Genomic DNA, 144,179 nt, shown 5'->3' on the forward strand with positions numbered 1-144,179 from the left:
GGCTCTTACATAAGACAGGAGGAGCCCTTGATGCCAGGCAGTTCTGCCTTCTCTGTGTAAAACCCCTGATGCAGAGGTGCACTAACATTTTAACTTCTAGTCAGAATAGGGCAGGAATTACAGAGGGCTTTTTGTTGTTGTTGTTGTTATTGTTTTGTTTTGTTTTGTTTTTTTAATAATTCTAGAAGAGTTAGTGTTAGAAAGTTATGAAAGTTATCCTTACTATTTATTAAAGAAACAGTTTCCTTAACAGTATATTTTCCAGAAACAATTTCCTGAAAGCCTTTAATTCAATGAATAACAGCTTAATTCAGTGAGCGTTTGTTTAAAAACCACGATGTGAAAGTCATAGGTTGTGTGAAATGCACAGATCTGTGGCATGGAGGCCCTGCTCTCCCATGCACTTGGTCTATGTGGGAGGCCCTGGCCCAACGAGAATGACCCCAACAGAAAGTGGTGAAGGAAGGGTGTGCCCTGAGCTGGGAAAGGAATAGCCCGCTCTGATTAAGGAGAAAGAGAAGTACTTCATTTTTAGTGGACAAAATCCAATAAGAAAAAGAACTCAATCCAGGGATTTCCCTTTTAATTAAACTTTGGAAAAACCAAAAGGAAAATAAAAAGATAATCTCAACAAGGGATTTGCAAAGACTGGAGGCCAAGAAATGGGGCCACCCCACCTTGAGCGCTTGGCCCCTGTCTCATTCGCTCTGTGTCTCTTGGCCTTTGCACCTTCTCCCCACATGCTCTCTGGGACCTCTCCCCAGCCTTCCAATGATCGGTTTTCTAATCTTTCTTTCAGTCTCCTCAGCTACGAAGTGAGGATAACCATGGAACTTACCTTCCTGGAGCTGTTATGAGGATTCCCATAAATTAAATTAAAGAGTAATATAATCAGTGACTCTCACACAGCATATAGGAAGTGCTTGATGAGGGTTACACATGATTTACATAATTTCATGGCATCAGATATTTATTTAGCACCTACCTATGTCACTATATGTGAGTGCTACAGTGATGAAAGGGACATGATCACTGCCCACAGTCACAGTCTGTCAGAGGAAGAAAGCCTGGGAAACTGTCCCAATGAAATGCCACAGGATGAGCACTACGATAAGAGGAAGTACAGCACGTGCTAGGTGAAACCCTCACCTCACGCTGGAGCCATGGAGGGCCGATGGCATCTTCAGCATCTTTACTAGCTCTTCCAAGACAGTGCTGAGAATGGCTTCAAACCTAGATTTTTTTTGGTCATCAATAATCTGCAAAATATGTCAACCTTCTTGTTGAAAGTTGTCAGGTTTGATGGTCTCCATGTGATATTGTGTGTGGCCTTCACCTCCATGGTCAGTACGGGTGGTACCTTTGCTGTTGACATAACTCTTTATGCCCTAGTGGTGATCTCTGATGTCCTAGGCACGAATCCTCAGGGGTGATGGTGTTGACGATCCAAACAATTGTAGTTCTGCTTTCTGCACTAACTGTGAAGTAGCCTGCTACTGCCTCCAGGGTGATATCTTTGGCAGATGTGCCAGATGTTTGGGGAGCCGTGATGTTATGACTGGTCTGTTCAGAAGAACAGAGTGTGTGTATGTATCCACCGGCTCTTGGTTAGGTCCCAGCACAGCTTTTGAGTTTGTAGGTTACATTGTTATTTTTCTGTTTCAGTTCTTCACAGAATTTTACAGCTTGACACTTACAGCCTGACACTTCAGTGTTAGACAGTGGAAACTGAAATTGCATTAGTTGAAGAGAAAAAGTTGGAGCTGAAAATGCATGAATTATAGATGCTGATAGCTACTCAGATGTTGTATCTATTATAGTTATTGAAACACCACATTTTTCACTCTGTTCCTCTTTTCCGTGACCTCCTTAGGGTCAATGACAGCTATCAAAGTTCCTTTGGTTAGTTGATAACTGGAATTGTTAGAGGAGGAGGGACTGTGGCTCTTTCCACCCAGAACACACTCTCATTGTCTTTAGGCTTTTTTCTTTCTTTCTTTCTTTCTTTCTTTCTTTCTTTCTTTCTTTCTTTCTTTCTTTCTTTCTTTCTTTCTTTCTTTCTTTCTTTCTTTCTTTCTTTCTTTCTTTCTTTTTTTGTCTCAGCCTATGTGTTGGCAGAGATGCCCTCTTGGCTACATCATTCTGTGTCTTATGAGGAAGGGAATATTTTGTAAGTGGTTCTTTGATATCCTGAGGCTTGGCACTGGGGAATACACTTGGTTAAAGATAGTCCAAAAGAACGCAGTGGCTTGGATTTCCCGAAGATTAACCTCAGGAAAGGTTACCTGATCCTGCCTGGCTTCCCCAAACTTGTTCCCTCTGCTCTTCTCTGCCTTCATGGAAACTTCATAGCACTGAGATTTTGCTGACTTTCAAGGAAGAAATGTGGCTTTTGAATAAGAACCAGGAGGAAGTGAGACAAGCGCAGCGACTAGACACATCTTGTGGGGATGACTGGAGGAAGGCTGTGGCTTCAGGAGGTCCTGATGGTTGAGGCCCCCAGAGGTTGTGCCAGACTATCTATGGCTTGGATGGGACTTGAGTCTCTGTCAGCTGCTCAGGTGAAGGTCCCAGACTGGGTCTGCTTCCATCACACTCTGCAGGTTTGGCTTTGGGGTCCACACTAGGTGAGGTGTGGCCCTATGGGTAAAGAAGGAGCCCTGGTACCTGTTTGTGACACATACACCACAGGTGCTTGAGACCAACACAGGTGTGTCGGCTGAGCTGCTGTCAGGGAGGAGGCTCACTGCAGAGGTGGTGGGAACAGACTCCTCTGACAAAAACAATTCGTGTTACCCATCTCCAGGTATAGCCTACTGACATGGCAGCAAAGGCCCCAAGAGGAGCCTAGACACACCCAGAGAAAAATCCGGTCTTTTCATTATGAGACCCAAATCAGTAACATAAACCATGTAGAGACTGTAGAGGATTAGCCCACCTCTTAGCCCATTTTCTCTTTGAAAGTCAAATCTTGCCAGATGAGCAAACTGTCCTATTCAGATAATTAGGTACCTAGAGACTGTCAGTCTCATACCCTCCCTTCTCCTCTCCTGAAAACTTCAAGTCCCCTCTCCCTGCCCCTCCAGCTCAAGAGCCGGGGTCTGTGAGCTTTGGAATAAATCCTTAGGGTGGCACGTGGCAGTCTGCAGTACATACTTCAGGACCATCTGGAATTCATTTGAATATGTGCCACTGTGCCTGGCATATGATGGGTACTTAATCAGTTGCCCTATTACCTTTATAGCCAAGTTTGACTGATTTCCAGAAAGTTGAGGGAAAATAAGAGACAGAATTCTTTTTGAAGTATTTGTCACAATTTTTCTCAAAGAAGCTGATGATAGTCAAGAGCACTAGAAGATTTCCATTTGCTGCCTTTTATAAGATGAGCCAACTCTGACCCAGGGTGACTGACATTTTTATGAGATGGGAGTCTCCATGGGACATATAATTTTCTGTTATTGCTCACAGCACGGAGAAATGGTTCTTTTCACAAAGATCTAGCATTCTTCCCAGGATCATGTAATCTCTGACCTTTTCCCTCCTGGAGTAAATTTATATTCTAGGATTCCGTAAGAGAAGCAAATCCTCAACTCATACATACTTATTAATGGTGATTATAAAGGCAATATAAGAACAGTATGGCATTGGGAAAATGTCTTAGTGCATCATGCTGCTGGAACAAAATACCACAGACCTTACAAACAATAGAACTTTATTTGTCACAGCTCTGGAGTCCGGAAAGTCCAAATTAAGGAATCAGCAGATTCAATGCCCGCTGAGGCCCTGTTTCCTGGTTCACAGACAGCCGTCTTCTCCCTGTGTCTTCACATGAAGGAAGGGCTGAGGGAGCTGTGTGGGGAGTTTTATTTTTTTATAAGAACTCTCATCCCATTCATGAGGTTCCATTGCCATGACCTGGTCACCCTCCAAAGGGCCCACCTGCTAACCCCATCACACTAGAGGTTAGGTCTCAACATATACATTTTGGGGGGTCACAAGCACTCAGTTTATAGCAGAATATAAGGGTGATTAGGAAAAGAAGTACAGGAGTGGATTTCAGCATCTACAGCTCTTGGTTAATTAACAGACAGAATGGAAAATCCACAGCTTTTGTTAATTCCAATGCTATCTGGCTACATTGCCTTTACCCCATGGATTATGGAAGATTTCTAAGAGCTTGGGGAAATGCTTTCTCAATGCAAAATGATTCCAAAGTGAGTGCTCATCAGGGTCGACTCTCCTGGGCTGCTTGTTGAAATGCAGATTCCAGGACTCTGACCCAGCTCTACTTAATCAGAATCAGAAGCATTCACCTAAAAGACTCTGTATTTTAAATAAGCTCTCCATGTGGCGCTTATTCCCCATCACAGTTTGAGAATCTATGCCAAAACCCCAAATCAGGAGCATGCCCAGAGAGTCTTGAACTTTCTTGCCCTTAAACAAAACAAAACGAAAAAACTAAGTCAACAGAAAAGAGTCTGGTCGCTTTGGTATGGTCTTTAAATCTCCTCGAGAACTCTGTGTACATGAGCTGTAATCAGACCCATAAGGAGAAAGCCATGATAGGGCTGGTTTACACTCAACCCGCAGAGCTGGTTGAATGAGATCAATAATCTTTGCCAAAACCGAATTGTGCAGATCTGCCATGAATAAATTTAATATTTTAAAGCCCCCATAGTACAGCCAGGATCTCCAGCCAATTCAGGGAGCCCTTCCAATGTCAGCATCAATTGATTTGAAGTAGTGAAGAGACTTTTAGGTTATATTATAACTCAGTTAATGAAGAGAATGAAGAAAAATGAATCCTATGAACATACTAGAAAAAAGATATAAAATTTTAGCTGATTTGACACAAAATACTAACCTCAAAAAATTGTACTAACAATACAAAAAATTGTTACTATTCCATTATAAAAATAAAGTCAACAAACTGATTAGTGAATACCACCAAATTAAATATTTAAGACTCACTGCACATACAAAAAAATCCTCAGTATGAGTGCCCTGAAATATTAGTACTTGTATACGAATGAAATTCAAGAGAATGAAAATTCCATATGGAATTTCATTCCATATTTCACTATAGTCCTAAAATTTATACCATATTATGAATAACAAGTTGTATGGGTGAAAGGACCTTCTCTACACTATCAAAGATGTTTAAAAATTGTGATGAATCAGGGTAAAGACTGAATTATCCTATTCCCTTTATAAAAAATAATGACAAAACTGTTGCCATATAAAGAAGTGTGACGTGATTTTATATGTCAAGAATTATTCTGGATGTTTTTGTGAAGGTTTTTTTGGGGGGGGGGATGAGATTAACATTTAAATCAGTGGACTTTGAGTAAAGCTGATCACTGTCGAGAGTATGGGTGAGCACACCTAATCAGTTGAAGGCCTAAGTGCCAGACTTCTGCAAGCAGACTGACTGTCTTTGGACCCAAACTGCATCCCTTTTCCGAGTCTTCAACCTGCTCGCCCATCCTGTATATTTTGGACCTACCAAGCCTCCACAGTAGTATGAACCAATTTTTTAAAAATAAATCAATTGATAGATGACACAGATGATAGACAGACAGATAGATAGACAGATGGATAGATAGAACAATGCTTTGGGAAAGGAGTCCAGGATGAGCTGGCAGTGTGGTACATGTGTGAGATGTGATGCCTCCAATGTACTTCATTCGCAATGTACATAAAACTTTAAGGCAAAATTGTTAAGCAAAACAAATTTGTTAAAGTTCATCTTAACAATATGTGAGTAAGATATTCAGAGATCTACCTCCCAATAACATTGACTTTGTTGAATTCTGAGCTAGGTCAATGTTATCAGGGAAGATCTGGGAGAACTATGCCAGTCATTACGGTAAAATTCATTTTATACTTAGTGTTTTAGCAACCTATTTGTTTTAAAGATATGAAGACTTTAATTTAAAGAATCCTTCTATTAACAAGATTATTTAAGAGTAAAGTTAAGGTAAAGTAAATGGATAAATAATTCTCACTTTAAAAAACATACACTAAGCAAAACCACCAAAATACAGATCTGTTAAAAATAGACCTTGTCTTTGATGTTTATTTCACATTATCTAAGTACATCCAGATATGCAAATTTACATTTTTATTTCACATCTTTGTATTTCTGATATACATATAACAGGACAAAGAATACCTTTACAATATTCAGCCTCAAAACCCTGCTTGGGGAAAACAAGATTCTCAGCGGCCTTATTCTTTCTGCTCATGTACAAATACAATTCTAAATAATTGGAGTGAAAATTAAAATTGCTAAAAAGACAAAGTGACTAAATTTTTATGACACCTGAGATTACTTGGACTTAATTTTTTAAAATGGCCCTCTAATTACTGAATTATTATTCAGTGGGTAACATTTCTTTGGGAGCTCCTTAAACTATTTCAGGCAGCTTAGTTGGTTGCTTCTGGGATTCAGATAATCTGCATTCAGTTCACAATAGTGATACACCAATGGTGCTTAAGTGTTGACGTTATAATCCTATGTATTCACCTAAGACATTTTTTAAAGTGGTAGTCAATATCATTTTTCTTTTGTGAAAATATCTTGCCAGGCTAGAAAATGAGCAATTATTTCCTCAATTAGGCAAAGAAAAGGCACAGACCAGTGCAACGCAGTCCTAATTTTAAACAAAACAATCAGATTGAATGAAAGACCTTAACATTTCGGTTACAATCTTATGAAATTCAGATATGTCTAAATCACACTGCAGTACTAGATGGCTGCGTGTTCATTCTGTTCAATGTTGCCCACGAGATCTTTTGTATCACTAATTCCTGCATTTGTTCTACTGTTAAAATAGAGGGTGTTTTCAAACGTATTCTCTTGAGGTAAATGCACACGTCTCTTCTTATAAAACCAATACGCAGCGAGGCCAGCACCCATTACAATCAGGAGGACCACAATTACGACTACCCCTGCCACACTGGAAGGCTGTTTAGAAGGGCTCATCTTCCTCGGGTCAGCTAGAAATAAATAAAACCATTAGTAAAAGAGTGGAGGGAGGTAGATGGTAGAATGCTATGGAGAACAATATAACTTCCTTTTCTGAAAAACAAAAATGCATAAACATTCTTTCCAATGACATTTGTCAAACAGAAAGGCAGGCATGAAAGCAGAATAGAGGATTGTTTTAGATGTTATGATTATTATTCAGTTTCAAGACTATTTCATTTATCTATGTAGCTCCACGCTACATAGCTCCATGCTACATATTCAGTTGCAAGACTATTCAGTTGCAATGTTTTAAAATAGCCTGCTTCAAAATAAGGCTGCTTACAAATATATTATATGAAAAGAAATAGGATAGTAATGATGATGCTGATGACAATAAAAAAGCAAGTGAAACTATTAGAAAAAAGAGAAAATAAGAGTAGTAGAAATGTGGGCTCATGAGTATGATTGGTTAATGAAGAGGAGTCCTGAGGTTAACAAGAAGGCCACAGCAAGCCATAAATCTCTCTGTTTTATAGCAGCCAACCAAATGAGTGAAATAGGATGTTACCTAATTCAGTTATGTATAAAATTAAAAATGAAAACCATTGCTTAAAAAAGAAAAAAACCTCATGGATTACTGGGAGAAATTTCTCCTATGGGTTCCTATAAGGTGACTCTCTGTAACAGAGCAATCAATGCCTTTAAAAGCATCGATGGTAAAACCACCAACCTGTCCCCAAAGCCTGATTTTCTAGAGCGACAGTCAAGGGAGGCTGATGACATAGTGACAAAGGCTGGTGCAGCGCAAGCAAGTCTAATGAGAGTACAGGGGATGTAGGGAGGGATTATTAGGGTTTGTTTAGACAAACTATATTAATACATTATGAATAAGGAACTTGAAATTTCCAAATGGTCTTACCTTTTGTTGTCATTAATGTGTGGGTAGGTTCAGGATCAACAACTGTTTGTAAAATAAGAAAATTATTAAATATTTGTAAAACCCATATATAGATAGTATTATTTGGTTCACAGATATAGTAAATCCTCCGTGTTTGGATTATGGTGACATGACATGATACGATACAGATAGATCAGATCTGTCTATTCCATAGCAGCATCCTGCAGCTGTATGGTGAGTCTGAATACATTGGAAGATCTAAAAATTCAGAGATGGGTAAAAGTGGGTACAGTTGTAATACAAATAAATACTATAATAATTAATAAATAATAATACAGGAATAAACTGTGTTTTGTGTACTCACAACTGTAAGCCTACTTTTGCCCACCCCATACAGCCCTCAGATTTGTATTTGAACCACTGATACTCATTCTCAAAAATCTACCCAGTCTACCCATAAACAATGTATTCTGGGCTAGCAGTTTTGAAATAGGCCCATGGAAGCATTAAGTATTACAAACATTTGAATGAAAGTGAAATAAGATCCCAATACTGCACCAAAGGGTATGTGGTATCTTTAGAACAGACTTTTAAAAGCCTGAATAACTATACCATTCTAAGATAATAAAAATCTATGGGAGATGGAGTATTTATTTATCTAATTAATTTATTTATATATTATTTAATTAATAATTTCATATGTTGGGAAGGCTACTGTATGAAGTGGAATAGCATAAAAATATTATTAAAGGCCAGATAGTATCATATCATGGGCAAATAACATGGTTAATTTGCCCAATCCCTGTCATTCCATGGTCTGCCACTGAGATCTCAGAAGGAGGTTTAATTTGTCTTACAAGATTTATTCCTTAAACCTTATGTGATTTATTGTAATAATTCTGATTCCCTTCTAAAACCCTGCTCCTTCCAGTTTGCCAAGGTGACTCTTTCACTTTTTCTTCTCATGCCATAAGTCTTTGCGGCCTGGCTCTCCAAAACTGCTTGCAATTTTGCAGACCCATATGCATGGATATCCCGTTATAAGTGGATTGATAAATCAAAACCATTATGTCAGCTAAGCAGGTGGGGAGTGTTTTATGCTCACTCGGAGCTGCAGACAGCAAGTGATCACCATGGTAGGCTGTATTTTTCACTTACGCAGGGGAGAGCTTGCAAGAAACCTGTAATCGCATTATAATCCCATGCCTGACATCTTAATATTAGAAAGTGATGGTGGTCTGTCAACATACGTATCAGGGAGCAAATTCCTACTTACTTTTTGGTCTTTTACAAATATATCCTTTGTAGGAAGAACAGTGAATATTATTCCAAAATCCAGAAGATGCAATTAAAGCTACACAATCATTTCGGTCACCAGAGGGGTCTCCTGTGTTCCAGTTGACAAAGGAGACTGGATTGTTGTTCATCCATATCCACTTTCCTGGTGATCAGATAGAGCCAATAAAAATATAAGTTAAAAATCCCATCTTAAAATAACTTCAACTTATCCATGTAAAACTTCTAAGCATATTATTTTATATTGCAATCAATATTTGTTTACAGTTAGACTTTTAATGGATGATATTATAATAGCTAATTATCACAGGAAAGGGTAGTGAGACTATGTTTCTTAATACAGTTTTAGTTGAAAATTTATTCCTAATTAATACAAACTTGTATATTTATCTTGTTCTATGTATTTTTTTCTGGTAAAAGACAGAAAATATTTTTAAAGCTTCTTAAACTAACAACTACAGAAAATATTATTTTAACTAGCAACTTTCAAGGTAGAAAAACATGTGTGTCATTGAAAATTTCAGTTCTTATCTCAAATGAAAATATTTTTAATTTTAAAACTTTCCACAAATTAACCATTATTTAAGGCAAGAGTTTCTGAAACTGAAACCTTGTTTAACATACATTAGTTTGAAATATTTGTAACTAAATAATCATCCTGCAAAAATTACCTTCAACATTTCTGTACAACCCTATCCAAAAGTTGGTTTTGCCTTGAAGTGGCTCAACTCGATATGATAGGAAACTTGATTCAGCAGCACTTTCAATGGAAACCAAAGAGGCACCTGCAAAATATAGAAGAACAAATATGATGGGAATACACTTAAGTAGCTGAAAATATTTTTATAATGACAGTATTTATACTAAGAGCAATATAAATCATTCGAACATACCCACTTAAGAGAGAGAATTTTAAGGGGTAGACATTTATCCTTTCAAAATTTTGTTTTCTATTCTGAAAATACATTTTAAAGCATCATCTGTGTACAAGCACTAAATGAGCTGCTGCAGAACATGCAAAGAGAAGGAGGACATAGAAGGTCTTAATAGGGTTATAATAATGTAGGTAGTTGTGAATCAAGAATGAAAGGATGTGTTAGAAAATAAAATAAGTACAACATGCTTTTGATTTTGTTTTAGGTGAAGCAACTGAAAGAGAGCATAGAGGAAACAGAATTTAAGATATCAAGAAACATACGATTCCAAGCAGAAAGGATAGAAAATAATTTCAGGAAGAGGAAGAATAAGAGAAAAGACAAGAAAAAAGGGAAGCATAGAGCTTCTTCAGGAACACAGATGACTCACAGATGCATGGAGTCCTCTATATTGGTTTATGGTAATATGATATAGATAGATGATAGACAGATAGATCTATTGGGAAGAATTAATAGTGTTAATAGATAATGCAGTTTGGCTGGACTAATACGGTCAATGGGTAAAAAATGACTTGGGTTAGGCCTTACTACAAATGGCAGTAAATTGGTATTTAGAGGAAAGAACACTTAGTTTTTTCAGGCAACAGAACGATGCAATGCACTGCAGGAGTATGAATTCAGCTGTTAAGTATAAGACTGTACAAAGCAGGGAGACAGATATTGAGAGGCTGGTTCAATGACTATGACATTGACAATGCACATCAGATTAAGACTGATTAAATGTCAGCCTTAGATTTTAGAGTAAATAGCTATCGCTTTATAATGGTAACAATGAATATACTTTAAGCACTTTATGCCAGACAGTTTGCTTTGGGCTTTATAAGCATGACCTTACTAAATTTTTACAACAGCTTTATCAAGTGGGTACTATTGGTACCTCATTTTGTACTCAAGTAAAATATAAAATACAGAAGATATGTTAAACTTGCTAAGATTTTAATGATAGTAGAGGGCAAAGTCATGACCATCAGTGATCAGACAAGAAGAAGAAATAAAAAACATCCAAAATGGAAGAAGGAAGTAAAACTGTCATTATTTGAAGAAGACATGATAGGGTACATAGAAAACCCTATAGAATCCACAAAAAAAACTACTTGACCTAATAAGTGAATTCAGCAATGTAGTGGTTACAAAGTCACTATTCAGAAATCAATAGTATTCTTGTACATCAACAATAAATTATCAGAAAGAGAAGCTAAGAAAAACATCCCATTTACCATAGCAACAAGAAAAATAAAGTATCTTGAAATAAATTTAACCAAGGATGTAAACGACCTATACTCAGAAAATATAGAACACTGAAGAAAGAAACTAAGGAAGATACAAATAAATGGACCATACATCATGTTCATGAGTTAGAAGAATTAACATCATTGAAATGTCCATACTACCCAAAGCAATCTATAGATTCAATGCAATTCATCTTAAAATACCAATGGCGTATTTCACAGACCTAGAAAAAATATTTTAAAAAAGTATATGGAACCAAAAAAGACCCCAAATAGCCTCAACAATCCTGAGAAAGAAGCACAAAGTAGGAGGGATCACAATACCTGATATCAAACTATACTACAAAGCTACTATAATCAAGACAGCTTGCTACTGGCATAAGAACAGACGCATAAATCAATGGAACAGAATAGAAACAATCATCCAAATGAAAAGGTAACCAACTGTATAGGAGAACATATTTGCCCATCATAAATCAGACAATGGTTTGATCTCCAAAATATATAAAGAACTCATGTGACTCAGCACCAGGAAGACAAACAATCCAATTAAAAAACCGGCAAAGGACCTGAATAGACACTTCTCCAAGGAGGACATACAGATGGCCCATAGACATGAAAAAATGCTCAACATCACTAGCCATTAGAGAGATGCAAGTTGGACTTCCGGCAAGATGGAGGACTAGGTGGATACACCGTACCTCCTCGTACAACCAAGATTAGAAAACCAATAATTTACAACAATAATTTACTATCAGAATAACACCCAGATCCGGCAGAGGATTTATCTGAATGGAAGTCGGGCAGCCAAGAAGTTGAAGTAGACACGTTCTTCCGGACTGGTAGGAGAAGACGAGCCGGGCGGGCGCGGGGCTGGCTCGGGTCGGCGGCGCGCGGAGGTTGGGGGAAGGTTTGGTGTGAAATCAGCGTGACAGCCATCTGGCGCGCAAGAAGGCAGTGGTGATCCCTGAGTACGCAAGCTGCGGCTGGCAGACCCAGAGGGGCAGCGATTGTGGACCAGGGCAGAACTCGCAGCCCGGAAGCCCAGACAAGGGTCTGAGTCCAGGGGAACGGAACTACCTCCATTGTTTTCTCCCGCCCTGCTCCCGCCCCGCCCCCACATATAACGTCACAATCTAGCGACTGGGGTGCCCAGCCCCGGTGAGCACCTAAGGCTCCGCCCCCCCACCATAACAAGAGCAACCAGACCGGAAAAAAAAAAAGGAGAGACAGGGGAAAAAAAAAACCATGTTTTCAACAGAGCAGATCAGTCCCCCAGGACTCATCCTTTTGAGCGACCAAGAATTAGCCAATCTATCAGATGCGCAGTTCAAAACACTGGTGATCAGAAAGCTCACGGAACTGATTGATTTTGGGTGCAATTTAGATGAAAGAATGCAGATTACCATAAAACAGATGCAGGAAGACACGCGGAGGAGAGCCAATAGTGAAAGGAAGGAATATGAGTCTCAAAACAATACAGTGGACCAGAAGGAAGATAGAATCAACCAAGTAGGAAAGCATGATGAAATAAGAATTCAAAAAATTGAGGAAAAGATTAAGAGCATCCAAGACACCTTTAAACGTTCCAATATCCGAATTATAGGGGTACCAGAATCGGAAGGGGAAAAGCAACAGATTGAGCACATATTTGAACAAATAATAAAGGAGAACTTCCCCAATCTGGCAAAGGGAACAGTCTTCCAAGAAATCCAAGAAGCTCAGAGAGCCCCAAAGAAGTTGGACCCAAGAAGAAACACACCAAGGCACATCATCATTACATTAGCCAAGGTAAAAACGAAGGAGAGAATCCTAGAAGCAGCAAGAGGTAAGGAGACAGTAACCTACAAAGGAGTTCCCATCAGACTGTCAGCTGATTTCTCCAAAGAGACCTTACAGGCAAGAAGGGGCTGGAAAGAAATATTCCAAGTCATGAAAGACAAGGACCTACATCCCAGATTGCTCTATCCAGCAAAGCTCTCATTTAGAATGGAAGGGCAGATAAAGTGCTTCTCAGATAAGGTCAAGTTCAAGGAGTTCATCATCACCAAGCCCCTATTTTATGAAATGCTAAAGGGACTTATCTAAGAAAAGAAGATAAAGAAAGGACATGTATAGTAAAAGGACAGCAAACTCACAAATATTAACAACCACACCTAAAGCAAAACCAAAAGAAACTAAATAAACAATTAGAACAGGAACAGAACCACAGAAATGGAGGGCACATGGAGGGTTAGCAGCAGGGGGGTGGGAGGAGGAGAGAGGGGGAAAAGGTATAGAGAATAAGTAGCATAGAATGTAGGTTGAAAATAGATAGGGGGAGGGCAAGAATAGTACGGGAAATGTAGAAACTAAAGAACTCATAAGTATGACACATGGACATGAACTAAAGGGGGAAATGTGGGTGGGAGGGGGTACAGGGTGGAGGGGAGAGAAGGGGGGAAATGGGACAACTGTAATAGCATAATCAATAAAATATATTTAAAAATGTTAAAAAAAAGATGCAAGTTAAAACCACAGTGAGATATTACTTCACACCTCTCAGAATGGCCATCATTAATAAATCAACAAACAGCAAGTGCTGTTAAGGAAGAGGAGAAAGTGGAACCCTAGTGTGCTGTTGGTGGGAATGCAAACTGGTACAGCCACTGTGGAAAACAGTAGGGAATTTCCTCAAAAAATTTGAAATGGAACTGCCTTATGACCCAGCAATTCCACTGCTGGGAATATACCCTAAGAATCCTGAAACACCAATTCAGAAGAACCTACCTATTCCTATGTTCATAACAGTGCTAATTATAATACCATATGACCTCACTTATAACAGGAATCTAATTAACAAAATCAACTAACAAGAAAAATAAAACCAGGGACATGGAGACATGGAACAGACTGATAGCTGTAGGAAGGGAAGGGTGAAGGGAGAAATGGTGGAAGGGGAAGGGATTAGTCAAAGAACGTGTATGGACAATGGTGTGGGGATTGACTGTGGGAAAGGGCAGTGGGCTGGGTGGAGGGGGCCAGAGGGGAAAAATCGGGACAATTGTAATAGAATAAACAATAAAAAAACAAATAACAAAATAAGAAGCCACAGATATTTTTAAAAATGGACATTCTTCTTAAGCATACGTGGAACATTCTCAGATTGACCATATGTTAGGCCACAAAAAAGTCTCAGTAAATTTAAAATTGAAATTATATCAAGCATATTTTCTGCCCATGATGGTATAAAACTAGAAATAAATTACAAGAAGAAAACAAAAATTCACACATATATGGAGATTAAACAAGATGCTACTGAACAATTAATGGGAGATAAATAAATAAATAAATATATATATATATATATATATATATATATATATATATATATATATAATCTCAGACTTTAAACAGACAGAAAACCTTCCATTTCCATATTGATTAACCAGGAAGGCCTTATGCTAAGTGAAGTAAGCCAGACAGAGGTAGACAAATACTACATAATATCAGCTTTGCATGTGGAACTTAAAAAAAATGGACTCACAGAAACAAAGTTGAATGGCGGTTGGCAGGGGCTAAGGAGTACAGGGGAAATAGGAAGAGCCTTGTAGAGGGGTACAAACTTTCAATTATAAGATGAATAAGGTCTGAGGATCTAACATATAACATGGTAGCTGCAGTTGATAACACTGTATTGTGTAATTGAAATTTGGTAAAAGAGAACTTTAGTGTTCTCACCAAAAGAAGAAAAAATGCAAATATGTGAGGTAATGGATGCATTAATAAACTTGATGGGGGGAGTCTTCTCATGATGTATGTGTAATAAATTACCATGTTAGGCACTTTAAATGCCCTAAAGTTTTATATCAATTTTACCTCAGTAAAGCTGAAAAAATACAAACCTTAAAGTAAAAAGTAAAAACTCAAGGTTAACTTTTGAATGAACCTGCAGGATATGAGGCTACAGCTCTTGCACGCCACTGTTGGATGAAGAACCCTGATTTAGGGCATAATCAAAATTTAGTAAAAAAAATAGTAAAATATTCAGTGAAATTTAACTAAGTGAATTTTTAAATGTACCCTAAAAATTAACTTTATTTGGCATTTTTATTTCAGGGGAAAATTATCCACTTATGTCATGTCTGAGTTTTCTTATGTTTTTCTTCACAAATAAAATAACCAGATATAAATTCTTGTCTATTTAAGGTAAAGCAAAGTTGTTCCTGAACACTTGTAAACCTGAGCTTATTGGTGACAAGATGTGAATACAATACTCTGAATAGCTGAGAATGAGAATCCTAACAATTTAGTGTATTAGGGCCGAAAGTAAGAAAGTATTGCTCAGTAGATGACTATTTTCTAACAAATTTGTTAAGATTTTTGAGGCTACAGTATTAGAAATTACATTTGGGGGACATGATGTTGACTATTTTGTTACAATATAAATTATTCAGGAAAACAAACAGGTATTTTTACATTCCTTCTGTTTTTAATGTGCCGTGTTATTAGTATCATGGCAACCTGGAATAGATGACTGTGGGACTTTCTTACAGTAAATGTGACACCTACCCATTCGGAGACATTCCAGAGATGCTTGGCCCCAGTGCCTTGTGTATGAAGACTCAATATAGTAGCAGTGGCCATGGAAAGGAATCCACGCTGAGTGCTCTGACTCCGGGCATCTGCCAGGCAGCTGGGGAGGTTCAGTGGCGGGGACTTCTGTTAATTAAAAAAAAAAATAAAAAATAAAGTAAAATATGAAGTTTCTACAGTGTGTAGAAAAAATATAATAGTAGCTGTGGAAAATTTCATCGCCTATCATTTTTTTTAAGTTCTAATCATTTGAATCTATCATTTTTATTATTGGGCTTTCTATTTACTTCATCTTTTTTCATTTTAAATATAGTTCAGTAGAATATATTTAGAGTTCACTAAAGAATGGTGGCAATCAATTGCACTCATAATTAAGAATATAGCCCAACAGGTACCCAGAAATACATTAAATACCAAACACAAAGTGACCCAAAAATAATTTGCAAAGATAGTCCCCCTTCAAGACACTCTTTTTGGGGGGTGTGGGGTGGATCTTAAACCCTATAACCCTTCTCAGCTATGGATGTCCAATTTTAAGACTGCCTGCTAAGTAGGACATTATCACCATAATATCACCAACTGATGAATCTACATGCATTCTGATAAAATTATTTTGATATATTTATGCTATTGACATCAAAAGCAATAATAATTTCCTAGAGAATCCTACACAGATTCAAAGAATAATCTCAATTACAAAAATTCAGAAATTTATAAAGAGCAAATATACTCATACAATGAAGAAAAATTTCTATCTCCATTATTTTGATTTATGTATATTTATTTATTACCAAGTCAATCTTCTGTTAGGTGAAGGAATATGTTTTATTTTATTCTTAGGCTCCCCAAGACATGTTATATAGTTTAACAATGTTGACGGTGGTATGCATTAGCTTATTGAGAAAATTGCAAATGGCTAGATTGCTTTTGTATATTCAATTACCATCTGATCTTTTGCAGAGAAAATGAAAGCTTTCATTGCAATGTGCTGTCTTCCAGGTGCCATCCAGATCCAGATAAACACAGGCTGATTTTAGTTTGGGCTCATCAGCAGCCCAATTAGTGTACCTCATTCTCCATCTATCAGTCCAAACGTAGTCACCCCCAGTCTGCAAAAACAAAACACCATTAACATGGGTGGTGCTTCATTTAGAAAATGCCAGAAGAGCCAAGTGAAGATTTAAAAATATATTTAAGACCATGACTTCACAAAGAACCTTCAACATTTAGGATTTTTTTTTTAAATGAAGAATGCTAGCTCAATTTTTTAAATATTTTTTTAAAGATTTTATTTATTTATTTTTAGAGAGGGAAGGGAGGGAGGGAGAGAGAGAGAGAGAGAGAGAGAAACACCAATGTGCGATTGCTGGGGGTTCTGGCCTGCAACCCAGGAATGTACCCTGGCTGGGAATCGAACCTGGGACACTTTGGTTCCCAGCCCACGCTCAATCCACTGAGCTACGCCAGCCAGGGCTAACATTTAGGAATTTTTTAAAACATCATGGGTTGTTTCTACCAACTCAACTTCAGTAAATACAGCCTTTCTTGAAAAGAAGACAACAATAAATATATCCTTGGAAGACAATTTGAAAAACGGACATAAAGCCCTATGTTGTCTCTATGAAACTCTTCTTATTTGTAAGCTTTCAGTGACAAAGGTCTTACCTTCCAAATAAAATATTTATTACATCACCATTGAAATAATAATAAAATTTAAATAATTTTCATTGAACTCATGGACGCTGGACAGATACACATTTCTTCTAATCTTATTGTTTGGCTGTTGAAACAGGCCAGTGGTCAGTGACTTAGGTAAGGTCCTGTGGGTAAGGAATAGAGGGGTGTAGGTCTCGCCTTCCACTTACATGGCCTTTCAACCATAACTGACCATGATGGCATTGTTTAAAAAGCTGATTGCTTTATTCAATTTACACACTTGATGTCTCATTAAATTTAGTCAAACAATTCAGGGTCACAAAAAAAATAATTGATAACATCAAAAATATTACTTATTAAGCCCTGGCTGGTGTGGCTCAATGGATTAAGCACCAGTCTGCAAACCAAAAAGTCACTAATTCAGTTCTGGGTTAGGGCATATGCCTGGGTTGCAGTCCAGGTATCATGCAAAAGGCAACTGATGGATGTTTCTCTCCTTCCTTTCCCCTCTTTTTTAAAGATAAATTAAGTAAAATATTTGTTTAAAATATTACTTATCAATATATCTGTTCAACAGTCTAGAAGAGATTTATAGGTAATGCCTAAGACCACGTGATACATAAAACTAATTGAAATTTTTGAACAATCTAAACAATTGTCCCATATTAACAGCATTATTTAATTTACCAAGTCAATTACCATAGATTTAGTGACAAGATCAAAAGTATGTGTTATTTAGAATTTTGTAGAATTTTGTATTCTACCATGTTTAATTAAATAGTGTTTATAAAATCATTAATTCCATAGATGTAAAGAAAATAATAGTACTCTATTAGTTATAAAGGTCTGTATAGTAGAAAGCTATTTAGTCATTCTTAAAATAAATAAAAGCCTATTTTAAACTCATAAGAGAATTGGGACCACATCTGAGAGAAGAAAATGAATGAATTATCAAGCAAATTAATTACTAAAAATTGAGTCAACACAGACATAAAATTGTCTTGCCTAAGTTTAATCACAGAAATCATGGAACTATTTACTTTTAAATATTCACTTCCCTACTTAGGAAGTACTCATTGCATGAAGTGTAAATTTCAACTCTTGCCTCATGGCATGAGAAGCTTTATAAAATCTGACACCCATCTACTTGCGAGTTTTATCCCTTTCTATCCTTTTCTCTCTTTTTGGTACTCCTTCCTTATGTTTCACCATCCCAGAGGACATCTATAAAGTTTGACCTTCCCTGAGAATCACTCCTGTGGCACAACTGATCCCTTTCTCTCCTCTTGTAGACCTTGCTGTCACCTCTCTTTGATACTTCTTGTATAGTCTCTTAATTACACTACTTGTTGACACCTCTGGATCTTCTAGGAAGTTTGCTAGTTGACTAGTTGATGAATAGATGTATGCATGGAGGGTAGGTGGATTACAGGGCATCAGAGAGACTCATTTGGGGAATGCTTCAGTAACTCCATTACCACTCAGTTCTATGACTCATCTCTCCCTCCACCTCATTCTCTGCCAACATGGAGTATAGAGAATCGACTGCATGAAACTTCTTACACACAGATGGAAGCTCTCACAATTTCAGGACTGAAAACAACTTTGCAATGGCTTGCCAGAAGAAATAAAATGTATCCTCATCACCCAGGAACTATGCCCCTGACCTGCTTCCCTAAATCCCATGGCACAGTTGTAGTCATGACGCTAGAAAGAAACAAGTTAATAAATAAAACTGTTTAGATGTAGAATTAATTTTAATGTTCAAAAGCAATATGAGAGTTATGCACCAATAGGTGAATGAATAAAAGATGTGGTGCATACAACAGAATATTACTCAGTCATAAAAAAAGAATGAAGTCTCACCATTTGCAACAGTATGGATGGATTTAGGGGGTATTATGCTGAGTGAAATAAGTGAGTCAGAGAAAGGTAAATACTATATGATATGTGATTTTACTCACTTATATGTGTAACCTAACAAATAATACAAACAAAGAAAAAACAGAAACAAACTCATAGGTAGAGACAAAACTGGTAACTGCCAGAGGGGAGAGGGTGCGGGAAAGGAAATTAAGAAGTAACAACTTCCAGTCATAAAATAAGCCACAGGAATAAAATGCACAGCATAGGGAAGAGAGTCAATATCACAACTTTGGACAGTGACAGATGGTTACTAGACTTATTATGATCACTCTGCAAGGTATATAAAGGTTGAATCATTATGTTGTACACCTGAAACTAACATAATATGGTATGTCAGCTCTAAATAAAAACATTTTTAAAAAGCAATATGAGAGTTAATATAAGTTAGGTAAGTCTTTATTTGATTTCTGTCATATATCACTAGCTTGCTAGATCCTTGAAAGCAGTGGATATTTGAAAGACTGGGTCTTGCTCATGTTAGTATCATCCTTATACCCCAGCACACTTTCCTACATGTAACAAGTGTTCAACAGGATGAATAGAGAGAGAATCATATTCAATCACAATTTATCAACCACATCAAGTCAGACACATGTCTACATCTTACCAAGTTACTATTCAGGCCAATCCACACAGGTTCATTGAATGTTTGTATCTGCATCCATGCAAATGCATTACTGTAGGGATCTAGGATGCTAGCCATAGAAGAAGTCTGATGCTTGCAGTAGTCTTCTGCGTCATACCATTTTAAACTAAGTTTTACGAGTGAGTAGCTACTTTTACCATATTTAATAAAGCCATCAGTTGGAACTGTTGCTGGAGAATTAGGCAAGGAAGGATCTGGAATACAAAGATTATTTTCATTAGCATTTTCAACGAACATTACCTTAGGGTCATCAGTACATGACTACTATGTTTCACACATCATAAAAATAATCAGAATAGCACAAATCCAAACCATCAGTGTTAAAAATATTTTTATAAGCCACTTAACACTTGAAAATAAAGCTCTATTTTTAATCAGTATGCCTGATTAAATTAAATAATTTTCAAACTGTATTTAGAATATCAAGGTAATTATATAATCAAGTTTCCAAACTTTTTAAAAAATAAGCTTGCAAATTCAATGAGATCTAATATCTGGATGGAAAAAAAAGACACAGTTTAATCCCATAAATTAAGGAATACCTATCATCCTATCATTCCTAATCTTTATTTTTCTACCTTGGTCAAACTTCAAGGTCAACAACAGTCTTCCTCTCCCTCCCCCCATCCGTTCACTCTATCCATGAATTTATATCTTGTTTTATCTATTTGGGCCCTCCTGTGTGTAACACACCTCAAGAGATGGGTTTAAGTTCTGGAATGAAGCCGTACACGAGTTCCTAGTTCATTTACCCTGATCTCAGGGTCAGGGTGTCCTCTTACTTGTGATTGCCTGTGTCCTTCACTGGGGTTCTAGATATCCTTTCCTACCAATTTTGTCTTGGCTACCTCTCTGCCTGTCCCACTCTGCACCAGGCCCAATCCACCATCCACCTTGTTCTCTTGCTACACAAATGCCAAACTTTCTTATGATTATGCTGGGAAGGGAACCACTAGATTCCAGCAAGTGGGAGCAGCCTCCCCTTTTTTCTGAGGTTGCTGCCACCTTGTGTTGGAAAAGTATCATTAGACCATGAGATGCAGGCCAGGGTCTTTAAAATGTTCAATTTCACAGCTTGGGTTTGTCTAAAACATCTTTGGGAGTTTTTTTGATCACTGAAAGTGGCGAATGATACTTGAGGTAGAGCTAAAAAAAACGACTAGGCAACCTGGCTCATCTGACTAGTTTGCTTGTTTATGAAACAGAAAAACTGATAAGGAAAAACTAAAATATTGAGAGTTTAGGTTGTGGGGAGTATTTTGTTTTCTTTACATTTTTTCTATATTTTTTAAATTTTCAACAAAGAAAAGATGTATTTTAAAATATTTTAAAATTTACATATGTTTTATATATTTTTATTCATATATTTGTATATGTTAATATAGATTTTGAAAAATGCAGAAAAATATAGTAATAAATGAAGGCATGAAAAATCACCCTTAATCCCACTATCCAAATTAGACCACTATTCTTATTTTGATGCATTTCATTGTCCTTTTTTTGTTATTATTTTTAAGAGGATTCATAGTGGGGTTTGGTTTTGGGGTTTTGTTGTGTTTTTTTTTTTACATAATTGACAGTATAAAATTTTATAGTGTTTCTTTTTTACTCTAACACTTTAACACCTTTCCTCAAACCTAAAGTCATTAAAAATCTTCAAAATATTTTCATTGGTGGCAAATACACTATTGCTTACATTTATAATCATAAGAAAAAGATTTTAAATAAGCTTCTGAATCATCATTTACTCCTCGAAGGAGCCTCCCCACTTTGCCCAAAGAACAGGAGGGCAGAGGCATTTCTGGGCCTGAGACTCTGGTCCTCGGGCGTGGCACAGGGCAGCGATTTTCAACCTACGCATCTCAAGAAGTTTTAAAACATGCGATGCCTGACTATTTAGTCGGGGGCACTGACCTCTTTTCCCTTAGCTATGTCAAACACAACAATAGCTATTGGGGGAGTGAATCAAAACTATATCTATTTTTTTGGTCAGGTCGGCAAAAAATATAATACATATATCATCTGGTGTGTCGCAGAATTTTAGTAATTAGTTCACGTGTGCCATGGGATGAAGAAGTTTGAACACTGCTCATGTGGAGAAGTGACAGAGCCTGTACCAGCTTTCAGATTAATAAAATTTGGAATGCCTTCAGTTCTTTTCATTCATCTGCAAGCATCTTAAGTGATTTCCAGTCATCGCTGGCATTAGTCATAAGCTGACATTAGTTCCCTGATTCCCCAGAAGGTAGAAAATTCTTTTAGCTCTGGAAGGAGAAGTACCTTTTAACTCAAACTGATCCTCCAAGAGCTGCACTCAGGATGACAGCAAACCCACCGCACCCTCCCACCTCATGTCTAGTTGATTTTCTTGAGTTCTGACAGTCATTGTGTGTAGCTAAACATTTATATGGTAATTTCAGCAAAAATTGAAATGCGTACAACCATAATCTTGACTTTCCATAAATATCCGCACATTCTGTTTTAGTTTCATGTCACTGTAGTTGGGATTCCTCAGCTGGAAAAAGGAAGTGAGTCACAGAGCTGTGTTTTGAAAGACACACAACAAAGAATGAGGTAGGTGTGACGTTTTATACCAATGGCTCTCAAACTATGTAAGCTCAACTGAGCTATTCTTACTCTGACATCTTTGTTAAAGTAAGACTTTCAACTTCAAGTTTAATCTGCACAAAATTTTCTGGTAATAGATGAGAGGGCACACTCGTGAATAAACTAGAGAAAACTTCACCCATTTTGTCTGTCATATGGGTACATGTATTAAAGTGAGAATCAAACCTGTTGGTGTTCCAGGGAATCATTTCTTAAAATAAAGCTATATTTTTAGAACAGTTTAAGGTTTACAGAAAAAAACTGAGGAGGTCATTTCCTTAAACACGATTGCAAAGCTTCAGCTCTCGCCGGCAGGTGAGGTTCGGTGGGACTTACCGGGGCGTGTCTGGCACACGTAGCCTCGCTTACTTTCACAGGTGTCATCCATCCATTTCCCGGCCTCCTTTGACTTATCTCCCATAATGACAACACAGTCAGCCTGTACATTTGGGGGTGGGAGGAATTAACAATTATTTAGGTCAATTCATTAATAAGCCAAATACATCGCCCCTCCCTAACCTCCCATTTTAAGATTGTCCTCATCCGTTTACAATGCAGTATACTCAATCCATCCTTACTTTCCACACACTGCACCAGCTTCCCGTGTGGGTCCCTCACACTGAACTCTTGCTGTTTAACAGAAAACCAAACAGAGTTGGATACATTTTGGAGACAGATCTGAGAAACTTTGCCATCAGAAATTCTATTAATTCCCTGATCCACAGCTAACACTGCTACAGCTGCCTTTTCCACCTCCCTGCCCCCAACCTCATTATCCCTCAAGCCTCAGCTATTAGGAACCCCCAATCCTATACTTCAAAGGTTCTTTATCCATCCCCATCTCCCTCTCTAGTTATTTTTATCTTCCACTGACTGTCCTGGCTCGGAGTCTCTGCTGTAGTCCCCAAAACCTGTCCACAGTAAGAATGTTCCCACCACAAAATGCCTATGAAAAGTTCTCGTCCATTCTCTTTATCAAATTGTGTTTTATCTTTCCACTTCCCAAGTCCTGAGATTGTAACAACATTGTATATGTGTTTCAATTTCAGTTTTTTGAAATATAAACTTTATATTTTTACATACACTAAGAAGTCTAGGAATAAAATCAACAAAAAATGAGCAGTGTTTTTTTCTTGAAGGGTGAGATTACAAATTTTACTTATTTCTGTTGTTTCTGCTTTTCTTTATATTCTGAAAACAAAGTGCTTGTGCAATAATAATTTTTTGTGCTTTACCTCAAAAAATTATTGTGCCTGAGATCTTTCTAAGAAAAACCTATCTCACTCCATTCTACTTTAACTTCTTTAGTAAGTTTTCATCTTTCATTGACATAAAGAGGGTCAAAGAATTTCCCCACTGAAAATCACTCATCACCAGAATGTATGTGCTCTGCATATAGCTACCAAATTAATTATTATAAAGATGTCAGACTCATAGATGGAGATCAGGATGACAGCTAGTGGCAGGGGCAGCGGGAGTGGGTAGGTTAGGGGGTGGAGGGATTGGGCAAAAAGGAAAAAGGACTCATGGACATAGACAACAGGGTAGGGATTGCAAGGAAAGGATTAAAAGAGGGGTAAAGGTAATGCAAATCAATCGATCAATCAACCAATCAATCAATAAATATTAAATTTACCAAAACACGATGTCATTTTGATCAGATCCTGATCAGACCTTTTTGCACTGCCTCTCTGACAAAGTCCAAACTCTTTCATAGAGCATCTAAATTTCTCTGAATTCTGCTTTCCACCTTTCATAGTCCACTCCTACTTCTTTCCTGTACAAAACCCTTGCTACATCCAAAGCCATTTATTCCTGACCAAACAAACCTACCATATGCCTTTTTATGGAAGACTTTTTCACCTTGCTCACCTAACAAGGCCTTACCCATCCTCTTGCCGAGTTCCCCTGACCATTACACTTTAAACTTCTTGAGAAAAAGGCCCCTTGTGATTCTCTCACACCCTCCTTCCCTCCACCCAGAGCAAGGCTCTGCAGGTATGTGCTGACTGATTATGTCACTTCACCCCACAGTAAGTTTTTTACCTCCTAACTATTGTACTTTATAGCTAATGCTAATCATGCACTTTTATTTCTTTACTGTCTTCTTTCTTGCACAATACTGTGGTCTAGCGTAAGTGTGAGCTTCTTTAAGGTCAAAACAAAGTCTCACGCTTTTCATAATGCTTAGTACAGTGTTTAACACTGACTAGCTGACTATTCAATGATGTGAGATTAAAAGTAGTAACATAAAGAAACAATTATCTGTCTCTTAGGTTACTGTACTAAAGTACTTAGTAAACATTCTACAAATGTTAGCTCAGTAATAATGAGGAGGAGGATGACGACATCTTTAGAAGTAGTATTACATTCCAGATCTACACCCTAAACACTACACAGCCTCAAGGGTTTAGGGGCAGCTGATGCAAAGAAAGTTGCGTTCCAGTGTACATCCTGGCTATGGCACAGGCCCACAGTGGAGCTGGCTTTCCCTGTCCCTCACTGCAGCCACCACCCACCTCCAAGTGGAAGAGTTCTTGACTAAATTTGTACCCTTGCCTTCAGGGCTGGCTCAGTCTGAAACAGTTAAAATCTACAAGAATGAATCAGACCACGAAATACTCTGATTGATTTTTCATGGAAGATTAATTGCTAATAAGGTGACTTTAAGCAAACTGATAGGGTATAGAGAGGTGACATGAAAGTGAGAATTACATCTTCATAAGAAAGACTGCTCCTTCTTCCGCCAGGGTAACCTTTCCCCCAGTTGGTATAGTGAACTCCTTGCCCGTCTGTCCAAAGGAACGTGTGCTCTGAATTGATATCGTTCAAGCCAATCCAGGCATGAAAAGTAGAGTCCTTCATCTGATAGGTGAGAAATGCTGGAAGAAATTATCACAAGGTAAATTTTAACTTTGGGGGAAAATACTGAAGATATTCAAAATACATTAACTTAAAATATCTAGCATGTGACTAGTGCCTTTATTATTATTTAGAAGCACTCACCATGAAAACACACACATTTAACCTTGCATTGTGTTGTTGACTATGCTTTGGACTTTGAAAAGTTTCATACAATAAAAGTCCAGGTTTTATCTGGGCCTCTACACCTGCTGTGCCCTGCCCAAGGGCACTGGAGTACTGAGACAAGGGACCCTCCAGGCCGCCCCCTGCTCTGATCTAAGTTGTGGCTGCCTAAAATGTGTGGAGGACGTACAAGGTTCTAATTCACACACAGTCATCCTATGAGTTAGTGGGCATCCTGATTCTGTAAATAAAATAATCTGATTAGAAGTCCTAAGGGGCAGAGATGGCTTGCTCTTCATCCAGAAAAGTTTTTAAAATAAACACTATCCAACAAGATGCTTTAGGCTGCCAAATTATCTTAACCGTGGTTTGTCAAACCAAGAGAGCTGCCCATCTGGGACTCCTCCTGGCAGCTGACTCCTAGGGGTCAGCAGCTACTGAGTGTGCTCAGACCCAGGGGGCACCCTGAGGCTAAGGGCCCACATCATTAGGAGAGACGATCTAGAAAAATTCAGAGGATATAGATCAAATGTGGCCTCTTGTTTCCTTATCATTTCCGTGGCAGTTGAGAGGGTGGAAAATATCCAGAAGCAGGAAAATATCCAAAGGCTGAAATGTACACGTGCCCTTCCCCCTGTGTCAGCCCTTCCTCGCAGCTCCCACTGCAGCTGTCTTCGGTGCCCATGACAGCACCTGCTGGCACCCGTGGGCTCCTAGGCAGAGGAGCACCAATTCTACAGAACAATTTCTAAACATTTGTGCTTAAACACAACTCCTGAATGCAAATAGAAAACCAAATGACTATGCACTTAGGTTGCTAATGGAAAATGCAAAATAGTAAGAAGCCTGTAGGGACACAATTCTCTGTTTATTCAAAAACAAACAATTTCATGGAAAAGCCACTGCTCCCTGCTTACTCTTTTTCAGAGTAGTAGATGTCTCAATCACCCTGCTCAGAGATTTGCTTATTTCTCAATTAATTAAAGGTACAAAAATTTTTTGTCTTCTTTTTCAGAAAGAGACAAGAGCATGGGTAGGTATTTATTTTAGTTTTATATCCTAAAGAAAATCATAACTTTTGCCCTATCGCCAACTTGAAATTCAATGAGGGAAAGCTATACCTGCCAATATGTCAGCACGGAGTTTTTCTGCCAAAAACCACAATAAGAATTCAACAACGTGTGCCTGTTTCGCCAGGAATAATGTTATTTTATGTGAAAATTGTTTCCTTCTGCACATCTCTATTACCCAGGCTCTAATTTTGTTATGCCAGGAATCAGCCCTTTGTGGTTAAGAGAGGGATCAATTATTGTGTTTCTGTGCTGGGTAGCAAAGCCCAAAATGTGGTAGGCTAGTTAGAGAAATGTGAATATTATATTCTTAAAATATTATTATTGTGTGCTATGGTTTGACCCCCTTCTCTCAGTGTCTGGCAAGTTGCTGAACTTGTCAAAGGCCCTTGGTGAAATCAGCTTGATAGATTTATCGTCCATGCATTCCAAGAGAGCGCAGAGCAGCACTGATGGAGTAAAATAAACATCTGGGACAGTGCCATACAGGGGTCTAGTGTCTCTTTTTTCTTATATATTTTGAGACATACCATTTTTTCTAGTAAATGATGACAAAGATTCTTGGAACCAAATAGGAACTTAGAAATTACCCAGACCACATCTCTTAGCAACAACTTTCGCATCACTTCATATGTATGACAAACACTCACTGAGCATCTTCCTCAGTGTATGGGCCTCTACAGCATCCATTTGAGTGCCTTCCAGTTCGAGTGTTTTCACACCCCTTTGAAAACTCATGAAGCAGCCCATCCAATCAATTCTAATTGCTAAAATGACCTCCTAAGTTTAAGCCTAAATCTGTTTCCCTATAACTGCCACTCAATTGGTTCTGGGTCTTCCTTCTGGAACTAACCAGGTTGGTCCTTGAAAATCCACATCCTCTCCTTCCCAGGCTGTGAAACCTGAAGGGCCTTTCCAACATTCCTCACTTGCCACTTGCTGCAGTTTCCAAACCCTTCCTCAGTTTAGTGACTTTCATCTGCATGGTGTAGAGCTGGTCAACATCCTCCTTAAAGTGACAGGTCACAGATTTAACCTAATGTCTGTTTCAGACGAGGTGGCCCAGAAAAGTCCATGCAAAAGCGGTCAGGCACCTTCTGCCTGATAGCAACCTAATGGATTCTACAATCCTCTATATGGCGACGGCAAGGTTTTCCCTGCAGTGCTCTTCCACAGAGCTCTGGCTTGTGCCTACATTTTATCAAAATGCTTTTCTCAATTTATTCAAAGTTTATATTTAAAAATCAGTTCTACTGCACTATGAGTTATGTGGTAATATGACTAGAAGAGCAATAAATGGGCAATCAGTAATATCTCATTTTATTGCCAGAACAACTCTATTTCTTTGCCTCTTTGGGAAGAAAAATGGTTTGGTGGAAACAATGGGAGGCAAGCAGGAAGACCCAGCCCTGGTGTTCACCCAGCGAGCTCCTTGACTCGGGGGTCTGTGAACACCACTTTCCCGTTCACAAGGGGGCAATGGTACCTGCTTCACGGCATTAAGCTGACAATGAAAAGGGACTTTATACACAAAATGATGCTTGCAACTGAATAAAATAGTTCTCAGTATGTGCTTGATTTTCCCCTTTCTAAAAATATCATTTACTATCACAATATTCCATTATTTTATGAGGAAAATTACATGTTCCAGTGCATAATGGACTGTACAGTGTCCCGCATACCTTGTTCTCTTTCATTGCGTATGGAAACCAGACTTCCTCCAAGCCCTCTGCAATCGTTTCTTGCTTCCTGCCATGCTTTTCTTTCTTCTTGAACAAATCCAAAGATTTTGAGACACTTGGATGAAAGAAAAAAACCCATAGTGAAAAGACTACTGAAAGACATCAACATTATTTATGAAGATTATAGCTAAATATAAATTTCCTGAAAACCAAATAGAGATCTAAAAATTAAGTTAGTTTTCTTACAAACTTTCTTGGCAAAGCTCTTTTCTCTTCTGGGACAAAGTGTACAACCATTGGATAGTATCTTTACATACACTCCTAATTTCCATAGAGAATTGGACATGGGAATCTTGACCTACTCTTGCCTAAAATTTTCTAAAATGATGAGGGAAGCGAAAGTTAACTTTAAGCTGGAAGATGTACATTGTCACTCTCCATATGAGGATTGATATCAAGACTGCCACTCATTTTTTCTGTACCTTGTTGTTGTAGAAACTCCAACCTTCCTTACATCCTCCTGGGGGCACTTGCGTGGCAGGAATAGCTGTAGTGTTGATGCTGCTATTATGTCGCTGGCAGATGAAAGGATTTGCATAACCACAATTAATGTCATTCCAAAACCCTGGCAAAAAACCAAAATAGTGATATTAGATTTGCATGTTTATGATTAAAAACACTCTTTTTAAAAGTATATTTATATATTATAAGGGTTCTCAAAAATGATTTAGAGTACAATCAAATTATAATTTATACAAGTGACTCAAAAAATCAGTGCAATATATTATCACTTACACTAATAATAGTTCAACTTTATAGAAAGCTTCCTATGAGCCATGTACATACTTGGTATTGCATATGTGTTATCTAAGTAGCCAGTTACAGCAAACGATAATAATCTTATAATTAATTTATGTGTAGCAAGCATTTATTTAGTGTTATAGATGTATAATCTTGTTTAATTTTCTCAACATATAGGTTCTGTCATTATTCCCATATTGCAGATAAGATGGAAGAGAGAGATAAAGGAGATAAACATTCTGGATATTTTCCTCAAATCAGAACAATAAAAAATTCACAAAATGAAAAGTGAGACGATTGTGTCATTTATTTGAGAAAATGTTAGGCATCTGTTCTCCTTAAAAATTCAATAATTATGCTGCTACAGTTAGAATTGTCCTTAATTCTCTCTTCTTTTTCTCTCCTGATTTAAGTGCACAAGTTACTACTTTCAGCCTAGGGAGATAGCAAATGACACATCATACCACAAGCCAAATTCAAGAAGATCTGCATAGTGACTACCTGAATTTGAGTACATGACTACACAGTTCTCGTCGTCATTTGCAAAATTGGGTTCACCTGTGGCCCAAGCCACATAATTCACCTTGCTTCCATCCATCCAGCTGGAAAAGAAAATTCAGGCATTTAGAACAATTCAGTCATTAGAATAACTGGTTATACAGTCTAGAGGTGGGAACAGGCAAGTCAACCAAGATGAAGGGACCACAGGATCCTAGGCTAACAGAAGAGAGGGTAGTAGAAAGCAGTTCTAGAGAGAGGGTTCTAGACAGATAGTTCTCAAGAGAAGTTTTAGAGAGACTAGCAGGAAAACCACAAAGGTGCTTCTGGCGCACTGTGGTCCTCCGTAGTAACCTGACGCTATGGCTACTCTGTCTTCTTTACCCTCCCTGAAAGGAGCTGCCTTTAGTCCTGAAGTGGGAGAAGAAATGGAGATGCCAATTACTCTGGAAGTGGGCCAGAGCAAAAATCTTTCTGCAGTACTTCTTAGGAATCATTCTCACAAAGCACAACCACCCACAGAGAGGCTGAGAATATGGAGTTTCTCTTGAGGCCCATTCTCTACATTTCATGTTTATTCTGGTTTTGCTTATGTGGACCAATGTATATTGTAATATTCATTATAGAAATTCAGAGACATTTAGCTAGAAAATGACCTAGAGATCATTGAAGCGATCTCTTAATTTAGAGATTATTAAAATGGGTGTTTGTCCAAAGGAGCATCAGACATTTCTGATCTTTAAAAATAATGAGTATAAGGTTAAGTCTCATTCCACAAAGAAGAGAAGCAATGGTCACAGGGAACATATGCAGCTACAACATCTGTGCATGAGCCAGGAAGACACATCTGCTTTTCAAACGTAGGAGAACGTGCATATTAATGAGGAAGGAAAGAAACCCCCAAATTTACTAATTTCTTCCTCCCACAGCTTTTCCTGGCCCGTTTCCCATGGGAAACAGTAGTCATTCCTCTGAAGGGAAAGCCTCTCATGCAGTTAAAACAGTTTTTCAACATTGTGATGTTAAAGCAGCGAGTGAGGCAACATAAAAGACCTTTTGGTTCCATGCACCAAGGAGTCCAAGTGGGAATCATAACTTTAAAAAGAAATTCAATGTTCATGTACATATAGTACATCTTAGTAGATGATTTACTAACAGGTGATGGCATTCCAAAAAAAAGATGGCTGAAGTTTTACAAGATTAAATCTGGTTTTGACTTACATGAGAATTAGAATGCTGAAATATTTAACAGAATTACTTTAAATTCTTTTTGGTTTTCTTAAAATACTTTTTAGTTGGAGAACTGTGGAGGACTTTTTAAAAATACATTCAGCAAAATAAAATCCTCAAAATAACTTACGTTTATCAGATCACTACCTTTAAGTAAAGTTATTTTATTTTTATTTACTTACGCAAACTTTTTATCCAAGCTGATTGATAGACCAATAAAATATGCTGGCTGTGCCTCATTCTTGTTTACCTAAAACATAGACATTTACATATAGTTCAATCTATACTTATATAATAAGCAAATTCTTAAATAAAACCTACATATGAATAAGGTAACCTATTTGAGACTCTTTCTAAGAAGGGATTTATGTAGAAATTTCATAGTATATTTAACATTATGTTTTTCACAGAAATGAAAAGGAAGATATGCATATTATAGAACAACCTGCATTTATAAAGCCAATATCTAAAGTCATTCTTTATAATGTTGAATGCCTACAGTAATTAGGCTGTTGAAGGCCATCTTTAAAACAAACTCACCATTTGGAATTATGTCTCTAAGGAAAGACTTCTTCACCTACATACATATTTGTGCAATATTATGAAATATCCTGAGAATTTCAAACATCCTACTTACCTTTGTAATCAAATAAATTTTTATTTCTTTACTACTGTTCAACTATTTTTCTGCTCTCTCTCTCTCTCTCTCGCCTCTTTTCCGGCAAAAAACAAGGATGCCGTGAAGATTTTTAAAGAGAAAAATTAGGCCAAGCGCTCTTGGAGAACAACAAATTACACCTTCACTCTTAGCTGACAAGTTTGGTACAACCAAGAAAGATTTTTATATGAATAATCAAGCTGTCCTATCTATTAACCAACAATTTGGTCAACTAGCAGATTTTTTAATTAATAACCAACCTGTAGTATACACAAAGGTATGGCATGAACAACTAGTTAGGAATTACAATCTTTGAAAGTCAAATTAGTAAACTCAAGGCTGTGAAGTCTGGTTCCCCACAAAGCCCAGACCACAAACTGGCTCTGGGTTCTGTGATTCTGCACTGAATATTCAGGCAATCAGGTCACTCCCTTTTGTTATGGCCAATACCCACCCCTCACCCCTCTGGGATTTACATCTTTACCCTTGACCTGTGAAGGTTCAAATTTAGCATATGAATAATATGAAATTGCACCACAGGGTACCAATTGTAGACATTATCTTTGCTTATCCCATGTCACTGGTCCAGTCTTAAATTAATCATTGTCTTACATATTTCCATAGAAACTTCTTTTCACTTTCACTTTGAATAGAAACAAGATCACCAAAATTCTTCTTGCAATATCCTCGTGCATTGTCCATGGTTTCCTTCTCTTTGCTAAAATAATACTGGTAGTCTTTGTAAATGACCCACCCATCTTCAGTGACTGGTGGATCTGAAAAATTCATGAAAAACAGTGATAAATTTCACTTTGGTGAATTCAACAATCTGGAATGAATGCTCAAGAAAACTGAAAAGGACAGAGTAGCTGCATCAGAGGCATCTGCAGCTTTGAGAGGTCAGAATAAGTAGGATGTTCATGCAAATACAGACTGAATTACCTGAGGCCAAAATGCCACTTGCCATGAACTCTGTAAAAACTCACAAATTCTCTTTCCAAGTTCCATGTATCTCTATTGGGTAAAAGAACTTCCAGTGTTATTTCATCAATAGGATCACATAGCTGGAAAGATTTACATCCGTGCAATGTGATGTTCCCAGTTTGAGGAGTGGAGGCTGTGAGAAAGCAGCCTTCATCTTAATATAACAAGAAACTTGTAACACATGGACTAAGGGGTTTCAGTATATCGTGGAAAAGAACCAAAAGAATTCACAAGCTAAGAGGGCTCCTAAGGCTTCTTCCAAGCCATAGGACTCTATGATTCTGTGTTGTCATAGGCTAAATAAGAGCCCCCAGAGATATCTAGATCCCAATTTCTGGAATCTGTGAATGCTATCTTACACAGAAGAGGGCACTCGGTCAATGGGATTAAATTAAGGATCTTGATATGCACAGACTATCCTAGATGATGTGGGTGGGCCTTAAATGTAGTCACAAGCATCCTGATAGAGGGAGGCAGGAGAGATGTGACTACAGGAGAAGAAAGTGATGTGACAATGAAGCAAGATGCCCCATTTCTTGTTCTGAAACTGGAGGGAGGGCCACGAAACGACAAATGCAAGGAATGCAGCTTTAGAAGCTGGTAGAGGCAAGGAAATTGATTCTCCCTTTAAGCCTCTGGAGGGAGCATGGTCCTGCTGATGCCTTGATTTCAGCTCAGTGAAACTGAGTTTATATTTTTGAGCTCCAGAACTGTAAGCGAATAAATGGCTGTTCCTTTAAGCCACCAAGTTTGTGGGAAATTGTTACAGCAGCCACTGGAAACTAATACACGAGCTGAAGAAAAAACATATGCTCTTTGTTTTGAGTCATTAACCCTGAGATGTGCTGACAATTGTCTGTTGTTTGTGCTCAGGAGCCTCTGTCTGGAAAAATCCAAACTTCTGTGGGATTCTCAAAGCTTTTAAGAACTTCTGCTATCCACCCTCTTAGGGCAAGTGTTTTCTTCATTGGAAGAGAAAAGAGGGAAAAAGGACTATGAATATAGAGATCAGAAAATTAAAAAAAAAACACCTACTGTCTTCAGGAGCTGGTGTAGGCTCAGGTTTTGGTGTTTGTCCTGGAAAAAAAAATAATGTAAAGTATGCTGCACTTCTGCCATTACATTTTCTTCTATTTTCACCATTTTCATGAATCAATATAGCTAAAAACTTGATTGTTCTCTTTTTTTCCCCTCTCTCCCATTTACTCTCTAATTCTGCCATCATGCTATGGAGGAGGAGAATGAAGAAAAACAGAAGTAGGAGTCAAGAGATAAACAAACTGGGTACAATGATAGTCACCAGAAATCCAAAACAGAGTTATCAGGCACAGTAAGCAGTGTCAATGGGGAGAAAAAGACATGGGTTTTGGAGTCAGAATGCCCAGGTTCAAATCCCAGACCTGGGTTTAAAATGCTACTCTTAATTTGGTCCACTGTTCTAAGCAGGAGGAGTAAGGAATGTAATCAGACAGCAACACAGTATCTCTAGCAGTGGAATGGAGACAGTGGCAAGGTTTTCCAACAGCAGAGGGCAATGTGGTTCCATGTATCTGTTTACAAAGACAAGTTAATATACATTTTTGGTTCAATGGTGGGTCTATTTGCTTGTTTTCATTTGTTTGTTTAATATAAGAATCTGGTCCTGGCCAGTGTGGCTCAGCTGATTGGGCATCGTCCTGTAAACCAAGAGGCCGTGGGTTCAATTCCCAGTCAGGGCACATGCTTAGGTTGTGGGTTTGGTCCTCAATTGTGGCACATACAGGAGGAAACCAATAGATGTTTCTCTCCCACATCAATGTTTCTCTCCCTCCCTTCCTCTAAAATCAATAAACGCGTCCTTGGGTAAAGATAAAAACAAAAAAATAGAATCTCAATCCTCTGACCTCCATGTCTGAATTAGATATGTGGACCATTGTGAGCCAAGATCATGACTGATGGCGCTGCTACTTTTTGACCATCGGTAACATGGTATTTGTTCTGGGTGTTGAACACTACCTTGAATATCAATACTTAGAATATTCAGACTTAGGGAACTTTCCACCTTTTGGGTGTCTGATGTAGGCCAAAAGGCGGCAATTCCAAAAAGAAATGGCATACTCATTGCTCCACTCACAGAGTAGAGCACTCACTCCTACCACTGCAGAAACTGGGCCAAAATCATAGTTCATGGGAACTATTTCAGAGGACGTGACTCTAGTCTAGGATTCCCGGGTGGCCTTTTGATCTTCTGTTCCTTCGGAACATTTGTCTGTGTTCAGCAACTTCATTCTCATCCTGTGAAATGACGGCTCCTGCCAGTTCCTTTATTTTTAATTTTGTTTGTTTGGTTCCACTAATAAAGGGACGATATTGGGATGTCGTGAGTTAGTTCTTCAAGTTAAGATAAAGGGAAAAACAGGTCATCATACCTTTATGTATCTGGCAAATCCAGTTCTTAAGATGCTCACAGTTAATGTCATTCCAGGACATAGTAGGGTCACCCTTCAACTCTCCACAGTATTCAGTATTTCCATAATTATTAGGCTCTCCATAAGCCCAATTTTCATAGGAAACCTATGTTAGAAACATTACATAGCAGCCATTTATATCAGGTCAGTGCCAATCTTTTACCCAAATAGGTAAGGAAAGACATATTTACAATTTTAAATCCATTTCTTTTTTTTTTCACCATAGCTTTGCTTTGAAAGCAAGACTAATAAACATGGGTCACAAAGAGTTTTAATACATGGGAACTTGAAGTTGAGTAGAGTATGCTATTGATTATTACAAAATTTTCTTTACTCTCATTGAATAGAATGGCTCTAGGGTCACCAAAGTGGAGTTCATACTGTACACAGTAGGAAGAACTTGGCAAAGAGCTCCACTTATCAGGACTGGGAGTCCCTACATTTCTAACACATTCTTAAGAGAAAATATTTCAGTGGGACATTGGAAACTTTCTCTTTATTAGATGGGTATCATTAAAGTTGCATTAGTTTCTTTGCAAAAGAAACACACCTGTGACATGTTACTAACAAAGCTACCATATTTTACCAAAATGAACAATGGAAGTAAATGGGGGCTGGGTTTAGGTTCCCCAGGAGTTTTCAGTGTGGAATCATAGTCTACAAAGCTTTGGATTAAGCGTTATGACGTATTTTCCAGGGATGTAATATATAATATTCAAAAATCAATGGGTCATCAAATATACCATCTTATCCAAGGTCTTTGAAAAGTTGCTAGTGGGTTGTAAGAGGAGGCAGAATTGAAATCACACAAAATCACTTCCTATGAGGACTAATGAGTGAGTCAGCCGGTGCCCGAGCCTCTCACTTCTCTGTTCTTGAGACTGGAGAAGTCTGACCAATGGTCGTTAATGAAAAATCTAAAGTTGTTTCCAGATCTCCTGACCTATAAGAAGCTACAGAACACTCAATTTTTAAGAAGTTTAACTATGTGCATGCCAATTACGTGTGATAGAATGCAGATATTATTTTATATAAATGAGTAGAGTGAGTTTTCTAATTTTTTTTATCTGGTCGAGATGGGCACACCTAGGGTGACCCAGAGAGCCACACTGGGGCAGGGGCAAAATAATAACCCTAACATAACATTTATTTTTCATAGAAAAATGTCTCTAGCTATCATAATAACCAGTCTTACAAAAAAATGTGGATTAAGCCAAATAATAACATTAAAATAAATACTACATGAAAGGGAGGAAAATGATACAGTAAATCAAATCACTCACAGGAGAACCATCACTCCAAGTAAAGCCCTCTGAAGGACTTCCGTATGTCAGCCCCAACCAAAAGAGCTCATGGTAGGTTGCACTAGCCCTGCAACATATAAGACATAAAGAAAGCTTATGCGTGAAACAACTTTGGTGACCTATGAGGATTAATCAAACTTGAAAGTTATCTCCAAATCAAGAACTAGTTAGTACACAGGTAAAGAGATTCAATGATTAAATGTAAGCATTATTCAATAGATGTGCATTTTGTTACAACCCATAAATATACTTAAAACAAGCCACCGTTTGAGAATAAATAAGTTTAAAGCATTGAAAGATAGTCATTCAGTTACTCATTTAACAATATGTGTTGAGGGTCTTGTACTTTTCCATTCGTCGCAGCATTTATACTTGTAAAATTAAGGCACTTAGAAGTAAAACTGGATTTAAAAGGGCCCATGGATCTGGGGTATAATATATGAATTCAAAGCAACACCATGAGTCAACATTTTTGAAAATATACAAATTTTTTCTGATCCTTTTGTAGTTCATAAGTGTGATGATTGGGTGTTCACGCTCTTGTGTGACATGTGTCTACCACAAACCTGGTTACGACACCCGCACATTACCGTGTGACATAAAAAAAAATCTTCTCAACATCATTAGCACCAAATAGACCAAAAAAAGGAGTATTATCTAGAGAAGGTACTCACGTTATTAACCGCCATATTGTTTGCTTTTCCTCTTTATTATTGATACTTGCTAGGTCTCCGCCCAGAGCTCTACAGAAATCTCGAGCTTCAAACCATGTTTTCTTCTCATGTATTCCTTTGGTAAACAGCTAAAAATGATGTGGTTTCAGAAGTTATTTCACACTGCATAGCTTATTGACTTGAGAAATAATTACTTACTTTTGATGAGATTTCCTTTTAATAAAAAGAAAGACATTACAATGGCCCAAAATAATGTTAATTCTCTTGGTTAAAAATCAATTTATGAGTGAATATTTGGGTAACAAAATTTAGGGAATAATTTTGTTGGGAACACTTTAAAAATAAAATTATTCAATAGCACAGGAGAAATTAGATTAAAATCTTAGAAATTTTAGGCATAGGGGTTAAGCACACAGTTCATTACAGAAGACAGGATTAATCTGGTTAAGTGTGAAATGTAGCACAGAAATGGAAAAAGAATTTGAAGAAACTTCTGATACAGAGAAAGTAAACATGTATAGAGAGCATTTTAAGGAAAATAGCTTCTCTAAGGTTGTGCCACAGATTGGTATGCTGTCGGGGTTAAACAAGAAATAATCTGGCAGCTTTTCAACACTTCATTGGTCACATCTTTCAAAACTGCTTTGTTTTTTTTCCTTATAGATGCATATTTTCACAACGATTGGAGCACATACTCTGACATTCACCTGTCAGAGCATCTAAAAAGATGGTCATAAGCAAAACTTGATTTAATAGATTAATAACTTAAGGAATATGTCTTATTATCCAGAGGACTGCAGTGAAATGGAATCCACTGACAGTCTGGGCAGCACTTGTCAGTATGCAAAGAATTTAGGAGTTCATTGTCTCCACACACTTTTATAATTTTCATTAATTGTTTTTCATGAGTCATGGCCCTATCATCCAAGGTCTATGGAAAAGGAATATGCTTCCAACAGATTGTGGCTGCCCAGCTGTCATCATGCCGCCCAAGGTAACCTTCACCTTGACCCTAACTTGAGCTCTCCAGACAACGATATCTTGAGCAAGTTTCCACTTAAGTAGCCCGAAGACTCTTGTGACTATCTCAACTTGATAGACTGTGATATAAGATTTTATTTTATTGAATCAATTTCCTATTAGCTGAATTTTATTAATAACCCCCATTTCTTAATCTATACAAGGACAGTTGATAGATTTCCAAACAAACCCTGCCCAAGCACCTCTAAAACCACGATGTTTCAGTGAAGCACATCTGTGGATTTGTTGAACATATACCTGGATAACGCCTCCTAGGCGTCACTCCTAGGAGAGTCACCTAGGTTCACTCCCCAGCTCTGGAGAATTCTGCTGTTTCTCTCTAAATGCTGCAACAAATCTCCATAGCCTATCGCTCTGAGCAAACGACTGTGTATAAAATAAACCTGGCCTTTGGGTGGCAGCTCAAAAGTTTCCTGGCAGCAACAATACCCAATCTTTTTTGTGTTTGTCCTCAGTTAATTAATGTACAAAATCTTTCCTCTTTTTGAGCCTGATACATGCCCTTGTATATAAATTTTGCTTTTAGTCCAGACTGGCTAATCTGGATTGGATAGTTCATCAGTCTCTATTGCTATTAATGGGAGTTGCCTACCCAACTAGCCATACCCTTCAAGCTAGAGAAGATTAAGCTACGTCATTCTGACACACATTGATAATTCAAGTTCTTCGTCAACCCTGCCTGTGTTAGAAGGCATGCCATGGCCATATGTCATTCACAGGATTAAATAACAGAGGTCCTGAGAGAGGAACTTCAGAGACTAATATTAAGCAGTAGATAAGTACATTTCTGCATCTGGCTAAACCTAACCTTCTCTAGAAAAAATAGGATTACAAGACAAAGAGAAAGAAAGGCTCAAATAAATTCATTGGGGTGTTTGGTTGTATGGGTGAACTTGTTTGCATAAGAAGAAACTGTATGATCTAGCCTGGGTTTGTATAATATAATAGCAGAATATCAAATTGTCATTTAAAAGGCACTGAAGCCCCCTATGCTCCTTCCTACCCAGCAATGGCTCCATCACCCAGAGACATCATAACCAGGGGCTACATCAGGACCATGGAGCATAATCTGCAGGATACCCATGTGGCATTTTGCAGATTTATTTATCAATTCAGTTAACTAAAAACTTGGTCTCTAAGAACAGGTCAAAAAAAAAAAGATGCAATGGGAAAGAATGAGGGATAGTAAAAAGTTTTCACTGAGATGAAAAGAAATGAAAGTTCAGACTAGGGCCAGAAAGTGTGGAGGAGGAGAGAGAGGCAGAGAAGGGGGTGATGAAGGCAAAGCATGAAAAGAAAGGCTGCTGTGAACTGTGTTTGTGCTGAAGGCAATTTTTGTTGGTCTGTGTGCAACTGGTCATTAGCCTTCATCCAAGGGGAACTCTTTAAAAATGAACCATGCCAGGTCCACCTTCCAGATCAATAAAATCAGAATTCCTACAGGTAAAGCTTGGGCATGGTGAGTTTTTGGCTTCATTTTGTTTTAATTTCTTAGCTGGTTCTTTAGGCTGGAACATATTCCAAGTTCTGTATTAGCTTTGCAACTGTGACTTACCTTGAAACACAAGCTTGATTTACTGGTGGTGCCCCAATCCTCTGGACATTTGGGTTCAGGTGTTGTTGTGGGCTCCGGAGGGCGTGTTACTCCCTCTGCCCAGTATTTGCACACAAATTTTGCCTTTTCTTCACATTTCAAAACATCCCACAAGCCCCCTGCAATCCCAGTTTTCATGGCAACACAACCTGGTTTTCTCCCTGTGTTAAACACATAAAGCAGAGTTCACTTAACAGGTGCCGCTGACAGCCAGCCACATGCACAGGAGACAGTTCAAAGCTGAGTGGCAAATCACGTGGTCAGACCTGCATGTGATGCAGAAATGCAAAGGAGAGAGCGTGTGACATTTGGCCATTTATTTGTGCTTTTTTCAATTGTCATTTACCTTTTATTTGTGTAGACCGTGTCCCCAACTGAATTGAAATCTCAAAGATCATGGTTTTGATAACATTTTATATTTCTAACATCTGGCAGGATGAGCCCCCTTACAGACATTTAATAATGCAATAATTTTAGCATAATAAAATGTACTATATTGTAAAAATAGTAGCTTAATATTTCTTTTTTTAATTATTTAAGATCCCTTATTTCCTAGGTTTATGTAGGTTTCCCAGAATGAAAATTGTTCATTACAGCTTCAAAATGAGATACACCTGAAGTAGAAATTTAGCTTAATTATTCAATCACTCTGAACTTGTTGCTTCATCTTAAAATACAATTATCACTACCTACCTTACAGATTTGTAGTGAATTTTTTCATGGGTAAGAAATGTACATAAAATAAAGTGAAGACTATATCAAACTTAATAGCTTATAATTCTGTTTCACAGTTTTGATTATTCCAGATAGTGATTACTTAAGACAGAGCTTTGAAAAACAGTAGAATTCCTTCTGCTGAGATGAGGTCATCTTTTATTATTATTATTCTTTCTTTTACCCTTTGTAAGAGCATGGATGGACCTGGAGAATATTATGCTAAGTGAAATAAGCCAGTCAGAGAATGACAAATACCATGATTTCACTCACATGTGGAAAATCTAATGAACAAAATGAACTAACAAGCAAAATAAAGACAGACTCATAAAGAGCAGGCTGACAGCTGTGGGCAGGGGAGGTTGGGGGTGAAAGGATGGAACAAAAGGGAAAAGGAGTCATGGACACGGATAGCAGCGTGGTGATTGCTGGGGCAAGGGGGGTGCAAAAATACAATAAAAACATAAAGAACTTTGAGTAACTCTCAAAGTTCTGGGGAGGTACATCTTTTCCAAAATAGTTTCATTAAGATACCTGATTCCCTATGGCTCCAGTTTCATCCATTTTTATTCCCTAAGGACATTCCTGGATTAATTTCCCCATATCCTACAGGTGAATGAACACCACCAGCAAAATTAAGGACTTTGTCCTACAGTAATTGTTTCCACTCCTACCAATATTTTTTTAAAGTGTGCACTCAGCTCTTAATATATTGGTCAGTTCTTTAAAAATCAACTGAAATCTTACTAGTTTTCAGAATATTCAATAATTAGAAAAGAATCAGACTATTCAAATTACTGATCAGTTTACCTTATTGTGAGCTGAGAATACACATTAAAAGAATTTCTGAAGATTAGGATTTGTTAGGCTAAGTAGTATATTCATAAACTTTAGCTGTTATTCCTTCTTTAGTTCTTTGCCCTGGGGGTTGTCACACTGAATAAGGTCATATGCTACAATATCAGTGTATAAAGGAGGCAAAGACTCTTTCAGATTCTACTTCAGAAACTACTTACTAGGGAAGCAAATCAACATTTAGAGGGAGGCAGGTGGTGGTACAAGCAGCACAGATTTGGGAATTACACAGATTAGTCTAAATTCATGGTTGGAAGCTTCCTGGTCACATAAATTTTCTGAGTCCACATCTTTACAATGAAGACACTTAAAACTTACCTTGAACAGCTGACAGTGTTCAGAGGGGAGAGGGAAGGGAATTTCAGGGGAATTTCAGGGGAAAAGCGGAAGGGTTTACAGGAACAAGTATAAAGGACACATGGACAAAAACTAGGGGTGGGCCTGGATGGGAACAAAAGATAGAAAACTGTACTTGAAAAATAATTAAAATTAAATTTAAAAAAAGAATTTATTTGAGCTGCTGACAAATGAAAATGTCTTGACTCTAGTTTTAGTCACCAATCTAAACAAGGGAAATAAATGCCTTAAACTCTTTTTTAAAATCTTACCTTGAAAGTTTCTTATAAGTATAAAATAAAATCCTACACATATAAAGGATTAAGCAGGGTGGCACATACAAGATGCAAAAATGAGTTCCACGTAACCCCTACCAACTCAAGCACACTAGTATCTCTGTTCATAGTTGCATTAAAATGGTGTATATCCCTTTAGCAGAGTTTTAAGCTTTCAGAAATAAGCTAACCATTTGGGACATTTGTAACCATTCAGGATTTCATAAATATTTTTCAAATAAAGCAGTAGTCAATAATCTGGCAGATTTCCTCATTTGCTTAGACCATTGCAAACTAATTGAACATTTTTTAAAAAAAAAAGAAAAACAGAAGTAGAACAGAATATAAAAATACTGAAAGCATAATTAATTTACATGGTCATTTGGACAGGCACATAAGGAAATGACAGGCTTTGCACACTGAATTCAAAGCTCAGACCAAAGTTCTACACGTACCTGGCATTTCCACATTCCAGTGAGTGAACTGGACCTGCTCCTCGATGGTCCACTGAAAGGTCCCTTTGTTTTGTATGTCAGAAAGTCCTATCCAAAAATATTTTTCAGGCCTCAATCCAACAAAACTAGTTAGAAAGGCTTGCTCATATCTAAAAAGCAATAATAATAAATAATTTTGAAAAACATATTAAACTAAGTTTTAGAAATATTTATATAAATATTTCTAATTATTAACATGAAATATATCTCATTTTTATGTTCATGCTATGATTTAGTTGGTAACTCAAACATATTTTGTTATATTTATGTTATTTATATTATGTAAACGTTCACTAGGGAAATGTGATCTTCTGAAGGTAAGATATCACACAGCTGAGTAAACAAAATCTTTTAAATACACTCAAACCATTTCTCCCCATTCCTCACCAACCCCTCTGCCATTCTCAAAATGTAAGAGAATTCTGAAAATGAAGAAGAAAAAACTATAACATTTTAAATTGCATTGTTTAAAAATCAGTCCATTTTTCAAATATTTCAAATGCTTTGCACAATATTTGGTTAAGTAAATTGAAAGGTCATAGTATTATCAAGAATGATACAAACGGAAAAATCTATGTGGATTTTCCCCTCAATTGCCTTCTCATATCTATGCTCAGAAACAGAAAATTATTGAGAAATACAGAGCAGCCAGCATTCAATCTCCAGAAAGAATTAGGAGCAGAATCACAAATTCCAACATTTTCTCTCCCTTTGGATCTCATCTATGTATCTGGCATAATATCATAATAACACAATTTGGTTAGTAAAGGAACCAAAGTTTGTCTTAACTGACAAATACCAGGGAATGAGACATCAATGTAGGCAAGAATCTCTCTTTGGAGAAAAAGCGTAGTGGTGCCCCAAGTTTCCAGGAACAAAGGAAGGTGGGTGACTCCAGAGAGAGCAGAGAGGGACATTCAGGAAAGCTTCCATAACAGAACATTTGTTTGACCCTATACTGAATAATTCCATTCCCTAAACTGAACAAGCCAAAAAAAAATTTCAAAGTTCTACACTCAATTTCTCTTAAAACTCTAAAAAACAAATTTAACCAGAGTTAGTGAGCTCCTGAATATAAATATCATGGAAAAGACAAAGAAAAATAAACCTAAACTATAAAATATAGGGGAACCTCCACTCCAGTAGACCAAGGGGTCAACAACAGTGCAGATCAGATGTGTCCCTACCTTACTTAGAGATGTGCAGCTCATCTCTGTGTCCTAAGATAAAAAGTACCTGTGTTCTGATTGTCAGATGTTAGCATAACATCAGGGCACCACCATGTATTAGACATTTAACTGTACATGAAAGAAGGATGTGGGCTGAACTACAAGGTCTTCTGTAAACACTATGCCAATGACAGCACATCCTTCATTTTTATCAAAGGGTTTCTAATATCAAGAGCATTCGCTACATTGTATTGAGTCTGCCTTGAAAGGCCAATGGGTATGACTTGTACTACAACTCAGTAATATTTTACTTTTCACTGAAAATGATATGGACATTTTTAATTTTCTTTTAAGTTGCAAAGAGTATGGGAAAATAAATAAACGCTAAAATCTTAATAATGAATGGGACTCCAGAGGTCAAAGTTACATAAAATTCCCTATTTCCATATGATTTTCTTGACCTATAAATCTAGTAAACCTGACAAAGAAAAGAAAAAAAAAGAAGAATGGGAAAAATGAATAAAATATTCAGTAAACCTCGCTGCCCTCCTTTTTGGTAGAAAAAAGTGGTAAAAATATAAGTAGTATTTTTCAGCTGAAACTTTTTATTTTTCCTGCAGAAAATGGACATATCAGAAAAAGTTATGTCCATACTACAGTTTTAGTAAACAGTTCTGAATATTGCATTTAGTACTCAAAGTAATAAAATATTTTATAATGTTTACAATTAAGAATTCAAATAAGAATATGACTGTTAATCTTCTGCTTTTACAAATCATGCCTCATGATCCCATGTAATTTACTCAGAAATATAGAGCACATTGATACCTGGGCTTTTCTGAAAATGTTTCATTATTTGACATCTTAAAATAGAGTTAAGATTATTTCATACCTGTCTTCCACAGTTGTCAGGTAAGCCTTCTCATTCACACAGGTTTGGTTTGCTTCTGCAAATGTTGAAAGGGTGTGTCCAATCATATAGCAGTAGAAGCCATATCTTTTCCAGCCCTGTTAATGTTATCAACAGATTATCACACATATATATTAGATAATATTATTTTAATAATTCCTGTCATGAAACATAAATTGATAGAGAAGAGAACTAACAGAACACAAATGTGAATAATCTGAAATGCAATGAAAATCATTTATATGAAGAAAGGAAATAGTAACGTTTTATTCCTCATAAGACAAATTATGATACAAAATGGGTGGGGGGCTGTCATTCTCTCTCCTCCAACAAAATGATCTGTGAAATGTTTAGCAAAGCAACAGAACATAATGGTGAAGACTTTGGTTTCAGAATAGGGAACCACCAGCAATAAGAGGCAGAATAGCAAGGCTTGTTGCCTACTGAAGCCAGTAGTAGATGCCGAGTATAAAGCTAATCATCTGGTCATTGGAGAGTAGCTATAGACCTTCTGGCAACATGATTTGGCATGGTCCCTCTTACACTTCAAACACAGAGAAATGCTGAATAAGAACATAACAACAAAAAATCGATACTAGAGTTTGAGAGGGAGAAGGGGAACTCTCCAGGCACCAGAAAGTAGTAGAAAACTAAAAACTGGGTCCTCACTGGTGTGGCTTTGTGGATTGCATGCCATCCTGTGAACCTGAAGGTCACTAGTTTGATTCTGGTCAGAGCGCAGGCCTGGGCTGTGGGCCAGGCCTCCAGTTGGGAGTGTGTGAAAGGTGACCAATCAATATTTCTTTCGCTCATTGATGTTTACCTCTTTGTTTTTCTCCCTCCCTTCCCCTCTCTCAAAAAATAAGTAAATAAAATCTTAGAAACAAACAAACTAACTAAAGGCTGAATTGGAAAATGCACCAGCTGAGAGTTGTCTAGAGTGTAACAAACCTAGATTAAGGAACCAGAGTCTAGGGGCTGGGATTTAAATGTCCACACAGATTAGTACCTTAACTGTCAGCTTATCCGAGGCAGGAGATGGAATTGAAATTCTTGCATAAAAATAATCTCCATTAAAGGTAGCACCCCTGTGAAAGGAGAGCAAAAAACTTTGTCCATAGAATGGGGAAGGCCCTGGCTGGCGTAGCTCAGTGGATTGAGCGCGGGCTGCGAACCCAAATGTTGCAGGTTTGATTCCCATTCAGGGCACATGCCTGGGTTTCAGGCCATGGCCCCCAGCAACCGCACATTAATGTTTCTCTCTCTCTCTCTCTTTCTCTCTTCCTTCCCTCTTTAAAAATAAATAAATAAAATCTAATAAATAAATAAATAAATAATTTTTAAAAAATTAATAATAAAAAGAATGGGGAAATAACAGAGATATTTGTCACCTGCCTGGGGTTCTGGGAGCAGGGAAAAATAAATCTGAAAATAAATACCAAGTCTGTGCCACAGATGGGTGCTAGCCCCAACTTTACACTATTAATATTGTATGAGAGTCCACAGGGAGATGGGCAAAACAAACTTGATCTACAATAAGAGAATCTCCTAGGCACTCAGAGAAGAAAGCGCAAAACTCACAACAGAAATACTTCCTCAGTCCAGGTCACATGAGACTGTGGCATTTGAGAGTTGGGGTGGAGATGGGGTAGGGACTAACTCATAATCAAAAACTACAAATCCTGTGAGAAAATGTTAAGTGAGAGTTAAAATTTAACATAATAAAACATCTGGAAAAATATATAAATAAATATGCTTAGGATGACTTAAGTGACAAAAGAAGAAATAGAATCAATAATGAAGGGTCAAAATACTATGAGAGGATTTGAAAGCACACAAAAATATAGAATTTCAAAAAAAGAAAAATATAAAGTTAAAAACTAAACTTCAAAATTGAAAACAGCCCCAGCGCACGTGGCTGAGGTGGCTGGAACATCATCCCATGACCAAAAAGGCTGCAGTCAGGGCAGCGCAGAGGCTGTGTGTTGGACTCCGGTTAGGTCATGGGGAGGAGGCAACAGATTGATGTTTCTCTCTTATGTCAGGGTTTCTCTCTCTTTATCTCTCTTCCCTTCTCTCTAAAGTCGTTAAAAATATTCACTGGTGAGGATTAAAAGAATTCAAAATAAACCAAATTTCAGAAATTGAAACCGAACTAAAACAAAAATAGCCTTTCTTTTCAGATGGTTTTCAAACTGATTATTAAGAAAAAAATTAGATTAACAAAATCAAAATACATTTCAGGTGGACATAGTCAAACTTCCTCCTTACATTATACAATGCAACTAGAGTATTACAGTTCACCATGGTCATTCTCCACATAAGAAAGAAGGAGCTCCTACCCTTTGTGACAGCATGGATGGAACTGGAGAGCATTATGCTAAGTGAAATAAGCCAGGCGGTGAGGGACAAGTACCATATGATCTCACCTTTAATTGGAGCATAGTCAACAAAAGAAAAAAGCAAACGAAATATAACCAGAGTCATTGAAAATAAGAACACTCTAACAATAGCCAGAGGTGAGGGAGAAGGGGACAGAGGGGACAAGTGTTTTCAGGAACTACTAGAAAGGACACATGGACAAAACCAAGGGGGAGGGTGGAAGCAAGGGAAGGAGGTGGGTTTGGAAAAGGTGGGGGAGAGGGGTGGGGAGAAAATACAGACAAAAAAAGCATTAAAACAAAATATTTCTCAAAAACAAATAATGGCTAGATTAAATGTAGAAAATAGGGTTTTGGAATGATTAGCAAATTGAATAAATGTAGCAGAGAAATTAAAATATGAAAAGAGGTTAGAAAACATTTTGATTGAAAAATAGAATGAGAACATCAATCTAAAGTATATTTCAGAAGCACCAAATAAAATTAACGATCGATAATTTTTAAGAATTAAGACAAATATAAGTCCTCAGAATGAAGGGGCATATTTAGTACCAAACTGAACCAATAAAATCAATCCAAATCTTGACACATTTACTAAGCCGGCAGAATAACAAAGACAATGAGATCTTAAAATAAGAAAATATAGTTAACCCACTTTTTGAAAAGGGAGGATTACTCTCTAACAGGAATTCCAATGGCAAAAATCAAAGCCAGGAGAAAATAAAATAATATATAAAGTACTATCAGACAATAACTGTCAATGTACAGTTCTAAAATGACCTATCTAAATTATTATGCGGGGAAAGGATAAATTCAAGACATTTTCAGACAAAGACAGTGGGTTTTCATCTCCCAGATCACCAGTGAGAGAGCTCAAGAAAGGTTTACTTTGGCAAGAAGGAATGTGAAAGAAGGAGGAGCAAGTGAGCCGAAAGTCTGCTCTGAGCAAACAAATAAATGAATGTCTCAGTCAATCCAGGTCTAAGTGCCTGTACAAATGGCAGAAATAGCTAACTGGCTGTGGGAAGTTAAATAATGGAATATGAATGAGATCTGTAGTTTAATCATATTATATTCACGTCAGTTATCTGGTTGAGATAATGTACACTAGTTAGATAAGAAGTTATCACTCAAGAAAGCCAAGTGGGTGACAGAGAGAAATTCTATGTGCTTTTTTGGTCAATTTTGGGTGAGTCTAACATTTTTTCAAAATTAAACTTTTTAAAAATGTTTAAGTAGAATAACAATCTTCAGTTTGTTCAGGAAGCAGAGAAAGATATTGAATAACTTTAACTTCAAATCAGGAATGCATGTTAAAAACATAAAGTTAACCATCTAAAAAATAGAAATTGAATGTATAATCTCCAAATGTGTAGAAGAGAAAAATGGGATAAAGATATTTAATAAAACCAATAGGGAACAGGAAAGGAGACGTAATGGTCAACAAAATAAAGTACAAAATAAGATTGTAGAAACTAATCCAAATATATGAGTCTGTAAAACAAATCTAAACTCATATGTTTGCCAGTTAAAAGCCAGAGCTCTTCAAATTAGATTAAGAATAAAAATGTAGACATATATTTATAAGAACCATTCTGAAAATACAATGATTAAGAGTAATAAGTTGGTGCCCTGGCAGGCATAGCTCAGTGGATTGAGCGCGGGCTGCAAACCAAAGCATCGCAGGTTCGATTCCCAGCCAGGGCACATGCCTGGGTTGCAGGCCACAGCCCCCAGCAACCTCACATTGATGTTTCTCTCTCTCTCTTTCTCCCTTCCTTCCCTCTCTAAAAATAAATAAATAAAATCTTTAAAAAAAGTAATAAGCTGGAAAAGAGCTTCTAGGGAAAATACCAAGCAAAAAATAGATTTTCTGCAACAGTATTATTTAAAAATAATTTTATGAATAAAGTAATTACATAATTAAAGGACTGACTCATCAGGAACATATAACACAGCTCAAAGTATATATAGTGAAAATTGACAGAACTACAAGAATATTGTGTCAAGCAGACAAAATATCAGGAACATAAAATATCTAGATAATATAATTGCTAAATTTTATCTATGCAACATATATACACTTGTGAATTATCAAAGATCATTCTGTTCAAGCACATATGGAATATTTACAAAAACTAACTACGAGCTACACCATAAAGACAATCTCAACAAATAACAACAAAGAGCTTTATATGTTCACAAGGGAGGGAAATTAAAATCAATAGTACCTCTCAATTATTTAGAAACTAGTAAACAAACAAAACTCCCATCACTGTCGACATACACATGCACACACATGCACGCACACACACACACTTCTAAATCATTCCTGAACAAAAGAAACCAAAAACATTTAGAACTGAATCATAATAAAACACTACATAACAAAACTTCGTGGCTGTTCCATAGAGTCAATTACACCTTTTATTTCTGTAAACATTTTAAAATGCATTCAGTTTAACATCATATCCATTCATTCCTCCATCTAAACGTCCTGGTGGTATATTTGATATTTCTGAATTTCAAACTTATCCTTGGGATTCCCAGTCAGGCTGGAAAGAGGGACTTCTGTATAAAGAGAATCACATTTGCAACTGTTAGCCACCCTGGAACTTTAGCATATCAGGACCACCTTATGTGAATTTCTTACCCAGCATTTCCCACACAGTTAAGCAATGAATTGAAAGCTGAATCCCAGATCAGTATGGCCATAGGCCTGTCACTTTGAATTCTCAAAAAGACCCCTGCCTCACCCAGTGCCCAGGCCAAAACTCCTACTCAAAAAAAGAAACTGTCTTATATTTCTTCGCTGGTGAGCAGATTTTTTTTCTAGTCTTCCCAGCTCTTTGAGAAAATCATTGCCTACAACAGGTGTTTTCAAACTGGTCAAATTATTTAATAACTCTGAGCTTCAGTTGCCTCTTCTATATAATTAAGAATATAACATTTATCCTTTAAATCAATGAGAGCATAATAATTGCACTCGACAGTTGCTTTCTATTAAAATATTTTCCTATTTTTCTATTACCATCCTAATGATTAAATCGAATTATATCAGATTACAGATATAACAATTAGTAGACTGTATATATAACTTTGATTGATTGCATAGAAGTAGTAAAATTTAAGGAGTGTTTCTTGTTTATAGAAAATTACAATAATATACAATACAGTCTCCTGTACATGCATATGATTAGGCAAAGAATGTCTAAGTGTAGTGGGAATAAAACCAGTAGTGAAAGTGCAGTGACCTGGTGACAGAAGACAGGAATCTAGTCTTGACCCTGTGTGACTCTAAGAAAGTTATCACTTCTCTGAACTGAAACTTTCAGAATGCAAAAATTAAAAGTGGAATTTGCACCATCACTAAGATCGTTTATATCTCCAGCAGCCTGTGAATTTTCTGTATCTGCTCCATGTTTCTTTATGGTTTATTTGTGCAGTTCTAAATTATGTTTCACGGATTCTCAGCCTATTGGTATTTGCTATGATTTGATCACAACATGACACTCTTGGAAAGAAAATACATTTCTACTTTGTTTTTCCAGGAGAAGTGAGAAAGGAAAAAAGTGGAAGATGGCCGACTCAGCAATTAAACAGGAAAATGATAACCATACACTCAAGATTTTGTAGTGTCTTTTCACTTTTAGAAATTGTTTTACAGAGATCATATACTTTAACCTCAAAGAAATGTAAGACCCATGGGGAAGTGTTACTAACTGTTGTGCAGATGAGGTGGACGCAAGGTAGGAGTGCACAGCCGCATTCAGTTTAAAGGAGTCACTGCTGGCTATGACCAGCTAGAGTTTAGATCCCCCGCCTCTCATTGCAGGGATCTACTGGCAGGAACCCCCACCAGAAGGAGGCTTGTCAGAAACATTATAAATGGAAAAGTGACTAAGGATTGTTTTCTATCTGTGACATAAAGTGATCTACTGGAAATGTCCTTGACAACCCACAGGGTCATAAACCACCAATACCTTGATGATAACCTTGTCCTGTGACCTGCCTTTGTTACCCTCTTCAGGCTCCACTCACTGTATCATTTTATTCTCTGTTTTCTTTCCTCCAATTCCCATGACATTCTGAAAGGAGCTACTAACAACAAACAACCCACAATAATAATGGAGAACACCTGAAGAGGTGCTGGGGCGAACAAGGACACAAAACTGTGAAAATGTTGGTTATCTGTGACAGTAATGAAGTACTTTCTCAGACAAAAATAAAACCAAGGGTATCATGTGATATCACTGATCTGAAACCACTGTGTACGTCTGTACTCACTTTCTTGCAGCCTGCGTCTACTTCCACTACTCCTGGCCCTTGGGCTTGGGACTTCATCTTACAGATGTAGCCAAGAGGCCGCTCGCAGGTCTCATCCGCCCAGTACCCGTCCTGCGGAAAGCAAAGGGGAAAAACTTAATGCTTACCAGTTGTTGGACTTTGATGCTATTTTCTTATAATTGTGCCTCATAAAAGGAAAACAACGATTTGAGGTTGTTAAGGGAAAATGACATCCACGCAAAGGAAAGGTAAATTGATGTTTTACAGGTAAACAGCAAATTGGACTCACACTACAAAGATGTAAAGTGAGAGTGGAGCCCCTATGCTTTTACATCTTAGCTGTCTGACTCACTGTCTAGCAGCAGTGTCCAACTCATTTTCACAGAGGGCCACATCAGCCTCGCGGTTGCCTACAAAGGGCTGAATGTAATTTTAGGACCGTAGAAATGTAACTACTCCTTCACTAGGGGCAAGGAGCTCGGTGCTGCCACCAGGTAGAAACAAGGTGCTGGGCAGTATAAAACAAGGTGAGGGCTACATTCAGCCCTAAGGCCTTGTGTTTGCCACCTGTGTTTTAGAGGGATCTTTTCATATTTGATACCAGGTAACCAAAAAAACAAAAGCAAAAACACTACACATGAACGTAGCTCTCCAAGCACAGATTCCAGGCTTTGGGACCCAGAGTAGATCTAACTAGGTCTACTCAGAGCAGCCAGCTGAGTAGAACCAATGCTCAGAATTGATTCATCGAGCTATGTGTATATACAGCACTATTTAGGGCCCAGCATAGGAATAATATATTAGTATTAGGGATTGGTTAATTTCAACCATGACCTAAAAGTTTCTCTTGGTTTCTTTTCTGGGCCTCTTGAAAATATGACTTTGTTAAACAATTGAGAGAGATTCAAGAAGTTGAATCTGAATTTTGGTTCAAGCTCGATCTGTGTCCATTAACCTAGACTAGAAACAATCTAAACAACCATATGTAACAAGTGGGAAAAATTCCCTGCAGCTTTTGCTAGATGTCAGTCATTCATGACCCCTCACCTTGCCTTTCATCACGACACAATCGTCCTGCCTGTTGTTTTCGTGGCTTGGTTCTCCGCGGAGCCATTTGGTAAATGTTACTGGGGTCTCATCATTCCATTCAAAGAGCATCTGAATCTTCTTGTCATTTAAGCCAATCCATAGTTCATCATTTGGCTCTACACAAGAAGAAAGACACAGGAGTAACTCACACAAAGTTTCCATTCCAAAGATCAGGAGGTTATCAAGAAAGGAAGGCCCTTTGCTCTCAACAGCAGTTCTAGTCTATTGATACTGCAACTATCATAAAGGACCATCCTCTTGAGTCTTAGCCTGGCCTACATGCTATAGCCTGAGATGTGAGCTACACTTTATATTGTCTATTTTACTTTAATTGTGTAATGTACTCTTTCCACTGTGAATACGACTATATTCTTTTGCTGTGCTACTGCAAATTATATCTCCTGAGATATGCAAAAATGAAATTGAGATGAGTCTATCATTACCCTCTATCTTGTGAAGCTTTTGTTGTTGTTGTTGTTGTTGTTGTTGTTGTTGTAAATAACTTACCATACCAACCTCACTCATCACACTGGAAATACAGCACTTACTTATATGTAAATCTGGTTGACTACTATTAAATATTATCTATGTAACAAAATAATAAATATAAAAAACGACTTTTATTTTACTGATTGTGTTGTCATCGAGTAAAAATGATCTAGCTACACAGTGAAAAGATGCATAAACCAAGAGGCTGGGCTGTGGCCCAACCTTTGGCACCTATGTATTAGTCTATAAATATAAATGAATCTGGAATTATTTTCACCATGAAACACCGGAAGAACCCAAATAGCAAATAAAGGTTAAAACAAAAACAATCAGATCTAGATACAAAGTGTGATTGTTTCATTTTAAAATTCTATAACTTTCATTATTGATTTTATCAGTAGTTATACTTCTGAAATTCTAAATACCCTAACTAAAATGGGACAATGTTGAAGGCCTGGGATTTTATGGCTAAAAACATACAACTCCAAATTTTAAAAAATGAAAGAATACACAATTCAATATCTATTTAATTGTACTACTGTGAATTCCATCATGAATGCTTGATTCATGTTCTTTAAAATAGAATTACCTGCCAAGGAATTTTAAAGATGATTTTGTGTAATAGAAAATGAGAAAAATGCCACGCTGCATAGGCATTTCCCTAACAGTTCAGCCTCTTCCTCCTCGTGTTGTCACTCAGCCTTGCTTTTGGAGAAGTCGCTGGCTGGCCTGGCGCCAGCCCCTGCAGATGTTTCCAGCGCCACAGAACGTGACTGACAGTCGCCAGGATGATCCCTTTTCCTGTCACTGAATTTAGCAGATCATAATCTTTTTGGGCAGCCAATACAGGCTTCAGGATGACCTCATGTACCCATCTCCTAGGGGTTTAGTTTCAAGACTGATGAAAACCTAACTCCCCAGTCCCACACTTACAGTAAAGTATTAAGAGTTTTCTATAAACATTTTTCACACTAAACTGTTCTTCTCCTCTAGCATTGGCAATTCGAAAACACAATCTTGATCCTCTAAAAACGTATAAGCAGTAACTGTAAGGTTGTTAGGCTGATTTTTTAAATTTGTTACAGAAGCTGCCTTAATTGATGCAGTCATAATTTATGTGTACAGGTCCCCATTCATCTACTACCTTTCCATGGTTGACATAAAAGATATTTCGACTAGCTACAAAAGGTTTCCTAGGCTTTTGATTTAGAAACAATTCTTTTAATTTTTAAGTATACTTTTATCAATATTACTTTCATTGTTTTAAAGAAATCTTTTTCAATAGTAAAGGAGAACAGGTTTCCTTGGTGAACATTTATGAATTCTCAAATTGAACAAAAGCAAACGTTGTCACCTAACTTCCCAAAATAACTATAGCAATAAACATATAACATTCTCCTAATTTTATATCCTATTGCATAAAATACAGCAAAATTTGCACACTACTGCTGTAGCATCTTTATTTTATTTTTTGCAGAATAAAGAAGACATTTATCTTCCCTCCATATACCCCTACACAATCTTAACTAAACTGTTTTCCACAGATTCATTTGCAAATTTTATTTCCTGTTATAAGTATCATAACTTATATGTCATGATATTACTCGGATGCTTCAGTTTTGATTACATTATTATCATCCAGGTAAATACAGAATAATGAAAAAATCATTTAGAGGCCGCACAGTCTATTATCACCACTACTAAGCTCAAGGAGGAAAGCAGACGGCAAAGGATTCCATTTGGCACAGGTGCCAGGAGTTAATAGTGTTTGGGGATCCTTTAACTCTTTCTCTGACACTATTCTATTGTTCTACTTGTCAATTGCTTTTCCTGTCCCCTCCCCCAACACCTGTCAATTGTCAGTCAGTGTCAGGAAGCAGCCCCCATCGTCACAACCTTCCGTTTCCTCTTGTTTTGTTTGCTGGAAATGAGCAGCTGCAGCTCTTCAAAAGTCTCATCAGTGGAAGCGGAAAATGATAACCATTTAATCAGCAAGTACCAAGGAGGGCTCATTGTTATCAGCTTCTTCCTCACCTTTCTCTTCATATCAGCATTCCCAACTCATTCTACCCACATTTCTTTCACAAACTTTTTTCAATTTTTGAAAATGTTACATCATTTAAGTTACTCTGTTTTCTATACACTTCTTAAATGACGTATCTAAAATGGACATATAAATTTCTTTAAAAGATTGAGGCCAACATCTAACTATACCAATAAAATATACCATTTCTTTCACCAATCGACATTCTAGAAGCATTAGTTAGCTTAATAAAAAATAAAAATCCCAAGTGTGAAATGCTTCAGACTTCTTGTTAAATAAAATATAGCTTTAAAATAATATATACACACACACACACACAAATAACCACAAAATAAAATTAAATACTGATGACAAGTTTAAGGTAGCTGCTCTGAATAGACTATATATATAAAAGTAACATTTTAAAAAAATATCCAGAATGCATTACATATTAAAAGAAAAATAAATTAGTTTAGTGATAAAGCTTCTTTAAAATATTATACCATTTTTATATTTTAGGAATGATACATATATTTATTAAATTTATTAAATTGATCATTGAATTATTAATTTGAATTTATTACACTTAATGTTGATGATTAAACTTCCTGGACATGAGCAGCAGGTGGGGCAGACTCCAGCCAAGCATGTTACTGATGCATTCTTACCATAACCCAGCTGGGAGATGATGAAGTCCAACTCCTCGATGGTGTGGATACTGGCGAGGTTACCGCCTTCCTTCCTACATGCAACCACGGCATCGGTTTGGATTTTCTTCTCCTCTCTGTGAATCTTGTAACAGTTACCTGCGTATGGCCACCACTGATGTGGACAGTTAGTAGGCACATCACTTTCTAGAAAAAAAAAGAGTTTGGAAATCATTTAAAAGGGAGGTTTTTTGGTTTTTAATTGTAACCTCATTTTCTACTGCTCTATATGAAAAAGAGTTCATCATTATGGGCAAATAAAAGTAAGATTATTTTTTACTTCCTAGCATTCGCAAAAGACTACATTGTATTTGCTTTTAGACTAGAAAGTATGTGAATGCATCTTTCATTTTAAAATACAGCTAAATGAGAAATCTCTTCTTCAGAAAAACTGTACTTAAAACAGACGACATGAAGATACAGTAGACTGTCTGGTTTTATCTGTGTTTTGTCATCAGCACACCTGTACTAAACATGTTATGTCAATGCTGGAGACACAAAAGATTTGACATATAATACATTGCTTAAAAGATTTTAATTTATCTCCCTTCTATGGTTGTCAGGGAGCCAGTCATTCCTCAGAGGAAGGGCAAGACTACTGGGCAGGCATGAGAAAGAGGTGTTGCAACAGGGAATAGAATGGGGTCAGGGCAGAGAAGCTCTTGAAACCTCAGCAGAATGAGGGAGCCCCCTGAGCCTCCAAACCAACCCACTACCAGTGACTTACTGCCAAAAGCTGACATGACATGTGATGTCGTGTTATCACAGGGATGAGGTTCAGAAGTCTTTCAGGCAAAACCTGAAATTGCCACAAGTTGTATTGGGCAAATCACAGTACATGAACCAAAGTATCCAGATGTGCAAGTCGTTTCTAATAACAGTAACACAAATACTAATATTAAACTACCTATTCTCACTATGCTATAAACTAGGAAACATTTGAGATAACATGACTGTAAATTACTAATGCCACATATTGACCATTTAATCAAATTATGAATAGTGGCCAATATTCTAATTATTGCTACTAATAGTTATCATCAAATTTCATAATCTTCATTATACATTACAACAATATAATGGTAATAAACTGGGGGAGGTAATGACCTCAGAAGGAAGAGGCTCACTGTATTCATCCCCATATTCATCCCTAGAGCTGGCATAGGGCCTAGCGCATGGTATGAGTGTAGTGAATGTTGGTCGAGAAAGGAACTGAAGTTCTACAGCAATTTATAATTACCATTTTACCGATATTATTTCAAATAGCAATTTAGCATCATACTTTGCTTAGAGAGGTATTATGTTACCAAACGAATGCCGGCTTATACATTGAAATTTGATATTAAGTGTTTGTAAATGTGCTGCCTTAGTAAAAGTTCTATTTAGGGCACCACTGATATGTGTTTAAGATATTAGTCTCATTTTCTCTTAAAGGTTCTGACGACCTGCAACACACTGTTTATTTAAGCCCAGGATTCTGCGCATAGTAGTCGTTCCAGTAAATAGGTAGTTCTAATGACCAAACACTGCATTATTGTAATAAAAAGTTACAATATTTTCAAAATTCTCTCAACGCAATTTACGTTTGCACGCATCCAGTAGTTACCAAAGAATTGTTCATATAGCTCTGGAGCCCTCTGGTGGGATATTTGAGTTTTGCTTCTTGGGAGCTGAAAATAATGTCAGCAGATGCTCAGGACTTCTAAACCTAAGCAGGTGAACTTTTACAATACTTGAAAACATGAAAAGAAGCCATGAAGGAGAGTGCCAGGGGGCAACACCAAGGACGCCCTGTCCCTCCAGAGCAGACCTGCCAATCGGTACGCTATGTGACCACATACACAATTATAAATCTCTAGTGTTAAAAAAAAGTAAAAAAAAAACAGGTAAATTGTAGTAATCTATTTTACTTAACCCAAGTTATCTAAAATATTCATTTTAGCATGTGATTGATAAAAAAATAAATAATGAGGTATTTTACTTTTTTTTGCATGCAAAGTCTTGGAAGTCTGGTATGTAGCAGAACTAGCCACATTCACGTGCTCGGTGGCCATGCAGTTAAGAGGCTATTAAACTAGACAGCGCAGCTCTAGGGACCCAGAAGTTACGGCCAAAGAGGGAAATGCTGCAAAGACCAACAGGGTCCACGGTGGAATTTTTGCCCAAGGGGTGGTGTCACCAGTCATGTGTGCTGAGTAATTTGACCTCTGATATATGCGTTTCCAAGATCTGATTTATTTGACTTTTATAGATAAGATAGAATGACTAATCCAGGAAGAGTATAGAGAAGTTCAAAATCAAAAGGGAATGAAAGGTTAGCAAGTGACATAAGATGAGGAATAGCAGAGAAATAAAAATAATTCAATAAGTGTTTGGGAATATGAACAAATGTCCACAGCGGGCATCAATATTCCCATTTCACAGATAAGGAACCTAAAACTGAGAGACTAAGTAACAAGACCAAGTGACAGAATTCTGCTTCCTGTGCCAGGAAAACTATAAAACAACCATTCTCCTCTTTCCCAAAGTGGCAATTCCAAGAATGACACTATTTCTCCCATGGGAACAATAGGGGAGATAAAATACAAGAATGGTTGAGGTCTCCCTGAGGCAGGCCACAGGCGTAATGGTGACCCTGTAAAGCATGATCAAACCCAATAACCAGGACCCTCATCTGCATCCATTGGACAGCTTGGCCAGATCTCCACCTACTAAAGTTACAAACACAGCTACACTTTAATCCAGCAACTTCACTTCTAGGAATTTTCACATGTACAAAACAACATGTGCATAAAGTTATTCACTATAGGGTTGTTTGTAATAATAAAAATTGGAAGTAAACTAAAGGTCCATTAATAGGGGACTTTTCAAAAACTACATAATGCTCTCTCTCTGGGATGGCTATTGTGCAGTCATAAAAATTTACACAGAAATTATTTATGTGTTATACAGAATGGTGTCCAAAATTATTAAGTGAAAAAAGTCAAGAATACATATACAGTATGCTTCTATTGGTATGAAGCAGATAAAAATAATTGTAAATGTATTTGCTTATACATTCAGAGAATAAATAGGTAGGGTTATACATCCAGAAACAGTTATTCAGGGAGGAGATCTGGGAGTGGGAAGAGGTTGAAACAAAATATTATTATCTATCATTTGTGCTTTTTGACTTTCTAGCCATGTCAGTCATATTTTAAAATAAGTGAAATTGCTTTTAAAATTCAGGGAGAAAAAGTTAAGGATGACACATTATCAGATCTCCTGAGCACAATATATAGACACATATATATATGTGTCTATATATATATACATACACACACACATACGTACATACATACATAAATTTATTTTTTTACAATTTTTTATTCATTTATTTTCAGAGAGAGGGGATAGCAGGGAGAAAGAGAGGGAGAGAAACACTGATGTGCAAGACAAACATCAATTGGTTCCCTTTCACGAGCCCCCAACCAGGCACCTTGCCTGCAACCCAAGCATGTGCCCTGACTGGGAATCAAAACTGCGACCTTTAGGTTTGCAGGATGACACCCAATGTACTGAGCCACACTAGTCAGGGCCATCAATTTCTTTAAAGTAGTAAGTGTGTCTCCAAAAATATCTGATAGTGAAAATAAATGTAGTTTGTTTGCTTTTTGCCGATTTGTAGAAAGAATGCAGTCTTGCCTAAGTAGATTGATTCTTCTGTAAAATTATAATAGAGAGCATAATTGAATTCTTTTCTTGGGTCTAGCCTACATATAAATTTCAGTTACTACTTTTGGGATGTTTTATTCCATTTCTGTGAAGACTTCAGTGTACAGCATTAGAGCCCAGACTCTAAATAGAGAGGACATAAAAACACTCTCTTTCAGATATGTATTTCTTAGGTTTGTCATATAAGTTTGTCACATATGCAGGTTTTACATAGCCTTTGAACATTTTTGTCTTCATCTAGAATGTGAGAATAATAGTATGTACTTCATAGGGCTACTGTAGGGATAAAATTTTTACTGATGTCCTGTGAAAAGCTTTGCACATGTGTGAACACCACACCACACTCTAGAAATGGTAGTGACCAGGAGCAGTAACCAACAAAAAGAAATTTTGTAGGAATATCATTAAGCTTACTCCATAAATTATGTACCAAGCCTATCATGTCATGCAGTTATGACTGTGCTATAACTTTATCTTTAAATTATCATATCTTATACACTGCAGATCAAATAGATCACTTACCTGAAGGAATAACAAAGTTATTCAAAGTTGTGTTGCCCTTTTTACAAATGTAGCCTAGTCTCTGAGCACATTTCAGATTTTCCCACTTAGCATTCTTCCCAGGATTTAGTGACACACAGCTTGTCCCAGGTTCTGCTGATGGACTTCCTTCGGGGGAAAGAAGAAAATTAAATGGAACTGTTATAGGTGTTACAAGCAGATAACCCCCTCAGGCTCACATCTTCATCCTCTGGGTTTAATGGGTCCCCATTCTGTCTTTTGCTACACATTCACAAATAAATATTTACTGACTACAGAGCAAAAGTCACGTTGGGTAACTGCTTTATTGTTGTTGGATCATTCCAATGCCTACAATTTTGATTATACAGGTCTACTTCTTTGAAATAACTTTTTTTCACAATATCAAATGATAAACTAGACCTTAAGACCTGAACAATCACTACACTGGGTTGTTATGTATAACAAAGATGCACCTAACCAAACAGCAGGTGATGTTTAACGTTGCCCTATTAAACGTTGTTGATACCTACCAAGAAAACCAAGTCAAGCTAACTGTGAGGACCAGACCAGGGAGTTTTTGGAGATGGGAAAACGTTCTCCAATTAGGAAGAGACAGAAAAGAAAGACGATGGCAGGAGAACAGGGAAGGGACACCGGAAGCAGCAACGTGGGGAGGGAATACTGATCAAGTGCACCTGGAACTACGGCTCAAGGTTTTCAACTCAGTCTACGAAAGATGTTTTTGAGAGCTGACCACTCACCCCATTTTTTATGGGAAATATTAAAAAAACAGATAAAGTCACCTTTGCTAACACATTAGATATACGCTAGTTCCATGTCACACCTGAAGACAGGGGGAATGAGCCACAATGTGTTAATGACTGCTTTGTGAGTTTTGACATGCCTATAGCCTACACCAGGACCTCACCCTCCCTTCCTGTAAAATGGGAGGCAAGTTACCTGCTCCAGAAAGCTTTTGTCAAATGTTTTCGAAAGTTGCTTAAATAGCACACTAAGAAAAAATGTGTTAGTGTAAAGATGCATGTTTTTAAAATGTGTTGATATTGTGGCCAAACTCACGATGTAACTGAACTGACGGATAAGGTGTCAGTGTCAATACTAGAAAGAAACTTTCAAGAAACAATAAATTTAATCACTATTGGTTATTAATATATTAACTAATTAATGATGTTATACATTTATTTATCAACGCCATATGACTGCCAACTTTAACATATCAACTAGTTGTTTTTCACTGGTTACCAGAGTCATACATATATTTGATTCACACTCCCACATCATTTGTATCAAATATCCTCACTTGAAATGGGAATATATTTAAATAAATGTGTTACTTGGTAATAAGTACTCAATTGAGTGCTTGATTGAACATTTACACAATAGCAAGTGCTAATATGCCTCAGGTTTCTAATTTTAGTTTGAAAACTAAACTCTCCTACTATTTTATAAGGTGATTCAAATTGTACTTACTTCTCAGGAATTGGATTTATTAAAGAAGGTCATTTCTTTTTCTTTCTTATTAATATCCCAATTTCATGTCTCACCTTCACTGAAGTTAACTTTCAAATTTTCTCACTGAGCTCTTAGAATGCAAGTGATTAAATATTACAATCATCGCTCCCCAAAAGAGTAATAAATAAAGTGATCTGCCTTCCTTAATATTGTACAATAATTAAGCAACAAAAAAGAACAACCTCATCCCCTCATAAATGATTATTGTTGTCTAGGGATCTCATCGACCCCAACGGGTATTCTCCAGTTTAATCTGACTTAGTGAGTAGGCAGATAAACCAAATCCTCACCCGTAAAAAAGGACATCTTACATTCTTTCACAGCAATGTTTATGACCCACGTGCCAGGGAAAAACAGAGCTGACGCAGCATTAAGACTCCAGTGGCAGCACTGCAGGCACCACACACTGAAGGTGATGTTGCATAGTAAAATCTCATCAGTGTAAACCAAAATATAGTCTCTAGAAATCCCCCTCATATTTCAGCATCTATTCTGAATATTATTTTACTGAGGTTTTTCTTTTTTTAATAGCATACATTACTAATGTAAAAAAATGGAGAGCTTGGTTATATAAACCAAATGCAAAAACCATTCAATGGCTTGAAAAAACAAATCTCACCATTGGGGAAAACACCACATCAGTGTTTTCCATAGCAGAACTGGTACATGAGGATGTGACTTACAGGCTATTCCTTTCCCATGGACAGGGCAGACATCACTCATTTTCTTTGCACTCTTTCTTAATAAACCCAGATTGGTATGGGGGCGGGGGAGGGAGGTTCAGAGCCTTACTCAGTTGAGTGCCTCAAGCAGTTACTAACACTGATTGGTAATGGTGAATAAGATGAAAATTTTTGTCATCATTGGCCTATTTGTTTTCTCTGAATAATTGCCAAATACATGGAATAATTGTTTAGTCTCCTTTTTTGTTGTGTTACCAGAATGTTATGACAATGTAGAGAATTCTGTCTTCCAGAAAATAACAAAGCTGTGGAAGGCTTGGTTATTCCCAATTGTTTTATACCTAGCAAATCACGGATATTCTAAAAATCAGTACTGTAACAGAGACCTGTATTGATTTGTGTGACAATCCTGCCTGACAAGCCCTCATCCTGGGAAGCTGGCATAACCTTATGTTTTAATTTATTCAAATCTGGCTGGCAGATTTCAAATCAAGGTGAGAAATGGACTGTATTTGACAGTGTCCCGACTCTTCTCCGTGAGGTCCACATGTGAGATGATGAAGGTCCCCGTAGTATTGAGAAAAATTACGTTTAGAGGAACTCAGCCCCAGACAAGCTCCGCCCTACCTGGGAGCCAGTTCAGGTATCGGAATGGACTGCCCTCGCTCCACTGCCACCCGCTGTTCACACTCAGACTGTTCAGTCCGATCCACAGTCCTGAAGTCAAGGTACTGGTTAATCCTGCACAGTGAAAGCAAAAACAGAAACAAAAGTCACACTCAGAAAAGAAAGTGAAATTAAATTCAGAATTAAGAGCTCTTTAAGGGAAATAGCTATCCCTTCACATTCCTCATCTGCTGTAGGTACTCCTAGGCTTGTTTTGAAGAATTACATTAATTATTACAATAGGACCTGACACATAGTATGTGTACAACAAATGTAAGCTACTGCCATTATTATTATTATTCCATGTGGAAGTCAGGTTGGCAAAGATTGGGATTTAGAAAAAAATTCAGACTTTGTGTCAAATGTATTACTTTAAAGCAGAGCATCAGCCACAATTTTTCCTCTGATGTGCTTTTATAATTTTATGAGATCAAGTTTTTTTACTATAATATTTTTCTATAACATCACTATAGAAAGCATTGATTGTGCATGCCTAACATTGTACTTCTTAATTTTTCTGCATGTATTATTTGAAATGGTTATATTTGAAGTTACTTTTGAACTTCATTATAACAGAGGATGCATTAATGTCCGATATTACTCTGGTAATTTTTGTTCTCTGTTGAGGCGCAGTTTGTTTTCCTACCAGCACCAAAGGAAAGGGGCAAAACAATCAGAGCAACAAGCCAAATTTCACTTCCTATATCTTATTTCAGTTCTGCACATATGTAGTTACAAATCTGATTCAGGAATTGAGAATTAAGTACAGCGTGCCAGCAATTTTGAAGTTGGAAACAGAAGTAAGGATGAGAAATGGCAATGGGTGGTAGACAAATGGGCTGCTTGGGCAGAAGCAGCTAGCCCTGCAGATACTGTGAAAGCAGATGGCCAGTTCAGAGTGAATTCCCCGGAGCAAGGAGCTGTGGATTGTCTTTACTAAGGATTCCACTTAGTGCTTTGGGAACCCCCAGGTCCTTGCTTACTTTTTGTTTGTGAGACCCAGGCAAAATGAGTGAGAAGACAGCACTGAATTCCAATTCAGCTATTTTCTGAACATGTATTAGGCAAGTTTCTAATTTCTTATTCCTAGTCTGTTATCTCACCTATAAAGTGAGGACAATAATATTTATTTAGAACATGCGTGTGAGCCAAGGTCTCATACATGGCAGCTGTTCAATAAATGACAGGTAATTTGATCTCAGAGTCATAAACCAGGCTTACACATTTTTTAAAAAATGATGTCTACTCCACAATCCTCATATAAAAGAAGCTTTACCTTAAAAGCATGAGTAAGTACTCGTGTATGCTTTTCTTTTTTTCATTTTAGTGTCATGTTTCCCAACATGGAGTAGAACATAATCCCCATTCACACCATGATTTCCTAGTTTTCCCTGATATATCCCAAGAAATCCCAAATATCATGAACATCTTTCCTCCAAAAAATCAAAATTCTGTTTTATTTTTTAAATTCCTCATTAGACCTTTTCCCCCCTAATACATGACACTGTTGACTTAGAGAAAAGCGGAAATATCAGAAATATGCTGACTAAAATTCTGGAGACTTGGATAAGATTTAAACAAGAATCTGAGGGGAACTCAGCCTCTGAGTCTCTTGGGGATTGTTTGCCCTCCCAAGAGACACAACAATAGCCCTCGGCGATTAGGGAAGCATTTCCTGCCTCCCGAGCCTGATAGGGAGCCGGGAACCAGGAAATGAGGCTGCAGCTGGGCAGAGCTGCCGTCCTGCCCCAGTCCCTGCTTTCCTCTGTGTAACTGGGGAAGAGTTAAAAAGTAATCTGAGTTCTGTCCTGGGGATTCCAGAAAACCAGAAAATAGTAAAACTCCTGAGTCAAGATAACACAACTCAAAAACAAATTCCCCTTAAAAAAAAAGCCAATTAAAACTCTGTTATCTCTGACAGATTCTTCTCTCATGTATGTGTGCACAGTAATACCAGGACTGTCTTCAATCATCTTTTCTCTTCCTTACTCATCTACATGAATTTAGTTTCTTCTCCCTCTGTTTTCTTCTCCTCCTTATTTTTATACATGGTTGTAAATATTAATCACTCTGACACTTTGTCCCAATATTAGACCCAAAAACCCACCCAAAAGAGAGCAGAGAGCTATTGAGCAGAATGAGGCATAATCTCATCTCTGAGTTCATGAATACACACAGTGAGATCAGGTTGCTTTTCTATGGTCAGTCTCCTTAATAACCACTATACGAAAGTGGTGAGTTGCTGCCTACACTGAAAGGAGACAACTAATTGCCCTGGCTGGTGTAGCTCAGTGGATTGAGTGCCGGCTGCGAACCAAAGTGTCGCAGTTTCAATTCCCAGTCAGGGCACATGCCTGGGTTGCAGGCCACGGCCCCCAGCAACCGCACATTAATGTTTCTCTCTCTCTATCTATCTCCCCCCCTCCCTCTCTAAAAATAAATTTAAAAAATAAAATCTTTTAAAAAATTTTTAAAAAAAGAACTTTCTCTTTAAAAAAAGAAAAGAAAGGAGACAACTAATAAATGTTAAGCTTGGTGCTCAACTCTTGTAAGAACTATTTCATTATAGTGGAGCAGTTCACAATTCAGTCCTCAAAAATGGACTAGGAATAGAAAAATACTTCTTACCCAGTTACGTATTTCAAAGGTTGTGCTAAATAAATGTATGTCACATTTTTTCCACCAAAAATACAATGCAATAAACAACATCAAGTTCAACTGAAAACTAACTTATGGGAGAAATGTGTTCCAGTAGATGAAAGTATCATCTGAAAAGAGTTGGACAAAGTGAAATCCTAGAAAATGAAGTAAGGCTGGGGACATGCTTGTATTGGTTGACACATATTCTACTTTTTAAGAAATGGAGTCACTGAGGCAATTCTCAGGTGATCCCTACCAAGGTCCCCCGGCCTCACAGTGCTGGAGCCCAGGCGACCTGCTCCGATCGGTGCTCTTTACTCTTGCACTCTACTGCAGGGGTCTTGTCAGATGGAATTTGTAGGCATCACTGATAAAGCAGATACTAAGGCAGTGTTCTGCCAAGTTTGGTCCCCCAATCACTTGCCCCAGAATCATCTGGGAGGTGGATCATATGCAAATTCCTGGGCCCCATGTCATACCTAACGATCTAGAATCTCTAAATTTGCGCCTAGGCATCTTCACGGTAACAAAGTTCTCTGGTGATTAAAAAGCAACTTCACATTTGAGAACTACCACTCTTTCTGTCCCCTTGCCATAAGCTGACCATTTATCAAAACATGAGTCTGGACTGCTAAATAATTATTTTGATTGTACTGCATCATCATTTGTCAGTCAGCAAAATTCACTGAGACTCTCCCCGGTGGAAGATTGTATGTGACTCTCTTTGGGGGGTGAGGACAAAAATATTCACAAGGAATTCCTCATTTTTATCCATTTGCCTGCGTAATCCATTCACCACATGGCCTTCAGTTTGTGCTCTTCATGGCGCTTACTATAATTTGTGTCTATGTGTTGGTTTGTTTTCTTGTTTATATGTTTTCCCCCCTTGGACTTCAAGCTCCACGTGGACAGGAAATGTCTTTCTTTGATTGCTACTGTGTCACTGGGACCTAGCAAAATGCCTTGCACATAGATGCTAGCAATCTTGTTGAACAGGTGACTAAAAATAACAAATTAATGTATTTACACCCTTGCAGGGGAAGTGAGACATATATATAAACAATTGTCACTAAAGCAGTAAACAAATAAGGGAAACACAGATGGAAATGAAGGATAACTGCATTTCAATCATATATAATTTGTGAAATTCTAAGTACAAGAAGGGGCTTGGGAAAGATGTGGAGGCAAGAAAGTATGATACATGGGCGAGGAACTCAAAACTTTTATCAGTGGGCAGATGACAGTTATTGAACGGCAGGCAAAGGTGTTCTGTGAATTATTTGATAGGAAAGGAGAAGTCACTAAGGGTTTTTCAAACATGGTAGTCACAGTATGAGAGACATATTAATCTAGTAGCAGTGTCTGGGTGAAATGGAGGGAAGGAGGGTGCTCCGGGGCAAGGAATTGGGGATGCTTTTGCTCCACACTCATTTTCTGATCCTAGTCTCTCTGTTCCCCAAGTGTGGATTGCAGAAGCTAAAACGAATACTCTCATTTCAAGCAAACATTAGCTCTTTTAATCTTCACAGTCCTCTAAGAACAGAAGCTTTAGAAACAAACACCATGCTGTAGAAAGAGTGTCAATAAGACCAGCAAACCATTAGAGTGTCTGCAAATTTTAGAGACAGGAAACAAAAAGAACTGAGTTTCAAAGTGGCTCTTTAAAAAAAAACTTATATGAGGACATTTATTTCATTACTTTTAGAAACAAAGGAAGGAAGAGAGAGAAACATCGATGTGAGAGAGAAACATCAATTGCCTGCATCCCATATGCACCCAGACTGGGGATGATATGCACAGGGACCATGCAACAAACCCGCCCTCACAGGGAATGCTTTCGGTCACCAGACAACACTCCAACCAAGTGAGCCACACTGGCCAGGGCCAGAGAAGCTCTTGACTTGTCTCTACTTGTGGTGGCAGCATCTTATTTTATCTTCATGAACTCTGTGATGCAAAGGGAAGATCTTTGGCTTCAAAGTAAAAGATCTTTGGCTGGTCAATATTTGACCAGCATGGTACCCCTGTTTGATGTCCAAGAATTTCATCACTAATTAATTGTGGCATCTTCTACTCTGAGCTCAGATTAACACTGAACCCTTACCGGCAAAGGTCCTAGAGACTGTTACAACTGCTAGAACAAAGTTGGCTCTTGAGGCCAGGACTATTTGCCATTCCAATGTCTTTCCAAGATGCAAATTTGTTATAACATCTGCTGAGGGACTGACTCCTATTGTGATCTCTATAGTCAATTGTGCTGTCTGCTTTTAAGCTAAGCTATACAGAAAGCAAAAAATCATGATCTTACTTACAACTCTTTCTTCTCATGTCATTACCTGTCAGGTATGTTTGCTCATGGATTTCTGTGATGCTCAAGAGTTCGGCATTCTGTTGCTGGCAGCTCTTCCTTGCCTGGTGCCAAGTTAAAGCAGATTTGGAGTTTATCTGGTAGAAAATGCCAGTCAGTGGATCTTTTTTCCATAAGCTTTCACTGCCCTCAACTGTAAAAGAAGTCAAATGGAATTGGCTGTTAGGTTTAGAAAAGACTTTCAGTGAACAATGTTTTATAATAATCCTAGAAGCATTATTGCCTTAGCCCTTGTATTTCTTTTCCTTTTTTCTCCTTTTACTTATTTTTAAAGTGTCTATGAGATTTTCTTCACTCCTGAAATGAAAAGGGGAAGTTTTCAAGGGCTTACCCACATCTAATCCCTTCCATGTGCCTAAAGAAAGGAAGGGGGCATCATCTCCCTATTTTTCCATTGGCATGTTTGGGATCAGGTGAGTTAGGAAGTGAGGCAATCGCAAGAACAAAGAATAAAGATACCTACCCAATTTCCTTAATCTAGAAAAAAGTAAAGAGAGAAGAAAGAATAAGTATATGTTTTCTCACAGCAAACGACTGTTTTGCCTGTAAATTCTATTTGGTCATTTTAGACCACAGGCACAGGCATTAGAGGGAAGGTTATGGACTCTACAGATTGACCGATCTGGACTTGCACTTGGCCCTGTCATTCACCAGTGGTTTGCACTAAATTAATCTGTTAACTTTTGGAGTCTCACTTTCTCATCTCTAGAATACACTCAATGTAGGTATCTCCTGGCAATAGTAGATGCTAATTGTTTTTCTTCCTTCAGAATAGAAATTAAATATTTTTGCTTATTTTTCTTATGCTATTTTATGATTCCCAATATATTCTATAGGCTCAATTCTACTCTATGAAAAGCTAATAATATAGGTAGATAAATTTTATTTATAGCACTTTACTTATGTTAAGAGAATCAATCAACAAATGAAATATTATTGTGAGCTTCATGTCATGAGAATTTCTCTTTTGTCTTTTTAATAATATAAAATTTTACTTATAAGTCATATGAATAATAATCTTTTCATTTATTTGCAAGGAAGAGAGTAAGGATTATATAACAGTTTAAGTTTTCTGAGAAGTGTTCAATTTGCTAAAAAATTAGGTCATTTTCTAAAAGCATGCAGCCTATGCTGCTGGGACTTTTTTAAACCTGACAAGGAAGTGACCTTTATCATGCGTATACCACGGACTGTGATCTGAAACTTGCGGTCCCAGGGCACATCAAAGAGGAAGAAAAGTATATCAAAATTCCATTCAGGCAACAGTACAGAAATTTCTAAATTTCCAAGATGTTTTAAGTATAAAATCAATACATATGCTTATGTTAAAAAATAAATTTGAGCCCTGGCTGGCGTAGCTCAGTGGAATGAGCACGGGCTGAGAACCAAAGCATCACAGGTTCGATTCCCAGTCAGGGCACATACTTGGGTTGCAGGCCATGGCCCCCAGCAACTGCACATTGATGTTTCTCTCTTTCTCTCTCTCTTTCTCCCTCCCTTCCCTCTCTAAAAATAAATAAATAAAAATCTTTAAAAAAATAAATTTGAATTCGTAATATTAAACTTAAGTTAGCATGGTCTGAGACTTTATTAGTTTAAATGTCCAAATGGGTTGTTCTCCACAGGAGATCATTCAAATGAGACTATTTGAGGTTTGTTTGAAGATATAAGGTTTAAAAAAACATTTTTAGAAACAGAGTTTTTGCATATAATATGGCAAAAATATGAGATATAAAAAAGAGGGGATTATTTTTTTATCCAGGAACAGAGGAAAGGAATATAAGTGTCCAAAAAACAACATGCAATGTGACTCTTCTCTTCATTTAGAGAAAGTGTACACACTGTCTTTTAAATCAAGGTATTAAAACCAATTTGTCATTGATTGTCTAGGTGTCCTGACTATGTAGCTCCTCAGCTTCCTCAAATTCTCACAGTAAAACAGCACAACTGATCTTGAAAACTAAAGTTGCAAGTTATGAAGAATTGAGAGAAAGGAGTCTTTTTCTTTTTTCATTCTTGTCATACTTGAATATAAATGTCTAAACACAAGGAAAACATTACAATAAGCAATGCAAAGGACATATATCAGGTGTTACAAGGTCAATAGCTGGTACCTCATCCTCCTATATTGAATGTTTGTTTAAGGATAATATGAAATAAAAATGTTCTTTTGAAAGGAACACAAAGCAAGGAGAATGAAATAGATTGTACAATTGCAAAGCCCTTTAAAAAAGCATGATATGTATTATAAAATATTCTTTTGATTTTAAAATGTTCTTTAGAAATAAAACATTTTTTTAAATTCTCTGCATTATTTTCCTTTTACATTTAATAGGAAAAATACATAATTTGATTTGGAAGACATAAATTACAAGTAACAGGACTGAAAAATTATTCTATAACACAGTCAGGATATGCTCCAACACATATCCACCCCAAGTGGTGAGGTTATTTTTTGTGATTAGTGACTGGCTATTTGTCCTCCATTTAATGATTGATTAACTCATACCTGCAGCCCACAACCCCCTTGTCAATACCACTTAGGTGCAGGATGCTGTGAAATCCATACCCTTAAGAAACTCAATAATAACAAGACTTATAAAATACAATTCCTACTCAGTAAAAGAGAAAGACACTCCCTAATCACTGAAAAATAAGTACTGCTTTATCCTAAGGAAAAAGATAGCTCAGTTTTGCCTTCTAATACAGAGATCTGATATCTACAAACTTTTCATGGTAATCAAACCTTTAAGGTTGCTAACAAGAGAGGTGAATATATTTACCTCACCCAAGAATGAGAGAGCAGCATCACTATGAACGGGAAGCCTGCATGTATTGTTTGGTCTTTGCCCAGAATAGAGACTAAACACAGAAGATAATTACAATACATGGAGCTGACAAATGAAATTCTGAGATGTTTATGGACTATAAATCAAAACAGATAAATAAGCATGATTCTTGAAATTCTGGCTTTCACTTGACAAACTAAAATAATTTTATAAATTGGGCTGTTTACATGATAGGGATGTGGGTAGATGTATGGTCCCAAAAGTTGAGTTCTAAGTAATGATGTTTTTAAGCTCAGATGGCCACCATCCCAGACCACATCTGGTGTACTTCCTCTGTACCTGCCCCTTTACAGGACAGCAAAGGAGAGAATTCTGGGTAATACCAGAAACCGGGAGTTGCTCTGATCCATAAAGTCTGAAGCAGCAAGAGGTTAGGAGATAAAACACTTATGGGGGAAGAACTGGAAAGGGGTATCTGGCAGCAGGAAGAGGATGTGGGGTGACAGGGAAAGTAGAATAATGAACTCTTGCTTTTCCTCCTTCAGCCCCATCAGTGCCTCCCAACACAATGCTCTCCTCCGCCGCATCCCAACCAAACCTGCTGCACTTTTTCTTTATAGATTCTCGAGCATATTGAGAATACCAAGAATTCTTATGTTCTGGCCCCTTCCCATCAATGTAATGTGCTACCACTTTGCATTTCTGCAATACTACTTAAATTTTCATTTTAAAAAATGCTTCAAGCACAGAAATAACCCACTTCTATTTGACTCATTGCTGTGTTAAATTAAATATTCTTCTTAATTAAGTTTAAGAGGAGTATCATTACTCTCATTATCACAGTGAGGAGCCCCTTTCATTATATTCATACAAAATTTGGAGGTCTTCATATCTCTCTGTCTCTTTCCATCAAACCACATGCTTGTGACATTGTTTAAGTTTTTTTTTAATCTATAGTTTAATAAGGGTTCATCATTTGAAGGTTGGGGAATGGCATGCTTACCTCTAGTATTAAGCATATACTGAGTTATATACAGTATACTTTGCTTGCCCTAAAGTCTTAGAAAATAACTGACAGTAAAAGTAGAAGTTGAAGGAAAGAAGTTGGCGAAAATAAAGGAGTTATTTGATGTAGTCCAGTGTCGAGAGATTTGTGTTCTAGTCTTCTGCTAGGATGAGTGACTCTCTCCATTATAAACTAGGGACAATGAATTTATAATGGTTTGTGGTGGACCATGATGGAATAACAAATGTGACATAACTTTGGGAAAAAATGTTCTAGATAAATGCAAGATGTTATTACCACATTGCCATACTAAATGCACCAAACATTTCTTGATGGTAAAGTCACTTACATTTCAGTGGGCAGTACCCATACAGCTTATCCATGTCATAATTTGCAGTGGTTCCACACCAAAGCCATCCATCCGATGACCCAACACTTGTGCAATCCGCATACCACTTGTTCTCAAACTTGAATGGAAATACACAGCTCGCTCCATTTGCATTGCCCAGTAGTGTGTACATGGCTAAAAGAAACAGATTGACTTGCACTTAGAATGAAAGTGATGCTTCTGCACATAGACTCTTCAGTAAGAACTCTACCAAAAAGCTGGTCTTACTCTTCTGATCACACTTGACGTCCCCATGCAGGGGATTCCTTTTCATTTTTCTTCTCTCTCTACCCCAGTCTTTGCTAGGTATGTACTTAGGTCTGTACTTAGAAATAACTCTACCACCACTTAATTTCTGCTGTCTCTTGGAAGAGATTTCCTCTTTCCTCCTGTAGGGCAAATGGAGTTAGCTCAACTGACACCAGCTTTTACTTCTGCATTCCCTTCAAAAGAGAGACGAGGCCATCCTTCCTCGTGGTTGGAAGTATAGAATTATGAGCTCTCTAGATTGAACATTATCTTATAGCTGTGTAACCCAAAAACACAATAAATACTTACCCCCCCTATGGTTACTTCCTGCTAAGCCAGCCTCCACTTGAGTCCCTCCCTAGACAATGGCTGTGGGTAAGGGTAGGAATTTGAGCATAACTCTAATCCACATCATGGAGGGAAATCACTCAAAACCATTAGATATCATTAACAATCAATATTGTTCCCCTTAAAAACTGAATTCAAACAGATTGAAATAAGAAGCTCTGGGTTCATCTAGAAAGGGAAATTGAAAAAAACATAAAATAATTGTTCATTATGGTTTGGCTTAAGCCAAAAGGATTTGAGAAGCTCCAGTCTTCATGGGCAACCAAACTATTCACCTCATTCTCCAGTATGTTTAAAATTTCTGTCTTTGTAGGGATGTTCCCTCTGGCAGACAGTGACACTTCTATAACATTTAGCCTCCTTCTACCAGTTGGTATTTGCTGGAATTGGTCCTGGGTAAGCATACTCTTTTCTTAATTAAGTTTTGCAGATTCTATGACTTTAGAAAGTTCTTAAAATTCATTTACATAATATAAAGTATGCAAAACACATAGCACAGCACCTAACACATGTTAAGAGTAAAACAAATGTGAGGGGTTTTTTTTTTTTACTTCCTTGCTTTTTCCTTTATTCATTGTACTTCCCCAGTACTTTTTAAAAACTAAGCTTATCTTAAAATACCTCAAAATTACTTTTTTGTCAATTAGCTGGTTTGATTCTAGCCCTTTTCCCATTAAGTTACAGGCCTAGTTTTTACAAATCACATATCATATAAGGAATAAGCTGGTTTCAAAAATAATTATGCCACTCTTATGTACGGGGTACCTGTTCCTTCAAATGAAAAAAACCTGAGAAGACAACCTCAGGGTTAGTTGTCCTGTTCACTAAATTAGCCAAAGAATTTTCAGTGCTGAGTTTATAGATGTCAGTCAGAGATGACCTTTTCAGGACTAACTCGACCTCACAAAGCACTGACTTGGCCCAGAGAACCAAGCTGCACTCCAGCCCCTCCACTGACAAATCATGGAACTGCAGTCAATGCACTCTTCCTCCTGGGGCCCAGACCTCTCTCTAGACAACCCTCAGATCCTTCTAAACCTACCACTCTGACTCTGTTATCCTAAAATAATCACTGGTCTCAGCCAGTTTTCTTTGGAGACTCAACATGTACTCACTTTGCATTGTTTCTCAGGGTTCATAGATATTTCAATGAATGGATTCCAAGATCACTCTGAAGAGCTAGACATTCTACCAGGAAAATCTTAAGTACAGGGAAAGAGTTGGAGAGTATGCAAAGTGTGGCCAATGGACTGTCTACATCTAACCACCCCAGGCCCTTCCTCCAATGTGCAATTTAGAATCTGGGTGGGAAGGGGACCTTGGAATCTGCATTTTAACAAGTTCTCCAAATGATTCTGAAGCATATTGAAGTTTGAAAACCACTATCCTAAACCCTATGCATATTTTTATCAAAGCAAACAGAAGAATAGAAAGGGGAGAGCGCTACAGAACTTCAGTGTTGTATTTTAAAATAAAATAAGAAGTCTGATGTCTTGGCACCAATCTAAATAATCTAACTTGTGTGGAATCCCCCAGTTAGGACTATTGTCCCATCTGTGGAATTCAACTCTGTCAAGTTTAGTTCATCTTTATCCTACTCAGTAATTTTCCATCAAGTTTCTCCTGAAAGATTATACTACATAGGTCATCTTTCATGTAACTTCTAAACGTACATTGTGTTCAATAAATGCCTTAGGATAACTTCTTTCTGAACCATCCTTCTCATTCTTCTTCACTGTCTACTGTCCCTCCTCTTTATATAGAAGAAAAATGGAAAGGTGATAAATCATCACCTTACAAAGATCTGAACTTCTTGACTTTACTTATTACATAGCTAGATTCACCTTCGCAGGTAATCTCTTTCCCAAAAGACAAGCACTCCCTCTGATCTGGAGTCACTCTAGATAACGCTTCACAGTAACCAAGTGTCCACACCTGGAATGTGGTTTAACTCCATGTGACTCATGAAGCCTTTCTAAAGGGCTTCAAGTTCCTTCTTATTTTTGTTTTGTCTTTTTTTTTCTGTGCAGCCACCAGAGAATGGAATTTGGCCAAGAGAAGTGAAGACTAAACACTCTGATTTTTATTTAACCTTCAAAAGCTTAAGGAAGCAACTATATGTAATATTATGTCCTGCCCCACTGGTGCTACCACTTTATAAAATAGCTGACTAAATATGACACATTAATTCCCCAACTTTTCAAATACGCATAAGGTAACTAATCAGGAACATTCTGAAACCCAAATTATCAAGGAATGCCAAGGTTCCATTTGAAGCAATCTGACTTGGTAAAGAACATTTTCCATGGGTCATTTCTCTGGGATAAGTTAAACCAAAGGAAAAGAAACATTGTTAAATTCATTTATCACTCAAGTACATAATGTCAAATGGGAGGCTTTTAATCGAAGACTACAGTGAAAATTAATTTCTAAAAATTGTAACCCATAGTTTAAAAAATCTTAGCTAAAGTTTAAAAAAAAAAGTCTTCCCATTAATTACAAGCAGCTAAAGTATCACTGAGGACATTTTACCAAATGTACTCACTGTCATGTTCTCATAGAATACAGAGTAGTTCAAAACACAAAAGTAATCAGTTAATATCTCTAGTAGGGACTAAACAAGAATATGCTTATTTTCTTGAATTAGTTTCCAACTAAGAAAATGAAAAAGAAATTGACATAAAAGTAAAAAAAAATCATGCTTATTACCTTCATAACCTCTGGAACATAAATCATCAGTGGTCCCATAGATCCTCCATCTGCTCCACAAACCCGATCCTTTGTAAAGCATAATATTCTTTTCTTGTCTGTTGCCATAGTTAAAAAATAAATCTTCTCCCACGATCCCCAAAAGTGTGTCATTTTTGCATTCCCATTTCTGCAATTCACTCTTTGAGTCGCAGTCATACAGAGTGACAGCAACCCAGTCTGTTTTTGATGGCACCCCCAAGCATAATTTAAAGGCAACACTCATGATCTGGGACTCAGACACCCATCGGAATCTCTGCGCTTCAGTGTCCGGGTTGCAAACTGCTGTTTGGACTGCGCTGGAGCTTATTGCTTCCACGCAGCGCTTGTGATCTTCATTATATATTAAAAAGTGTCTAGTGTCTGTCAAAAAAAAAAAAAAGAAGAAGAAGAAATCAAGAAATGATGTTTAGGCAGATACATATGACAAAGACAATATTTTGGGTCAAAAGTTCCCAACATTTCCATTTCCCCGAAGACTTATGATGGCAGGAAGAGGGATGAGGTTGGCTCTGCGTGAGCCGGCGCAGCTGCCTGCGTGCAGGCAGTCTCTGAGGCAGGAACGGCAGGCAGGGCTGAGTGGGGCGCCTGGCCGCTGGCAATGGTTCGCTGTAAGGAGCATTAGGACATTAGGAAGAGGCCTGTCTTAAGTGCACACTAATTGTAATGAAGTAAACATGAACCGTAGCTAACAGGAAAATAAATAATACCCATCAGAGAAAGGAAAATCTGGATATGAATACGGTAAATGATAAAATTAAATACAAATATATTCTGGAATAAAATTTTCAAGCCTGACTCACTTCTACCCTCTATGGGATGGATGAAACTTATACAAAATTATTCTCATTATAACATTAGGGATGTTTTTCATAACTTAAAAAATAATTCTATTTCAGGAAATTTTATTTTTATATTATGTCAAGCAAATCTTTTAACTATGCTTTCCGGGTATTCCAGGTCTGAGCAATAGAGACATTTTTTGCTTTATGGCCCAAGGTAACTTAGAGACCTACCATCTAAGAAAAGTTAGTATCTGTAAATGATTTTAACTTCGATTCATTGACACACTTAATCTCACCTTTGTACAACAAAGAGATACAACAATGTATTTAAAAGTATAAAAATTTATGAAGTTTGAGGTACAGGTTAAATAAATGTTTTTTTATATCATCTAAGGTAATATTTATATGGCTAACTTTCTAAGTAATTGTTTTTTGTGTGTGTGCTTGTGATTTAGGGACAGTGATTTAAATAAATGTGAATAGATGGTTTATGCTTATAACACATAGCTGCTGGCTGGCAAAACTCAACTTCCTCTTGCCAAAAAAGAAAAAAAAATGAAAGAAAAATAATCTGGTAAGCATATTTCTTTCCTTAAATCAGAATGGAATTGATGTTAAGGTTCTGCTTTTTTGTTGTTCATTTTTTTAAGAATAGACAAATTAAAGGCACTATTTTAATTTTGTGACATAAATATAAATTAAACACTTCTTGTGAAATTTTGCTAAACTCCTTCTACTTACATGGTTCTTTCAAAATGAGCTGGTAGTATTGCAGATACTTAAGGGTCTGACTAAATGAACTCATTATTTTAAATCAAATTGTCCCAGTGAAATACAACAAAGTGATAACAGTACCACTAGTAGAGTCCTTCACTGTTTACAAAGCACTTTAGCAGCCATATTCTATTCATCATTTTCAATACCCTTCTGAGGTTAGCACCACTTACACTCTGAGGTCCGTTCTTGGGCCATCAACTCAGACCTTATAATGGATCTTTGTCTAAAAGATTGTTTTGTCCTGCTAAGCTCTTATATATCTGCTCTTGTCCCACACTTGTTAGAGACTGCCTGCCTCTGTATGTTTGGGTTCCTAATTTGGTGCTCCTTCCTGGAATGGGTTCCTCTTTTCTGCTGTTCTGATTTTTGTAGCAAAATATAACCAGAGATATTGAAGTAAAGAACAAACTAACAGTAACCTGAGAAGATTGGGGAAGGCAATAATAGGGGGAAAGAAAGGTAAGGGTCATTAAGGAACATGTATAAAGGACCCTTGGACAAAGCCAAAGGGGGGAAAGGATTTAGGGTAGGAGGTGGAGTGGGTGGGGCAGGGGAAAGTGGTGGCAGGAAAATAGAGACAACTATACTTGAACAGAACTAAAAATTAAAAAGAAAAAAAAGAATTCAGAACATCTGCTTCTGTTGGCTTCCTTGGAATTGACATGTGCTGACCCAACATGCAATGCGGGACTGAGTCTCCTCCCATAGAACTGACCTGCTGCCCAGGCTTGATCTGGTTTGGTTGCTGCCTATGTCTAAGCACAGAGATTTTCAACCCTTTTCATCTCCTGGCGCACATAAACTAATCACTAAAATTCTGCAGCACCCCCCAAAATATATTTTTTTGCTGATCTGGCAAGAAAAATAGGTATAATCTTGATTTACAAAAAAAAAATAGTAATTACCTACCCTTTTTGCTTCAAAGTCATGTTTTAAAAAATAGGTGCCTTTACTTGTATATAAGGATTTCTGGTACCAAGAATTAACCAATGATACAGCTCTATTGTATGACCTTTGTATTTATGGTCTGAGGTAGGGCATTCACATTGGATGGCTATTGTTGTATTGGCTGTTGTCACTTTTTTATTTGAAAACCAAAGGGAAAGGAGGTCAGTGCACCTGACTAAATAGTCAGATATTGCATGTTTGCAAAGTTCTTGCAGCATAGCAATTGAAAATCACTCTCCTAGCATGACAAAATTAAATTTAATCTTAGGCAATAAAATTAAATCTTAAATAATATGGTGTTTTGTTCACAATAAAACATAAGAAATCAGAAAATGAAAAGGTTTTAATACAATTACTATAACTTACTACACACAAATGTAAATCTAGACTCCTCTAATCTAAAAAGGTAATTAATTCTGAAAGTTTGTCATATATGTACATACACACACACTCAACTATGTTACCTTTACATTTAATTTGTGTTTGCTCTTCCACCTGTTGTTTTCCTATCTAGACTTGCCTTCCACTTTTCAGAGAATTTTGTCCAGTAACATCTCAGCATCAATAATAAACATATCTTCCACGTCATACTTCAGTCATTGCATTGTACTGTCAAGCACTCAACACTTATTAACTGCCCAGATTTAATCAACCAACAAGTTGGAAACTAGCCAACTTGAAAAAAGGTGCTTGAAAGTTTTTGTGCATAAGTCGTGCTCTTCTTTCAGAAGTTTTTGTACATATTTGACTTTTATTTCACGTGCTTAATTTTCACCTGTAGTTTGATTTTAATTTTACTCTAAATATGATGGTATTTCATGAACATTCAGTCTTCTCTTTCTTATTAATGGGACCATCATCCCCCCCAGATCCATACGCCAAAGACCTAGTATCTTTGTTTTTTCTTCAGTTTTTCTTTACTTCTTAGGACAAAAGCAGACTCTTTCCTCCAAAATACACTGTATTAATTTTATGTGTCAACTTGGCTGGGTCATAGCACACAAATATTGGATCAAACTCCAGTCTGTATGTTGCCACGAAGTTTCTTTTTATAAAGATAAGATTAACATTTAAATCTGCAGACTTTGAGTGAAGCACATTATTCTCTATACCGTGGGTGGGCCTCATCCATTCGGTTAAAGGCCTTCAGAGAAAACAGACTGAGGTCTTTGATGAAGAGAAAATTCTGCTTCTAGACTGTCTTTGGACTTGGACTGAAATATTAACTATTTCCTGAGTTTCCAGTATGCTAGTCTACATTGGTAGATTTTGGACTTGCCAGCCTTCATGACTGCATGAGCCAGTTTCTTAAAATAACTATCTCTTGAAAGATGATGGGCAGATGATAAATAGATAGATAGATAAATAGATACACACATCCTATCAGTTCTATTTCTCTGGAGAAGCCTGACTACCACTAACCATGTACCCTAATTCATTATTTTCCATCCATTTCCACTGGCACCACCCTAGACCAATCCACTGTGGTCTTGCCCTGGTCTTTCTCTCTTTGAAATGGAATAATCAAAGAAAGCAATGCACCTAGGAGAAAATAGCCAGCCTCACATCACAGCTCACTAAAGAGGGCATGATCCAGCCGGGTCCCTCTGCCGTAACCTCCTCCCTCTCTTGCTCTTTTTTACCACCTTCAGCCACAAGACCTCTCTCTTCCTCAAACACCTCCAACTCATTTCCACTTTAGAAGTTTCATATTTCAAGTTCCCTCTTCACAGAATGCTCATTAAAGTCCAAGCTCAAGTATTAACTCCCTAGCAAGCAGATTATCCTACTTTTACTTTTATTTTCCATATAATATTCATAACCATCTTAAAGTATATTCTTTAAAAAATTTTCACTTATGTTTTGTCTGTATCTCCCTACTGGAATGTAAATTCCATGAGCAGAAAGATTAACTTTCTGGTTCAGTACTGCATTCTCTCCTTTTGGAGCACGATAGCCTCCCAACAGATAATAGTTGAATGAATGAAAGAATTCAATCTGAAGCATCTTCCCTAGTAAGCCAAGTATATTATTTTCTTTAATAATATTATTAAAGAAATATATTAATGATAATGGTTCTATTTAATATTACTTCCCCCAAAAAAGTTTATTTGTACTGAAGAGCAATTTATAAATGTTTATACTTATGAAAGGAATGCTTGGAAATGAAAAGCTTCAATTTCAACACAAACTTATCTACTCTTGCTTCCTTTATTTATCTTTAACCCTAGGAAGCAGTGCCAGTGTGATATTGCCTTTGTGAGACAATACAAGGAAATGTAAAATTATCCTCTTATGGTCCTACATTCATATGGCATTCTTCTCCCAACTAGTCGACACGTAGTGTTGCTTTTATCATGTTTCTGTGCAATGTTGCTGATTTAAAATATCACACCTCTTCCTTTTAAGGTGATTTAAGGACTTGAACAAAAAGCAGCTTGTGGCATTTTTGCCACTATAAACCACACTAATGTTTTATACATATGTATGCATATTCTACTTTTTGGTTTATACTAATTGTTTCGCAATAGAAATATTGCAAAGAAGCTGAACAAACAAGTACAGTTGGGTAGTCACATTCATTTATCTGCAGTCTCATTTTTGGGTTCAAATATGTGTTTCCTTCTTTTTAATACACATCAGAAATTTCTTTACAGAATTGGAAAGATCTTCCTTTCATCTTAACTTCTATCTTAGTAGTCGCACACTTAATTTTCAACAAATGTATTCCAGGTACCACGCTGAAAACAAAACGAGAGACAAGTCCCCTGCCACACTGAACTCACACTCTGCTGTGTTTCATTAATTAAAGAGCAGAAAATCAAAACTCAAAATACATCGAGGGAAGAAACATGTGTTTCAATCCAATATCTCAGTTAAAAATAACTGATGTCCAATAACATGGGTGTGAATTTTCCTTTAAATGAGTTTTAAATTATTCTATTACACTGAGCAAGTCACTAAATTTCCAAACTTACTACCAAAGAAAACTAGGTTATTAAAGATAACTATTTAGATATAGAACTATTATATGCTACATTCCTTTATACATTTTTAGACTTGACCCACTATCAATAAATAAAATTGTGGACATGAAAAAAAGAAAAGAACTCCTGGAAGATAAAGGAGCTAGAGAAGAGTAAAGTAAGTGGGTATTTTTTAGCAGATGCTGTCAGACTTCCACTTATTTCTTCTTGCCTTTTGCCATTTCAGTGCATGCCAGCCCTGCTCCCCAGTGGCAGCACCACACCACTGGGCCTGGGGGCATTTTCTGGCCATCAGAGCCCCTAGGCTCTGAATAGAATATTCCTACACACTGTGGGGACCAGAAGAATCAGGGAACCAATGCCACCTAGGAGTAGAGTAGTCCTTCACCAGTGATCGAAGGGAACTGATGAAGAACACCCTAAGGTCCTTGTATCCAGGGTGGTTGACTGAGGCACATACTATAGCATTGCTACCCAGAGCACTCCAGCAGGGCTTAGTTCCCAGTGTTTATAGTAGTAACTGGCTCTATAACACAACCTGTATCAGTGCCTTCCCTTCTGGTCTCACTGCCCTCCTCTTCTTCCAGTGCTATCTGGGACCACCTCCCAGATAATCTACTTCATTCAAATCATTGTCAGAGGTCAGCATCTTAAGCAACACAGAGTAAGAAATCTGTCTATGAGCCTGTCAGTGAATATAAAACCTACACATGTGTCCCCAAAGAATTGAAACTGAGCCCTGGCTGGCGTAGCTCAGTGGATTGAGCACGGGCTGCAAACCAAAGTGTCGCAGGTTTGATTCCCAGTCAGGTTACATGCCTGGGTTGCAGGCCATGACCCCCAGCAACCGCACATTGATGTTTCTCTCTCTCTCTCTCTATCTCCCTTCCTTCCCTCTCTAAAAATAAATAAATAAAATCTTTAAAAAATAATTGAAATTAAGTGAAAAACAAATATTTATTGTGTACCAAATATATGCAAAAAAAAAGAAGCTATGTCAAGTGCTGGGGGGAGGGGGAAGACAAGGATCACAGTGTTAGGTTTTGCAATACTGAACAAAAGATTATAGGAAAAAATGAGAATTACTTTATTTTTCACTTGGATCCTTTATTCATCAAATATTCAGAGAACCTACTATTTTAAGTCACTGCCTTTGGGCATTTAGGGAGGTACCCATATGAATCAATATGGGTGTGACCTTAAGGAGAAAAACAGAAGCCAGGATGAAGAAACTCGGCCAACATCCTGCCTTCCTCCCTAAAGATATGAATATCTACACCCTTCCTGGGTCCGTTCACTCCCATCTCAGCGGATCTCCCTCAGACTGCTGATCCCTTCACCTGGGTCCTGGATTCCATCCCCTCCTGCCTCTGCACTCTCTGTCCTTTCCTTTCTCTCTTATGTCTGTAACTTCGCAATGCCAGCTTCTCCTCCAAGGTTAAGACAAACCAACAATGCCTATAGGTAATAAACTGATGCTACACACCTCTTTCTTCTTCCATGCATAGCCATGCTAACTAATTAATTAGTCTTTATGGATCATGTCAATCTCATCATGACATAATCAGAGTTTCACTACTCACTGGCTGTGTGACCTGAGTCGAGTTTCTAAACAACTCTGTTCTTCCTTTTCCCCATCTGAAAAATAAAGGTGAAATAACAGGACCTGCTGGTTGAAGTGAGAATCAAATGAGATCATCCAAATAAAGCACTTAGAGCAGTTCTGACACAGAGAAATTGCTCGATATGTGTTAGTTCGTTATTATCACTAACTTGAGGAAATCAGTATTGAAGACAGTGTGAAATGGTTCAGGGTCAGTGTGATTAGAGAAAACAGAGAGCTCTTGCAGCAGCCCAGACAGAGGGACAAAAGGACAGACAATGGAGATCCAAAGTTTCCATCCTAAGGACATAGGTGATGTAATGGGGAGAAGTATGTTGGAATCAAATTCTGGTTTCACCGTTTACTAGCCATGTTGTCTCAGTTAAATTAATCATGCTAGCTTCAATTTCCTCATCTGTAAAATGGGGATCACATGCTTTCTGATATAGTTGCTGTGAACTTCTAAATAAGATCATTTATGTAAGGTGTCCATATTATTTGCAGATAGGAAACACTCAAATGTTAATGCCTTCTCTTCCCTTCTCCAAGTGAAAAGTCTAAGCAATTGATACAAATAAAGCAACTAAGGCCTTCTTTGATGTGCTGTAGTTTTGAGGCACATTTATGTCTTTCTTGATCAACACACTCCAGCTAGTAAATTATATCTACTTTTTAGCCTCAGAGCCAGAAGACCATGATCAAGGATTAGCTTTGGTCTTTACTGGCTAGCTGACTTCTCAGCCTCAGGTTTCTCATGTAGTAAAAGGTGCATGGTAACACTCACCCATCCCACCTCAAGGGGTTGTTGTGAGGATCTGATTAAGGATCTAAAAGTGTTCTGTGACCTTTATTTGCTTTGTAAATTCCTTTTTTCTTTCAATGTCAGTTTCAGTTCTTTTTGAAAGGACCCTGTTTATTTCTTCCTACTCTCCTTTTTGTGCCACCTAATTTTCACTGTTCTCCTCTGGAGACCCACCTAACCATACAATTTTTTTTCATCCAACAATGCTTGATAGTAGCCAAGAGGTAAGATGTCACTACCGCTCTGAAGATCAAAGTTGCCGTGTTTTTTGTTTCACTCTCAGTGGCTAGTGAAAGCAGCTCTTCCCAACTTTGCCCTCAGGGGCGTCACATTGGTTGTCTGGAATCAACCATGGTGGGATTGTTACACCATGGAAATCTGTAAATGCCACAAATTAATGTTTTTTTTCTTCTGAGAACCATTGTTATGTTTACCAACATACCTTGCTAGTGAGCCAAACTAACACATTTCAAGGTAAACTTCCCTGCTGTGGTCCAATCTCTGTGTCTAAGCAACTTTCACTGTGTGTCTTATTTAATTGTATCCCCTCTGAGATCTAAAATTGACACCGAATGCAGTTCTTCCTGCTAAAGGGATAGCAGGGCAAGAAGGAGGGTCCAAAGGGAGAGTGGTTCATCTGTTAAGCTGGGCCTCCTGGGTATGACAGGGATGCTCACGGGAGCAAGGTTCTGAATGGAAAAGACATCAATCACAAGGAATAAGGGAGACCTTTCTGTGGTTTTCTCAATAAATAAGGAGGCGGAGGAGTGGGTTCTGAAGATTCCTTCATACATCCTAGCATTTATTGCTAACTGAGCAGGTATTCTGCTTTTATTCAGACATCACCACTTATCATGTGCCACTTAAGCTAAGAAAAAGTAAAGTAAGAATTATAGGCTCCCCCCAAAATTACTGAAAGGGGCTCCCTTAACAACATTTTTGTTTTTTATTCTCTAACTAAATAGATCTGCAGCACCTCCCTGCTTCTCACATATTCGTGTCTATCAAGGGGAACACATCCATCAGAATAAGGCATCCTGCTGTGTCAAGGAGGGGAAAAATTTTAAGCAAACTGAGAAACACTTTTTTCCCTAAAGCATTAAGTCAGTTTAAGGAGAATGAGGGGCTGTATGTGTGCCGCCCAACATGGTAACCACAGCCCCATGGGTTCATAGTACACTAGAGGTCAGTGTGACTTGTGATGTGCCATAAGTAGAGAATACACCCAGATTTTAAAAGTTTAATTTTTAATGTTGACTAAAAATATGTTGGCTGTATTGGACTAGATAAAATATATTCATAAAACCAATGTCACCTATTTCTTTTTACTTATTTTAATGCGGCCACTAATGTGGCCTAATAGGTTTCCATTGCCCAGAGCTGGGTTAGAATCCAGGTCTCAGATGCAGCCCTTGAACAGGTCATCCAGCTTGTGTCTGAGGACCTTTTGTGACAGGGACCTTTCTCCTAAGCAGACTACTTCACTGGAGACAGCACACCCTTAGGAGATTTTCACTGCTCCTAGTTTTAAGCTGCAGGGCCACAAGGCACATATTAATCCGCCTCACAGAACAGACTTTCTGGATGGGCTAGGGGCCGCTGTGCAGCCCCACACTACAGTCTTCTCGCTCCAGGTGAAGCCGCTCCCCCTTTAGCACCACCGGCTGGTCGAGGTGTAAGTAGCTTTGCAGCCAGGACTAAGGTGCAATATCTACTCAGGCTCCAGGAATCTTACTTCAGCATTGTTTCTTGGGAAGCTTCTCCTTAAATACTTAATATACTACTTTATTGAACAATTACTTACTACTATGGAGGAAAAAAAAGGCACTGCTTTAGCTAACACTGATGAAGCTAAACATTTACTCATTAAATCTCTGCAACAAGGGTTGAGGCAGGTAATATTAAGCTCCCCATGGTGTAGACAGGGAAACCAAAGCCCAAAGAAATAAGTGGCTTGCTTCCTGGCAAGGTGCAAACCATACTGACCTTGCTTGTGTTTTTATAATCACTACTACTCAATGCTTATTACAATTGAACGTTTTCTGTGACCAGATCCTCTCTCCCTGAAAAGCTTCCCGATTGTATGGGAGCTTCCATCTTACCGTGCCCTACCCCCACCCCACACCGCCTGCCCCCACCACCACAGCAGTGTGTGGAGAGTCACTGGCACGGTGCCTGTCGGTGTTTGCAGATTTGAGAGAAATGAAGAGGGATCGGGAACCAAATATTCGAAGTTAAAACCCCTTCTTATTTCATCTCAAAAGAGAACTGGGAGCCTTCCAATATTTTTTTACCAAACAATCAAGAACTGATGCAATAACAATATAAAGTTAACATTAATTTCAGAAAAAGGGCACATCCAGGCAATGAGTTTAAACAGTTGTTCTTAATCCTTAAAGCCTGTGTTTTCTAAAACAACAGATATCTTCTAAATGTCTATTTATGTTTTATTATAACAATTTTAAATAAAACACTGTTATATCTATTTTTATCAGGTACATAATTCTTTGAAAATATTTTGTTTTGAATTGCAAGAATATGCATTCTTTAATAAAGATCTTTTATGATCAGAACAGGAGAGAAAGGAAAAAGAGAGAGAGAGAGAGCATTGGCAGTAAAACCTCTTGCAGCCACTCTCACTCTGAAGTCTAAGCAGGTTAAGTCTAGATTAGCAATTTCCACCTGATGTGCCACAAGAATTTTTAAAACATGCAGTACCTGACTATTTTAGTCAGGTGTCCTGACCTCTTTTCCCTTAGATTGTCAAATAAAGAAAATGACAAGAGACAACACAAAATAGCCATCAGTGTGAATGAATCAAAATTATACTTGTTTTTTTTATATTAACAAAAAACATGTTTTTTGGTGTGCTGCAATACTTCAGTAGTTGACGTGTGCCATGAGATGAAAAAGGCTGCAAACCGCTGGCCTCAAGAACAGAAAAGAGAGACGCGATGATGTTTTTGAGAAATTTGGAAAGCTCTGAGTATGTTCCTCATGAGAAGTTACCAGTCTCCGGAAAGAAAGAAACAAAAAAGAAGATAAAAACAGGAATATATCAGTTTGAACAACTTGGGCTGCAGATAAGAATGAACCTCCTAACAATAAAAACAATGAATAATTAAAATGTTTCCCTTTTGACAAAAAGGGAAAAAAAGGACAAATTGTGAAAATCACATGGAATGTCTCCGTGGGTCCGTGATCCTGCCCTTAGACTACAACGAGGAGAAACACCAGAGCTGCCCCCTTTCAGCCACGAACACTCAGACGACACTTGCTGGGTGTTAGACAGAGATACTGAGAAGTGAAAATGGAAATGCACACACCATACAAGAGCTCCCCCTGAGAGTAAGGCAGGGAAGGAACAATGAATGGAAGATGAGAGGAGTCAGAAGGGAGACAGAGGCACAGAGAGGCAGCGTCCCCACCCTGCCCAGCCTCCAGGCCTGGCATCCAGGCAGAGGCAGCAGGTTTCCTGCAGAGATAATGGCCCAGGGGAGTTTTGCTGTCCTCCTCACCGCAGGTGTTGAAAGGAATCCACTGACAATGACCCAAAAAAGTAAGATGTGCCATCAACCCCGAGCCCCCAGTCAGAAAGCTTCCAACCCAGAGCCGACTTACCCAACAGCTGCACAGCAACCGGAGTGAGAGACAGGAAAGTCAGGAGCAGAGACAGCCTCATGGCCCAGAGTTGATCCTTCCCCTTCAGTGATGAAGAGGAGAGGCTACAGAGGGACCCAAACAAGGAGGCCGCTGGATCAACCCTTCCCCTGCTCCACTCTCAGAGCAGCCCTGCTGAAAAGAACGGTGGAGGAAGCCCTCACTTTTAAAGGGCTTCTGAAATTAGGGAAAACCTCCAATAAGGAGATATCCTGTCACATGAGGGAGGCTGGAGAAAACAGGAATTCAAAGTTACAACTTTGCTGGGTAAGCTAACTTCTGAGAGGAGTAGACACAGTGGAAGGGGAGAACAGGACTTGTGTGGGAGAGGGGTCACCACAAGAGGAGAGGGGAGAGGGCAGAGGGCAATGGTGAAAGAGGAGGAGCAGGGTGGCCCTGCTGGCAGGGCAGAAGTGAAACAGCTATGGGTCTCACTGCCTGTTCAGATGGCGCTGTGTGGAGAGCCAGCTGGAGGCCATTACCTGGGTCAGACCACTGAGGTTCCCTCTAGGAAGCAGCTGAATCCAGGGTCCCTCCGAGCAGACAACCCCGCTCTCCAGGGACAGAAACGGCAGGCGCTAGACAAGACAGTTTACGGCAGAAACATTTTCCTAATGGCTGGAATCCATCCCCCTCATTTTCCATAATCAGTGCTTTTTAGAGTATCTCTTTTTCTTTGAAAGCTTCAAAAGAAACTGTGCACATGGAGCCTTGTTCCTCTAGCTGGGAGAATAGTGAAAAAGAGGCCTAGACCTGAGGGAATTACAGCAATGCTGGGAGAAAGTTCCAGAAGTCTTTCTCTTGAAAGTTCTGGAGAAAGCCAGAGAAAACACCAACACAGGATTTGCAGTAAAGCTCTGCTGCCCGGCCTCACCTACAGTGATCCTCTTCTAGCTTGAATGAGTCCTCCTGCTAGGGGAAAATCTGCTCTTTTGATCAAAAAGAGATATATTCATTACATGGCAGTTGAAATTCTTTCTTTAAAAAAATGGCAACAAATCTATCATAAACACAATATTAATCCCGAAACATCTATTTTTTTATTTTTCAGAAGGAAAACATGACTTAAGAACATTTTGAATCAGCTATGGTAGCTAGATAGGCCACCCACAACAGAACGTGAGAAATGTTAGCAATTAGAAAGAAGTTGCTGGAAATGTATTTTTTTGAAATGTTAAGGACTAGTTTATCTTCAGGTGGAAAAGCTCCAAGATTCATTATTTTTACAATAGAGTTATAAACTTTTTTCCTAATAAGAAGTGTGTTATCACCGTCTTGCTGGTTTTGTTGTTGTCATTGTTGTTCTTAACACTCTAAATTTAAGGTTATTTTGACAGGATGACAAAAGATGGTGAAAATGTAGGGCACAGGACAAACCGTTTCTTTTCCATTAAACCTATGCTTAACTGACAGAAAGTTTGGTTACAAAACAGAACACATGAAACAAAAACGTTTCTAAAACATTGCTTCACTGATTTATCATGAAAAAAATGGATTTTGAACAAGCCATTTATGGCTTCTAAAGGTAAATAAGTAATAATAATTGAAAAAGTATGGCCTAATTTGTATTTATATCAATTTCAGAAGCACATAAAATTTAATTGAACTTTCTCTACATTGCCATTCTGGGTTTCTTTGTATTACATGAATGTGTCATATGGCCAAGAAGAATCAATGGTAAAATCCATGGCTTTAAGCAAAAGAAAGCCAACTATCTCCCCAAAATTTTATGTCATGACCTGGACTTCACTGAAATAAAGGTTTATTGCCCTGGCCGGCATAGCTCAGTGGATTGAGTATAAGCTGCGAACCAAAGCGTCGCAGGTTCAATTCCCAGTCAGGGTACATGCCTGGGTTGCAGGCCATGACCCCCAGCAACCGCACATTGATGTTTCTCTCTCTTTCTTTCTCCTTCCCCTCCCTCTCTAAAAATAAATAAATAAAATCTTTAAATAAATAAATACATTAAATAAAGGTTTATTAGGCTAGAAGAGTGGTGGCCCATTCTTTCCCCCAAACAGCTATTGAACTGTTTCAATAGCTGGCCTGAAGTAACTGCTTTGGACTCTGGACTCCAGTAGAAAACTTGGAGCATCCAGTGGAGAACCTGATGCAGAGGCTGGTAAATTCCAGTGATGTTCAACCTTTCCCTTCTACTAGTGGCTACCATCTTCCCTTCCCCAACGTTGTAGCAAGTAGCTGCGGGGCTGATAGAGTAATTTTCTGGGGCAGCTTGCTGGACACAGAGTGGACAATAAAGACCTTGTCCTCCAACTATCAGAGTTGTGTGTTCTAGAAGACCTAAAACTATAAAACTTTTAGAAAAATCATCAGGAAAAAATTTTATGAGATTGGATTTGGTAATGAATTTTTTTGATATGACACCAAAATCACAGGCAACAAAAGAAAAAATAGATAAATTGGGCTTCATTAAAATTACAATTAAAAAACCTGTGCATCAAAGGCCACTATCAAAAGAATGAAAAAACAACCCACAGAATGGGAGAAAATATTTGAGAAAATATTTGTAAATCATATATCTGATGAGGAATTAATATCCATAATATATAAAGAAGTTCAACTCGGCAGCAGCAACAGCAAAACAATGCATTGTAACGAAACAACCCTTGCTCGTTGCTGATGGGAATGTAAAACAGTGTAGCTACTATGGAAAACAGTCTGTAACCTCCACAGAAATTTAAACCTAGAATTGCCATATGATCCAGCAATTCCCCTTGAAGGTATATGCCCCAAAGAAGTGAAAACAAAGACTCAAACAGATATTCGTGTACCAATGTTCATAGCAGCATTTACCCATAGTAGCCAAAAGATAGAAGCAACCCAAGCATCTATCAGCCCGTGAATGGATAAACAATGTGTACATATGTATGTGAGTGTGTGTATGTATAATGTAATATTATTTAGCCACAAAAAGGAATTCTGATGCCTGCTTCAAAATGTGCAACCTTAAAAACAATAATGCTAAATGAAAGAATCCAGACACAAAAGAACAACCATTCTATGATTCCATTTATATGATGTATACAGAATAGGCAAATTCTTAGAGACCGAATAGAGGTTACTAGGAACTGGTGGGGGAGGGGGGAATGAACGTTATTGCTTAATAGGTACAGAATTTCTGTTTGGAATACTAAAAAGCTCTGAAAACAGATAGTGGTGATAGTTACACAACATTGCGAAATACTTAAACCCACTGAATTGTACATGTGAACATGTTTAAAATGGTAAGTTTTACACTATGTTTATTTTGCCACAGTAAAAATAAAATTCAACTCTTACCATCTTCTTTATATTCTTTTGCTATGTTTCAGTTCTGGCTTTTCCTTAGTCACTAACAATGATGGTTGTGCCTATCTAGTATTTTCTTTAAGCTAAAGAAGTATCTATAAAATAAAGAAAACCTTCATTTTTTTTAATTTGCAAGACAATTACTGAACTATTTCATTTCCTCCTAGACATTCTCTTTCGCAAATATCATTACCACACACCCACACAATTCCATGTTAAGATGAACTTAGTGGATCCTTTGCTCTGAAGTAATTCCAAGAAAATCATCTCAACAAATTCTATCATTGAAAACTGGTAAACTGACGATGGATGCAGAATTGTTTTACTCAAACAAGCCTATTTTTTTATGTGTGAATTTGCACAAATGGCATCAAGATAATTTTGACTTAGTCAGAAGAAAGAAGATACAATGAAGCAGCTGAGGAAACATTTAAAAACACAAAAGATGGAACAAGCCTTTCATGTTCTTATTCCTCATATCTCCCAATCCTTGTCTTAATACACCAAAACACCTATAAGTGTTTGCAGTTTTAATAGAAAACAATTACCTCACAGTAGTCAAAGACCTTTGTGTTTGATTATTTATCTAGAATTTGGCTCTAATTATAATTCTTTTCAGATAATATATCTAGATTTATTGTAACCTACTGTGCGGTATGCACATGTTTTGAAGAGCCTGTGAGTTTTGCAGTTTTGTAATCAATATTGATTTGTTTGGCATGGCACACATCTTTATGATATATTTATTTAACTTTACAAAATAATTCAATTAGAATGTTATTTGATGCATTTAATAATTCAAAAACTTTAAGAATAAAATTTAAAAATATATTTTTATGATCTGAAAACTTCATAGATAGAAGTCAAGACACAGAAAAGTTAGGGTCTACAATAAATATGTAATGTTACCTATAAATTTTAGCAATTTAGAGTATAAATTTTATATTTACCCTCTCAAATGTTCTTCAAAACATGTTCTCTAAGGTAGCTAAATCTTTTTTTTGAAAATACATTGTAGAGAAAAAAAGACATTTCTTAAACATCCATTAACACTCCAATTTAATACAAGAAAAATTGAGCTTTAGTAATGTTAAGTAGCTGTGCCTCCCACACTTGGAGCCAGTGAGATGGGCATGACAGCGGCTTGGAGGCAGTTCCTACATCACAAGGTCATGCTTGCTTAGACTAACATGGCAGCCAAGAAAGGCAGAAGAAACCAGAGCACTGGCAGGTGTAACCCTCTGTGGGAGGAGTCAGAAATGGGGTACAGAGATCCACATCGGGATTTAAACCAAAGTATGGGGTTGCCTTTGCTCACTTAACCATGCATCTTGGAAGTGATCTTGGCCGTGTGGTTTAAAAGGATGCAGGACTCCCCACAAGCCCAGCATGAGGAAGTGCCATGTGGTTTTGGATTAACAGCATGAGCCTAGCTGAGCAGGGATGACTGAAAGAAGCCAGAATACAGATGAGAATCTGCCCAGCTGAGCTACAGACTTCTACTTCTTTTCCTGAGAGACAATAGCCCCAGCCAACCTGGTTTGACAAGGGGAGGCAGGACTGTGTAATTATGGGTGTTTTTTTTACTTAAAGGGAGTGGGATTTAATGGCAGAATTCCACCATTTTTGAGTCAACAGTTCCTGTTCTTTTCATAAGACTCTGGCATTGGGGGTCATGGTTTTTCAGTGGCAGGCAATAGAACCCAGAGAACTAGAACCTGGAATGGTTCTGTTTCAACTCTGTTTCTATTTTGTTTGTTAGTTTATTTTGTCCATTACATTCCATATATGAGTGAAATCATGTGGTACTTGTCTTTCCTGTGTCACAAGTGGGCACAGGTAACCAGGTTCTTAGTGATTGGGACAAAGAATTGAACTGAACACCCAGACTTTATAGCAGAGAACATGGGAGCAGGCCAACTCCAAGCAGAGATTGACCTCATGGGCTAGAGAGACTCTCTTCTTATAAGGCGGATCCTTCCTGGCTACTCCTGGTGGGCTTTTACTGTGCATGTACAAGTAGTTGTATTACTTTAAAGCTACTGCACATGTGGCCTCCCATGATTTTCCCTGGTTGGCCACCAAGGAAGAGGGTCCCACAATGCTGCTGAATTGACCCCCATTTCTCCTGGGGTCCCTCTGTACTAGGTTCACCTTTCCCTTCGCCAGAGAATTATCCCTCCATGTTAAGGATTGGTGATTTAAAGGAAAGAAATTATTTATTCAAGTTATACATACTTAAGAGTAATGACTCAATGTCTTCAGCAAAATCCTAAAATCCCTTAAAACACTCACAAACACACACAGTCCTTCCTGCCCTACTTTGCCCAGTCTGGGGTACCATATCTCAGGAAAAAAAATAGAAGTACATGGTTCAGGCAGCCCCCGGTTATTCCCAGTAATCTGTGCTTGGCTGGGAGGCCTTCCTTGGTTCCCAGCACCATCAGCTGTGTTTCTGGGATCTCCAGCTAAAGCTGCGTGGTGGTTCTCTGCTAAAGCCTCGTGGTGATTCTTCTCATGGCTGTGGTGGGGGGTGGGGGTGGGGGTCCCCACTCTGCCAAAAGTGCATGGTTCTCCTTACATGGCTGCAGGCTCGTGGTCCTCTCTCCACTGCCACAGCTGCATGGCTCCTTCCAATGGCTGCCGAGTCTGGGTTTAAATATCCTTCCAGCTTTACTGGGCTGCCGTCATGAGTCTGCGCAGGGGTGGCCCCATGTCCTGGAGCCAATCATCTCCAAGCTCTCATGCAGGCACTGTAATTAGGGGGAGTTGCCTCCCAGTTACATCTTGGGGGGAAGTTCCTTCCATCTCCCTGGCTCAGACCATGGCCACAGCTATTTAACATATCTATGAAACCAGTTAAAGGTTATAGATATGTTAAATGACCATGCCAGAGGTTAGCTGCAAAGCTGTTGCTATGCAAAACAGCTCTCAATGGCCCTGCCCCATGTGTCCCTTCTCCCAATTCACACCTGTGGTGGAGGGTGAGGACATCCTATATATCTTTCTAACATTTCCTGGACACCTTGAGTTCTGGACGCCATTACAAATCCTTCTTTTGGGGGCCCCCTGGCTGCACCCTCCTACACTTGGCCTGGTTTATTTCACTTACCATAATGTTCTCCAGGTCCATTCATGGTATTTCAGAGGGCAAGGTCTTGTTTTTTATCATGGAGTAGTATTCCATTGTATAAACATACCACTGCTTTTTTATCTACTTATCTACTGGCTTATTTCCAAATCTTGGCTATTGTCAATAACCCTGCAATAAATATAGGGATGCATGTATTCTTTTCAATTAGTGTTTTGGGTTTCTTTGTATAAATTCCCAAAAGTGTAATTGCTGGGTCCTAAGGCAGTTTCATTTTTAATAACGTTTTAAATCCTCAACTGAGGACATGTTTATTGATCTGAGAGAGACACACAGAGAGAGAAACATTAATGTGCAAGACAAATATTGATTGATTCCCTCTCACATGCTCCCTGACCAGGGATTGAACCTGCAACCTTTTGTTGTATGGAATGACGCTCCTGCCAACTCAGTCACCCCATCAGAATGAAAAGTAAGCTTTTCAAAAGGACTCAAAATTGATATGGGCCTTAGTATCAACAGACATTGGAAGCTATGAGAATTGCAATATAATTTTAATAATATAACTTTTAATCACACACTGTAGAACTATAAATGTTTCATTAGCATAATTTGCTGCAGTTTCTATTACATACTAAAGACTTTATTATAAACATGTGTATACTCTTAAATTAAATAAAATATTAAATTAAATTAGATACTCAATAATTTCCCTCTTACATGTGATCTTTTGTATATGTCTATTATTTGTATAAAATGTTACAACTTCCCAAAATAACACATCGGCATTCAAATATAAGATACAAAATTCAAGTAAATAATACTTTTCAGTATGAGCACTGTTCATATTACATATTCCAATAAAGGTAAATATAAATTTATGCAATATATTTTCATATTTAGGAATATTACAAATCAGCTACTTGGTTTTATATTCTTAATAAAAATATTTCATAATTTAAAAGAAATTATTTATATTAATATTCTTAGAGTTAGGTATTATACATTTTTGAATTGATAAATGAAGACTAAGATATACATTGTTAAACAAAATAACCACAGGTCTTCCTTTGAGGAATTTAAAAATTAATGGATGACTCAGAAAAGTAAACATACAATGAAAGCCTTAATAAAGTACTATAATAGGATTCTAGGAGAACTCACAGGGAACACTCAAGTGCCTGATTAGTGAATACTCACATTACTTTAATCTGTACATTCAGTACATTTCTCATTTCTGAACATAGTATTACTTGCTAAAAAATTAGTCTCAGATAGACTTTAGATTTTACATATTATTTTTTTTACAAATCCATGGTTGAAATTATTATATTTGAGGGTAAGCAGGGACATGAAAGAATACAACAGGACTTATCTATCCAGTTTTCCCAGACCATTTGTGAATAAACTGTCTTTAACCCATTGTATGTGCTTACTTCCTCTGTCAAATATTAATTGACTATAAAGATGTGGTTTATTTCTGGGCTCTCTATTCTGTTCCACATAGCAATGTGCCTGTTTTTATGCCAGCACCAGGCTGTTTTGAGTACTGTGGCCCTGGTTTGATATTAAGTAATGGGATTCTTCCAGCTTTGTTCTTCTTTCTCAGGATTGCTGTGCTATGCGGGGCCTTTTGTGGTTCCATATAAATTTTTGAAATACTTATTCTAGTTCTGTGAGATATGTTGTCAGAATCTGGATAGGAATTTCATTGAATCTCTAGATTGTTTTGGGTAGTATGTGTCAGGATGGGCGGGGTAGGACAAAATGGCAGCTGAACTACAACCTGGAAAAGACAGCTGACGTCAAACCAGGGCACGAGGAGAACCACCAATGATATGTTGCCGCTTTGTTCAAGGAAGATCAATCCCCAGCTCCCACGAAGAGAGCCAACCAAAATAAAACCCCGCCCTATTCCCTGCTCTGGCGCGACTTCCCCGGCCCCACTGTGTGGACCTGGAAACTTCACCCCGGTACACAGACCCCAATAAAGCTCTATACTGCCTAACTTTGTGGCTGATTAGCATTTACTCCTCGGCAGAGCCTAAGAAAAACTTTCAGTATGGACATTTTAATGCTGTTAATCCTTCCAGTCTGTGAACACAGTATGTGCTTCCACTTACTTGTTTCTTCTTCAGTTGCTTTTTTCAGTGTCTCATATTTTCCAAGTACAGATCTTTTACCTCCTTGGTTAGGTTTATTCCTAGGTATTTTATTCCTTTGGAAGCAATTGTAAATAAGATTGTTTTCTTAATTTCCCTTTCTGATAGTTCATTATTGGCATATAAAAATGCAACTGATTTCTGGATAGTAATTTTAGATCCTGCTACCTTGCTGAATTCATTTATCAGTTCTAATAGATTCCACCATTTATTTTGGTGAAGTCTTTGAGGTTCTCTATGTACAGAATTTGAAAATAAAGACAGTTTTACTTCCTTCCTTCCAATTTGGATGCCTTTCATTTCTTCTTATCTGATTACTGTGGCTTGGACTTCCAGTACTGTGTTGAATAAGAGTGGTGAAAGCGACCATCCCTGTCTTGTTCCTGATATTAAGGGGAATGCTTGTAGTTTTTGCCCATTGAATATCATGCTGGCACTGGGTTTGTCATATATGGCCTTTATAATGCTCAGGTATATTCCCCCTATTCCCACTGTGCTGAAAGTTTTTATCATAAATGTGTGCAGAATTTTATCAAATGTCTGTATGTGCAGAAAAATGAAATCAGACCACACAAAAGAATAACTTTAAAATGGATCAAAGACTTAAATGTTAGACCCCCAAATCATAAAACTCCTAGAAGAAAACACAGGCAGCAAAATCTTGGACATAGCTCATAGTAATATTTTATCAGATATATTTCCAGGCAAGAGAACCAAATGAAAAAAATAAGCCAATGGGACTATGTCAAATTAAAAAGGTTTTGCATAGCAAAGCACAATGTCAACAAAATAAAAAGACAGCTCAAAAAATAGGAGAGCATATTCTCTGATACAGCTGATAAGGAGTTAATATCTAAAATTTATAAAGAACTTACAAAACTCAACACCAAAAAAAGAAACCAAAAAACCAACCTAATTAAAAATGGGCAAAGGACCAAAATAAACACTTCTCCAAAGAGGACAACAGACAAATGAAAAAATGCTCAATGTCACTAGTCATCAAAGAAATGCAAATTAAAACAGCAGTGAGATACCTCATACCTGTGAGAATGGCTATCATCAATAAATTCACAAACAACAACTGCAGGTGAGGATGTGGAGAAGGGGAACTCTAGTGAACTGTTGGTGGGAATGCAGACTGGTGCAGCCACTGTGGACACTAGTGGAATTTCCTCAAAAAATTAAAAAAGATCTAACTTTTGACCCAGTGATCCCACTTCTGGGAATATATCTAAAGAAACCCAAAATTGTAATTTAAAAAAACATAAGCACCCCCGTGTTCATTGCAGCATTATATACAATCATCAAGGCATGGAATCAGCCCAAGTGTCCATCAGTAAATGAGTGGATAAAGCAACTTTGGAATATCTACATGAAAGAATACTACTTGGCCATAAAAAGGAGGAAAGTTTTACCCTTTGCAATAGTATGGATGGACCTGGAGAACCTTGTGCTAAGTGAAATAAACCAGTCTGAGAAAGACAAATACCATATGATTTCACTCCTATGTGGATCTAATGAATGAACTGAACTAGCAAGCAAAATAGAGACAGACTCATAGAGAGCAGGATGAAAACTAAGGTGGGGAGCGTAGATGGTGGAGGGATTGAGCAAAAAGGAGAAAGGACTCATGAACACAGACAACACTGGTGTGACTGTGGGGGGAGACAAGAATATAAGGGGACTAAATGGTAATGGAAAAATACAATGAAATTTTTGAAAAATAAATTTAAAAAAAGAATACAATAGGAAAATTAAACAATGCATTTAGCTACTACTCTTTCTTTGAATTGGTACAATTAAAATATTTAGCATTTATTAAGTTACTATTGTTTGTCAGACTATGTGAAGAAACCATTCCCTCCCTCATTTAATGCTCTCAACCTATTAAAGTACTATTTAAGCGTATCAAAGTACTATTATTATGTCCTCTTTTAGATGAGGAAACTAGGGCTTACAGCAGTCAAAGAACTTGCTCAAAGTGATAAATCCAGAAGCTGTGGGTTTTTCAGCTGCAAATAGACCTCTGACAGTGTGAGGGAAAACCTTAAAGCAAGAAACAGTGACTAGGAACTTTGGTAGAGAGCAGTGCGGCAGCCAAGTTCAGTTATCCAGTCTTAACCTGCTCATTCTCGAAGATCAGTGAAGAGACTGGCTCTGTGAAACATTACTCTGCGTGCAGAAGTCTCTCACAATTCTTTTTAGCATCTGAAAACTCATATAAAATGAAGACCCCCTACTATGAATATTCAAGAGTGTTCCATCATAGTGAAGACAAACTACATAGTTATGTATCTCATTATTTACATCAAGATATCCACTATATAAAATCACGTAAGACACAGACTTGTGTATTTTCTGTTACATTTGTAATTTCAACTAATATTAAATAGGACTTTTATGTGATTATTTTTATGATGGTACCAAATTCCAGAAATACTCTTTTACCTCGATATCTATATCTTGAATTATGGCTTCCTATCATAAACTTTTATCTAGGTATTACTTATGCACCTTGACTTTATTACTGTAAGTAATCTTTAGGTTAGTACTTCAGTTCTAATGCAGGAGCTAAGCCTTAAACTGAGCCAAATACCTGTTAAACAGAATTCCTTTTTATGCTTAATTCAAGTAATACATAAAAGTCACTTATCACAGTGGAATGAAGAATATAATTCCTTGTTTAAAGGAGACCCTAAATCTACAATTCAGATTTTTGAAAAGTATAATCTAAAAATTATTGGATAAATCCAAGTGTACTTTCTAAAAACTAATTTTAACTCTTTAATTCTTGTAATGCTTTTAATTTAATATAATGTAATTAATTTACTATGAATTACAAAATCTCATTCTTGGACTTAGTGGAGAAACATGTTCTCATTTTTTAAGCCCTTATTGAAGAATGTTTTAGAAAATTGCAGTATGCATTATCAACTGAGATTAACTACTTGTATTTTCTAGGGATCCAAGGGAGCCAGCTTACAAGAATATAAATTTACTTATATTTAGTACCATTCATACACATAAGAAACTGATCTTAGAGTTTTAAAAATAGTTTATTTTCTACAACCTATTTTTATTTCTTTATATATTGAAAAAACTTATGCCCCAGAAAATAATAATACAAATGTGTACACATGCATAATAAAGAGGTTTGACTATATTACATTTTCTTTTTAAAATGAAGAGAATTCAAAGGTAGAGAACACCCTGAATTTGGTTAAGTGATTGAAGTAAACATAAGAGAGAGTCACCAGTACATTTTTGCATAGGCCCAATACAGGGGTGATAGTTCCCAAGTCAATGATTAAACTGAGTCTGACAAAAGTAAAGGGTAAATCCTGGAGCAGGATGCCCAGGGAATTCAGAAGAGGGTTCTGAGGAGTGAGTATAATTCGCAGAAGTGAAATAAAACTAAATATATAAACTGGGTATATCCAGGCTGACTTGTACACGGCGTGGTGACCAGCCACACGCATCATTTCTACGGTGTCCGACCACAGCAGAAAGCTCCACAGGAAAATCTCCGCTCGGACGTCCTGTTGGGACAGAGCTCTCAGGATTCCAGATTGGAAGGAGGGCTCCTGGGGCCCAGCCTGCTCAGGAGCAGGCCTCTGCGTTGTGGCGACTGATGGCATTGACAGCGCTGTCCTCTTGGCTGGCTGGGGATGCGCAGCAGCGTTTCCTTCACTTTGCCTCACTTGATCCGTCACAGTTTTTATTTGCTGCACAGTGGAAGTATGGATGTGCCTTTCTTCATCACCTGAAATGAGTTTATCCATTTATTTACTTATTTTACTAAAATTCTTTAAACTTTATGTAAAGTGAAAGGGTTTTAAATTTTTTAATTTTACTCAAATTTAAACTTAAACAATAAAATTGTAAGTGTTCTCTTGTTCGAGGTCTGTTTTACACATGGAACTTCAAGATAATGGGTCGCATACTGAAAAAAAAATAGAGACGGAGGAGGCTCTTTGTGTCTTTGCACGTCCCTGGGTGTGCATCCTGAGTCCTTTTTACCGTTTCATAGTGATAGCCATTACTGGTTACTGAGCCAAGCGTTTTCACACATTATCTCATTACACTCTCAGAGAAATTAAGGGATAGAGGTTACTATACTACTTTATAAATCTGGAAACAGGGGCCCAAAGGTAAAATAACACCCAGATTCAAATACACAGTTAGTAAGGGATGAACAGAGCCGGAATTGACACCCAGACCTGTCTGGCCGCAGTTGACAATCTCTTAACTTTATGGCTGCTCTTACCTATCTAAAGGCAATATGTCATGTGCTAATTATAAAACATACACACCTCATAAAGTCAAATGAATCTAGTTCAATAGTCAAATCAAAGTACAATGGTCCAGTCTTGTCATTTAATAAGAGGCCCACAGAAATTACCACAACCAGGTCTTCAGGCTTGGGGGTCTGGTGCTGAGAAGGAATCCGTTTTACCATGAGGAAGTCTTAGTGACGGGTGACATTCTGAATCTGAGATTCTAAATCTATATTTTTAAACTAATACAACCTGATATTGAATGTAAACTGTAATTAAAAGATAAAATTAAAAAAAAAAGATATTGAACCTGCCCTTTCCCCATAGTCTTTGCACTTTGGTTAGACTAAAGCGTCTGAAGGAGTAGGGCCTTTCCTTGTCGACGACACACCGTGTGTGAGTGCGTGCCTCTCTGTGGACACACGGATGTTGAGGTTGGGAGTTATGAAGAGATCCTCAGATCTCAAAACTTACTAACACTATTGGTAGTATGGTTTTTATAGATGAAAAACTGTGGCACATTATTTTTCAAAGATTTATCCACTTCACCATTTTTGTTGCTAAGAAATTATCAGGCCTTGACAAATTTTACTCAGCAAATATGCTGAGCTTCCATGTTACTTGATGAGACAAGATTTAAAGGAATCATTGGATAAAATATATATAAAAGTTAAAGAAACAAAATCAATAAAACTTGGTTGAAATATATTAAGCTGAAGTAAAAACATTTTAAATTATTATGATTAATGATTAATAAAATGCTTACTACCATTTTATAAGTATTGTTTAAAAGAAAAATAAATCTTGGTTTTCTTTTTAAACAATTAACTATTTGAAAATTCCAAGTGTGATCTGAATATATTCATAAACTGAAAAAATGTAAATTCTTAATAAAATATTATTATTGCTGGTATGAATCATTCATAAATAAAGGGTAGGATTCATGACCCTTAAAAACTTCTTTACCAACCTTTGATGTCACCATGGAATGAATAGTACTCAAGTAAGAGAGAACATTATATACTAATTATTATTATTTTAGTGCTCATAAAATCACATTTTTTTTAAATGCAGATGCCCATTGGCACCAGCTCTTGTTTTACAAAGCAACACCAATATAAAAAATATTTCTCAGAGTATGCCACATCCTAGAGAACTCTCCTTCACCTCTCTTAGAAGAGGAAGCTGTTTTAATGAAAATCCAAATTCCTTTTTCAATATAAAAAACACCATGTATAATTTGCACTTTTGAAGATGATTGCCAGTTCAGCATTGTTTCAATGCCAGGAACTGGCAATCTAAGAAGTGACTCATTAACACTTTTAAACACTCAGTAAGCGTCTTAAACCTGTAAGTAGGAGCTGTTGGGCAGACAATGAATTCTCAGCTAGAGTTTATTTTTTAAAAAATGCTAAGGCTCCAGTCCACGTGTATTCATTGAGATCCTAACCCAGAGCATCCTATCCCTCCACAGCTCAACAGAGACCAGTGTAAGTTTGGGGATACAGTGACTCTTTCCAAGTGAGAAGCACTAGAAGTCTTAGCTGGAAAGTTTTGCTGGCCTCTCAGAGGGCAAAGTCAAGTTGAACCCATCATCATTTGGTCTTTAGAATGGACAAGAAAATTTATCCCTGGACAATTTAAACTTTCATGTATTGAATACTATTCCCCTTGGTTCCATGATTAGTTTCCCTCTGAATTGTTTGTTTTTAATTTCCACTTATAGTTTAAACTCTTTTTGTTATGGTTGTTAGCTGTTAGTGTTCTATTTGGGTAAAACAATGTTGGTTTGTACAAAACCCATAAAAGATGTGAGCATGAAAAAAGAGATATGCTCACTTCCTTGGAGGTTCATATTGCCCTATAAAAACTAAAAATAGCAGCCATTCTCTGTAGTTCCCCACACTGGATGCCGGCTGGCAAAACAACTTTTTGCCTTCACTGTTCAAGCTAAATAATTAAGGAAATGTAATTTTGATGTAACAGATAAATGTTTAAGTGGGTATCTCACAGCTATTTTAGTTTATTATTTCCCTATAATGATGCACTTCTATCTCTAACTTGTTTCCCAGAACTTTTAGATGGCTTACAGGGAACACATAAGTACAAGATAACAAATCAGTAGTGAGGAATTTTCTAGGGTGAGCATGTATTCCTCTTACAAAAAAGAAAAATAAAGGAATAAAAGTTATTTAAATAAAAGAGAGAGAACAAGCAAAGAACCACAAAGAAAGGCACTTAAGAACAAGACAGGATGAAAGCCGGTACTAAAAAGGCAGTGTTTGGGCTCCCAGCTGCTTGGAGCCGACAGCGTGCAGAGCGCTGCACCAGGCTGAGGCTGGGCATTGAGAACGATATAGAAGGTACATCTGAAAGACTCCCCACCTGCACCACTCTGAGGCTCCTGTGACCTTCTGGGTAAACATGGAAGAATAAATTGTGGCAGGACTACAAAAGAAAGTTCTGTGATGAGAGACTGTCACAGGGGGCCTGAACTAGGGGCTCAGGAGGCTCATCTGAGAAGTGAGAGCTAAGCAGAGACATGAAGAATAAGTGGGAATGAATAAGATGGAGACTGGAAAAGGATGTTTTCAGGCAGCAGGAAGAACTTGTATAAACAACCTTCCCCTAAAGCAACTGAATGAGAGTTCAGAGAGGCGCTGGAGCAGCAGAGAGGGAAGACAAGAGGAGCTGATGTGTATTAAGTTCTTCCTCTATACCAGGCACTGTTCTAAGTCCCTTCTATGCATTCATTCACTTAATCCTTATAAAAAGTCTATGGTATGATACTATTATTTTCCCATTTTAAAGATTAGTAAACTGAGGCATGGAGATATTAACAATTGTTTTCAAGGTTGTATAACTAGCAAGGAGTGAGACCAGAGTGTGGACCTCAAGCCCTTAACCACCAGACCACATTGTCTATCATTGAGTCGATTAAGTAGAACGTTACGGGCTCTGATCAAGTTCAGGGCTTTATTCTAAGTAGCATGGAGAGCCGCTGGAGATGACAAGAATGGAAGTCAGAGAAACCAGCGAGGTCATGAGACACCAGCTGGGAGGCTCTTATGGGCTGTAGATGAAGCTGATGGGAGAGGAAGTTGTTGCTCAATTCATTTTAGAATTATGCAGAAAAATTCTGGCTAGTCTTGACTGAGAGTCCTCAAAATCAGTTTGTTTGTTTGTTTTTTTCTGAGAGGTAAATGTTCCAAAGAAAGTTAATGATTTAGACATAACATTCTAGGGAAGGAAAATCTGGAAAAGTTGAAAATTAACAGTCTTATTAAAAATTTTTTTTAAACATTAAGCACACAAAAACCTTTTAGTCACAATACTCTTAGAGGATAAGATAAAATGTAATAAGACACCAGATCTGTAGGTGGGGGGAGGGTGGTTGGAAAGCTGGGAAAGGGTGGAAGGATTTAGGAAAAAAAGAGAAAATACTCATGGACATAAACAACAGTGGGGATTGCTGGGGGTGGGGGAGGGGGAGGGTAGTAAGGGGGGAATAAATGGTAATGGAAGGAGATGACTTCGGTGGTGAACACACAGTACAGTGTACAGACAATGTGTTATGGAATTGTGTACCTGAAACCTGTATGATATTGCTAACCAGTGTCACCCCAATAAATTCAATAATAAGAAAAAATAAAAACAAAAAATAAATTAAAAACTAAAAGACCCCAGGGTAAATGATAAACATTGTTATTTTGACACTATCCATTTGATTAAAACCACTGTGCTTTGTATAGTTTATTTCCTTTGAAGAACATGGCTGAGGTTGGTAAGACAAGTAACATCATTGCCAAGTAATAAAAGTCAAACCCACCTTTCGGGGTAGTTATGATGGAGGAACCAGTCAACATTTGTAAGGTATTTAAAAGCAGCCTGACTCATAGAAACAGCCATCTATTTGTTAAATAAACAATAGATAGCAATCACTAAACAATTTACTGTTTTAAATGAATTAGAATAGAGTAGAAAATATCAGAATGCAGTAAATAGTAAGAGTGATTACAGTGTGTTAAACTTTGCTTATAGTTACATTATTACTTGGTATCACCTTTTCCAGGAGGTCAAAAAGTTTGAGAAATAGTGTCACACTAGAGTCTTACTGAGGTCATGAGTTTAATTCTTATATTTGACAGTCCACACCACAAAGAAAAATGCGACCCCACAGATGCGCCCTGTGCAGGTGGGGACAGCGCGCAGCAGCTGATGAGAGCCTACTGTGCACATCTTGTCCCAATTCCATGATCAGTGCTGAGTGACGTTGCCTTGATAACTTGAAATTGGTTGTGGTGAGAGTATGCACACCAGAAAAACTGACAAATTCTATAAATCAGGGCTATTGTCTGTCTAGAAAGACAGTTGTTTAAACATTGTTGCTTGTGTTCAAAACTAGAGGCAAGTTTTCACGAAGAAATTGTAAATAATAATGCTAAATGAATTCAAGACATATATTCAACCCATCCTCAGCTCTAGAAAAGGGCCCACAGGCATATGTTGCCCACTGAGACACAGCAGTGGCATGGACCTGGAGATTCCTGTGCTAAGCAAAATAAGCCAGTCAGGGAATGATAAATACTATATGATCTCACTTATATGTGGAATCCAATGAACAAAATAAACTGATGGACATGATAGAGAGGCATGGACACATGGAACAGACTGACAGCTGTCGGCCAGGGTGGGGGGTGGTGATGGGGGACTGGACGAAAGAAGGTGAAGGGATTAGTCTGAGTATATGTGTGTATAACCCATAGCCACAGACAACAGTGTGGAGATGGCCAGAGGGAAAGGGGGTGCGGTCTGGGAGGAAGGGGGCAAAGAGAGGGAAAACAGGGACATCTGCGATAGTGTCAATAATAAATATGAAGAGAAAAAAGGAAGAAAGGCATTATTTTGTTATCCAGTAAAAGCAAAAGCCCCAAGATTCAGTTTCAGTTCCCTGCCAGGCATTGCATAAACAAACAAATGTATCATTTCTGGTTTTAGGCCATGTAAAGTTGTAGAGTCATCTAACACTGGACAAGAATGGCTAAAAACTGATAATATTATAGATTTTAAAATATTCCATTTTTGGACAGCATGGATGGAACTGGAGAGCATTATGCCAGGCAGTGAAAGGCAAATACCACATAATCTCACCTGTCAGTGGAACCTAATCAATAAAACAAACAAGCAAGCAAAATATAACCAGAGACATGGAAATAAAGAACGAACTGACAGTGACCAGAGAGGAGGTGGGAAGGGATAACAGGAAAGAAGGGGAAGGGTTGTCAAGGAACATGTGTAAAGGACCCATGGACAAAGCCAAAGGTGGGTAGGATTGAGGGCAGGAGGTAGGGGTGGGTGGGGCAGGGGAAAGTGGTGGTGGAAAAATTGAGACAACAGTACTTGAACAATACAAAATATATATATTCCATTTTTTAAAATTGCCTGAGAAAATTTTCTAATCTAAATGTTTCAATATTTAGTTTTTCATGTGGGATGTGCTGGCCTTTCTCCTTAGTCAATATGTGTTTACGCTAGAGAATGTGATTTGATTTATAATATAAATTAAAAATCATTAAAAATCGTAGTTATGTATTCATATTTATATATTACAATATTATATTTACCATAATTAGTAATTATATTAAGTATGTCAATAAAGATCATAGCTAATATGCTATATAATCTGTATTAATATATTGTATATAATAATATCATACTGGGTTTATTTAAATGACCCAGAAATTGTGAAGTAAAATGTTGTAAAGCACATAGTTATTTTATTTCCAAATATAATTCTAGACTTTGAAATGGTTTGCAGCACCTCTGCTAGTTAAGTGCTTGGATACAGACTGAAGCTAGGAACCGCAGCAGCAACCCACGCCGGGCAACGACGACAGACACATGGGGCTGAGCTGATACGCTGCCCTTACAGCACTACCCTTGGTTTTATACATATGTGTTAGTGTAATTTATTGATGTGCTATTCAGCCCACTAGACTGTGAGCTGTTTTCACTCTCCGTGGTATCCCCGGCACCTACCAGAGTGCCTGGCATGGAACAGTCTCCCTAAAGACTTGCTGAATAAAAGAGGGGAACAGTTCCTGTCCTGGAGTCTATGGGCAAGAGGGAGCAATGGACATTTGGCGGGGGCTGGGCAGGGGGAGTCTGCATTAAGGCAAGTAAGCTAAAGCATAAAAACCAGTTGTGCAAATGTCTAACCATTATGCTATTTTAAAAAAGATCAATCTTCAACCTAGAAAAGCTGAACTCATGGAAAAAGAAAGTGAAATGGTGGTGACCAGGGACTGGGGGTTGGAGAAACAGGGGATGTTGATCAAAGGGTATAAACTCCTAATTATACGCTGAATAAGTTTTGGGGATCTACGGTACAATATGGTGACTATAGTTAAGAATATTGTGTTATATACTTGGAACTTGCTAAGAAAGTAGGTCAGAAATGTTTTCAGTACAAAAAAAGATAACAGAAGTGGTAATTATATGAGGTGATGGGCATTTTAACTAACCCTATTGTGGTAATCATTTCACAACATGTAAGCATACCGTATCACATCAGTCATCTTAAACTTATACAATGTTATGTATCAATTATATTTCAATAAATCTGAAAAAACAACAGGCCAAGCAACACCACCTCACGTCCCTACCTTCAACCTGCAAATCAACAGGAGGAAGGACTTTGGAGGCCTGTACGGGGATGGCCACCCAGACGGTCATCTGGTCCCTGTCCTGGACAGGGCCCTGGAAGCAAGCCCCTTGGACCGATCTGGAGAACATTAAGAGCCACTGGCAGGGCAGCCAGCGGACCTGCGTGGTTCACCAGTGAGAGAAGATGTAACATGGCTTTGGCCCAGCAGAACACACCTACGTGGCATGGCACGCACATGGCCCAGAAGCACCTGGGCTGACATGAACGGTAGGTGACACCAAGAGCAGCAGCCGCAGCCATGGGTCAAAAGTGCCAATGAGCAGATGGCATTTGTGAGTTCATAGCAGGCAACTTTCAAAAACTCCATCACTCCCAGAAATAGGAGGACTTGGTATCCTAAAACAGCATGTGGTGCCAGAGTCTCAGCAAAATGGTGTTCCTGTATATAAGACCCCACTAATAATACACACAACATGTAAACAAACAAACAAACATAGACCAAAAATGTGTGTGCACTGCAAAGGCCATCAGCTCAACAACCTGTTCATGCTCTTAAATCCTAGACAAGAAAATCTAGATTGTGAAAATCAATCACCTATGCCTTTAATTTTAAACCGGGGCCGTGAACTTTTGTTGGCTAATAATGACACAAAGAATAAGGCTCCATATTATAAAGTATGCATGCTGTATTCATGTTTCCTTGTTTATATCAGTCTCCCTGAAATATTTATTTTGAAAATACCTTGCAACTCTCAAAAATCTGACTATATACTAAAATTATTCAAAAAGTTTTTCCATGTAGGAAAAATTGACAATTAAACACCAAATTGTTAATCATGTAAAGCTACCCTAATCAATAAAAGCCCTGGCTCACAATTTGATAGTGCTGAATGTCTTTTGGGATCACTTCAGTGTAGTTTCTGTCCCAGTCTACACTGACCTAATTCTGGCAGTTCTACTTCATTGGAATGTGTAAAACAGAAATTCTACCATTCTCTTATTCCAGTCTGGTAAAGGGCTATTTACTTCTTGAGAAGAGGGAAACAAATCCTAGGACTGACATAGATTCCTGAAACTTCTCTCTTCTAAATAACGAAGGAAGGGTATAAAAGGAAATACTCCCCCTCCTTGACATGGCGCCGAACACAGTGTTCCTCATACATGCTCTCTGACCACATTGCAAAACACAGCATGCAAACCCAGCTCACACTCTGGGCTCATATTGTATAATAAGCTTTTTCTGAAAAAGAAGTAAAGGGGAACTCAAAATGTTATCATTTTCTGCAGAGAAAATCAGCACCTCCCTTTTCTGTATGTGTATGTGTGTGTGTGCCTTTTACCTCCTGTGGAAACTCTCACATTCTATTTGGAGGTGTGATGAGTTCCATTTCAGGGAAATCTGGAAAGCGGGTTCCTTTAGGAATCAGGATGTGGTCTCTCAGCTTTTAATTCCCTATTTGTCTCAGTTGTCTCAGTTACTACTACTTCTTATAACCACAGTGGACATCAGAATTGCTTGTGAAACTTTAAAAAAATTACAGATGCCAGGCCTTAAAATCTTGCATATCCTTGGGGCTAGAAATTGCACTTCTAGGCATTTAACATAAAATAGAATAATCTATGCTGAGGTCCAACAACATTCCCCTTATAGGTTGTTGATCAGTAGGTAGAGTGCTGCCAATGTGCTTTGAAAAGACCCCTGTGGTGGTTCTGGTGGGTACTGAGGATAAGAGCCACCTGTGTATATTTAACAGGTGGTCAGTGATTCACTAGAAATAGTTTACATTCAATAAAAATCATCCTTGTCATTTGCTTAAGAAATTATGCTTTGGTAAATCAATAACAAGACAAAATAATGCAGAAATGGATCCTTTTCTTTCTTCCATTACTGCTCTAAAAACTCCCAACTTGGATCAGTCCTGAAGTCAATGCCCAGATTTCTGAGTATCATTGAAGAAAAGTCACATAATCTTGACTGCACCCAGAACAAGATCCTGGTGTCTACCTTTTGCTGTTCCATAAGCATCATTTATCTGTGCAATTCGCTGTCTGTGACCTACTGTTTCCATTCCCCATAGCAATTACTCCAAATCTTGCCCATCCTATCACAGATTCTCTTCCTTTCATTCTTCACCATTGTTTTCAGCAGATAACTGGTCTTCTTATTTCACAAAGAGATTGAGGCACTATCAGGTGTAAATTTTCCCTGCTATCTTTCTACCTAGCCACTCCAATCACATTGTACAAGTTTGAACCACCTAGAAGGGTTCAAAAATTACTAGCTCCTGGAAGCCACTGACTTCCAAAAATTACAATCAAAATAGTGTGGTACTGGCATAAAAACAGACATATAGATCAATGGAACAAAATAGAGAGAACAGAAACAAACTCATGTCTTTATGTTAAAAAATATTTGACAAAGGAGGCAAGAACATACAATAGGTTACAATACTTTATTCAATAAATGATGTTGGGAAAATTGGACCGATACCTGAAAAAAAAAAGAAACTAGACCACCTTTTTTCACCATGTAGAAGAATAAACACAAATTGGATTAAAGACTTAAATGTTAGACTCAAAACCATAAAACTCCTAGAAGAAAACATAGGCAGCAAAATCTTAGACATCCTTCATAGCAATATTTTATATATATATCTCTTCAGGCAGGGATGGGGGGAGAAAAAAAATACATATATATATCCTCAGGTGGGGGTGGGGGCAGAAAAAAATAAACAAATGGGACTATATCAAATGTAAAAGTTTTTGTACAGCAATGAAAACCATGAACAAACTGAAGACAACCCACTGAATGGGAGGGAATATTCGTCAATGATACATCTGATAAGAACCTAATATCCAAAATTCATAGAGAACTTATACAACTCAACACACACACACAAACAGTTCAATTGAAAAATGTACAAAAGACCTGAAGAGAGAGTTCTCCAGAGAGGACATACAGATAGCCAGTAGACATATGAAAAGATGTTCAATATCACTAGCCATCCGAGAGATGAAAATTAAAATCACAGGGAGATATCACCTCACACTTGTCAGAATGGCTATCATCAGTAAATCAACAAACAAGAAGTGCTTGCAAGGATGTGGAGAAAAGTTCTGCACTATTGGTGGGAAGGCGGACTGGTACAGCCACTATGGAAACAGTATGGAGTTTCATTAAAAACTTATTTGTTTTTTGATGCAGTGATTTCACTTCTGAGAATATATCAAGAAAACCAAAACACTAATTCAAAAGAACATAAGTACCCCTATGTTCATTGCAGCATTATTTACTATAACCAAAGCTGGGAAGCATCCCAAACGTCCATCAGTAAATACATTGATAAAAAACAGTGGTACATTTGTACAATGGAATACTACTCAGCCATAAAAAAGAAGGAAAGTTTACCCTTTGCAACAGAATTAATGAACCTGGAGATCATTATGCTAAGCAAAATAAGCCAGTCTCAGAGAAAGACAAGTACCATATGATTTCACTTATTAGTAGGAATCTAATGAACCAAATAAACTAACAGAATCAGACTCACAGATTGAGAACATACTAACCAGCTGTCAGAAGGGAGAGGCATTGAGGAGGCTGTGTGAAAAAGATGAAATGATTAAGCAAAAAAGAAAAAGAAAAAAAAAGAAACCTTATAGATACAGAGTATGTTGATTACCAGAGGGAAAGGGGGTGGGGGGAGGTAGAAGAGGGTAAAGGAGGTATAAATGGTGATGGAAGGAGACTTGACTTGCTCTGGTGAACACACAGTACAATATACAGATGATGTGTTGTATAATTGTATACCTGAAACCTACATAATTTTATTAACCAATGCCGCCCCAATAAATTCATAAAATAATTTAAAAAATATTTTGAGAAAATAATTGGTAAATATTTACATCACCTTGAAGTAAAAAGAAAAAAAATAAACTTGTCAAGTATAGCCCCAAAGACAGAGTCCCTAAAGAAAATATTGATAGACTGGATTATATCAAAATTAAACATTTCCTATATTAAAACACCATAGTGAAATTAAAAGGCAAATACCTTTGAAAGACATGATACATTTATGACAGACAAAGCTCAACATTCTTACTATTTCCATTATTCATGAATCTGTACTTCTAAAGAACACAGCATGAACATGTCAGGAGAAAAACACATGGAAGACATAAATATATGACTTTTAAAAATATGTAATAGAAATAGCCAATACACCTACGAAAAAATGTGCAACACAATAATTTAAGCAAGTTATTTAAACAATAAGACATTATTTTTGCCTATGAGACTGGCAAAGATGAAAAGGAATAAATTATCTAATGTTACAAGTTTGAGGAGAAACAGGTGTTTTCTGACACTGCTGTTGACAGGGTAAACTAGGGCATTCTTTGGAGGAAGCTGCTGATTGACTGACACATCAAAAAACCTTAAAACCTTGCATGTACTTGAAGTCAGAAATTGTACATCTAGGCAATTAGTCTGAAAAAAACAATCATTATGCTGTTGAGGTCCTATCATCTTGGCCCCAGTCTCTGGGTATTAAGGAGACTACACAGAAGGAACTGGACTAGGGCCACTGCGAGCAGATTTATTTGAAAACCTAATACTGCCAACATCATATCTGGCACCTCTTACTGATGTGATAGTGGAAACCAACTCCTCTGAAAAGCTCTGATGTTTTCTACTCAAATAGCCTGTTGATCTCACCTCTAGCAAGTTGTCCCTGACTCCACAGATATCTCTAAGATAGCCAGACTATCTTGTCACCCTGTTTGTACAACCCCCCACAACCTTCTGCGTATTTGCCTGCGTGTGCAGCCAGCCCATAATAGTCCTTTTCTTCTGGAAAGCACTGCTGCCAAAGAATCGAGCATGTGCAGGTGCCCAGGGTCTTCTGAGGACACTCTGTAGTCATCATGCTGATACCATTCAGCTGTCATCCAGTGGCATAACTGCTGTTAACATAACTCTCTGTCTCCAGCCTCTGCCCAACTAGTCACCTCGCAGAGTGGCTTGTGACTCCCATAAGCAGCACAGGGTGCCCCTAAACACAGACCACCTGCACTATTCATATCCAACTGTATCATTAGTTAATAAACCATGGCTCATTAATATACTGGAATATTATTCAACCAATAAAAAATGACATGGCAGAAAAAGATGTAATAATAAGAATGATAGCCACATCTTGTTAAGGAAAAAAAGGAAGTTAAAAAATAAGTTTTCTTAAGTAAAGAATGCTACCATTTATAAATTTCTACCATCATTTCTACCATCATGATGCTGTCAGTTATAAATCTCTAGTGCCGGGGCGTCCAACATATGACTCATAAGCTGCATGCAGCCCAGGATGGCTATGAATGCAGCCCGACTCAAAATCATAACTTTACTTAAAACATTACAAGTTGTTTTTTGTGTGTGTGATTATGTGTTGTAGTGTATTTAATGTGTGGCCCACGACAACTCTTCTTCTTCCAGTGTGGCCCAGGGATGCCAAAGGTTGGACACCCGTGCCTAGTGTGTTAAGAGGATAGTTGATATCCATTTTCCTTTTTACTATGTCTATTTGACAACATTTTAAAAATTAATATGTGTTATCCTAAAAAAACCCCAGAAAGTATTAGAAATAAGACCATTCGAAATAGAATGTTAAAAAAGTTATCTGTTGTGTGTGTGTGTGTTGGGCCATGAACCTATGTGTGTGCACTCTACTAAGATGGGCCTGCTCCGCTGGCAGAGCTCTTGTATTGCGTTTTGTGTTGTGTGTGTGTGTTGCCTTGTGTTGTAGGACACTGCGTATTGTATTGCACTGTCCTTCATGGTGTCTCAGAGCAGCAACAGTCACAAGACTTTGGATGGCACACACTTTGTCTCTACGTGGTGCAGGGTCAGGAGTCCCAGGGAGCCAGTGGCTGGAAAGGCAGAGGACTGACCACCTAAGTTACAGTTCTGTTCCAGAAACGGATATAGCCTATGACTCTAAATGAAGTCCTAGGTGAACGGTTTTCAATCATGAGCAGAAGAACCAGTTTTTCAAATGAAATCTTACATACTATATGAACTTCTAAACAAATGAAAATTGTGCTGTTCTGGTTCTAGCAGGAATCGAGGCATCCAGAAGTTTTCAGAGTAGCCCTTGAATCAGCTTTGTAGTTTTACAAACTGACCATTTGGGAAGAAACAGTAGTTGGTGTTAAGAAGGCAACTGCTCTTTCAGCAAGCTTTGTTTATTTGGGGTGTGAAATCCAACTGAAGTTATTTTTACCACCAAAACATGTACTCCTAACATCTTTCATAAGATAAAGATTCCCTTCATCTGTGGCCCCAAAGTATTTTAATGATTACACGCTGTGATACCACTTACACCATGGTGCCTGAGCAGGGCTCATGCTATTCAAATGAGTCCTGCAGGTAAAACTGAAAATTTGCCCACTGTCCATGGACTTCTTTATGTATCTGTTTACATTCACTGGTTTACACAGGGGGTGAGGAAAGCAGGTAGGGGCAGGGAAAGAAATGTAAAGGTGACCTTGATTTGAGGTTCAGGCAATATAGACAAGTCTGATGTAAGGAGAATCTGAGACCCTATGGGGAAGAAAAGAAGCCACAAGGTCTAGTGATAGGAGGGCAATGGTGGTTTCCAGAGGATTTGAATGGCCATCACTTGACATCAAAAGACTTGCAGTAAGTCCTCACTTAATGTCATTGTTCTGTGACTTTAAGCAAAATGACATATAACCAAACCAATTTTGTCATTGAACGAAATGTTATTCAAGGACTATGTACATCTGTGGCACTGTCTGCCTCAGAGATCTATGTACCTGAAAACCTTCCCACGTGAGGCTCGGGCTAGAAGCAATACACCCTTAGAGGTTATGGCACAGTAGTCACTTGATACTCAGGTATTTCAATTGGTTATGGAAATGAGCAGAAAGGATTCCTTGGTCCAGTGAAGACTGCTTTAAGCATAAGCATATGTCTTATGAAGAATAACTTTTATTTTAAAGTTTAGAAAAGGAAAAGCTCTATGATGGCCAAACTTTGGTAGCTTGAAACTGAATACAAAAGCGTCCAATCATTGTAAAGTACCTTAGTCTCATCTAGCATAAGGTCAAAACTGCTCCAAGCCAAAGGGAAGCCAAATCCTTCCACACCCGTTTGTCACCCGCCCTTCCCTGTCTCTTTGATTTTGAAGTACAAACAAAAATTGTACTTCAGAAACATACAGTGGAACTATATTTACAGCCTACTTGCTTATTAAGATTTATGTATTACAACATACACTCTAATGAACTTATACATTAATTGAAGTTCCAGAAGATATATAAAAATTTCCCATGTATTCAAAATTCATGTAATTTATTGTATTAGTATGCATGTTAACATAAGCATTGAAGACTATTTGAGTTCAAAGTGTGCATAAAAATTAGATGCACAAAGAATTAATATTTACAAAGGTATTTTGAGTGAATGCTAGTTTTTTAAAGTGTGATTTTTATTAAATGGTAGAGGTATTAAAACAGAATTAAACCTCTTAAATCTGGACAGAGAACCAGAAGGAGGCTCTTCAACTAAGAAGAAGCAGTTATACAAGGTGTCTGTAGTCTTCTCCCTAAGACTGACTTCTTCTTTGGGTTATCTTATTTCACTTCTGTGCCATCACAACTTCTGATACAGGAAAAATTCCTCTTTAAAAATCCAATTCATCACTTAAAATATAAAATGTCAATAACTTTCTCCCAAAAATATAAACGTGCATTTTTAAATAAGAACTTGCACTAAAAACTTGAACAGAAAAATTCACATTCCCACAGAAAATACAGGATCATTAAAAACAGTGCAATTTCAAAGTATATTTATGTCATTAAGGAGCCTAGAGAAGTAGCAAAGGGTTTGACAGTTTCCAAATTTCAGCTTAAAAAGTACATTTGACTTGAAAGGGCAGATGTGACTTGGGAGTACCATTTCCTCAACAGATGGCCTCTGACTGCCCTCTTATCTAACTTGTTATGTGTGTTGTGTTAAACATAACCATTTATCACCTCCCACCAAAGCACAAAGTACAAGATATGAAGCTCAGAGTCCCAGATTTCCTGGTGGCTTCCAACTCAGTTTTGCTTTCCAATTTGTGGAGCAAGAGTGACTGACTGGAAGGATGGTGGCTCATAGGCCACAAAATGATTCTCTGGTGTTTTGCTTCCTGGCTATGATAGTCATGGCTATTACTCGGAAGCATTCTTCTTATTCACTCAGTTTATCCCATCCAGCCCATCAGGAAGTGACTAGACAAAACCCACTCATATCAAATACAAAATCTTAGCCATACAATAACTATAGCATATAAATAGTATGAATTAAACACAGATATTATCACATGAAATTAAATGAAAGTTGAGGGAATTTAGCTCTCACCAAACAAAATATTCGATTAACAAAATATTTTTTAAAAACAGGCCAAATCTTACTTAGTTTTGTCTCTTTAGAGGAATGTGGTATATCTTGTTTTTCTAGTGTGATGTTTAGCTTTATATTTTCATCTAAACTTAAGGTTTGGTTTGAAGAGACTTCCTAAAAGTACAAATCCATAATACGTTACTTAGATAATATTTTTGTTAAATATTAAATTTTTAACAACCCACCATTAAAAACAGTTCTCTAGGACATAACTGCAATAGTCATATTAATTCCTGTATCAAAGGTATCTAAACTGAACTCTTTCTATTTTCATCTAAACTTAAGGTTTGGTTTTAAGAGAGCTCCTAAAAGTATAAATCCATAATATGTTACTTAGATAATTTTCTTGTTAAATATTAAATTTTTGGTACTAAATATTTGGTAACTTTATTCATTTATCAGTACGATCAAAGTGCAAATTAGAAATAAGAACAATTGTCTAGTGATCAAGGTAGGTTTAAAAGTAATTACATTTAGATATCTTAATTTATAATCATATATCTTTAACATTAGCTTTAAGAAATTATCACTAAACATGTCAATAGATAACAGGGTGGCAGAAAAGTGAACAGTATGTCAAAGTTTTTAAAAAATTATATTTAAAAGATTACTTACTCTTTTGCCTTCCTCTAAGAGGATATATCCTGAGTTTTTCAATAATGTCAACTATGATCAAGGAAGTCAGAACCAGAGAGACTGGCAGATCAGGCAAGGTGTTAGGTAAGACATCAGCAGAACCATTAATATTCTTTTGAACCTGTTTTGAGAAAACCACTTAGAAATATTAAATTTTTGTACTTTTGTTGTTTAAAATTCTTTTTATCATCTGAAAGCAGTGCTATACACATTTATTAACAGACTAAAAGCTTGGTTTTCAGTTCCTCAACTATTCAACCACACAAGGTTTTGAGCCATTTCTAAAGACAGAATAAAGATTTATATCAATGGAAGAGTTTTCAGTTCAAGATAATGTATGTGAAAGTATAACAGCAGGCTCTTGGTAGTGGTGGAATGGGCAATTCCTTCTAACCCTGCTGCTATGAAGAGCCTCTGAGAGTCCTAGCTCAAATATCTACAGGTCAGGTATTGGAGTTTAGGCTTTTCCAAGAAGGGAGAACCCAGGTAAACCCACTTAGGCTTTGGGGTATTTTCTTCATCTGATTAAGGTATCTACCAAAGGGAAAAAAACTCCTTTGGCAAGTATATTAATGGTGCTATGTTGAGAGTTTTTCCTCTGAGATCAGGAACAAAACAAAGGTGCCACCATGACCATTTCTATTCAACATTGCATGAGAGGTTCTAGCTAGTGTGATAAGACATGATAAAGAAATAAACAATATAAGTGTTGGCAAAAAAAGAAAAACAAAACATCATTATTTATCGACTATATAATTGCATATGAAGAAAATTCCCCTAAAATGGATGAATCATTCCACATACCAATAACAAAGAGAAAAGGAGATATTAAAAAATGATACCATTCAATGCAACTTCAATCAAAATTACAAGTTTTTGAGGAAAATGACAAGTTGATTATAAAATTTACACAGAAATACAAAGGACAAGACACTAGAAGAAAAAGAAAAAGATATGAAGATTTACTCTTCTGGATATAATGAGCTACTATAATGCTACAAGAATCGAGTCAGTGTGGTGTTGACACAAGAATAGAAAAGTAGGTAATAGAAAAGAACAGAAAACTTAGAAATAGACCTTGTATATACACACTTGATTTATAACAAAAGTAGCACTACAGAGAGATATGGGAAAACTGACTTCTTAGCAAATGGTGCACAGTCCATTGGGTGTTATTTGGGAAAAAAATAAATAGAACTTGCCTCCTTGCTGCATAATATATACATAAGTTATCTCCAGAAAAATTATAAATCTAAAAGAGAATGGTAAAACAGCATAGAGCCAAAAATATAACATAGGAGGAGATCTTCAGGGCCTCAAGATTCAAATTCACAATATGACAAAATCCTCTCAAACTAGTTACCAAAAGCACTATCTGTGAAGGAACAAAACTGATAAACTGGAATATTTTAAAATTAAGAACATCTCTTTATCAAAATATAGCATTAAGAGTATTAAGTCACAGAATATGAAGACATTTGCAATATATATAATCAATGAAGAGCTTGGAATCTGAATATATAAATAATTTTTCCAAATCAATTTTAAAAAGAGTAACACAATGGAAAAAATGGGCAAGAAAAAATGCTCAATCTCATTAATTATCGGAAAAATGAAACAACACTACAATGAGATTCAAGAGTATAATGAGCAGAATATTCAAATAAAAAGACTATTCCCAGTACCTCACTTAGTGCCTGGCATGCAATATGCACTTAATGATATCTGCTCAACTTATAAATGAAATATCACAAAGTAATTTAAGTTGTGCACTTTGAGAAAGTGAAAATTCTGTCTTTCACAGCACCTTACCAATAATTAAGATTAATAGGGCATTCTTCTTTGAACTTCTTAGATAATAAATTCTTATAGCCTGAAAGTTCTGCCTATATTCTTGTCCTGCAGATACCCATTTATTCAAGTCCCCTTTTGAAGTTGCATTTGGTCAAAACCTAAAGTTATTTTCAGATAAGTATCATGTGCAAGTTACTTGTTGATGGATATATTATCAAAGATCTTAGAGTGTGAGTGGTTTTTCATTGGAATATTCCTCCATTCCTTTAGAATTCAGGATGATCATGAGAAGCATCAGGTTAGAAGAAACAAATGTAAATCCTTGTTTTTAAAAATTATTTTGAAATAACATTCCTGCCTCTCACACACAAACACAGAAGTAATCTTTTAAAAAATCCATTGCTAGACATTCCTACATAATCTCAGAGGTAACAATGACCTTGGTGGGGAGGGGTGTGTACACGTGTAATATATTATAATATATGTTACTATTTGGAACACACTATTTGGAAGAACACTGGATAAAATAAACTTTAAGAAATTTGTTGGGCACACCACTCTAACAAGAAATTCTAAAAACTCAAAATCTTTCAGCAACAGAAATAAAAATTCCATACCTCAGTCACTGCTATAGAAAAGCTGAAGCTGGGGAGCGTGGTGCATACCACACACATCATCATAACAGGTCGCCTAGCAAAGGAGAAAAAAAATAAAGAGCAATAATGTACAAGATCAACAGTTCCTGTTACTTTTTGCTAATTTTGCAGTTCCTGTTCCATTCATCTAGTTTTTCTAAGAAGCTACTGCTTCCCTATTTCCATTTCCCAAATGCTTGGCTACGGCAAAGAGGAACACATGCAACAACCAGAATGCTTTTCTAGGACAAAGGGGGAGAGGTTTCCAAATAATTAATAAGTCATAGACAATAAAAACAACACGAGGCAAGACCCATGGCATGCAACATTTTCATAATCCATAAATTAGGTTCTGGCCTCAGAGTTCAGGCTCTGGTGACCAACTGGAAAAAAGAACAGCAACTTTTTCAAGTTATATTATGCCCAATGTTGTAAAATTCCGTTTTTTAAAAAGCATTTAGAGATGATATTTAAATACTAAAGGATGACTGAAATTGAAAACATTTAGGTATTATTTACTTAAACAAAAAAATGTTATATGTACATAAAAATAACATAATTTTTCATCTGTTTTTAGATGACCTCTTAAATCTTTCAAGGTCAATTAATCAAATAGTTATGAGATAGAATATGTACTTAATAATCTATCTTTGAGAGAATTTATATATATTCCTTTAGCATCATTAATTTTGGGGAAAACAAAACATATGCAAAGATTGTCTATAATAAAATAGTTACCTTCTCTTCCCTTAGTTAAATAGATACTGTAATAACTACATTTGTAGGATAGTGTGTATCTAAATACAAAAAGTGTTGGAGTCCTTCAGATGACTAAGAATTTCTCCTTGGTCCTGACAGGCATCCCTCTAATTTCATCCCTATCTCAGATGTTCTAAGTTTAGACATAATTCATGGGGTGGGATAGCCACTCTCTTATAACCAGACCTAGCACAACCTGCTAAAACTGTAAGTATGATCAGATTTTGAATATATAGCTTTGCCCCCTCTGTGAGTCCACATCCAAGCTCCTAGGGCACTCAGCTCTCTAAGGCTGGCTAGAGCATTCATAGAGTCCTCTTCTCGGCTTGACCCCAGGAACTATTCCTGCATTTCCTCTTTATCTGCATTATCTCAGCCAAACCTGTTTCTTTAAATACCATCTGCTTGCCAAGGACTCCCAAACATACTAAATATATATACAAGTATACTGGCCTCGATCCTGAGCCCTGCACTTGTACACTCAACTATTTGGAACCTCCACCTGGATTTCTAATAGGCTGCTCAGGATTAACATGCCTGAAAAAGAACGCACACCCTTCCCTATACCTGTTCTGATCATCCTCAAATCCTGTCTGATTCATTACCAAGATGCATTTTGAATTTATCCTCTTGCTATCATCTCTCATCTGCAGTATTTTCTAACTAGTTTCCTGTTACTACCTCTATTTTTACCTAGCAACATTTTCTCCGTGGAGTCAACAGTCATATTTTCAGATTTAAAACGTATTATAACTCCCCTACACAAACATCTCCAAAGTTGGTGTATGGGAAGAACACAGAGTTATTGTTTATTGAGTACAGAGTTTCAGTTTGGCAAAATGAAAAAAGTTCTGTGGATAGATGGTGGTGCACTTGGCACAATGATCAATTAGAATAAGATTGAAACCTATTACCCTAGTCTACATGCTCTACATGATATAGTTCCCCTCATTTCCCCTACTCTCATCCTCACTTAGAATAACCTACATCTCTAACACCTACTTAACTCTGACCACATTGGTCTTCTGGTTATTTCATGATCCCACCAAGGTTGCCACACCTCCAAGTCATACCCTGTTCATTCCTTTTGCCAGTGGCTCTCTACTCTTGGACCTTCCATGGATTTTTGTTGTCATAAAAAAAATTCACATATATAAATATATATGACTACCAGAAATTCTGCTAATTATTTCTGCACTTGCTTATTGTTTATTGTATCCCTCTTTGCCCATATCCAAGGTAAGTTTCTTGGAAGCAGGGGCCTTTTCTAATTGTTCACTACTTATTCTTCACTATCTAGAACAATGTTTTTCAACTTGTTTGTACAATAAAATTTCTGGAACTCTGGTAAGTCCTATGGAATCTTCTCAGAATAGAATTTTTAAATGCAGACAATAAAAAAATACTTACAAAGCAAAGCAATTATATTGAAAAAGTAACCTAAAACCTTACATTTTTTGCATATATTAATATATGTGTCTATCTGTGAACAGAGAGTCTTATTTCCTTTGAAGTAAAAACTGTAATCACTAGTGGAAACTGTGATCACTCATAATTTCAGGGTAGTGAGGATGATAAACCTTATCCTGAAGTATCTGAGACACTTATAGTGGATTCAAGATGGCAGCAGAGTAGTTCAAGTTACACTTGTCTCCTCCCAGAACCAAACTGGAATTACAACTAAAATATAGGGAAATCAATCTGAATAACCAACTGAACACTAGCTGAAGAGAAGTATTACAACTAAGGATTCACAAAACCCACATCAACACTGGTAGGAAGGGCAGAAAGTAGCAAAAAGTTTGGTCCCATCCCCAAGGGTGGTGGCTGAGATTCCAAGGGATATCTCAGCTGCAAATGTTCCCCGTCAGACAAATGGGGGTCTCAGCCCCACACTGGGCTCCACAGCCAAGAGCACCAGAACCAGGAGGAGGCACCCACATAAAATCTGGCTGTGAAATCATTGAAGAATTCATCCAGCAGGGAGACTGGTGTTGCTAGATACACAGGTGTGCTCTTAAGGGGCCAATGTACAAAATTTCACTTGCAGCCACTCACACTAGGGCAGAATGGACTAGAGTCATGTGAGGACAGACTGGGGTTTGTGGCTCTAGGGAGAGAGTGAAAGAGACAGCTGCAAGAACCTTGTGCTGAGTCCCTCACCCATACCACAGATGCCATCTTTCTTGGGTGGAACACTTTTCTCCTTATGGCAACAGCCTGGGCAAATGCAATAACCTCACCCTGCATACCTTGTGCCCTGCTAAGAAGTCAGCTGCCTGGCTGAGGTGTAGAGATCCAGGCAGACTCAGGGGGTGTCAGTAACTAAGTTGTGCAGCTTCAGGGCCAGTGGCCATTACCCCCACTTTCCCATGAAACTAACTGCTGCCTCTATCTCAGGGGAGATCCACTAGCCATACCCTCCTGACTCCTGGTGACCCTGCCTTGCTGAGCTCAGTCTCCTGGAAGAATCGGGGACAGACTGAGTTGTGTAGCTCTAGGACTGGGGCCATTTTTCCCTCACAAGTCCAATCAATGCAAAGTCCTTCCTTCACATGGCTACAGTCTTGGTCTATTTGCACCAGATAAACCCTGAAGGCCTCACCCTGATGATTCTCTGAAACCTAGTCTCAACACAAACATCTGTGGGTTACTGGCAAGGGGAAGCTGGACTAGGTATACCCTGGAACTTTTGCTGAAAGCCCTCAGACCTAGTACTGGCAGGGAGTTTGAACCTGTGTCAATCTGGTTCCTACCAAGTGACTCACTAAGAAGCTACCCTGTGCAATTCAAATACTACCAGAGGCTGTTTCAGTGATTGAGTCCAACAGGCAGCCAGCAAGTTGAGACAGGCAGAGGTGGATCTCATGATGCCTTGGGCATTTTGCTGACCAACCCCTGAGTTCAGTGCTGCTGGAAGCTAGCACTGGTGTGCAGCTTGGTCCTCCCACTACATACCAAGGCCCAGCAGAAGCACCCACAAACTGTGGATCTCTTTGTAGCTCAAAACAAGCTGCTCAAGGCCAGTCACAGGCAGCATCTAAAACTGATAAGCACCAGAGTACTCCCCCCCAAGAGACCCCAGAACCAACAAACCTAGTGGCCAGCTTCAGACAACATCAGAAAGATCCAATGAGCTTCAAAAGTGGCATATCCAAAGGGAGGTTTTCACAGGCACCACAACCTGCTCAGAGGAATTCTACTTCATATGGTCAGCACCTGCACAGCAGCTCATACACTGTAGTTGGGATTGATACTCAGTCAGCCAGCCAGAGGGTCAACCTCATGTACAAACAGGCCGATAGCAAACAACACCCATTTACAACAGGAAGCTGACATGAACCACGCAAGGAATATTCCTAGAGGATCCAGCTCAGGTGATCAAGGAGATTGTGGCACCCAGTGGTACCTGCCACATAAGGCCACCCTACCAAGGCTGAGAAATACAGCAAATCTACCTCCTATGTAGAAACAAACACAAAGAGATAGCAAAAATGGGGAGATGAAAAAAGAAGCCCCAAATTAAAGAATATGAGAAATCTTCCAAAGAGATAAATGAAATGAAGGCAAGCAATTCACCTGGTATAGAGTTCAAAAATATGGTTCTAAGGATGCTCAAAAATTTAGGGAGAATTTCAAGGAACTTAGAACTTCAACAGCATGAAGAAAGACATAGAGACCATAAAAAAAGAATCAGTCAGAAATAAAGAATACAATATCTGAAATAAAGAATACACTAGAAGGAATAAACAGTAAGTTGAGTAAAGCAGAGGATCAAATGAGAGATTTGGAAGACAAGTTAGCAGTAAACATTCATGACACTAGAAAAAGAAAAAAAGAATTTTTAAAAATGAGCATGGTTTAAAAGACCTTGGGAACAACATGAAGCATAACAACATCTGCATCATAGGTATACTAACTAAAAGGTGAAGAAAGAGCAAAGGATTGAAATCCTATTTTCAGAAATAATGGCTGTAAAAACTTCTCTAACCTGGTGAAGGAAAAGGACACACAAGTTTAGGAAGTGCAGAGAGTCCCCAAAAAGATGAACTCAAAGAAGGCCCATACCAAGACATGTCATAATTAAAATGACAAAGTTCAAAGACAAAGAGAGAATCTTAAAAGCAGCAAGAAAAAGTTAGTTACAATTAGTTACTTACAAGGGAGCTCCCATAAAACTTTGACAGCTGACTTCTCAACAGAGACATTTTAAGTCAGAATGGGTTAGCATGAAATATTCAGTGATGAAACACAAGGACCTACAATCAAGACAACCTACCTAGTAAGGGTGTAATTTAAAATTGAAGGAGAAATAAAGAGCTTCTCATACAAGAAAAAGCTAAAGGAGTTCATTACCACCAAACCAGTATTAAAGGGAAGATTAAAGGGTCTTTTTTAAGAAAAATAATAAAAAAAAAAACAGAGGAACATATTTATAAAGAATAAAATGGCAATAAATATGCACTTGCTAATACTGTTTTTAAATGTAAGTGGTTTAAATACTCCAATCAGAAGACATAGGGTAGCTGAATAAATAAGAAAACAAGACCCACCCACAAGGTCTGTCCAGAAGGTATCCAGCCATGCAATATGAAAAATAGAGACACTTATTAAAAAAGATACAAGATACAAGAAACATTGTACATAGGACAATGATGCCTCAGTCCCCTTCAAAGTAGGCACCTTGGGACCTCACACAATTCTCCCAGTCACCATCAGCTGCCCTGTCATATTTTCTTGAATCTCATCAACAGTCTAAAATCTCTTCCCTTTCAAAAGTGATTTTAGTTTTGAAAAAAGACAGAAGTTGCAGAGCACCAATCTGGCCCATAGCAAGGTACTGAGTCACCTGAGTGATTTGATGTTTCACCAGAAAACTCTGCATGAGACGTGATGCATGAGCCAGTACATTGTCATGATGAAGCTGCCAATCACTGGTTTCCCATAGTTGTGGCTTCCTGAATCATCCTAATAGTTTCCACAGAAGAATGTTCAAGCTTAACGCAAAATGTGATGCAGATTCATTCCTTTCCTTGTCTCAGTCATTTTGAATGCTACAGATGTGCAGTATACATGGCTCATTCAATGGTGTCTACCACCCCCAGTGACTAGTACAGTGAAGTCATCATTGCTCTCACATGCACATTCCAATCCACTCTCGTTGGCTGCCAGGTTACATTGATGTCACACAAGCCATTTTCATTATATTAACAATGGCTGGACATTTTTCAGAAAGACCTTGTATATGCTGTCTACAAGAGAGCCACCTAAGAACAAAATAGACACACAGACTAAAAGTAAAGGAATAGAAAGAGATATGTCACATGCTGTGGCCACATGGCTCAATTGGTTGGAGTGTCAATCCATGTATCAAAAGGTTGCTCTTTCAATTCCTAGGCACATGTCTAGGTAGGGGGTTCACTCCCTGGTTGGGACACATATGGGAGTCAACCAATTAATGTTTCTCACATCCATGTTTCCCTCTCTCTCTCTCCCTTTATCTCACTCTAAAAATAAATGAAAACATGTCCTCAGGTAAGAATTAAAAAGAACACACATTATGCAAAGAGGAATGAAAGAAAAAGCAGGGGTAGCAATACTAATATCTGACAAAACAGAGTTTAAAACAAAGGCTATAAAAAGAGAAAAAGAAGGACACTATATAATGACAAAGGGAGCAATCCAAGAAGAGAATATAACCCTTGTAAACATATATGCACACATCAATGAGCACTTAAATATGTAAAGCAAATCTTGATGGACACAAAGGAAGAGATTAACATTAATACAGTCACAGTAGGAGACTTTAACAAACTCATGACATCAATGGATAGATCTTCAAGAAAGAAAATAAACAAAAAAAAATAGTGGCCTTAAATGATACACTAGATCAGAAGGATTTAATATCTGGATTTGTTATCTTCAGAGCATTTCACCCCCAAACAGTGGAATATACATTCTTTTCAAGTGCACATGGAATATTTTCTTGGGTAGACCACATGTTAGGACAGGAAACAAGTTTCAATAAATTTAAGAAGACTGAAATCACATCAAGCATCTTCTCTGACAATAATAATATGAAATTAAAAGTCAATCACAAGAAAAAAACTGAAAAACACACAAAGACATGGAGGCTAAATAACACATTCCTAAACAATGAATGGGTTAAAAATTAGATCAAGGAAGAACAAAAGTTAGCTTGAAACAAATGAAAATGAAAACAAAACAACCTAAAATCTATGGTACACAACAAAAGTAGTCCTAAGAGAGAAACTCATAGCATTATGGCCTTCTTCAAGAAACAAGAAAAACCTCAAATATACAATCTAACATTATACTTAAAGGTACTAGATAAAGAAAAATAAAGCCAACAGTGAGTAAAAAAAGGAAATAATAAAGATCAGAGTAGAAATAAGAGTCTTAAAAAATACGAAAGATTAATGAAACCAAGAGCTTGTTCTTTAAAAAAAATAAACAAGAGTGACAAACCTTTAACCAGACTCATAAATAAAAAATAGAGAGAACCCAAGTAAATAAAATAAGAAATTAAAGAGAAGTAACAATTGACACCAAAGAAATACAAAGGATTGTAAGGAAATATGAATAGCTATATGCCAACAAATCAGACAATCTGAACAACATTGATAAATTTCATGAAACATATAATCTTCACAACTAAATAAAAAAGAATCAGAAAATCTGAGTAGACCAGTTACAACTAAGGAAATTGAAACAATAAAACAACTCCCAAAACAAACAAAAGCCCTGGACCAGATGGCTTCTCAGATGAACTTTACCAAACATTCAACAAAGAACTAACACCTATGCTCAAACTATTCCAAAAAATTCAAGAGGAGAGAAGACTTCCAGGTTCACTTTACAAGGCCATCATTATCTTAATTCCAAAACCAGATAAAGACATTACAAAAATTACATGCCAATATCTCTCATGAACATAGATGCTAAAATTCTCAACAAAACATTTCCAAACCATGTCTACCAATATAGTAAAAAGATCATATGCGATGATTAAGTGGGATTTATTCCAGGGGTTCAAGGTTCATACAATATTCAAGAATCAATTAATTGGTACACCATTAAACAAAATAAAAGGATAAAATTATATGATCATATCAATAGGCACAGTGAAAGCATTTGATAAAATCCTAGCACCCATTTATCATAAAAACTCCACAAAGTGGGCATAGAGGGAATATACCTCAATGTAATAAAGGCCAAATATGAAAAACACACAGTCAATATCATACTCAATAGACAAAAACTAAGTGTTTCTCCTAAGATCAGAAACAAAACAGTGATGTCTGCTCTCACCACTCTTATTCAACACAGTACTAGAATTACTAGTTACAGCAATCAGACAAGAAAAAGAAAGAAAAGGTATCCAAATTTCAGAGGAAGAAGTAAAACTGTCTTTATTTGCAGATGACATGATACTGTATACAGAGAACCCTAAAGATTCCACCAAAAAAAATACTAGAAGTGATAAATTAGTTCAGTAAAGCAGCAGGATACAAAATACCCAGAAAACAGTTGCAATTTTATGTACACAATAATGAACTATCAGAAAGAGAAACTAAGAAAAAATCCCATTTACAATTGTATCAAAAAAATAAAATAAAATACCTAGGAATAAATTTAACCATGGAGGTAAAAAGACTTGTATTAGGAAAATTTTAAGACACTGAAGAAAGAAATTGAAGAAGATATAAATAAATGGAAGTGTATACCATGTTAATGGATAGAAAGAATTAACATAATTAAAATGTCCATACTACCCCAAGCAATCTATAGTTTCAACACAATTCCTATCAAGACACCATTGGCATATTTCAGAAAATGAGAACAAATATTAAAAATAAAATAAATGGAACCACAAAAGACCCCAAGTAGCCACAGAAATCTTGAGAAAGAAGAACAAATTTGGAAAAATCTTGTTACCTGATATCAGACTATACCTCAAGGCCATAGCACTCAAACGAGTATGGTAATGATATAAAAACAGACATGTAGATCAATGGAACACAATAGCCCAGAAATAAACCCATGTCTTTATGGCCAATTAATATTTGACAAAGGAGGCAAGAACATACAAAGGGGTAAAGACAGTCTATTCAATTAATGGTATTGGGAAAATTGGACAGATATGTGCAAAAAATGAAACTAGACTCTCTTCTTACAAAGTACACAAGAATAAACTCAAAATGGATTAAATGTTTAAGTGTTAGAGTCAACACCATAAAATTCCTAGAAGAAACCATAGACAGTAAAATCTCAGATATTTCTCCTAGCAGGAGATTTTCTGCTATAGCTCTACAGGTTAGGGAAACAAAGTAAAAATAAACAAATAGAAGTACATCAAACTGAAAAGACAAGTCATTGAATGGGAGAATATATTCATCAATGAAACCTGATAAGGGGTTCGCATCCAAAATTTATAAAGAACTTATATAATTCAACACAAACCCCCTAAAAAATCCAATTAAAAAATGGGCCAAAGATAAACAGACACTTCTTCAAAGAGAACATACAGATGGCTAATAGAAGTATGAATGGATGTTTAATGTAACTAATCATCAGAGAAATGCTGATTAAAACCACAAGGAGATATCACCTCACACCTATCAGAATGGCTATCATTAATAAATCAACAAAGAACAAGTGTTGAATGAGGATGTGTAGAAAAGAGAACCCTCATGTACTATTGGTGGGGATGCAGATTGGTGCAGCCATTCTGGAAAACAGTAGGGAGTTTTCTCAAAAAATTAAAAATGGAACTGCCTTATGACCCATCAATTCCACTTCTGGGAAAAAATCCAAAGAAACTTGAAACACTACCCCTATGCTCATTACAGCCTTATTTACAATAGCCAAGCTATGGAAGCAGCCAAAGTGCCCATCAATAGAGTAGTGGATAAAAGAGCAGTGGTTCATTTATGCAATGAAATACTACTCAGTCATAAAAAGAAGAAAATCTTACCATTTGTGACACCGTGGTTGGATCTGGAGAGTATTATGTAAGTAAAATATGCTATTCAAAGAAAAACAAATACCGTATGATTTCACTTTATGTGAAATCTAATGAACAAAATAAACTCACAAACAAAATAGAAACAGACTGATAGATACAGAGAACAGACTGACAGCTGTACGAGGGGACAGGGGTTGGGGGGCTAGGTGAAAAGGTGAGTGATTAAATAAAACAAAACTAAGGACTTCCGGCAAGATGGAGGAATAGGTGGTCGCACCGTACCTCCTCTTACAACCAAGATTAGAAAACCAATAATTTACAACAATAATTTACTATCAGAATAACACCCAGATCCGGCAGAGGATTTATCTGAATGGAAGTCGGGCAGCCAAGAGGTTGAAGTAGACGCGTTCATCCGGACTGGTAGGAGAAGACGAGCCGGCGGGCGCGGAGCTGGCTCGGGTCGGGGGCGCGGAGGTTGGGGGAAGGTTTGGCGCGAAATTGGTGCAAAAGCCATCGGGCGCGTAAGAAGGCAGCGGTGATCCCTGAGTACGCAAGCTGCAGCTGGCAGACCCAGAGGGGTAGTGATTGTGGACCAGGGCAGAACTCGCGGCCCGGAAGCCCAGACAAGGGTCTGAGTCCAGGGGAACGGAACTACCGCCATTGTTTTCTCCCGCCCCACCCCCACATATAACGTCACAATCTAGCGACCGGGATGCCCGGCCCCGGTGAGCACCTAAGGCTCCGCCCCCCACCGTAACAAGAGCAACCAGACCGGAAAAAAAAAAAAAGGAGAGATAGGGGAAAAAAAAAAAACCATGTTTTCAACAGAGCAGATCAGTCCCCCAGGACTCACCCTTTTGAGCGACCAAGAATTAGCCAATCTATCAGATGCGCAGTTCAAAACACTGGTGATCAGAAAGCTCACGGAACTGGTGGATTTTGGACGAAATTTAGATGAAAGAATGCAGAGTACCATAAAACAGATGCAGGAAGACACGCGGAGGAGAGCCAATAGTGAAAGGAAGGAATATGAGTCTCAAAACAATACAGTGGACCAGAAGGAAGATAGAATCAACCAAGCAGGAAAGCATGATGAAATAAGAATTCAAAAAATTGAGGAAAAGATTAAGAGCATCCAAGACACCTTTAAACGTTCCAATATCCGAATTATAGGGGTACCAGAATCAGAAGGGGAAAAGCAACAGATTGAGCACGTATTTGAACAAATAATAAAGGAGAACTTCCCCAATCTGGCAAAGGGAACAGTCTTCCAAGAAATCCAAGAAGCTCAGAGAGCCCCAAAGAAGTTGGACCCAAGAAGAAACACACCAAGGCACATCATCATTACATTAGCCAAGGTAAAAACGAAGGAGAGAATCCTAGAAGCAGCAAGAGATAAGGGGACAGTCACCTACAAAGGAGTTCCCATCAGACTGTCAGCTGATTTCTCCAAAGAGACCTTACAGGCAAGAAGGGGCTGGAAAGAAATATTCCAAGTCATGAAAGACAAGGACCTACATCCCAGATTGCTCTATCCAGCAAAGCTCTCATTTAGAATGGAAGGGCAGATAAAGTGCTTCTCAGATAAGGTCAAGTTAAAGGAGTTCATCATCACCAAGCCCTTATTTTATGAAATGCTAAAGGGACTTATCTAAGAAAAGAAGATAAAGAAAAGACATGTATAGTATAAGGACAGCAAACTCACAAATATCAACAACCACACCTAAAGCAAAACCAAAAGAAACTAAGTAAACAATTAGAACAGAAACAGAACCACAGAAATGGAGGGCACATGGAGGGTTAGCATCAGGAGGGTGGGAGGAGGAGAGAGGGGGAAAAGGTATAGAGAATAAGTAGCATAGAATGTAGGTTGAAAATAGATAGGGGGAGGGCAAGAATAGAACGGGAAATGTAGAAACTAAAGAACTCATAAATATGACACATGGACATGAACTAAAGGGGGAAATGTGGGTGGGAGGGGGTACAGGGTGGAGGGGAGAGAAGGGAGGAAATGGGACAACTGTAATAGCATAATCAATAAAATGTATTTAAAAAAATAAATAAAAAAAAGATTATCATTAAAAGGCTAAATAAATAAATAAATAAATAAAACAAAACTCACAGACACAGACAACAGTGATTACCAGAGGGCAAGGGAGGTGGGGAGAAGTAGAATAGGGTAAAGTAGGGATAAATGGTGATAGAAGGAGATTTGACTTGGGGTGGTGAACACACAATAGAATATACAGATGATGTGTTATAGAATTGTACACTTGAAATATTTATAATCTTATGAACTGATGCCTCCCCCAATATATACAATTTTTAAAACCTAAAACAATTATATTGTAATATGAAATGATCTAAGGAATATGAATAGGTCTATATAACAAAATTATAGGTCATGCTAATACCTCTGTAGTTTTATCTACATTCAAATGACAAGAAGTGCTAGCTTTCAATTTGAGATTAGTGAAAATAAAACTGTAACTTGTTTCTTAGCCAAGTCCAAGAACATGATGATGCTAGAGAACATCTGGCACATAGTAGAAACTCAATAAATACTAACTGAACAAGTAGAATAATTAATAAACAAATATCAATCCAAGTATTTATTGTATTTAACTATAAATAATAAATATACATGGAAATTTTGACTTACTGCTACTATGTTTATAATTTATTAATGAATGTTATGGATTGAATTACATCCCCTGAAAAAGACATGTTGGAAATCCCAACCTTTAGTAGCTCAGATTGTAACCTTATTAGGAAACAGCATTTTTAAAGAGACAAGAAGTTAAAATGAAGTAATTAGGGTGGGCCCTAATTCAACATGACTGGTGTCCTTATAAAAAGGGGAAATTGGAGAAAGATATGCACAGAGAGAAGACTATGTGAAGAAATACAGGAAGATGCCACATAACGATAAAAGCAGAGATCAATCAGAGTGATGCATCTAAAAGCCAAGGATGTTAAAGAGGGCCAACAAAACCACAGAATCTAGGAGAAAGGTCTGAAACAGATTCTCCTTCACAGCCCTCAGATAGAACCAACTCTGCCCACACCTTGATCTCAGGCTTCCAGCCTCCAGAACTGGGGAACAATACATTTTTGTTGTTTAAGTCACCCAGTGACTTTGTTGGCAGATGCAGGAAACAAATACAGTGTGCTTTAGGGAATTGGGTACTTCTGTAACAAATATCTAAAATGTGGAAGTAGCTTTGGAACTAGGTAATGTATAGAGTCTGGAAGAGAAAAAATTAGATTGCCTAGAAGAGACTGTTAGTAGAGATTCTGGTAAGAAAAAAAGAGAAATGTAGAGAAAACCTCTCTCCCCCTACAGAATACATATATTGTCAAGAACAGGTGTTGCTGGAAATGTGAATGTTAAAGGTGCTTCTGGTGAGGTATCATATAGAAATGAAAACCATGCTATTGGTAACTGGGGGGAAAGTGATCCTTTTAATAAGTAGGCAGAGACTTTGGCTGAATTGTGTTCTGTGGGGTAGAAAGTAAAACTTGTAAGCAATGAATTCAGGTCTTTAGCTGAGAAGATTTCTAAGCAAAGCATTAAAGGTACTGTCTGCTTTCTCCTTACTGATTATAGTAAAACGCAAAAAGAAAGAGATAAATTGGAGAAGAAATTATTAAACAAAAAGGAGCCATAACTTGAAGATCTGGAAAATTCTCAGCCTATCCATATTGGAAAAAATGAGAGAGCATGTTCTGGAGAGAACACTAAGGGGGTGGCTGGTGGGTCCAATTAATTACTTCAGCAGAAACACCCACAGGTTTCACAGAAGGGGGCCAGAGATGGGACAAAATGAAGGAAGGCTGTCAGACCTCTGGGATACAATAGGCAGAAAGTGTGCGGACGGAGCTACTAGGATGTAGATGTCTTATGTTTCAAGAAAAAGGAAGAATGATCTATGGTGTTACAGAGGCCCTGGATGTGCCAGGACCACCACCAAAAGGGTCCAGATGTTCCCTCCTCAAATCTAAAAGTCAAGGTTCCGGCCCGTGGCCAAGGGGCTGAAACCCCACCCTGATGAGTCCAGAGGACAGAGCATTCAATTTCAGAGCAACCTGAAAATTTAATGAAATTTGCCCTACTGGCATTCAGACTTGCTTGGGACCTGTGACTCCCTTCCTCCTTCCAGTTTCTCCCTTTTGGAATGGGAATGTCTATCCTATGGCAGTCCCACTTTGTATCTGAGAAGCAAGTAACTTGTTGCCTGGCTGCACGGCTGTATAAGTAGAAAGGAATTTTTGCCCCAGGAGGAATCATACCCCAACTCTCACCCATAACTGATTAGGATGGTTTAGATAATGAGTTTTAGAACTCAGAGTTCATGATGTTTACATGGAATTTTGTACTTAGAGTTGATGCTGGAATGATTAAAGCATTTGAAGATGCTGAGACGGAGTGAATGCTATTTTGCACATGGAAAGAATGTGAATTTGCAGGGACAGGGAACGGGGCCACAAAAGGCAGGCTGTTATCAGTTGAATTGTCTCCAGAAAAAAACCCCATATTGAAGTCCCAACCCAAAGTACTTCAGAACATGACTGTATTTGGAAATAGGGTCGTTCCAGAAGTAACAAGTTAAAAGGAGGCCATAACAGTAGGCCCTTATCCAACATGACTGGTGCCTTTATAAAAGGAAAGATTTGGAAATAGACATGCTGAAAAGAAGACTATGTGATGAGACACAGGGAGAGGGACATGTGAAGATGAAAGCAGAGGTCAAACAGGTGAGACATCTACAGGCCAAGGAGTGCCAGTGAGGGCCCGCAAAGCGGCAGAAGCTAGGGGAGAGCCTGGAACTGATTCTCTGTCGCGGCCCTCAGCAGGAATCAACTTCAATGACACTTTGATCTCAGACTTCCAGCCTCCAGATGAGGGAGACAATAAGTCTCTGTTGTTTAAGCCACAGAGTTTGTGGTACTTCATAAGAGCAATGTTAAGAAACAAATCCAATGAGTTATAGCATTTATGTTAGAAATATCACAGACACTTCTTTGAAGGTGTACTCAAGCTGAAACTAAAGTCAGACCATAACCACAGGACAGATTGGCTGAAGAGAAGGACCTGTGGGCTTGGTGTAATGTCCAAATGAAAGCCTGAGTTTGGGTGCTACCAGTAGAGCTCTGCACGCATCTGCAGTAAACAGTCAAGAAGATGGACTCTCCCATGATCGGGTCTGTGAAGAAAGATCTGAGCTCAGCCAAGGTGAGTTAAATATTCCTATTTCTGCAGCAAGAATTCTTGCCCTGAGATTTCTCACACAAGAAGCATGGTGAGTGAAAAGTCAGGTAACTTGGGAAACCAGTCTCTGCTCAGAAACTCACAAAGGTTCTTTTGACCTAAACTATTAAGACAAAGATTCCTCCTAGTCTTTTAAGGTTTCCAACATAAAACAATAGCACTCTGTCTCTACACTAACCTCAGGGGGCTCCTGGTCTATGCCAAGTTCTGTAGAAAAGCATCTTACAGACTTTACTCAGACTCCACAACTACTGTCTCTGTGGGGGCATCATCCTTATTTTACATATGAACAAAGTAATAATGAAGTCTTAATTAATTTGCTGAAGATCCCATAGCTAGGTGAAAGATGAGTTCTAATCCAGGTATTTCTGACTCCAAAACTCACATTCCTATGCACTCTGCAATCTGTCCAGGCAATTTCTCCCTACTCCTTCCTTTCTCAGCACATTGATCTTCTCCCACCTCTTAAAGAAGCCATGCTTATTCCTATATCAGCTCATTACTCAAATTCATCATCCACTCTGAAATGTCTTCCTGCTCCTAGCTTGGCTCAAATCCAGGATTCCTTGTGAGAATTTCTCTGACTACTCAAAAGTACAATGCTTTCTTAATAAGCCACACACATCTATTGAATACCTGCTGAGTAAAGGGCATTGTGTGGTGGAGCTGATGGAGTGAGATAGAGTGTAGGAAAAGTTAATTAAAAAGAGCACCTTCGACCCTGGCTGGGTGGCTCAGTTGGTTGGAACATTGTCCCATACACCAAAAGGTTTCAGGTTCGATCCTCGGGTGGGGCACATACCAGAGATAACCAATCAATGTTTCTCTCTCACGTCAATCACTTCTCTTTCTCTCTCTTTCTCTTTCTCTCTCTCTCAAATAAATAAGCATATCCTTGGGCAACTATTAAAAAAAAATAGAGCACCTTCCTCACTATTAGTACAAAGTTTTGATGACTCTCTTCTCTGGGCTCATCAAGGACTTGTGGCAGTCACATACTATTTAGTGATTTAGTGTATATTGTTTTATATTACTTTCCAATATCTTCATATGTAACTGTGTAGTCTCCACAGCAGACTCCAAGTTCCCTGAGGAAGGGGACAATACCTAATGTATATTCAAGTATTCCCTAACAGTAGCCTGGGAATGAAGCATCTTTGTAGGGTGGTAGTTTGGAAAATAGATAAAGTCAGAGAATGGACAGTCTTGAATGTCGGGTGGTCAGTGGCTATTCAGTAAATGTTTATTAAAAGAGAGACTGAGTGAATGAGAAATGGGAACTGGAAGGAAGTTCAGATAGGTAATTTCACAGCTATTCTAACAAACCCTGAGGTAAACTAATGGATCACTGTTAACCTGGAGGATTTCTAGTAAAACTGTGCCATTAAAATACATTACTAGTAATTCTGGGAGATAAGGAAGATATATATGTTTATCTCATCTGTAGGGGACACAAAATTAAGTGGGGCAGCAAGCATTTTGAATGATACTATCAGAATTCAGAAGATTGCAATTAATTAAAAATATGACTAAAATCAATATAATGATATTGAATAGAGATAAGAGTATATTATTGAATTCAGGTTTAACAAATAGTTCAAGTATTTGTCTATTGACCTATTCATGTAAACTTTGTGTGTCCAATATTTTGTTTTAAGGATATGAAAACTCATAAGACACACTCTGGCTTTAAGACACTTACAGGCTATAGGAGTTGCTGAGAGACGAGATGAGGAAACTGTGCAGGGAAAGCAAGTTTTTCAAGGAATTTTAGTCAATCACACCCTCAGTTATGAAACAAGTGATACAGCTAACACTGAAGTCAATACATTGAATCAAGAGCTGAAGTCATTAGCTGCATCAATAGGACATCAGGAATTATGAGGTCACATCTACACACTAACAAGCCAGCCAGCATCCCAAGGAGACCTCCAAAAGGGAAAAGGTTCAGAAATCACAGGACAAGAATAACTGATGACACCTGGACTCTGGGGAAGAGAAGACTTAGCAGACTGTGATGAGATGTGGTTGAACTGGCAGAATGATAGACTACTTCAATATTTGAAAATCTTTAATATATATACAGTGAGCTCAGAGAAGTCACCCCTGGACACACAATTTTGGGAATCATCATCATCATGCAAGTGGTGTCTTCTATTATCAGAGCCAACAAGGGTGCTTGAAAATCAATGAAAAGAGATAATTAGGGGGCAGTGGGTAGTACTGCTGGCCATGGCCAAATTCACTGGCAAATAGAGGGCCGAGGGCCTGCAGTCTACAAAGAAGATGGGGAGGAAGTTGCATGGTGGTAGATTTTATTTCAACATAGAGAAATAAGACTATGCTCATAGAGACAAAATATGGTGAATTCCCTTTTAAAATCAGAGGTAGACTATCTGTATTGTGAGAAATTGAGTAGCAGAAAAACTAAGGTGTCATCCAGACTTAGGATTCTATGATCTGTATATTGTCAACACTGAACTGTACAGGTAAAGGAAGAGTAGATTTTTCAGGGGTGGAACTGACATGCAGAAAACATTTTCCAAGAAGATTATTACTTTGTGAACAAGGACTGTGAGGGAACTGGGAGCAGAGAGAAGCAAAGGACAAGGACAACTGCTGATGAAGGTTGTCCAAGCCCCAGCATTAATTAATACAATGCTCTTTGTGCTTCCCTGAACAAATCTCCAGGACAATGATTTGACAACGAATTGGAACGTAAGGAAAGTTGGGGAACCATGCCTGCGTAAGGTGGCTCTGGAAATGAGGGCCTAACCGGGGTGAGGAAAACAGTCATGGAGAACCAAAAGCTGAAGCAAGAAAGATTAAAGAGGAAGAGTTCATGGGATCTGGTGATTTATTGTGTATGCTGGGGAAGAAATGCAAAAGTAAATATATTCTTGCTGATTTACTAGATATGGGAGGGAGGCAAGGAAGAGAAAGCCTTTAGTCAGGTATCACACAATTACTACTACTGAGTATTTAAAAGGATGACAGACCCACTGCAAGAAATGGTAGTGATCTGGGAAGAAGTAACTGCTAAGCACCAGTGTTGATTTAGTTCAGGATAATTGCTGATGGCATTCTCAGAGGTGCTGAAGAGAGCGAGTTCTATTTCCTTGAGATTAGCCAGTCTGCCCAGGAGAGCTCAGATGTTACTGGTGTTGTGCACACCACCCGTGTGTGCTGCTGTGGAACAGCGAGGTGCTCTGGAGACCAGGCTCTGGAGACCAGGCTCTGGAGACAGACACCCTGGGGCCAGTAGTGGCTCCAGTACTCACTGGCTCTGTGGTCTTTTCATCTCTGTGCCCTAATTTCCTCACTTGGCAAATGGGCACTATAAGTGTTCTTACATAATAAGGTTATAGAATTAATTAAAGTAACACAGGCAATGTGTTTACAACTATGCTTAGTACATAGTAACTGCTCAATACATATTTGTTCTTATTTTATTATGACTACAACTACTATTGCTATTACTATTACTGCCACTACCTGAAACAAATCAACAACAAAGTCTCATTGAATATGTTAAGGGCCTCAGCAAGGTTAAATGTAGTCAAAAATGTGGAGTCTTTCAAATTTGACACTGCTCAGGATTCATAACACGTCACTGTCTAAAGTAAATAAACAAGTAAGCAAGACTTGAGAGAATTCCTGAAATATGACCCTGGGTCCCAAGGCAGTGTGGGAATCCCAGTGAGCCCTCCAGCATTATCCTGACTCGAGGGACCCTCTCCTCGGAGGTCTGCTGCACTTTCTGGCTAGCCTTACTCAATGGTTTCACACATTTACTGTTGCTATAGTAAAGGATTTCTTAGTTATCGGGATGTACAAATCAGTCTGTAAATAAGTAGCTTTTCTTCATTCTTTCATCTCCCTAGTCTGTTATAAACTATGACAGGTGTCCCTGAAAAGGAACAGTCATTCTACAAGAATGAGGAAATGTTAGACACGAATAAAGGAAAGAGCGCTGGGTTAAAGTTCAGACTGCGCTGTGTATCTCCAGCTCTCTGACATTGTTTCCTCCCTCATAAAATTGGAATTACACCTACTTGGGCCACCTCAAAACACTAGCATGCAAGTAAAGTGAAAAAAATGATATATAAAAGCACTGTGGATATGAAGAATACCTTAGAACAGGGGTCCCCAACTCCCCTCCCCACTCACCATTAGAAACTAAGGTACACAGCAGGAGATGAACTTGAATGTAATCCACCTGAATGTAATGCACTTGAATCACCCTGAAACCATCCCTCCCACTGCCCTACCTCACACCCATGCATGGAGAAATTGTCTGCCACGAAACCAGTCCCTGGTGTCAAAAATGTTGGGGACTGCTGCCTTAGAAGATATTTATTATATCACTCTATTGGCTCAATAATTCTCAGAGAAAAAAAAAGTATAAGATTCTCCAAACTTGAAGAGTATTACTTAAATAGCATAGAATTTTCTTCCATTTAACCAATTTCATCATCACTTCTACCACTTCTCAGAGTCATTCTGAGGATTAAACAAGATCATGTTTTAAATGGAAACACTAAATTCAACCTGGGGTAATAACATTAACATCCATTTAGCGCCAGGCACTATGCTTAGAACTTCATGGGCATAATCTTACTCAGTTTCTCAAAACAACATTCCAGTGAACAAACTAGGTTGTCCTGTCTTGCTCATGAGAAAACTAAAATTCCAAGAATTTCAATAACTCACACAAGGCGTCACAGTCCTTGTCAAAGCTGGGACTTCAGCTCAGGGCTGCACCTCTCAGCTGTACTGCCAGGCCACACCCTTCACAAGCTACTGACTCATTCTTCTCCGAAACCAGCCTCGTAGGCTCTTGAGGCCAACATGGACCCACAGGGAGGTTCCCAAAGAGGCCCATCAACAATACAGCTGTGAATGCTAAGCTATCTGTGAATGAAATTTCACATAAACAACTATTTATTCTTCAAAAGTAATTCGTACTTCTAATACCTACTTCCTACAGTAGCAATTACTTTTGCATCCCCTTCAGCTAGCAATTAAGATACATGGCATACTCTATATTACTGCACATATTAAAATATCCAGATTTACACTTTGGGGAGCCATATATAATATCCAAATATACGTCTTTGGGGGAAATGCATCCTAATGACACAAAAGCGTTGAATTTTTCCTGAAACATGCTTGGCATTCAAAGTCAGAAAAAATAAGGAAGTTGCATGAGCTAGAGAAAATAGCACAGAACAAACTGATCTGGACTCACAAACCCCAGCTCTACCACTTATGGAGTTTATCACCTGACTGAGTTAATCATTTCTTTGAGCTTCTATTTCTTTGTCTATAAAATGAGAACGCTAGCACATAACTAACTCACTAGGTTGTCACAAAGTTCAAATGCAATAGTACAGAATGCATGAAACTCCTAGAATAGTGCTTAGTTGCTATTCTCTTCTGTGCCAGGAAGAGATAATAATATGATAGCACTCATGCCATGAGACCATGAGAAAATAGTTTCACAGTTTCACTGAAATTATAGATAACCTGTCATATATCTAAAACTATTTAGAACATTTATGGCCAGCCATATCCTTTCTACTTTTGGAGACAGCCCAATATACCTTAATACAAGAAGACTGCCTGAACCAGATGTACAAAAGGAGACATGTGGCCTGGCTGGTGTAGCTCAGTGGATTGATTGAGTGTGGGCTTGTGAACCAAAGAGTTGCTGGTTCAATTTCCAGTCAGGGAACATGCCTGGGTTGCAGGCCATGTCTCCAGTAGGGGGGTACACAAGAAGCAACCACAAATTGATGTTTCTCTAAGGAAAAAAAAAAGGAAACATGTGCACTGGGGAGTAGAAATGAAACTTATTTTCCTCAAACTTACTCTTCTCCTTACTCTCAATTGTCCCAAGAGCATGGGTCATTCAAAGAGGCAGGTTAGGGTGGTGGTTAGGAGTACCGTTATGGAGTCAGAGGGTCCTAGGTCCAAAGTCTAGCCCTTTCTCTCACTAGTTAACTGACTTGGAAAGTTGCATAACTATCTAATCATCAGTTTCCTCTCTCAAGTAATAATAACAAACTTACAAAAATACCCACTTATATGAGGTGGTATAGAATGAAATGAAATTCGTAAATCTCTTATCACATAAGTGAACAGTAAATAAACAATTATGGCTTGATGATAATGACAATGATGATGATGATATATGACATGGAAAGATTTGCTGCCTGAATGATATTAAGAACCTAGGGTCCTAGGAATTTGAGTCTGTGTGTGTGTGTGTGTGTGTGTGTGAGAGAGAGAGAGAGAGAGAGAGAGAGAGAGAGAGAGAGAGAGAGAGAGAGAGAAGCTGCTTTCTGGGCTGCCATGGCCAGTTTCCCATGGTTGAGTCCTGTGGTCATTTGAATCTCCCACCATTCCCTCAAACTCCCTGGCCCAGCCAGGAGACTTAGACAGCCAAAGTAACTTCCATGGAGTATGAGGAGTGGAGAGCCCAGCTCAGCTCCAAAACCAGCCTTTAGAAAATCTACAGCAGGGCTGTCAAACTCACTTTCATCAGCCTCGAGGTTGCCTTCAGAGGGCTGAAATAATTTTAGGACTACATAAATGTAATTACTCCTTAACTGTTAAGGAGGTGAAATTATACTCGGCCCTTTGAAGGCAACCATGAGGCTGACGTGGCCCCTGGTGAAAATGAGTTTGACACCCTGATCTACAGGCTTTGGATCAAAGTGTGGAAGTCCCCTAAACCCCACTGATAAAAGTAGTGCCAACCGAATGTATTATTTCCCAAAACCCCTCAGGAGCTCTGCCCACAGAGAACTGAAGGTCCCTCGGAAAGTGTGATTCTCGAGACGACATCAGTATCAGCATCTAAAGTGCACTTCATGAACTCCACACTTCAGCCCTCCCTTCTGCAGCCTCCCAACAGTGTCTGTAGCTATATCCGTATTTCTTTTTACATTTCTACCCTTGGTTATGTTAAAATTTACAGCTCTTTGCTTTTCTAATGCATTCTATGCTGTTCAACTTTTAAATAAAAGATCAAAATGAAAGAACATTTAAGTTATCAAAGAATACACAGAAATCCCAGATGAGTAAGAATCAGATCTGAAGACCCAAAAAGTAAAATATATTAGTATCTGAGATTATTTGTTCTTAATATCTTTACATGGTTTGATACAATCATTATCTCAAATGTCAGTTAAATCAATATTAAATCTTAATTTATTTAAAATATTTTATATTATTATTGAAGTACTTCCCCCCACAAGGGTAACAGAATTTATCAATATAGTAAATTATTATTTTTCTAAATCTAATTAAAGGACTCAGTTGCCTAAAAGATCAGTTGGTTAATGGCCAACAGATGCCCAAGACCTGCAAAACATGTAACAAAGAATTTAAAAATAGACATTACTTAAGTTTTACACAAAAGGAAAATTCTATATAATCACCTGATTGTGATTTTTGTATGTTAACTGTGATAATTTTATGCAGTAAAGTGTACAAAGGAATTAGGTCCAACATTTACTACTCAGGGTATCACGGACTTCTGCTAGGTCCTATTTCCTGAACACCTGCAACTGATTACTTTCAGTCACTAAAAAATGGCCCTAAAAATATGAAAGATATCATAATATCAATACATTTATAGAAACAGTGATTGTTATTTCTCCTTAATCTTACACAACACACATTTCCACTATATTAACACCCTTATACATAGTACATGAGAAAATATCTTTGAAAGCAACTGCGGGATTTTCTGCTAAAGAATTCTTTTACTCACCATCCTTTAATTTTTTTTGTAAGACGATGTTTCTTGTATAAGAGAACTTTTATGGGAACCCAAACCAATAGGCTCACTGAAGCCACATAGGCAATTGAACAGGAGACGATCAGCCAATAGTGAGTTTTTTCTGCATTATTCCTTGTCACTTGATAGGCAGTTGCAAACTGTTCCATAATCACAAGCGTGGGAATGGAGAAAGCAGCAAACTCAAGAATCTCAAATACCAGCAGCTTGATTAGACTGCCCGAAGCCATCCCGAGGAAATGTGACTGCAGAGACCAGACAGTCCCCCTCCAATGCCGGTCAGCAGTGTATGGACACAGATACTGAACTAGGATCAAGTTCCTTGTACTCAGATCAGTAATGAATGATATTTTTATTCTTTTATTGACCCTCATATGGTTCAATGATCTTCTAACTTAACAACCGAGCTCTCTTAAAGAAGCAGAGCAGTTGTGGAAGTGATCACCTAATGTGTTTGCACATCCATTATTAGTGGTCAAATAAACTTCAGACCATGCTTTGAGGCGTTGCTGGAAAGAGGACTTTTAGTGTAGGTTTTATTGCTAATTTGAGCACCAAAAAATGTTTATGTAAATTTAACACTTGGTAAGTAGAATCATTGCAAGAATATAATTTTAAAGTTACAGGAGAATTTAATCCCCTATTTTTATATCTAAGCAAATTCAGGCCAAGCAAAATATCCAAAATCTGAGTCTTCATCTTGGCAAGCGACCCCTCACTTTTCTTCAGTGGACTTGAGAAAGCAGTTTGCCAACATTCTTCCTGGCACTTGAGCTGTTTATTTGTTCTTACACATGAATTGCTGTGTAGCATAGATGAACATTTTTATTTTGCTGGTCAGGAAACTAACACGGTGATATTAGAAACCTGTTATCAGGATTAATACTTAATTGAGAGCAATCTACAGCAAGCCCCAATGGATATCAAATACTTAAATCACAATTGTTTCCACAAATATCCTTCCTCAACACCTGTGATGAGCACTTTGCCAGGTGTTGGGGCGTGAGGATGAAGGAGTGATGATAGAAGGTTCCTGCCATGAAACTGCTCACAGTTCACAGGAGGAGAGAAACTATGAGCAACAAGAATAACTGAGGTCAGAATTATAATGTAAATGCTATGGTAACACAGAAGAAAACTTCCTCTTTGGTCTGTGGGAAAGGGGAGGGAACCATAAGAACCAGGATTGTGGATAGCAGGTGTCGAGATGTCAGTGACATTTCAGGCAGTAAAAAGAAGCAAGGAGGCTGGAATGGGTTACAGAGTCCAGTGTGCCATGTGGCAACAGGGGAAGGTGACACTAGAAAAGTCAGCTGGGGCTGGAATGTAAAAGTCCATTTTACATGGACTGTGGTGGGGAGGAGGAGGGAGGGGGAGGGGGAGGAGGGTATAGGGGGCTGAACTGTGCTGAACGGAGACTTGACTTTGGATGGTGAACACACAGTACAATATACAGATGATGTGTTATAGAATTGTACCCCTGAAACCTACATGATTTTATTAACCAATATCACCTCAATAAATTCAATAAAAATAAATAAATAAAAATAATTATTGATGGGTTAAGACTTACTAATTCCATTTAATTAATTTTTCCTGGCTGTTTTGTAGTTCCTTTGTTCCTCTCCTGTTATCTTCCTTTATGAATAAATAATTTTCTGTAATGGAAAAAAAAAGAATGTAAATGTCCCATGAAGGATTTGGGGGGTGTATGTGTGTGTGCGTAACTTTTTCTGAACAGAAGAGTCACTTGATCATCTGGAAAGGAGGGTGAGTGCAGGTGTGGAGGAAGGATGGGAGCAACATTAATCTGGAGTCAGGAAGTGAGCTGGGAGCAATAGAGGAGCCTGGGCAAGAGATGAGAGCCTGCTTACTGCAAATGGAGTGGGAGTGATGAGAGCTCTGCACCCACGTGCTTGCTGTGCAGATGGCTTCCTCTGTGCCTGCTGTCACACTGGGGCAAGCCGGTATTTCTGCAGGCTCTTCTCTCGCAAGGCCCTTTGCTGGAGGGACTCTGCACTGTCTGGTTCTCCAGGTGGACCCAGGATTCTGGTGATGGCTCTGAGGGTAATTAACCAGCCAGTTACTCAAGCCATCTATCATAGTTTTTTTACTTGAAGTTTGAATTCACTGAAGTTTAGCAGAAGTCCTCTCAAATGAAAGAAGAGTCTTGGAAAAACAGTGACAAGAATATGGATGGATAGGACAGAAAGGCCTCTGAGCAGCAGTTCCATGGCCAAGTATTTCTAATATCATGTAATGACATCAATTCTCTATATCAGGGGTCCCCAACCCCTGGACCACAGACTGCTACTGGTCCATGGCCATTAGGAACCAGGCAGCACAGCAGGAGGTGAGCAGTGGGCGAGCTAGTGAAGCTTCATCTGTATTTACAGCCACTGCTCATCACTGCATTGCCACCTGAGCTCCGCCTCCTGTCAGTTCAGTGGCAGCATTAGGTTCTCATAGGAGCACAAACCATACTGTGAACTGCACACGTGAGGGATCTAGGTTGCATGATTTCTATGAGGATCTAATGCCTAATGATCTGAGGTGGAGCTGAGGCTGTGATGCTGGTGCTGGGGAGCTGCTGCAAATACAGATTATCCTTAGCAAAGAGGTTTGACTGCACAGAGACATAATAAGTCAATTGTTTGCAGACACATATCAAAACTCTATTAGAGAGTGGCAAGTGACAATTAAGCTGCATCTGGTGGCAGGCTCTAAGTTGGAATCCAACTGATTCTACACTATGGTGAACTATATAATTATTTCACTATATATTACAATCTAATAATTATAGAACAAAATGTACAATAAATGTAATGTGTTTGAGTCATCTGAAAGCATCCCCTCTCCCCCAGTCCGCGGAAAAATTGTCTTCCCCAAAACTGGTCCCTGGTGCCAAAAATGTTGGAGACCATTGCTATATACCATCCCTAACAAAAATTCCAATTTAAAAGATACTAGATACAAATTATATGTTAACCTCTGAACCCTTTGTCTTGAGTCATCAAATGCTATGTTGTGTTATAATTTCTTATACAAATTTTGTGTAGTAATTGAAATTGTGACCTGATCATCTGAAGACAGTTGTTGATTAAAGGTACTCTGGCTCCAGAGAAAAGAAACCTCACCTGGGTCTATAATTACATTTTAAATGCTTATGTTTTAAATTTCCATGCGTGGGAATTTAAAACTGACACCCATTTTACATTTTTTACCTATCACATTCCTTTAGTTCCTAACGTTTCTCTACCTTTACCTTCAGAGACTATGCACCAAGGGTGTGCGCGCTGCTGTGATGAGGTCTACAGCTCCCTGGCACGTGGAGTGCTGTGAAACATAGCTGTGCTTTCTCTAAGCAGGAGGGAGGTTGTCAGTTTCACCCTCTGCCCATGGTGAGCCCAACGCCATGTAAAGGGAAGAGTGTGTTAACCTTCTTTCTCAAGCCCTTGTTGTGTGCAGGTCATAGCAGACACGCGGCCCATAGAGACTTCCACTCTGGTTGGGGAGATGGCACAAATGCCCAGGTAAGACCTGAGAACATTTATGGAGTGATCTTGGCAGGTTAGGTCTGTAAAGCACTGTCCTGCCCACAGTCTTCCATCCCTTTCT

At 37.8% G+C, this 144,179-nt stretch overlaps 2 protein-coding genes, 1 long non-coding RNA gene and 1 other non-coding gene across 4 annotated transcripts; 1 reads left to right on the top strand and 3 right to left on the bottom strand.

Annotated features, from left to right (window-relative positions):
• Window positions 1–6,050: 6,050 nt before the first annotated feature.
• Window positions 6,051–86,942, bottom strand: MRC1 (mannose receptor C-type 1). The gene is made up of 30 exons (XM_028507292.2): window positions 86,658–86,942; window positions 75,096–75,497; window positions 71,751–71,924; window positions 67,575–67,739; window positions 62,560–62,673; window positions 59,717–59,863; window positions 55,442–55,627; window positions 52,220–52,377; window positions 51,173–51,283; window positions 44,487–44,602; window positions 42,387–42,535; window positions 39,713–39,912; window positions 37,117–37,244; window positions 36,422–36,509; window positions 35,100–35,244; window positions 33,727–33,768; window positions 32,320–32,483; window positions 31,232–31,299; window positions 29,823–29,923; window positions 29,003–29,145; window positions 28,521–28,635; window positions 25,457–25,623; window positions 23,078–23,180; window positions 20,096–20,328; window positions 16,850–17,015; window positions 15,883–16,032; window positions 9,839–9,952; window positions 9,148–9,312; window positions 7,893–7,934; window positions 6,051–7,002 (listed from the first exon to the last, which is right to left on the bottom strand). The coding sequence occupies exons 1-30, from the start codon at window positions 86,716–86,718 to the stop codon at window positions 6,752–6,754; spliced, it is 4,368 nt and encodes a 1,455-aa protein (XP_028363093.1). The 5' UTR covers window positions 86,719–86,942; the 3' UTR covers window positions 6,051–6,751.
• LOC114493737 lies at window positions 36,939–37,041 on the top strand. The gene has a single exon (XR_003684337.1). It is a non-coding gene; the product is annotated as a small nucleolar RNA U13 (small nucleolar RNA).
• Window positions 41,466–42,378, bottom strand: LOC118500143. Its single transcript, XR_004902677.1, has 2 exons — window positions 41,929–42,378; window positions 41,466–41,638 (listed from the first exon to the last, which is right to left on the bottom strand). It is a non-coding gene; the product is annotated as an uncharacterized LOC118500143 (long non-coding RNA).
• Window positions 86,943–98,358: 11,416 nt separating the features above from the next.
• On the bottom strand, window positions 98,359–141,922 carry TMEM236 (transmembrane protein 236). The gene is made up of 4 exons (XM_028505376.2): window positions 140,535–141,922; window positions 117,711–117,783; window positions 115,279–115,420; window positions 98,359–99,021 (listed from the first exon to the last, which is right to left on the bottom strand). The coding sequence occupies exons 1-4, from the start codon at window positions 140,933–140,935 to the stop codon at window positions 98,435–98,437; spliced, it is 1,203 nt and encodes a 400-aa protein (XP_028361177.2). The 5' UTR covers window positions 140,936–141,922; the 3' UTR covers window positions 98,359–98,434.
• Window positions 141,923–144,179: the final 2,257 nt, after the last annotated feature.

This window comes from Phyllostomus discolor, chromosome 1 (genome assembly GCF_004126475.2).
Source record: "Phyllostomus discolor isolate MPI-MPIP mPhyDis1 chromosome 1, mPhyDis1.pri.v3, whole genome shotgun sequence".
NCBI lineage: Eukaryota > Metazoa > Chordata > Mammalia > Chiroptera > Phyllostomidae > Phyllostomus > Phyllostomus discolor.

Coding starts and splice junctions, on each gene's coding strand:
- TMEM236 (XM_028505376.2), bottom strand. CDS start 140,935: ATGAGGGTCAATAAAAGAATAAAAATATCATTCATTACTGATCTGAGT. Junction 117,784..140,534: donor ACAAAAAAAATTAAAGGATG/GTGAGTAAAAGA, acceptor CTCCTTTGCTAG/GCGACCTGTTATGATGATGT. Junction 99,022..115,278: donor TCTTAGAGGAAGGCAAAAGA/GTAAGTAATCTT, acceptor AACTCATTTCAG/GTGATGAAGAAAGGCACATC.
- MRC1 (XM_028507292.2), bottom strand. CDS start 86,718: ATGAGGCTGTCTCTGCTCCTGACTTTCCTGTCTCTCACTCCGGTTGCT. Junction 37,245..39,712: donor AATCAAGCTTGTGTTTCAAG/GTAAGTCACAGT, acceptor CATCATTTTTAG/CTGTTTACCAAAGGAATACA. Junction 31,300..32,319: donor AGAAGTTTCTATGGAAATAT/GTAAGACAATGA, acceptor TCTATGTTTTAG/GTAAACAAGAATGAGGCACA.